Source organism: Thalassophryne amazonica, chromosome 15, assembly GCF_902500255.1.
Source record: "Thalassophryne amazonica chromosome 15, fThaAma1.1, whole genome shotgun sequence".
Lineage (NCBI taxonomy): Eukaryota > Metazoa > Chordata > Actinopteri > Batrachoidiformes > Batrachoididae > Thalassophryne > Thalassophryne amazonica.
Genome location: NC_047117.1, coordinates 67,260,019 through 67,404,197, shown reverse-complemented (window position 1 = coordinate 67,404,197; position 144,179 = coordinate 67,260,019). Strand labels below are relative to the sequence as shown.

Here is a 144,179-nt window from a genome sequence, read left to right as displayed (position 1 = left end):
TGGTGATAGATATGACAGCAATCTTTTACGCCCCGGCAGTGATAGCTGACATTGTGTGCGAAGCTGTGATGGCCTTGACCCTATTGGCGTACATAGCTACGTTAACTGGAGCCATACAACGCAGGAAACCCTGGCTCTACAAACTTGGACTTATCATAATTTGGGCCTTAGGATGGGGAATGTTATCAGCTTTATACTGGCTGTCCATGGTTAGTCAACTACTCCTGCTGTTATGCTTTACGACCTATGATGCTTGCTTCCCACGTACGGCTCCTTCAGCTACAGCGGGAATGAGAACGTCACCACACTATAGGGGGATATAAGATGTATTCATTGTCAAGCCACCCTGGAACAAGCGCTCTACTTCTGGGAGATAACACAGACTCTGTGGTGCCCGACATGTTATGGCAACAACTTCCCTGTTCAAGTGGCACAGGGAATAGTGGGACGGAAGGATACTTCTTTTCTGCCCCAGGTACCAACAGCAGCATACTTAAAAATTGAGATCAAGGCAGACATGATCTGGCATTCTCTCTTGATTGATCAAATACGAGCTGACACTATAGTGTCTCCAGAGGGATATATGTATTGCCCCGTGTTTACCAAAATGTGGATGTATCCTACGGGAATAAGATTCTCCACAGCTCATCTTGCCGATGGCCAGATCGTGGCTGTTCTGTCTCCAATGGTGGATGAAAAAGAAGTGCTCACCCTTCATCCTGTCGACGACGACGAGGATGTTTTTATGGAGGTATAGAGAGATCGGCGGAGCTTCAAGTCATGGAGGGGGTGTCAGGAAAGATGACTTTAAGCTTGCTTTCAGCTTGTTTTCATCTTGGAATATAATACGTGCCATGGAATTAATATACATGCTGTTGGATTAAACTGCACAGTGTTTGGTACCTTCCAGGAGTAAGTGAGGTCATACCGGACTTTTCCATTGTAAATGGGGAGGCCCACGGAATGAACTCGGTGGTGAAGACGAGGGAATATGTCTAAGAATGATTCTAACATGACAAGTATGATCAAATGAAGTATTAATGTGTTAAAATTAAGAGTTGATTAGAAAAAGTATGTTACAAATAAGTGAAATGAATGATTATATGAGTTGTTTTTCATAAGGAGTGCAGAGTCAGAGAAAAAAGAGGAAGTGAAGAAGATGTTGCAAGTAGGGCAAGAAAAGCTGATGTTAAACAACTGATCAAATGATTAAAATGTTGGTAAAAATGAAATGAATAATAAGGAATGAGAATGTTTGTATATGATCATATGAATTGTTTTTATGTGAAAGAGAGTTGTAACGAAATGATTGAATATGATTGATGTGGTTCTAAAGAAATGATTTAAAAGAATGAATTCTCGGAAAAGTTGAAGTGTTAACAGAAAAGAGGAACTTGAGAAATAAGTTACTGGTAGGGACTGTGGGGATTTCCAGTAAACGTAGAAGGAGAAGGGAGTCAACAGCGTCCCCATGGTAACCAAGATCATCTGAGGACAACAAGTCAAGTACATATATAAACTGTGAAACACCAGAAAACGGGGTTATTCTTCCAGGGAGAGGTGCTGTTGCCACTACTCCCCTGCTACGAGGAGATCACAAGACTTGACCATCTTGTGAGCAGCAATTGGAATCGTGGAGTGAGAGGACTGGAGCCATAGAAGATCATTTGAGAGAGATTTCGACTCCCGCTCAGGCCGTCCAGTCACGGAGTAGCAGAACAACGGAGAGTAACCACTGGCCTTAAGTCTGAGTGGGGAATGTTCAACGATTTCTCTCTCAAGGAACATCATCGCACACCAGAATGGATTAGATCAACTTTTGGTTGATTGAAGACGGAATAAATTCTTATGTGGATTAACTTCCTGAAGGATTACAACATCACACAAGGATCGTGGTCAGCTAACAATTAATAGCTGATGAAGAGGAAATCAAGTTCATCGAGCTGGGGACCCTAACCTCAAAAACCTCCTTCCCTCACTCCTAGAAAAAATTGTTAAGAAGTCAATCCAGTCCCAGTCAAAGTAAGATCAGTCAGAATTATTGAATTAAAAACAAAAATCTCTGCCAATCATTATTCTAATTATACTTGAATTACTGTTGTGAAATTATCACCATATAATCTATGTTGATTATGTTATTGGCACTTGCAAAACCTGCAATAAATTCCCAAGCATGCAGTTAAAGTGTTAAGGCTCGGACATTGGATTATTGATGCTTCTTAAGGTGTAAAAGTTAAAGTTTATTGGGTGTACAACATCAAAAGGCTCTAAAAGGTTAGTCTGGTTTTTTAATGAAAATAACACATCCTGGGGACTCGCTGTACGAGTCACTAAATTCAAAATCTAGCAACATTCCAAGAGCCCTGATCCACAAGAGGAGAGCTACCGTTAACGGGCGTGGCCGGTTCGTATCCTGGTTCCTGAGAAGGCTATTCGACCGGGGTGCGAGATCAGCTTCAAAGGGGTGGACGTCCGGATGGAGGCAGTGAGCAGCTAGCCGAATCTCCTTGCCACCAGCTTGAACAGCCTTTGTGCAGCCCTGCCGGGTAATACCCGTGGAGACACGAAGGTCGGACCCCAGAGACGGAGAGCTGGTTTTTACACAAACACACTCATCGGAGGGTGAGCGTGTGCCGTGTATCTAAAAAGCGAGATCTGACACCTTCATCAGCAGCAAAAACACTGACGTGCTCGGCCAAAAAAAAAAAAAAGATACACACTCAAATGCACAGGGGATAAAGAAACATGCAGGGATAAGCGGGATCTGTCTATCCCCTGGAGGCTTTCAGTACCTCATTGAAGCAATTTACTCCACGGAGGCCGTATCTTCAACCCCAGACTTAATTTAGCTGGTATGTTCCTGTCCCCAGCGACAAAGGGTCTGGACCACCTGTGTTTCGTAGCAGCAACTATGAAACAGGCTAATGTCTTTTTAGAGCATGTTGACTGCAGACTGCCTCTGAAATTTGTCCAGTACGTCACAATCCAGCACGCTGCTGTGCAAACGGCTCTGCTGCATTTTTTCAGACTGTTAATTCACCATGTGTTACTGAAGGACTTTTCTATCTGTACTCAAGTCAAATGAACAGCAAAAAGTACAACTTCAGCCAGCTATACATGACACAGTGATATAATATGAATGTGTTATTCAAGGTTATTGAGAATTGCATGCCCAGCAACACACTCACCTCCCAACAAATACAGCAGTGTTATAGGTCCACCAGACTTCCATAAAGGATTTTTATGAGGTGGAGATGTTGCGTTCCTCCCTTTAGTCCCTTTTTAGGTACTGTGTCTGTGAAATGTTGTTGCTTTATCTTTGTTTTAGTTCCCACTTGACGGTTTGATGTTGTAGTTATTCAGTGTTTCTTTAAATACACACACTCACTCAGGTTTCTTGGCAGTTTACCATCTGCACTTTGTTATATTGTCTGATGTGTGTTTGTATGCATGACCATGTCATCTGTCCTCCATCACACCTGTTCCACATTCCAATCACAGCACTAGTTACTCATCTGCTCATTTTGTGTCACTGTTTAAAGTTGATCACTGCTCTGGTTTGGTTGCCAGATTATTTTCTCGTGTTCTGTGTCCATGTGATTTTGTCCGTTGCCTCATTCCTCACCCTGTGGTTACTCTTCTTCCTGATGATCCCGCTACAGAGCAACCCGCCTCCTTTAACCTTTTGTTTTGGAATGTGCTCTATCTTTGTACAGCTTTGATTCACATTTTTGGGTAAATAAAGTACTACTTCTTTAATCTGCTGTGTGTCTGCATCTTGGGTTAACTCACTCACTCACTCACTCACTCATCTTCAACCGCTTACTCCAATTAGGGGTTCGGTGGGGCAGAGCTTATCCCAGCAGTCATAGGGCATGAGGGGGGGTACTCCCTAGATAGGATGCCAGTCTGTCGCAGGGCCACATATAGACAAACAAACACATTCGCACCCGCACGCACACCTATGGACAATTTAAAGTTTTCAATCCACCTAACCTGCGTGTCTTTGGATGCAAAAGGAAAACGGAGCACCCAGAGGAAACCCACGCAAACACGGGGAGAACACACAAACTACACACAGAAAGGCCACAGGTGGGAATCAATCACATGACCTTCTTGCTGTGAGGCAACAGTGCTAACCACTAAGCCACCGTGCTGCCCATCTTGGGTTCATTTAAGTCAAATCAAACAGGAGAAACCCCGAATGGGAGAACCTAAAAAAGAAACACCTTTAAAGGACCTGAATTTTAATATATGCACATAATGGGTCCAGGAAGCAGCCAATGTCTCATGGCTTGGCCACAGAACAACCATCTGGTTTCTCTAAATAAAGTGACACAGAAGAGGTTTTTGTTGTTGTTTGTTTACTTTGATACCGGTGATATTTTTGTAAAATAGTCACGCTTCACATAACGAGCACTCTCAGCTGGCAGACTAACACACATTTATTTCAAAATCTAGTTCTGCAAACTAAATAAATCATAATAGTCAACACAGTTCTTTTCACTTGGGCCTCAACATGGCAACACAAATCCACAGCTGGACATTCACTTCTCTTTCTTCAGTGGTCCTATTTAACTAGTCTTACTACTCATCTCTTTGATCACATCTGCAGCTGTCCTCTTCTGAATTACAGTTACTCCTTCATCTTTGAGACCGTATATATAAAGGCCAATTTTCTCCTCCCCACTGCAGCTGAACACCACAAAAGTCTCTCCTCGTCTCAGATGCAGCTAATTAACTGACAAGTTGCCGCTGCTGAGGGTCACACCGAGGGAGATTAATTGACATACGGACCATGTTATCAAACCAATCATTTATGGATGTCAAATGGCTATGACCTGCTGACAGGGCTGCAAGAGAATTTAAATGTATGCATCCCCACCCTCCTCCCTAAAAAGTGAAGTCTGCATCACAGGTTGTGGATAGTACTAATTTTTGTTGGTGCATAACATGCTAAACTAGGGGGGTTTGCTGAAAAACTGTATTGTACAATGATATGATGTGTCTGTTAACGTGAGAGGTGGCATTTTAAATATGCCTCCTCTCACCGATATGAGCCTTTCACGAACATATCAGTATGATTCTTGCTAATATGAAAACTTCCATTTTACAGAATAAATGGTGTCATTACATATACTGTATGCAACGCTGTTAGACATGGCTGGGACCCCATCACCCCTTGGTCACATTAGTTACCTACAAGAGACAGATGCAATGCAACCACCTGCCATTCATGTTCTAGCTGGAGTGAGAAAAGTGGTTGCTATGCGGCTAGCTGGGCAGGGCCAAAATAGATGGGAGGTCTATATTTGCAAATACTGAGCAACGTGACATGCAGTTTGATAATGAAATGTCAGGAATCTATATCATTTTTTAAATGTATACATTAGCAGATATATCAGTATCATAAATTTGTTACTTGCCAGTTTCCCTAATGAATCCATATTGCTCGGGCAGTAATTCACATCCCAGAAAGTATTCAATGAATAACAAACATTAAGTAATAAAAATAAACATGTAAAAAAAATTTCTATTCTCATTAATGACTCTGACTTGTTCTCTTGTTCCTCCATCTAAATGGTTATGCTTATTGCCTTTGTGCAGTGTGTCGGTTTTGCTGTTGGATTAGCGTATGCGCTCCAATGGGAAGATACATGTGTGTTTTTAGGGATGCAAAGTTTTTGACTTTTTAACTTTATTTTAAAAATATTAGCTAATTACAGTTAGTAGAACTCAATTTAATGTAAGCCAAGTGGTCTGGTAACGCAGGGGTCCCCAACTATCGGGCCGCAGACCAGTACCAGGACATTATTTTGTACATTATTTTGCACAGAAAGAATAAAAACTTTTTTATTTATTATTATTATTATTATTTTATTGACATTACACTGCAGAACTATTCAAGTCTTTGAATAATTACATATCAAGAAAACTGAATTGGTGTGTGTACGGACGGAGTGGCTGCCATGACTGGACAGCTTACTGGTTTCACTACTTCGATCAAGGATGTCACCACTGAATGAAGTCTACACACTGTGTCATCCATAGATAAATGCTGGCGAGCTGAAAAATGTCACCTGACCTTAACACTGTTTTGTGTGATGTGGTCAAAGTTATTAACCACATCAAAGTACATCAAAGTACACGGCCTTAACTGCTGCAGACTCTGAGGAGATGGACAGAACACAAACACCTTCTCTTACACACAGAAGTGAGATAGCTTTCAAAGACAGATTGCTGGACAGAGGTTTAGAGTTATGAGAACTGCTTCAGAGATTTCTTTTGGAAAAACAGACACAGCTGGCAGCACATTTCAGCAGCATAGAATGGGCCGCAAAACTTGCTTACTTGTGTGACATATTCAGCCTGCTCAGCGAACTCAATTTGTCACTTCAGGGAAGAACGGCAACTCTAGTTAAGACTGCACATAAAGTGGCTGGTTTAAAACTAAACTGGAGGTGTGGGGACACCAAGTGAACATAGGAATTTTTGACATGCTTCAAATATTAGCAGGGATTTTGGAAGAGACTGAACGTGGGCCTTCATTCTCCCTGCTGGTGCATGGTCCCTTATCTCAGCTTTCAAATGAGTTTGAGCATTACTTCCCAGCCACAAAAGAACCCTGAACAGGGAGGAGATGGATCCGCGACCCATTTGTGAACAAGCCAGGCGTGTTGACTTTGTCTGTACTGGAAGATCATCTGCTTGAGATTGCAAATGTTGGTGGCCCTAAAAGTGTGAGACAACTTCAAATATCCCAAATTCTGGATTAAAGTCAAGGCAGAATATCCCGAGGTCCTGAAGTAAAATATCATAATTACATTTACATATTTTTTTAATAAATTAATTGACTAAAAAGTAAAACAAAAGAAACAACCTTAGTGTCCACGTAATTGCATTTTCATATATATGTAATAATCAAATTATGTTATATTTTGTTATCAGTCCGTAGTAAAATTGTCTTGCCTGAAACCGGTCTGTGGTGCAAAAAAGGTTGGGGACCGCTGTGCTGAAAAGCTAATCTGCTAACAAATGAAGTTAGCTTTGCTAATTATCTGAATTTTGACCACCACTGGACCAGACAAATAAACTGGAGTGTTGTTTGGTCACCTTAGGTCAGTGGTTTCCAAAGTTTTTCTGCAGGACCCCCCTATAAGAATATAACAGTACAACCCTTGTGCATGTCCTTTGCTTTAACCCATTTTGCCACACTGTCATTTATCACTGTCATTTTCTACTCAAATAAAAAAAAAATCTCAAATGTACTAATGCAACTTTTTCCACTTATAAAAAACATCTGGGCATAATCAGGTTAATATTATATATACTCAACAAAAATATAAACGCAACACTTTTGGTTTTGCTCCCATTTTGTATGCGATGAACTCAAAGATCTAAAACTTTTTCCACATACACAATATCACCATTTCCCTCAAATATTGTTCACAAACCAGTCTAAATCTGTGATAGTGAGCACTTCTCCTTTGCTGAGATAATCCATCCCACCTCACAGGTGTGCCATATCAAGATGCTGATTAGACACCATGATTAGTGCACAGGTGTGCCTTAGACTGCCCACAATAAAAGGCCACTCTGAAAGGTGCAGTTTTGTTTTACTGGGGGGGGATACCAGTCAGTATCTGGTGTGACCACCATTTGCCTCATGCAGTGCAACACATCTCCTTCGCATAAAGTCGAAGAGAACACCTCTCCAACATGCCAAACGCCAGCGAATGTGAGCATTTGCCCACTCAAGTAGGTTACGACGACGAACTGGAGTCAGGTCGAGACCCCGATGAGGACGACGAGCATGCAGATGAGCTTCCCTGAGACGGTTTCTGACAGTTTGTGCAGAAATTCTTTGGTTATGCAAACCGATTGTTTCAGCAGCTGTCCGAGTGGCTGGTCTCAGACGATCTTGGAGGTGAACATGCTGAATGTGGAGGTCCTGGGCTGGTGTGGTTACACGTGGTCTGCGGTTGTGAGGCTGGTTGGATGTACTGCCAAATTCTCTGAAACGCCTTTGGAGACGGCTTATGGTAGAGAAATGAACAGTCAATACACGAGCAACAGCTCTGGTTGACATTCCTGCTGTCAGCATGCCAATTGCACGCTCCCTCAAATCTTGCGACATCTGTGGCATTGTGCTGTGTGATAAAACTGCACCTTTCAGAGTGGCCTTTTATTGTGGGCAGTCTAAGGCACACCTGTGCACTAATCATGGTGTCTAATCAGCATCTTGATATGGCACACCTGTGAGGTGGGATGGTTTATCTCAGCAAAGGAGAAGTGCTCACTATCACAGATTTAGACTGGTTTGTGAACAATATTAGAGTGAAATGGTGATATTGTGTATGTGGAAAAAGTTTTAGATCTTTGAGTTCATCTCATACAAAATGGGAGCAAAACCAAAAGTGTTGCGTTTATATTTTTGTTGAGTTAAATCAGTATAAATAAATATTGACAATCATTTAAATATCGTTACTGTGCATGCAGTGTAATGCAAGTGAAGTATACGTAAAAATCCTACAGGAATAACCTTTTTGTTTGTAATCAGGGGTGCCAAAAAGGGAGAAATAAGGAGAATAATCCCAGGGGCCCATGATGAACAGGGGCCCAGAGAGGCCCCTAATACAATTATAATACTGACAAAATAATATGACGCTCAGTAATAAACTTACAATCACTCACAATCACAATGTATTGGTAACGCTAAGTTTATTTGTTTTGGAAACATTTCTCAGTGCCGCCCTCTGTATTTACGTAAAATGGTTCAGTCCACCTGCTCCATCAGAAAGCTGTGCCTAATGACTTTTCACAGACAGGGAGTGCAGGAGGAGGTGGCAGGTAAAAAAAGAAAAGAAAACAAGCTCAGACAGCAGAAAGAAGCGACAGTGTGTCACCATGTTCTTTCATAGACAGCAAGATGGGTCTGTTACTGGTTCATCTGATGGAAAGTTCTGGAACATTAGCATGTTGTCTGTTCCTAGTTTCCATGCTAGCTCACTTTTCTCCCCATATTAGTTCATACGAGGGCTGTCAATAAAGTAACAGTCCTTTTTATTTTTTTCAAAAACTATATGGATTTCATTCATATGTTTTTACGTCAGACATGCTTGAACCCTCGTGCGTATGCGTGAGTTTTTCCACGCCTGTCGGTGACGTCATTCGCCTGTGAGCACTCCTTGTGGGAGGAGTCATCCAGCCCCTCGTCGGAATTCCTTTGTCTGAGAAGTTGCTGAGAGACTGGCGCGTTGTTTGATCAAAATTTTTTCTAAACCTGTGAGACACATCGAAGTGGACACGGTTTGAAAAATTAAGCTGGTTTTCAGTGAAAATTTTAACAGCTGATGAGAGATTTTGAGGTGATTCTGTCGCTTTAAGGACTTTTCACGGTGCGAGACGTCGCGCAGCGCTCTCAGGCAGCGTCATCAGCCTGTTCAAGCTGAAAACCTCCACATTTCAGGCTCTATTGATCCAGGACGTCGTGAGAGAACAGAGAAGTTTCAGAAGAAGTCGGTTTCAGCATTTTATCCGGATATTCCATTGTTAAAGGAGATAAAGGAGATTTTTTTAATGAAAGACGTGCGGACGGATCCGCGCGTCGGGACGCAGCCGACGCGGTGCGGCGGCACAGGAAAAACACCTCCGTGTTGATAACCATTTGTAAAATCCAGGCGGCTTTTGATGGCTTTCAGTGGAGTGAGTATATGAGAAATTGTTTAACAGGCAGGACATGTTCCAACTTTGTTATGTGTCGGACGCAGCTCGGAGAACCGACCAGCGTTTGAAGGACCCAGTATGAAATAAGCAGAGCACGGTACAAAGGCTAACTGAATTTAATACATAACAGTGAAGTGATACAAAACAACAAAAGAATGTGCGGTCTGGCGTGGTGGTGATACGGTGCGCTCCCAGCAGCGCTAACGGTCCGGAGCCAGAAGCCGTTCAGACCCAAGGACCCCGCCGACACCCCCCAGGTGGCCGCAACAAACCGAGTCTGTGAAAGAAGGAACCATTATGTGAGTCCACACTCTACACACAGAGAGACCACTCAAAGGTGTACATAAACAGCAAACACTTCCTGGCTTAATTACTAATCAGCTTCCCAACCTGCAGGCATGGAACATCCAGTTCACAAAACTCCACTGCAGTGGAAGCCGATACATGACTAACGTACAGCTCAATATAATAAGGTGTGAGGGACACCACATTTACTGACTGTATAAACGCTAGTCATAAAATCTAAAGTACCTCAGGAAGTGTGCTGACGAGCGTGAGACCTCACCCCCTCCTCTTTCACAGACCGTGCATCAAACCCTGGACGTTCTCTGCATCCACTGATGATGAGATGGCTCCCGAGACGACGATCTCACCCGTCTGGTCACAAGGTCGAGTCTCTGGCAAATACACACTGTATACTCCAGTCTTAAATGCCACCATGTTCCAATCCATATAGATGCACCACAGCTGTGAGTCCTGACGAGCCGCAGGTGATCAGGGTGAGGTCCTGATAGCCTCAGCAACACAGCCACTCAATCCCAAATGCAAGCCACCTGGAAGGAAAAACAAAAGACAGAAACAAAAAGGCAGCCAGGCCCCCCAGCCATACAACAGTACCCCACCCTCACGGGAAGCCTCCCGGCGACCACACAAACATGGCCCAGGAGAAACACCCCCCTCCAGGGACCATGGCTGGAAACCGCATCTGCATTCATCTTCCAACAGAATGGTTGATGTCCTCTCCTCTGGCTGCATCCTTGCCTTTGTTTCAGTCAGTCACTTAGCACAGGTGTGGCCAGGAGTTCTTAAACCTGTGCGGTCAGCCTTTATCCAACCATGTGCGGTCATTAGTCATAAAACAAAAAAGACAAACACAAACAACCAAAACACCCCCCCTCCCCAGGGGACCGTCCCATCAAACCCCGGGAAGAGGAGAAAAGAAAAACCCCAAACTTAAGCTTACAAATAAAAGTGCTAAAACACCCCCCCCCCCAAATGACATGTAGGGACCAACACCCCCCAGAGGACTTCCCGCCAGCTCCAGGAGTAATAACCACAGCCGAGGTCCCTCTGGGATCCAACGTCACCCACGGGGACTCCCAGCGCCTCCCAGAGGACCACTCGTCAACCCCAGGAGACGCCTCCCCTCATGACCAACGGACCCAGCCCCGGCCGTCTATGGCTAGATGGACCCACAGCCCTTTCCCCCCCAGAGGACACCACAGTCAAACCCTGAGGGCGGAAACTGGGGGGAAAAACAAGAAGAGAGAAAAAAAAAACATACAAACAAAACAACCCCAACCCCACCCCCTTGGCGCAGTGGACACTGGAAGCACGTCCAGTGTCACCAACCGTGACTATACCCCAGAAGCCAACCGGGAGGAGTGGAACAGCGGTTATGGTAAACGGCACAAAACGGCGCCACTCCTCCGACTTCTACACCAGCCACTAGCTGCGGGTATATCCCACTGCCCCAAACCTCAGCCACGCCGATGGCAGACGGCCAAAGGCGTGCTGAAGCCGGAGGTGGAACAGGGAATCAAAAAACACCCCCCCCCCCCCCCAGGTGCAGAGGTTACCCGGGAAACGCCCAGTATAACCAAACTGCACCACTCCAGCAACGCCGACACTACGGCTCACCCGGCTGGAGCCAGAGGAGAAGAGAGGGAAGAAAAAGAAAATACCCCAACCCCCCCTCCCGGGTGCAGAGGCTACCTGGGAAATGCCCAGCACAACCAAACTGCACCCCTCCAGCAACGCCGACACTACGGCTCACCCGGCTGGAGTCAGAGGAGAAGAGAGGGCATAACAAAAACAAACAAAAAAAAGAAAAAAAAAACCAAGTACCACCCCATCACCCCCCAGGGGACCGTCCCATCAAACCCTGGGGAGGTGAAACAAAAAGAAATAAAAAGAAAGACTAACAGACCAACATACAGTTGTTTGGGTCCTTTTTTTTTTTTTCTTCTTAGACAGGCTGCAGGGTCACAACCCCAGACACAAACAGTGGAAAAAAAAAAAAAATCCCACACAAAAACCAACTCAAAAAACACCCACACGAAATGAACTAACACAAAACAAATCAGTGACGTATACCGTTAAGCTCAAACAAATCGAACACAACTGTTCTAATTTAAGAGCTTAACGGTAATGTGACTAAGTCACCAAAAGAGGGAGCCAAAGTGCTAAAAATGAAAAAACCCCCTTTGGTGACAGAAAACAAACGAGCTGCATCTCTGTGCGCAGCTGTGTGCAACACACAACCAAAATGTGCTCAACTAAATAACGCCGGAGCTGATACAACAGACACAGTAGTTATCTTTATCCGGGGAAACGGGGCTACAACTGTAACACAGGAAGCTCAGCGACCCGTGCCACAGAGCTCCGCCGTGCGCATGCACCCATTACAGACACACTCTTGCAGCTCCCGTTTAAACCTCTTATCCGGTCGGAGCGTGACGCGAAGCCGTCGCCAGTCACACTCCACCACGACCCACGGATAAGGCACAATACAGGAACACGGCTGCAAGAGAGCACAAATCAGTATTCAGCAATGGGTCTCAAACACGCACCATCCGGGCGGAGAGCACCCGCAACTGATCCGGATAACTACTGAACGTCTGCTGCCGCCTACCCGGCGCGTTACCGTCTCTGCTACCGCTGGGTCCGTGATGTTTGGCCAGAGACTACTGTTATGTGTCGGACGCAGCTCGGAGAACCGACCAGCGTTTGAAGGACCCAGTATGAAATAAGCAGAGCACGGTACAAAGGCTAACTGAATTTAATACATAACAGTGAAGTGATACAAAACAACAAAAGAATGTGCGGTCTGGCGTGGTGGTGATACGGTGCGCTCCCAGCAGCGCTAACGGTCCGGAGCCAGAAGCCGTTCGGACCCAAGGACCCCGCCGACACCCCCCAGGTGGCCGCAACAAACCGAGTCTGTGAAAGAAGGAACCATTATGTGAGTCCACACTCTACACACAGAGAGACCACTCAAAGGTGTACATAAACAGCAAACACTTCCTGGAATCAGCTTCCCAACCTGCAGGCATGGAACATCCAGTTCACAAAACTCCACTGCAGTGGAAGCCGATACATGACTAACGTACAGCTCAATATAATAAGGTGTGAGGGACACCACATTTACTGACTGTATAAACGTTAGTCACAAAATCTAACGTACCTCAGGAAGTGTGCTGACGAGTGTGAGACCTCACCCCCTCCTCTTTCACAGACTGTGCATCAAACCCTGGACGTTCTCTGCATCCACTGATGATGAGATGGCTCCTGAGACGACGATCTCACCCGTCTGGTCACAAGGTCGAGTCTCTGGCAAATACACACTGTGTATTCCAGTCTTAAATGCCACCATGTTGCAATCCATATAGATGCACCACAGCTGTGAGTCCTGACGAGCCGCAGGTGATCAGGGTGAGGTCCTGATAACCTCAGCAACACAGCCACTCAGTCCCAAATGCAAGCCACCTGGAAGGAAAAACAAAAGACAGAAACAAAAAGGCAGCCAGGCCCCCCAGCCATACAACAAACTTGTCCTTAAGGCTTTCAACAGAGGTGTTTTTCCTGTGGCGGAGCGTCGCGGCGGCTGCGTCCCGACGCGCGGACCCGTCCGCACGTCTTTCATTAAAAAAATCTCCTTTAACAGTGGAATATCCGGATAAAATGCTGAAACCGACTTCTTCTGAAACTTCTCTGTTCTCTCACGACGTCCTGGATCAATAGAGCCTGAAATGTGGAGGTTTTCAGCTTGAACAGGCTGACGATGGCGGCTGAGAGCGCTGAGCGACGTCTCGCACCGTGAAAAGTCCTTAAAGCGACAGTCTCACCTCAAAATCTCTCATCAGCCGTTAAAATTTTCACTGAAAACCAGCTTAATTTTTCGAACCGTGTCCACTTCGATGTGTCTCACAGGTTTAGAAAAAATTTTGATCAAACAACGCGCCAGTCTCTCAGCAACTTCTCAGACAAAGGAATTCAGACGAGGGGCTGGACGACTCCTCCCACAAGGAGTGCTCATAGGCGAATGACGTCACCGACAGGCGTGGAAAAACTCACGCATGCGCACGAGGGTTCAAGCATGTCTGACGTAAAAACATATGAATGAAATCCATATAGTTTTTGAAAAAAATAAAAAGGACCGTTACTTTATTGACAGCCCTCGTATTTCCTAAGAAACCTCTGTCTTTATACATTTCACCATTGTTTCAGTTAACTAATCAATGCAGGCAAATGTTTAGCAAGCTGCTCTGCTCAAAAAATTATGCATGTTCCAAACAGACACATCAGGAACAACAGGCGTCTGTCAGTCACACACACACACACACACACACACACACACACACACACTGAGCAACTGTGTGTTGAATTGATCGATTATTATAGAAAAAAAAACATTAAAGAATAAAAAATCATTCTGAAATTAAAAAAAGCCTATTCAAAAAGTTGAAAAAGCATCAGCTATCACTGAAATATAACGTTTGGTCAGTAGTTTGGGACTCTCAACACTATCCATCCATCTCATCCACCTGTTTTGCAGTAGGAACAGAGAACATTTCTAGTGCGTACAGACAAGGTGACTGCTCTCAGTCCAATCAGAGAAATGTTTACATTTTCTGGAAATCAGAAGATTAAATAACAACAACCATATGGTTGTTGTTATTTAAGCCTTATATATGTATTTTTGTCAGTCGAGTTTCAGTCTTGCAGCAAATAATTGGATCTGTTTAATTTCATTGTATTTTCTGTGCTTCTCCTACCAAAAAACTGTGAAATCATACTTTTCTTTTCACAAACATGGAAATGATAGTTAAAAATATAATTAAAATGTATAGTTTTATGTAAAATAGTATCAAAATTTTGGTGTAGGAAAACCCAGTAAGTGGGGTCAGCGTACCCTGTAAGATTTCTTATCATGGGGGCTGAAAATCCCTGGCAGCGGCCATGTTTGCAATGAACCAGATTCATTTGCCTTCAAATCCCATACCACTAGTACTTCCTCTCACTGCCTTAGGTGATACCGTTTAGGTCAAAATCGGCTGTAAGCTCATGGACGACAAGTCGTGTTTTCTTCTTCTCTTGATCATTTTATTCTGCTTTTGGTCGTGATTGCCTCTCAGCAAATCCATCTGCATTAGACCAGCACCTGATGCGGACGTTACTGAAGGGTCTTTTCAGGGCAGTATCATCCCTGCACCCGGCAAAGAGCAGTCTTTTCGAAATGACAAATTTTCAAAAGCTTGACTTGACCAGTGATAAGCGCGTGTTGAACCCTGACTTCTTGATCATGTCATTACTAACACAGAGAGTGAAAGTCAGTCAACTTCTAGCAGAGAATACTGATGCACAGTCGCATATGAGGAGAGACTGATTGAACACCTGCTCAGTCACAGAACTGCACACCGACGTGGGCAGAGGTGGTATCACAGCACCGAGCCTCCTCTCGCTATTCTTAGACCTTGCTCTTTATCCCACAGTCACACATGACTACGTATGCAAGAACAGCGGGAGCACAGACTTCTTAAATTGTTATTTTTGTGCCCTTTTTTTTTTTTTACTTGGATGCATATTCTTAATTTTTTTTACCATATCGTGTGGGGAAATTATCCGTTGTATTCTGCAGAAGTCTACATGCATAAGAGACTCAAGAAATTCACATGCAGTTCACCTGTGATTGTATTGAAAACAGCAGCGATTGGCTTACAGCTAATTAGTGAAGCTAATTTTTCGTTTGTGGATTAGTTTTTCAAATAAACCATGAACGGACCAATTAGCTTCCACTAAATTTAGTTCTGCTAGTTCTACTTGATTGTAATAAAGCTGGATCTCTCCCAACATGCAGCCAGCAGGAATCAGCAAAGAATGCCAAATGACCAAGACGTTGAAGACAAGGTTAAGAAGGAACAGTCTTTCCACTTTGCACAGAGATCTTTAACCACAGTTCAGACTTATTTTGATCACAGTCTGCAAAGGACAAAAGGCCATTCAGCACTGTGAAAGTAGTTCAGATTAGTCTTCCATTCTGAAGAAAACCCACTTGGAGAAGGCCATACAAGAAGATGACCTTTATTTTTGGGTGTCACTTGGACTACAAGTGTAATGTTTTTGATTTTCAATTTCAATTTATTTCATTTTATACAGCGCCAAATCACAACAAAGTTGCCTCAAGGCGCTTCACACAAGTAAGGTCTAACCTTACTAACCCCCAGAGCAACAGTGGTAAGGAAAAACTCCCTCTGAGGAAGAAACCTCAAGCAGACCAGACTCAAAGGGGTGACCCTCAGCTTGGGCCATGCTACAGACATAAATTACAAAAAGAATTCTTAATAAAATGAATTAAAAGAGTAAAAAGCATAGTAACATACTATGCTCTGTGACCGGCAGACTTTTTATTCACCCTAGGGACACAAAGTAGTCCTGCACCCTGAGAACGCAAAGCCCAGGCCGGTATATAGGGTTTAATTAGATCAGCTAGGTAGGGAGGTGCCAGTCTGTGAACAATTTTATAGGTGAGTAGCAGAACCTTAAAATCTGATCTCACCGTTACAGGAATCCAGTAAAGAGATGCCAAAATAGGTGTAATGTGGTCAACCTTTCTGTTTTGTGTCAAAAGTCTGGCAGCAGCATTTTGAACCAATTGGAGACCCCAATTGGAGCAATGTTTTTGATGGGAAATTCTCTGATTTCCTCAGTCGTTGCCATCCATGACCCAAGAAAATTCCTTAGTCTGATGTATGTGGCAACACGCCGCACCAGCTCATGTGTGACATGACCAGAGTCTCCACCCTCCTACAGTTTTAACTGGGTGTTTTGTTTTTTAAACAGTACCTGGAGTGCCAATCCTGTCACCAACCCCACTGTGAGAGTGCTACAGGCTGCAAACAGAAGTGCACATTAACATCACACCTGGCACACATCAGTCAATGACTCTCTTGCTCAAGGGCACTCAGGATAAATTGGATTGGATCCCCTATCCCTTCAGTTCGAGGATAACCTGCGTCAGTTTCTCCCAAATTGATTCCAAGTAGCTTAGACCAACACTCAGTAAAGCTCTCCGTCTCTTCAAACACCGCCAGGCTGCCCGGCACCTGTAATCCTTCAACGACTAGATCAACATTTGTAAAGCTCGCCACTCGAGGCTGGAGTCCAAAAGTGACTCTGCCTGCTGTCAACGTCTTGATGCATCGATGTTTAAGATCTCTTCACGTTCCACTGATCAAAACAGGGGCTATGACACTGGCCTGTTAACAGAAACAGGTGGGGATCAGGGTCACCTACAAAGGTATAGCATCACATTACTATAAAAACACACCCTTTCTTCTCTCCCTGCAAAGGTGCCTCCTCCTTCCAGTGTCAGGGAAGCTTCCTCAGGATTAACTGCCTGGATCTTTGCCTGTCTGTCTTTTATCCCTTAACCCCTTAATTACCAACTTGTTTGTTTCCAAATGGAAAAGCTGCCCTAGAAACAGTTAGCACACGGCCATTTCGAGCCAGCCATGCTTGCTGAAATCCTCTTGTGAGATGGAGGATGAAGTTTAGAAAGTTTGAGTGACAGTACCATATGTGAATGTGTGGAATACAGTGTGTGTGTGTGTGTGCGCAAACGTCATGGAGATGGAACAATCCAGCTGTCAACACACCTACCGAACCACACGTCAAAGACCGGTGTCGTAATTATCACGTTGGACAGTTAAGCTACAATCTGCGAATCAATGAATGGAGACGTGAAGATGTGAGTTTAAAACCACGACATCACTTTACCACAAGATAAACAGTCAGTGATGAAAACTTTCTGGGCATTAAGAGATTTCTGGATCAGTATTTATCCTGGACATTCTTAAATTTATATGACGCATGTGATGCCTCAAAGAAAATGCTGACCGCTGTTAACGCTAACAACTACCCGTTGACTGCAGTTAGCATATGTGGAAGCAACATCTCCATCACATAGCCCTCTTTTGACTCCGCCCACTAACTGTAAACTGTTTATACACTGGAAAAACCCTCTGTGATGTCACCCACATGTTTACAGATGACCACAAAACCTAAAGACATATTTATTTAAGAAAGCTTTTCGCTAAATTTTAGCACACCTTTTACTGTTTTTATTCATTTTTGTGTCTCTTTCTTAAGTCTGCACTGTAGCACTTTGAGATTGTTTAAAAGTAAAGTGCATTATAAATAAAATTGATTATTATTATTATTATTACAGAAGAGGTCTTTGAATCACAAATGAATTGGCTCTAAATGTCACCATTTTAGCGGGTGCTGGACTCCACGCGTCTCTCAGCCAACCATAAATGGCTAAAGAGGTGATACATGGATAAGACCAGCATGAGCTGGGAGGGACTAATGAAGCATGAACATGGTGCCCATCTCAGTTACTAAAACAAGCCAAACCAAGACTGACTTTCAGATGTTTGATAACAGATATTTTTGTGGACGGGCTGATGGTTTTCATAACTGGTGTCTTGGGTGCTGGACTGTAGGTACATAAAGCCATGTCCTGCATATTTTTATGTAATTGTTGCACCAACCATTGGAGCTAAGGTCATCTTAGTGCTAGCACACAAATCATATTATATATCCCATAGTTATACCTTTTCCTGGGCCCGGGAAAGGGAAGGGAAGCAAATGATCATGAAATATTAAAATGATTGTAAAACATGATTATTCATACTTTAAGTCGTGTTTTTCTTAAAATAGTTTTTGAGGTCCTGCGGCTTACATACTTTAAAATCGTACACAAATAGAACCCAGTTTTCATATCAGTTATCATTAAAGTTGAAATTCATCACACATTTAATTTATTTTGGGATATTTATCAGATTTTCATATATTTTAATACTTTTATGGTGCATATATATATATATATATATATATATATATATATATATATATATACACAGTAGTGTTCAGAATAATAGTAGTGCTATGTGTCTAAAAAGATTAAGCCATGTTTTGAGTATATTTCTTATTGTTACATGGGAAACAAGGTACCAGTAGATTCAGTAGATTCTCACAAATCCAACAAGACCAAGCATTCATGATATGCACACTCTTAAGGTGAAACTGGGCTATTAGTAAAAAAAAAGTAGAAAAGGGGTGTTCACAGTAATAGTAGCATCTGCTGTTGACGCTACAAACTCAAAACTATTATGTTCAAACTGCTTTTTTAGCAATCCTGTGAATCACTAAACTAGTATTTAGGTGTATAACCACAGTTTTTCATGATTTCTTTACATCTGCGGGGCATTAATTTTGTTGGTTTGGAACCAAGATTTCTTGCTCATTTACTAGTGTGCTTGGGGTCATTGTCTTGTTGAAACACCCATTTCAAGGGCATGTCCTCTTCAGCATAAGGCAACATGACCTCTTCAGGTATTTTGACATATCAAAACTGAGCCATGATACCTGGTATGCGATATATAGGCCCAACACCATAGTAGGAGAAACATGCCCATATCATGATGCTTGCACCACCAGGCTTCACTGTCTTCACTGTGAACTGTGGCTTGAATTCAGAGTTTGGTGGTCGTCTCACAAACTGTCTGCGGCCCTTGGAGCCAAAAATAACAATTTTACTCTCATCAGTCCACAAAATATTCCTCCATTTCTCTTTAGGCCAGTTGGTGTGTTCTTTGGCAAATTGTAACCTCTTTTGCACGTCTTTTATTTAACAGAGGGACTTTGCGGGGGATTCTTGCAAATAAATTAGCTTCACACAGGCGTCTTTTAACTGTCACAGCACTTACAGGTAACTCCAGACTGTCTCATCCTGGAGCTGATCAATGGGTGAGCCTTTACCATTCTGGTTATTCTTCTATCCATTTTGATGGTTGTTTTCCATTTTCTTCCACGTGTCTCTGTTTTTTTTTTGTCCATTTTAAAGCATTGGAGATCATTGTAGATGAACAGCCTATAATTTTTTGCACCTGTGTATAAGTTTTCCCCTCTCCAATCAACTTTTTAATCAAACTACGCTGTTCTTCTGAACAATGTCTTGAACGTCTCATTTTCCTCAGGCTTTCAAAGAGAAAAGCATGTTCAACAGGTGCTGGCTTCATCCTTAAATAGGGGACACCTAATTCACGCACGTTTGTTCCACAAAACTGACGAACTCACTGACTGTTATTATATATATATATATATATATATATATATATTATATATACCACACTACTATTATTGTGAACACCCCCTTTTCTACTTTTTTTTTACTAATAGCCAAATTTCATAGCCTTAAGAGTGTGCATATCATGAATACTTGGTCTTGTTGGATTTGTGAGAATCTACTGAATCTACTGGTACCTTGTTTCCCATGTAACAATAAGAAATATACTCAAAACCTGGATTAATATTTTTAGTCACATAGCACTACTATTATTCTGAATCCACTACAAAAATCTAAACTACAAAAAACAAGGTTTCCTCCTTGGCCCTTGAACCTTCCACCAAGGTTTACAATCTTTTTTTTTTAATAGAAGGTACACAGCCCACAGCTTAGTATATGTAAAATATTGCCTTTTTTTTTTGCAACCCTATTTCAGTATTAAAGGGTTGCAAAGTTAAAAACCTTAGGCATTGGGTAGTTAAAAATACATAAATAAATAAAATGACAAAAACGTAACTCCTCCCTTCAATATTTGTACACTTTGACTGTCTGGACCTCTTCTTCTCTTGTGAAGCAGCAGAACATTTCGTTTTGAAGCGCTTACTGAAGCCAGCACCTCATTATCCTTTTCTCTCAACTCTGGGCTCCTCAACACGTGACAAAAACAACAATGTGTGACAATAAAATTGCCTCCCCCCCCTTCCCTTGTTCCTTTTGTCTTCCAGTTGCTTCTCCATTTCGAGAAAAGCGACCGTGGGCAGCTGCTCTGAAATACGAGCATGTAGAAAATGGAACAGAAAATTTGTTAACTTACGTAAGCTCCAAACTAACTGAGCCTTATTTGGCCAATTCCTTGAATATATTGTTTAGAAATGATGTTTATTTGTGCTGTGACATGATTTTACACCTCAGTGCGCCGATGCTTGCTTGGATTTTTCTGGAAACACATACCCCAGTGATTCCCAAAGTTGAAATTGTGAGTCAGACCCTTGGGACTATTATTTCAAGAAGCAATACACGTGTCATGACAAATAATACATGGATTCTTCTGCAAGCCAGACTGAAATATCTGCACGCACACACACACACACACACTTTGACCCACTTACTCAACCTTTTCTGATATTCGTCACAAAAGTCTTTGTCTACTTTAGGGCCCCTTCACACACTGAAAAAAGTGAAACACAGTGCACTTCATTCAAAGTACTTATTTACATTGGTCTAATGGAAAATTGTGGTTTCCAGTTTAAATCTGCTGGAATCACTTTACAAAATCATAACTATACATTGTGAGAAACTAAAAAAATTAGCTGTAACAAATTACATCAATTTTTTTAAGTTAATCCAAAGTAGCATTTTTTTCAGTGCACATACTGTAGAATGAATGTGGTCAATTGCGCACGAAGCGGGAAACGTATGCAATATGTGTAAAATCTGAGCTGCCTCTAACGCCTCGTACACCTGTTGCAACAACTACTTGCACACACCAGCAGCTGACAGACAGAGTGTGCGCTGTGAGAGCCCATTTGATTCCTCTCACGACAGGTGTCGGCCAAATTCCAGGTGACACACACGAGCATCTAACACTGCTCGCTTGGCACTTAGATAATGTGTGGCCATTCGCACTGTTAGCGCGGAAACAGCCAGCAGATGATCCCTGTCGAGCTGGATGTGAAATTTGTCTAAGTGCCCCCACGAGTGTGGCGTTGCAAAACAGTAACGCACATGTGGCGTGCCAGAGTGTCGGCTCGCCCCGCAACACGTGCCGTGTGTGTGTGACTGGTGTGTGTGTTGTGCTTGCTATAACTAAATAGCAGTAAAAATAACTAAAAAGAAATGATCACATAACACAGACACAGAGTGACATGTTGGTGTGTGCACTGAACTGACGGGGCGTGGCTGTCGACAGCAACAGTTGTTACAGCATAAAATGCAGCATTTGTAAATCAGCACTCTAATCATCAATTTCTATTTAATCCATGGTGGATGCAGCCTGTAAGCTGTTGCCAGGCAGCCACCATCTTGCTTAGCATTATTCTGCGTCATCAGGCATTAGTTTAAATAGAAATCTATGATGCGCAGGCTTAAACTTGGATGAAAGTGATCTGAAAATGCTGTTTTGTGCAGCGTTTGGGTCCAGCAACAAGCTGACAAACGATTGTCAGCTGGTTAAATAAAGCTTAAATAAGTAAATAATAATAAATTGTGGAGTAAGCTTTCATAAGTGCATATTATATGTAATAAAAATGATGTGGGGAAATGACTAATATTGCTGAATAAAGGTTAGAAAATTATTTATTTTTTGTCTCGATCTGTATTCTGTAAAGTAGTGACTTCAGTTTTACTGCCTGAATGCTTCGTCATGATAAATTTCTCACCATTCGTTTAGTGATTCAGTTGGAAGTCTCACTTTCATAAGTCTCAATTTATCTCTTTTTAATTAGCCTCAGGTTTTTCTTCACATCACAATACGCAAATATCTACGCCAAAGGGTGTACCTATGGTGTAAGTATCAAGTGTACCACATGTCAATGAGCCACTGCAATCAGAATTTAACTGAACATTGTTATGTATACTGCATTCGGTACATGGATGAGCACTGAGCGGCTGGCCTACCTTGTACATTGCCGGCCCGGATCTCCTCTCTGCTCTTCAGAACTGGCATGGTGGAGTTATCTTGGATTTGACTCCTCTCATAGCCTCAGATGAAGGGATGGCAGATGAAGTCGCACACAGAAGACTGAAATGTAGTCTGGCACTTGTCGGGGCAGGGAAGGGGCTGAACCGTTTTTGGGATGAATGAAGGTGGAGATGTGGCGTGTCGAGTGACGGCAGCTGTTAAAACTGAAGAGTTGAAACAAACTTTACACTGAATATGATCAAACTTTTGTGGCGTGAAATACACTGGAGTTAAATATGAAGAAGCAGATCAAAGCTGGTTAGAAGTGAGATTTAGAAAACTTAAAAAGAAAAGTAGATGGTGATGTGTGTGAGCTCAAAGAACCCAAAAGATGAGTGATGGTGGGGGTGGGGTGGGGGGGAAGCGATGACGGGATCCTCTTTTATTCTCCTCGTTCCATCAGATTCCTCCTCTCCATCTCAGATGCTGATGATGCAGCTCGCTGTGTTCTCCTCCCAGTGATCTGCAAGCGTGTGAACACGGTTGCCGTGGAGATGAGGAGATGAGCGGTGTGTAAGTATTTATATTCTTCCCCTCTTCTCCTTGGCTCCTTCGTACTCGGTCTCTTAGCTGGTCATGATGATCAGTTTGGCGGTCTGCTCTGTGCCCTCCTCTTCCTCAGTCTGCAGAGAGACAGACAGCGTCAGTCGACAGATGTGTCGCCGCTGAAGACCGGGTACCACCGTGTACACAAGTCAACCGCTGCCAAGGTCAAGACTTCACCCATTCAAGCATCTACAGTACATGCTGCCTCATCGCTGTTCTGCCAATAACAGAAAAACCTCAAACTAACATGCACATGGAATACAGTTTAATCTTTAATAATTTAGGGCATCTTCAGCTGCGCGCGTGCACAAGTGTTTCTTTCTTTCTGCCTTGATCAGATCAGGGAGCGTGTGTGCAAAAAGTTTAGTATGGAGCTGTGCATCATTTAACCTTAAAAAACTAAACTGGACAATATGTGCATGTGCAGAATTTTAATCCAGTGTAATAAATTATTCATTCAAGAGATTTTTATTTACAAGCGTCCCTCCCTCGGTTTCAAAGCTGAGCTGTGACTGCTGTAGTAGTGTTAAAATAACACCATTGCATGAAGACAGAATAATGTCAAACCTATGCAGAAAATTCCATGTTTCTCTTTCCTCTTAGCTTTTAAGAGTAGAGGTGGGCGGATCGATCCTAATATCGATAATATCGATATCAACGCCAGTATTGATATTGAACGATCCTTGTGTAAAAAGATCGATACTCAAGCTTTTTTTCTCTCCCGTACACACTGACTGCTGTGCACGCAGATTCATCAAAGTCTACTCTCTGTCTGTAAGAGCAGCGCTGCGCTGTGTCACACAACACGGAGCAACGCACCCTCCCCCTTCTGTTCTTTTGTTGTTGCGCTTCACGTGGCTCAGTGGCGCCAGCCAACACCCATGCAGGTAGTCTCAGCCTGGCCCGCCCATTCACCGCTCCTCAAGTCAGCCCTCTACCTCAGGAGATTTTGTTTTGTTTTAAGTTGTGTTGAGAGATATTTTTTAAACAAAAATATTGATTGTGATAATAAAGTATTTTGTTGTCACGTACAATGTTTGGCGAAATTCTATTGTAGGTCTTTTGGATCCTTTGGATCTATGAAGCTTAAATATGAAAAAGTATTGGTATAGGTATCAATGTCGGTGATACTGGGCCTGTATTTACTTGGTATTGGATCAATAGTAAAATTCCCGGTATCGCCCACCTCTATTCAAGAGTGTTTTACACTCTCTCTCTCTCTCTCTCTCTCTCTCTCTCTCTCTCTCTCTCTCTCTCTCTCTCTCTCTCTCTCTCTCTCTGCGTATCTTGTTTGACTGATCTGTCATGACTACATTCATACAAAATAATTTCCAAACAGTTATGTGAAGGCATGACAGTGGTTGAATTTTAGAATGTAAAGGTGCCTTGACATTTGCACACATTTTGGCTCCGCACTTCCGCGCAGTTCATCATGACAATGCCACCTGCTGTATTCCTAGCTGGATGCCGTGCTTTGTGCCCCTGGACACTGCGTATATAAAATAATCATTTCATAGTAGATTTATCATCTCAAAGTTGGCTGTTGAAAACACCTCTAATCACTTCAAGAATCACAGAGTACAGTTCCAGCTAGGGCTTGTCTCTCTCTCTCTCTCTCTCCTCAACCCCAGTCTCATGGATTGTCATGATTCAGCAGCACAAAATATACATTAATCTATTGGTTCATCATACTGTCACAAAAAGTGCTAAATTTTCATCATGGGAGCACAAATTCATTCTAATTCATTCAGTGATGGCTGCACATAATTAAAAGTGCAGTGGAGGGGTCGGGGTGATTATGGTTAGGGTTAGGGTTACAATATAAAGTGCCTTGGGGCAACTTTTTGTTGTGATTTGGCACTATATAAATAAAATTGATTTGATTAAATTTGTGCAGGTGTCAAGGCACCTTAAGCGCTGCTGAACAATCAGAAGATAATGGTTTATTGCTCAGATTTAGTACTTCTTTGGGTGGCCATTGTCTCCCTCCCACACTCTTCATTGAATGCACACTTTGATCATCTATCATTGTCTTTGTTTTTCACCCACCAACACTGCCACCACCAGGTGGTAGTGTTCAGCAAGTAGCAGGCAGGTCTTTCAGATAATACATATTCAAAATAAAGCTGCTTTTCTGACTGTAGTATTGTGTGCCAGCGTTCTCCATATTTGAATGATTTTGACCTCATTATATGGTCCTTTAAGCTGGAGTTGTAAAAGGTGATACCATTTATTGTTTTAAACAATTGTGTTAAAATAGCAGGTTGGACTTATTCATTTAATCCATTTACTTACTTACGGCATTTTACAGTGCCTAGGCTTATCCACAGTTTAGGAATAATCTTAAATATCCTTGTATCAATAACCCGACTGTTCTAAAACTAACTGGATATTTGCATTTTGTGTGTTAATTTACATAAACTGTGCCACCTAGCATTAGCTCCTTTGTGAACACCTTGGTCCAAACCACTTGTAAAAATCCGTAGTTCTGAGGTTTTGTTGGGTACAGAACTTGCTCAATCTTAACATAGTCTTAATGTCCTCCTTTGAGCATAAATCCTTTATCAGACTTTAACTCAGGAGATGAGTACATACCTTTAAGTCTTCATATTTGAACGGCTGTGCGGTGCTAGCTTAGCAATGTTGTTGGCCATTCGGCCGCTGCTCCCGTTTCTGTTTGGGGTCACCACAACAGATATAGCCAGATCTGCACTGGTATTTGGCACAAGTTTTACACCGGATGCCCTTTCTGACGCAACTCCAGTGGTAGCTGGAGAAACACACACAGCCGCTGGTGTTCCAAAGAGGTCTCCCATCCAAGTACTAACCAGATCCTGCACTGCTTAGCTTCTGAGATCTGACGGGATCAGGCTGACACAGAGAAGACCAGCTGCCACTAGCTTAACAACCCCTTTCCAATTTTTGAAGTGACGACCTAAATCATTCAGACTGTTTAGGCTCGGAGAAGCTCCTTTGCGGCCGCTGTTTTTCTGCTAACGGAGGAAGCCGTCGCATTTAAAATTTGTCACAACATCCTGGAAATCTGATAATATAGAAAGTGAAAGGCCACAGACCTTTTAAAGGGGGCATGTCATACAATTTGTGAGCAAGAGCATTTCAATCAGCAGGTGTTTAAAAACAAACCCACATTAAAGTTTGTTTCCGAAAATGCCACACAATCACAGAGGTGGTGCATGCAACCTAAAATAAATACTGTATTTTTAGGTTGAAAACATGTTACCTGTCAGTGCCTGTTGCTAAGGTGCTAGCACAGAGGGGGCGTATCTTTGTGCTGAAGGATGCGTTTGGCTACATGCATGGATACGTCCTAGCGTACTTTGCAAAATCTGTATGCATTTAGTAGTAAGTGAATGATGACAGTGCTCCAACAGACTACACTACACTACTCTACCCTATTCCATGATGCAGCTGCAGCCTGGTAGCAAAAACATCTTGGGAGGCATACATGAAAACAGCAGAGGCATCCAAGGTGCCACGGAATTGTACAATTATACATCAGGAACCACTTTGCAAAAACTGTCCCTCTCAAAATAAGACAAATAATCTGAAATCTAGCCAAACTGTCTTGTATTAAGCAAAACCATCTGCCAATTGAAGCTTTTCAGGTTTCAAATCCCGCAAAAAATCGGAGAGGTCGCCGCGCTGCGAGATCTCAGTAACATTGAGAACTGCATTGAGATGCTCTGATCACGCTTCACTTTAACTGCTGCACACGGACAACACAATTGACATCGCAACATAAAACTATTTTTATATTGTGCCTAAAACTCTTGTGAATATATTCTCTGGGTTTTTAGACATTGTTATTGCGTTTGTTTTATGTAAACATGCGAGAATCACAGGCTGTCTCTCTGTTATTTTCAATGGGAGCTGCTGTGAGCTACGCTCGCTTCCTGATCATGTCGTTGTGGGGGAAAGTGAAGTTTGTTCTTTAACGTCTTGATTATTGTTCTTTACAACACTGTTTGTCCTCTGTTCCAGATGAATATATATAATACGTCTGAAATTCGGTTTGCACTTATTAAATTCCACGCAGATTAAACGTAGCAGACACGGATTTTTTTATATGTTTTAGCAAGTTTTCAGGGTATCATGCAGCAGTCTCTTATTAACGTGATGAAAAGCATTAAAAAAATGACATTTTTGTAGTATAATATTCATTTACAATTGTCATCGTGTGGATTCTCTATGTTGTTTTGACTGCAGCGACTCTCTGGCACGCAAGGGATTATGGGATACGTGAAAACCCCAAATTCAGGGTAAGAAAATTTGACTTGGTTAGAACTCTCAAAAGTCGCAAAATGTCGTGGCACTGAATAATCAAAATGTGCCTTAAAACTAGACAGACTTCTTATTGTAAGATTAGCCTCTGTCTTAAAATAAGGAAAACAATTTTGTTGCTTTGCTTGGATGATTTGAAATCCATTGCCTTTCCTTGTTACTGGTTAAATATAGCTGATATTAGCTGGAAAATTTCTGAAGAAAAAGTGAGATACATTTTCCCAAAATAAGGCATTTTTTTCTTATGTAAAAAAAATGCTTGACATTTTTCTATTTAGACAAAAATTAAGTAAAATTTTCTTTAAACAATTCTCTTTTTTTACTTTCTTAGATATCACTTTTTGCAGTGCATTTACAAAAACAAGCAAAGGTCTGCTGTTCCAAAAATCGAAATTTTTCAGCATACTTGGGCATCATCTGTTAACATTCAGGTTAAAGGACATGTAAGACGGGTGTCGTATGTCTTAATCGCTTACTTCTAGTACAACCCCAATTCCAATGAAGTTGGGACGTTGTGTAAAATGTAAATAAAAACAGAATACAATGATTTATAAATCCCCTTCAACCTACAACCCCTGGCAAAAATTATGGAATCACCGGCCTCGGAGGATGTTCATTCAGTTGTTTAATTTTGTAGAAAAAAAGCAGATCACAGACATGACACTAAACTAAAGTCATTTCAAATGGCAACTTTCTGGCTTTAAGAAACACTATAAGAAATCAGGAAAAAAAAAATTGTGTCAGTCAGTAACGGTTACTTTTTTAGACCAAGCAGAGCGAAAAAATATGGAATCACTCAATTCTGAGGAAAAATTATGGAATCATGAAAAACAAAAGAACACTCCAACACATCACTAGTATTTTGTTGCACCACCTCTGGCTTTTATAACAGCTTGCAGTCTCTGAGGCATGGACTTAATGAGTGACAAACAGTACTCTTCATCAATCTGGCTCCAACTTTCTCTGATTGCTGTTGCCAGATCAGCTTTGCAGGTTGGAGCCTTGTCATGGACCATTTTCTTCAACTTCCACCAAAGATTTTCAATTGGATTAAGATCCAGACTATTTGCAGGCCATGACATTGACCCTATGTGCCTTTTTGTAAGGAATGTTTTCACAGTTTTCGCTCTATGGCAAGATGCATTATCATCTTGAAAAATGATTTCATCATCCCCAAACATCCTTTCAATTGATGGGATAAGAAAAGTGTCCAAAATATCAATGTAAACTTGTGCATTTATTGATGATGTAATGACAGCCATCTCCCCAGTGCCTTTACCTGACATGCAGCCCCATATCATCAATGACTTTACATGTTCTCTTCAGGCAGTCAACTTTATAAATCTCATTGGAACGGCACCAAACAAAAGTTCCAGCATCATCACCTTGCCCAATGCAGATTCGAGATTCATCACTGAATATGACTTTCATCCAGTCATCCACAGTCCATGATTGCTTTTCCTTAGCCCATTGTAACCTTGTTTTTTTTTCTGTTTAGGTGTTAATGATGGCTTTCGTTTAGCTTTTCTGTATGTAAATCCCATTTCCTTTAGGCGGTTTCTTACAGATCGGTCACAGACGTTGACTCCAGTTTCATCCCATTCATTCCTCATTTGTTTTGTTGTGCATTTTCGATTTTTGAGACATATTGCTTTAAGTTTTCTGTCTTAACACTTTGATGTCTTCCTTGGTTTACCAGTATGTTTGCCTTTAACAACCTTCCCATGTTGTTTGTATTTGGTCCAGAGTTTAGACACAGCTGACTGTGAACAACCAACATCTTTTGCAACATTGCATGATGATTTACCCTCTTTTAAGAGTTTGATAATCCTCTCCTTTGTTTCAATTGACACCTCTAATGTTGGAGCCATGATTCATGTCAGTCCACTTGGTGCAACAGCTCTCCAAGGTGTGATCACTCCTTTTTAGATGCAGACTAACGAGCAGATCTGATTTGATGCAGGTGTTAGTTTTGGGGATGAAAATTTACAGGGTGATTCCATAATTTATTCCTCAGAATTGAGTGAGTCCATATTTTTTTTCCCTCTGCTTGGTCTAAAAAAAAGTAACTGTTACTGATTGCCACAGTTTTTTTTTTTCTTGATTTCTTATGGTGTTTCTTAAAGCCAGAAAGTTGCCATTTGAAATGACTTTAGTTTTGTGTCATGTCTGTGATCTGCTTTTTTCTACAAAATTAAACCACTGAATGAACATCCTCCGAGACCGGTGATTCCATAATTATTGCCAGGGGTTGTATATTCAATTGAATACACCACAAAGACAAGATATTTAATGTTCAAACTGATAGACTTTTTTTGTTTTTGTGCAAATATTTGCTCATTTTGAAATTGATGCCTGCAACACATTTAAAAAAAAAATGTACAGTGGCAACAAAAGACTGGGAAAGTTGATGAATGCTCAAAGAACACCTGTTTGGAACATTCCACAGGTGAACAAGTTAAATGGAAACAGGTGAGAAGATTCAGAGAATCTGGAGAACTTTGTACACCATTGTCAGTTAACACAGTTCGCCGCTACATCTACAAGTGCAAGTTGAAACTCTACCATGCAAAGTGAAAGCCATACATCAACAACATCCAGAAACCCCGCCGCCTTCTCTGGTCCTGAGCATATTTGAAATGGACAGACGCAAAGTGGAAACGTGTGCTGTGGTCTGATGAGTCCACATTTCAACTTGTTTTTGGAAATCATGGATGTCATGTCCTCTGGACAAAAGAGGAAAAAGAATATCCAGATTGTTACCAATGCAAATTGTGGTGTGTTCAATTGAATATAGGTTCAAGAGGATTTGCAAATCATTGTATTGTTTTTCATTTACATTTTACACAACATCCCAACTTAATTGGAATTGGGGATGTATGCATGACAGTAATACTTTTATAGTATGCACTGACCTATCTTGGGTAAATTCTAAGAATTTGGATGCAGGGTTTGAGTGTTTCAAAATGCAGACAAACTCAGTGGGCGTGTCTCACTCCAGGTGTGGACTTTTGCAATGGAAGTCACAGATGTGTAAAAGGGGTCATTTCAAGCTGAAACTTTTATAATAGCAGCAGGTTTCTACATGCACAAAGACATGTCTGAACTTCTGAGTTTCATGAGGAAAACCTTGATCATGGATGCTGCAAACAAATTTAATCACAGTTATTTCTTTCAAATGGCCGGTACAGAGTCGCACCATGTTGCTATAGCAATATCTGGTAAAAATAGTGAAAAGTTCTGCATTGTGAAAAACAGTAGTTTCCATAAAACGCTCATTAACTTAAAATAAAATCTGCAGCATATTAAGGATCATGCAAAAGACTTCAACCCAAAAGTCACATTAGATCTGTGATTCGATTCAAAAATGTACCACAGAGCCTTCAAGCAGGCTATGAGAGGAATGGAAGAGGGGAACTGCAACAAACATTTACCAAATGAAATGCCCAACAAGAAGAGCACAGAAGAGAGGAATGAGTGCACATGAATGCATCAATGAACCATGCATGCACCTGCACACTGCACAGGACTTATTGAGTGAGCCACGTGAGCACGTGAACCAATGGAGACAAATTCAACCAAACTAACAAAGTGCTCTGGGCCCCACTGTGGCATGAATCACCATCCATCAATAGATAACACACAAAATTTGTAGAAACTGTAACTACAAGGACTTTGACCTGGTAAACAACCAATTAGTCGCAGCGGGGTAAAGACAGTTGGTGCAACTCCCAAAACTAGCTCTCACAAAATCATGCAGAGCAGGATCAGCCGATGGCATGCACACAGGCGCATGCACGCTTCCACGCACGCCTACTGTTCATGCATATGTACGTAGTTCACTACTCACCTAATTAACTCTTTTCTGTAACATAATTTTGTAGACTGTGGTGGAGACGTTTTACACGAGGAGCAGAGTGGAGACACAAAAGCAAAGACAGAGCGGAACGGCGGCTCCTTCATGACGATGACATCCCACTTTCCGAACAATAAAGACAGAGTGATTTACTGAGCGTCTGTTGGTCTGGACAAGATGGATTGGGGCGGAGGGCAATGCTCCTAATTTCACACTTTAGGGAGTTTAGAGTAATTTTGGGTTTGAAAAGCGAGATGTGAATTGACACAACATAAAGAAGGAAAGAAAACAGAAAGGGGGCAATGACATGGAATATAATTTTGACATGTTTTTATCTGTCTGTCTCCATCTACAACCTGCACACAATTCCAAATTAACCCACACTTCTCCATCCAATTAAAACCAACTGCGCTCTATTGCATCATAAAGAATGAAGATCAGAGGAAAAGGGGTTAACTGTGCAGTTAAGGATGAAAAGCCAATAAATGGGGTTGCATTTTGGGGCAAAAAAAAAAAAAAACAGATCTTATTAAGATTGTATAAGTGTGTTTGTATGTGCGCATTTGGGGAGCTGGTCAGAAAAGACCTAATGGCCGCTGATGGCGTGCTAGAATAACATTAAGCACAAATCAAGCATGAAATGGAATGTTAATGACTTGAAATGGGCATTACGTTGAACACCGCACAAGATAAAAGAAAATATTCATTTGAAGCAAAGTTGCAGCATCAAGCAACCATAAAAAAGTCACCTATTTTTTCCCAAAATTAAAGAAAAAAAAAGCAAAATAAGCAAACAAAATCTTGGACTAATCAAAAGATTTTCTCAATCAATTAAAAAAAAAAAACGTGCATAGGTCGCCACGGTGGATAGAAAAGATGAGACGTGAGTCACTGAACGCTGCTTTTTGGCATAGCTGAGTGTGCCAGTATCTTATTTGCAAAGATGCACACAAACACACACACAGACAGACAGATAAACACTAAAGGGTAATAATTAACCTACCTAGAGCAACATTTAAGAATCCCGCAAGAGTGTGATGCAACAAAAATGGGTGAAGAGGGGCCAAAAGAGAAGGAAAAGGGGGAGGAAAAAAGTCATTCATGAGGAGGTTCTGAGTTGCCTCTGAAGAAAATTCATCCAAGTTCACACAAAATCAGACTTGAGAGAGACAGAAAGAGGCAAGGGAGCGATGGAAGCAGTTAAAAAATGGCAAGGAGGGGACTGACAGTTACACCATGACCATGAGGGAGGAGTGGAGAAGAATTAAAATTAAAATTAAAACAATTTAAAAAAGAAGAAAAATCCCTCCATTCTCTCACAGACAGGTGAAATTATGCAGCAGGTAGATAAAGAAATAGATGAGGAGGCAGATGACAGAGAGAGAGACTATGTGAAAAGATGAAGCACCTCCCAGCACCGCGATGAGGAATAAGAAAAATATAAAACGAAAGAAAAAATTGAATACTCCAAAGCCTTCCGTTTTTGCTCTGTTTAAGTGACGCGAGGGGGGCTTTGAGTTACATCCCCCCCGCTCTGCAACTGCTCATTCTTCTCGGTCTTCTGTCCTCCTCAGTGCAAGATGCTACCTTCCCTTTGGATGAGCTGGTAGCCTTTGCAAATACAGCTGTTAGACATGGCACTCAGGATTGGGTGGGGGGGGGGGTGTTTGATTTTTGGGGGGGAGGGGGAGCAAGGGTGATGCTGCTGATGCCCAGCGATAGGGAGTGTGGATCCGAAACACACGCCTCTGAGTGGTGTAGAATGCACAGCAAGACTCTACACTCTCAGCCTCCTCCCCATTCTTCGAACACACACGCGCGCACACACACACACACACACACACACACACACACACAGAGAGAGAGAGAGGGGGGGGGGAGAGCGATGCAGAGGTGGTCCTTCCATGGGATTCAGAATTAGATGCTTTTGTGAAGACAGGTGGCTGCACGCGTTGTCAACAATATTGCAATGGCTCCATCTATTGTTACGCAACGCAGTCCTACAAGGGGAAAATGAAACATGAGTTTTCATGATAGTGGTACAGTGGCTTAGTGGTTAGCACCATTGTCTCACAGCAAGAAGGTTGTGGGATCGCTTCCCACCTGCTCCTTTCTGTGTAGCGTTCGTGTGGGTTCACTTTGTATGCAGTGAAGTAAAAATACTTCACTACTGTACTTAAGTACGTTTTGGGAGACTTTGTACTTTACTTGAGTTTTTTTTAATTCAGCTTACTTTCACTTTTACTTCACTACATTTCCGACCTTAATTGCATACTTCTACTCCAATATATTTTCTATTCCCCATGCCGTTACTCGTTACAAAACACACACACACACACACACACACACACACACACACACACACACACACACACACACACACACACACACAAAAAAGTCATGTTTTCACCCAGAGACTCCACTGATTAGTGACTGCAACGAAGTCAGGCCGATTTGTCATGAGGCATGTCTGGTAGGCTTTTTTGCAGTTGCGCATTTGGGGGGTGTTTGTCAGGAAAATGATCATTTCTCTGCATTGATTACAGACCTGCAGCGGGTCTGTAATCAACTTTTCTGCAGCACGGCTTTGCTTTAAACCTTGAACCAATCGAAGCAGTGATTCGCAGGTCGAAGCAGTGCTTTGATCTATGGTTCGTGGATTTTATTTCGCTTTATCCTCATTTTTCCCCGCTAAAACACTGAAGAGCATATGTCTGTGAGTAATATTTAACATTTTTAAGTTAAACCGACCTGTTATGGTCTTCTGAAACAGTTGACAGATGTATTTTATAACTTAAAAATGGGATCGATGCTAACGCGTTAGCATGTCTATGGCGTTTTCAATGTTAAATTTAGCATTAAGCTGTTCGCATCAGCACGTTTGTGTTGATTTGTTTTCTGTATAATTAATGGCTCAGCGTTCGTGGTCGTGAAAGAGTCAAATTGTATTTTTTTTTTTTTTTTTATTCATATATTATAGCAACAACAATAATAGTCTACATAATAGACAATAATAGTCAATAATAATAGACTAATAATGTTACAATACAATTTTAGAGAAAGAGACAAAAAGAACCTAATGAAACAAAACACAATAGAAAAGATAAAACCATGTAACAATGAAAATAAATAAATACATATTGAAATAAATGTGTTTCCTGTGAACACCTGTTCACAGGAACAGGTGGCCCCGGCACAGAACCTTACAGTCCAGGATTCCTGCTTGTTCTCAGATTCCCAAGTCTGTCCGTGTGTGCACTGCAGCTCCTAGATTTCCACTGCTACAAGCGGGCCCTGTCTTAGCTCAGCAGGCCGTCTAACCAGCGCAGCATTGTTCATTGGTTTATTGTAAATAAATCTCTTTTCCTTCACAACCAGTTCTGTTCCTTGCTCCCAGCGTTTAAGTCCATCACCTGTAACGGTTGGGTCCCGTTCGGACTCCTAATCATAACATGTGGTGTAAGAAGTGAGAAACTACGTTAACATTTGTTAGCTGCTGCTCAAACAAAGGACTTGTCCCTTGACTTTTGAGATGTTGGAGCAGAACACCAATGAATTTTGGAGACAAAATTGGCAAAGCTAAAGCTGTTTTTATGGAAGGAAAACAAAGCCAGCCGTGCTTCAGATGTAAATGTAGTGGACATATGCCAGACAAGTCGTTTTAAAAATGCACAATGCCAAAAATGTCTGAAAAATGGCCATATTGAGTCTGTATGGCATAAACAACAACAAGAAATGGCGTGAACTTCAGTGGAGAAGAAGCGCAGAGCCAGGCTGAACGCCATTCATCTGATGAAAACGGAGGCCAAAAGCCCGCCAGAAGAAGAATCTGCCCACAGTGACAGCCCACAAAGGGAGGAGCTGCACAGCCCAACAGTTTCAGAGGAGTCATCTAATGACAAAAGCGTTGCAGAGAGGAGGCGTGACTTCAACACTGTGAGGAGAAGAAGGAGAGATGACACACAGAGATAGGCAGAGCTGCCGATGACAACGTGAGGACATTAACAACTCCCCATCTGCATGAAAGGGGGTGCCAGACCGACATCTACAGTCATCAAAAGCACCAAAGATGAATTCAGACTCACGGGTTAAACCACAGAAAGGATGGATTTATTTGAAGTAAAGATAGATGGTGAAACAAAACCATACTTTGTGTATCTGGATGTAAATGGTCAGAGGTTTAAAATGGAGCTTGATATAGGTGCATCTGTTTCTATAATATCTGAAAAGATGTACAAGCGTAGATTTTCAAAGTTTAAACTGGTACCAACTAACTGTGAATTGAATACATACAGTAATGAACCCTTGGAGATTAAAGGGCTCCTCCAAGTGGCAGTGAAGTGTAAAGGTAGCACTTATTCATTGATCTTGTATGTTATGAAATGAGTTAATGGTCCAGCTCTTTGGGGAAGAGAGTGGATTCAAAGATTACAGTTGAACTGGTCTTTTGTCAAAAGAGTGGCAATTGAAAGTTTTGAGGAATTGGGAGGTACTCAGAGGTGTTTGATAAGGACCTGGGGAAAGTGACAGGCATCAAAGCCAAACTACAGGTTGCACCTGGGGCAGTTCCAAAGTTTTGCAAACCTCAACTTGTGCCTTATGCTTTGAAGGATGCTGTGGAAGCCCAGTTAAGCAAAATGGAAAAAGACAAGGTTAGAACCGCAGTATATTACAGTGAGTGGGCCTCGCCCACAGTTAACGTTCCCAAGGTGGATAATTCTGTCAGGATTTGTGGTGATTACAAAGTCTCCATAAACCTACGGATAAAGGTAAATCGATACCCAATTCGGAAACCACAGGATTTGTTCACAAAACTGGCAGGTGCTGACAAAATTACAAAATAGGACCTGTCCCAAGCTTATAAGCAAGTTGAATTGGATGAAGATTCAAAAACGTTCCTGACAATTGTGATAGTTGTGATAAATGATCTTTATGTCTAGACATAGGTGTCTGGGTGTGACAAATCCATTAGAACTAAAAACAATCTTGCATCCAGTGGTGGGCACAGTTCCCCTAATCTGCTAATTATCAAAGCTAAGTTTTTTGTTAGCGGATTAGCTTTTCAGCTAACTTCAAAAACCATCAGTGGACCAATTAGCTTCAATAAGCATGTCTTTTTCCTGGTTTTTTCCTTTCTTTATATTGATTTTACAAAATTAATTCAATAAATTCTGTAAATACTGATGATTTTTGCTTTACTCTAACTACTAATCACCTGATCACCTCGGACAAAGTGATCAGCAGCACTGGAGCACCACACAGAACCATGTTCTCTCCAGTTCTGTTCACTCTGTACACATCAGACTTCAATTACAACCCAGAGAGGACGACACTGCTATTGTGGGATGTGTGCGAGAGGGACAGGAAAGAGTACAGGGGCCTGATACAGGACTTTGTGGAGTTTTGCAAATCAAACCACCTGCAGCTGAACATTACCAAAACAAAGGAGATGGTAGTGGACTTTAGAAGGTCCAGGCCCACTCTGCAGCCAGTCTCCATTGAGGGGGTCGATGTGGAGATGGTCCGGTCTTACAAATATCTGGGGACACTTATGGACGATAGATTGGACTGGTCAGCCAATACTGACACCCTCTACAGCAGGGGTATTCAACTCCAGTCCTCGAGGGCCGGTGTCCTGCAACTTTTAGATGTGTCCCTGGTCCAACACACCTGAATCAAATGGCTGAATTACCTGCTCAGTATGTAGTCAGGTTCTCCAGAGTGCTGCTAATGGCCTTATTAGTTGACTCAGGTGTGGTGAAGCACAGACACATCTAAAAGTTGCAGGACACCAGCCCTCGAGGACTGGAGTTGAATACCCCTGCTCTACAGGAAGGGACAGAGCAGACTGTAGTTCCTGAGGAGGTTAGGGTCCTTCAGGATCTGCCATAAACTCCTGCGAATGTTCTACCAGTCTGTGGTAGCCAGTGTCCTCTTCTCTGTGGTGGTTTGCTGGGGGAGCAGCATGAAGAGGAGGGACGCCGGGCAACTGGACAGACTGGTGAGGAAAGCTGGTTTAGTGCTGGGAACAGAGCTGGAGACACTAACATCAGTGGCAGAGAGAAGGACCCTCAGTAAACTGCTGGCCATCATGGACAATGTTGAGCACCCTCTGCACAGCGTCATCATCAGGCAGAGGAGCTCATTCAGTGGCAGACTGCTGTCCCAGTCCTGCCACACGGACAGATTTAGGAAGTCTTTTGTCCCTCAGGCCATCAGACTGTTTAATTCTTCCCAACACAGCAAAAAATAATCCTGTGATACATCTGATTAGACCTTTTATTCCTTTTTTTTTTTTTTTTTTGCACTACCAACAATGTTTACACTGTTTACTTCTTTGCACAACCTACACTGTTTATATTGTGTACTGTTTACATCTGCACTACCTCCTTATTACTGCATTATTACACTATATTTACTCCTCCGTTATATTCTGTGAGACTGGATGCTGACAAAATGTTATTTTTATTTTTAGTTTAGTTAGTGGTTTTTATTGAGTGGTCTATTTTCTTTTATTTATTTAATCTTATTTGTGTGTCTGGTGTAATGTGTGAGTCTTGTCTAATTGTGCAAGCTGCTGGATGCCTTGAATTTCCCTCTGGGATCAATAAAGTATCTATCTATCTATCTATCTATCTATCTATCTATCTATCTATCTAATTTATCTGAGGGAACAAGGCTATCCACATTGCCAGACTGAGAACTGCTCGACTCAGCATCCAAGAGTCAGCTGGTGGTGTCCTGTCACCTGTGTCATCCTGTCAGTCTGTGTCTGGTAGAATGCCACCTAGGAGGCCTTGCAGTTGGTCCCAGATATCCTGGACCTCTTCATGATGCAAGAACTAGCAATGTGCACAGTTCCGAAACTACAAAACTTTCATGTCAATTAAAATCATGTAATATACAAACCCGCTGGGCTTGCTGGTGATTTTTCCACAGTTTTGGCAGCTTGATTTGTGTGGACTGAAATAAATGATGCATACGAGGTCTGTTAGAAAAGTAACGGACCTTTTTATTTTTTGCAAAAACTATATGGATTTGAATCATGTGTGATTGCATCAGCCAAGCTTGAACCTTCGTGCGCATGCGTGAGTTTTTTCACGCCTGTCGGTTGCGTCATTCGCCTGTGAGCACTCCTTGTGGGAGGAGTGGTCCAGCCCCCTCATCGGATTTTCATTGTCAGGAAATTGGCTGATCGACTGCCACTTTGCTTCATCAAAATTTTTTCAGAAAGTGTGAAAGACAGCCAAGTGGAAACCATTTGGAAAATTCAGATGGCTTTCGGTGAAGATCTTATGGGGATCACACAGATTAAGGACAATTACAACTGGATTAAAGACGGCCCACAGCGGCGGATGGCGCACCGCGCACTGAGCGGCAATTGACAGGCTCAAACGACCAGATCATTTCCAAAGTGAACGCTTTGTTGATCCGGGACGTCGTCTGACTACCAGAGAAATGGCAAGACAGCTGGACATAGCACTTTTTCGGCACATTCCACTGTGACAGGAGTTTTTGTAATGGAAAGAGGAGCGGAGAAATTCACCACGGAGCCGCTCATGGCGCGGGACAAAAGCATCTCCATGTTGGTCTCACAGGACAAGCCCTAACATGCCCAGCTCTTGCACCATCTGGAAGATTCAGACGGCTTTCGGTGGCTTTTCAGTCGTGTGACTATCCGAGAAATTGAGGACGAGCTGGACATGCCACAACATGTCCTGTGAGGCTTCATCACGGCATTGCTTTTTGTTCTGTGCCCTGCGCCTCCGTCCCGACGTGTGAATTCCTCCGTACATCTTTTCATGCCGAAAAAGTGCTGATGTCAAACTCTTCTGCCATTTCTGTGGTAGTCAGACGACGTCCCAGATCAACAAAGCGTTTACTTTGGAAATGAACAGCACATTCCACTGTTACAGGAGTTTTTTTGTCATTTTTGTCATGTTTTCTGTTAATTTTTCTTTAAGAAGCCCTCTTATTCTGCACTCTTTACTTGAATTTGTTACCTGCATAAAAGACACCTGTTCACACACTCAGTCAATCACACTCCAACCTGTCCACCATAGCCAAGACCAAAGAGCTGTCTAAGGACACCAGGGACAAAACTGTAGACCTGGCACAAGGTTGGGATGGACTACAGGACAACAGGCAAGCAGCTTGGTAGAAGACAACAACTGTTATGATTAATTATTAGAAAGTGGAAGAAACACAAGATGACTGTCAATCTCCCTCGGTCTGGGATTCCATGCAAGATCTCACTTTGTGGGGTAAGGATGATTCTGAGAAAGCTCAGAACTACACAGGTGGACTTGGTCAATGACCTGAAGAGAGCTGGGACCACAGTCACAAAGATTACATTAGTAACACATGATGCTGTCATGGTTTAAAATCCTGCAGGACAGCAAGGTCCCCCTGCTCAAGCCAGCACATGTCCAGGCCCGTTTGAAGTTTACCAGTGATCATCTGGATGATCCAGAGGAGGCATGTGAGGTCATGTGGTCAGATGAGACCAGAATAGAGCTTTTTGGAATCAACTCCACTTACTATGTTTAGAGGATGAGAACAACCCCAAGAAAACCATCCCAACCATGAAGCATGGGGGTGGAAACATTATACTCTGGGGGTGCTCTTCTGCAAAGGGGACAGGACGACTGCACCATATTGAAGGGAAGATGGATGGGGTCATGTATTGCAAGATTTTGGCAAACACCCTCCTTCCCTCAGTAAGAGCATTGAAGATGAGTCATGACTGGGTCTTCCAGCATGACAATGACCCCAAACACACAGCCAGGGCAACTAAGGAGGGGCTCCGTAAGAAGCATTTCAAGGTCCTGGAGTGGCCTGGCCAGTCTCCAGACCTGAACTCAACAGAAAATCTTTGGAGGGAGCTGAAACTCCAAACCTGAAAGATCTAGAGAAGATCTGTATGGAGGACTGGAGCAAAATCCCTGCTGCAGTGTGTGCAAACCTGGTGAAAAACTACAGGAAACATTTGACCTCTGTAATTGCAAACAAAGGCTACTGTACCAAATATTAACATTGATTTTCACAGGTGTTCAAATACTTATTTGCAGCAGTAACATACAAATAAATTATTTAAAAAAATCATACATTGCGATTTCCGGATTTTTTTTTTTTTTTTTTTTTGATTGTCTCTCACAGTGGACATGCACCTAAGATGAAAATGTCAGACCCCTCGGTGATTTCTAAGTGGGAGAACTTGCAAATTTGCAGTGTGTTCAAATACTCATTTTCATTCACTGTATATATATATATATATATATATATATATATATATATATATATATATATATACACACACATACATATGTGTGTGTGTGTGTGTGTGTGTTTTGAGGTGCAAATATGCAGATATGACTCATGAAAACATTTTACATTTTGTTATACTTTGTGGAACAGCCTCCCTCATCATTTGGCAAATGCTCCAAGTGTTATTACTTCAAAGGAATACTGTGATTATTTTATGGTGTTTGATTTTTATTGACTGGCGATTTTATTATGGTGTTTGATGACTTTTACTGTGCTATTTAGGAGTTTTATATGGTTATATTTTTGAGTTTTACTATGATGCTTTTTTAAATGATGAATGATGTGTGCCTTTATTGTATTTTTATACACGTTTTATGAATAATTATTGATTATTGACCGTGATTTTCCACCACAGTTGCTGACAGTCTGCATGCTCTTATGAATAATATTAGCAGGTTTTGTCCTGAATACGATATAAAATCAACAAGAACTTCATTCAAGCTACACTTTGAACATACTTCGAGGGAATAACTTGTTGAAGCCATGGCAGAAAATGCAAGAAACACACAGAAACTGTCCTTTAAAAGCGAATCTGGTGTTACTGCTGGCAGAGGACCGGGGTCGCAAGCTCACAAACAGAACTCAGTGGAATGAGATCTTGAGTTGGCATTCCATCTCTCTACCTCTGGTTTTTTTTTTTTTTTTTTACTCTTTTACTATGCTTTTTAATCTTTTAATTAATTTAATTTTGTTTTCTGAATTGTGTTGTGTGAAGCGCCTTGAGGTGACTTTGTTGTGATTTGGTGCTATATAAAGTGAATAACTTGAATTTAAATTGAGGCTCAGTTTATCCATAATACAGTTTAGCATCTGTGTTTGTTAATGTTCAAAACTTCATAATTAGTGCATTATTTTAAAATTAAAAGATATGTGTTATATTTTCACTTTGTACAAATGACAGATTTGACATTAATGTGGTTAAACTATCCGGATTAATTTGGTTTATAAATCCAAACCATAAATCAAACCTGCTTTCCTTTTGAGGACTTTGGCCTCACGGCTGATCCGCTGTATCCTGTGAATGGCAATGATGTTTCCTTACAGCAGCGGGCAGGGTGCATAAAGACTGAAGCAACGGTTTGTTGGTTGTGTTGGGCTTGTGACCGCCTTTGATTCTAATCAGAAGCACTGGCGGTGTTTAAACTCAAAACCAGCCTGTCAGTAGTTGAGTGTTCAGGAGACAATACTGAAAGCTATTGGTTAGCTGTAGCTTCTGCTATATTTTTTTTAGTGGTTTATCGGTTTAGCATTTTAAAAGTTAACTTTTCAGTTAGCTGATTAGCAGTTATCAAAGCTAACTTTTTGGTTAGCTGTGCCCATCACTGCTTGTACAGTAGTGTTCAGAATAATAGTAGTGCTATGTGACTAAAAAGATTAATCCAGGTTTTGAGTATATTTCTTATTGTTACATGGGAAACAAGGTACCAGTAGATTCAGTAGATTCTCACAAATCCAGCAAGACCAAGCATTCATGATATGCACACTCTTAAGGCTATGAAAATGGGCTATTATTAAAAAAAAGTAGAAAAGAGGGTGTTCACAATAATAGTAGTGTGGCATTCAGTCAGTGAGTTCATCAATTTTGTGGAACAAACAGGTGTGAATCAGGTGTCCCCGACGTTCAAGACATTGTTCAGAACAGCGTATTTAGATTAAAAAGTTGATTGGAGAAAAAAAAAGTGCAAAAAATTATAGGCTGTTCATCTACAATGATCTCCAATGTTTTAAAATGGACAAAAAAAAAAAAAAAAAAAACAGAGACGCGTGGAAGAAAGTGGAAAACAACCATCAAAATGGATAGAAGAATAAACAGAACGGCAAAGGCTCACCCAGTGATCAGCTCCAGGATGATCAAAGACAGTCTGGAGTTACCTGTAAGCAGTGGTGGGCACACTTCCGATAATCCGATAACAGATAATTATCGAAGATATTGTTTTCATTATCAGATTATCTTTTTAGATAACTTTAAAAACCATTATCGGACCAATTATCTTCCGATTAATTTTTGTCCGAAAACTTTTAAACCGATAAACAAAGCCGAACAGTGACAAGCATTTTTAAAATTTAAAATTAGTTCAGCACCCACCTGTTAAAGGTTTTGTAACAGACGCACAGTTATACCCTCTGCTAAGAGAAGAAAACTGCTTGTATGAAAAGCATCTCAATCCTCTGCAGACAAAGGAGAAACGGCCCCCCCAAAAAAACAAAAAACAACAACAACAAAAACATTTCCTTTAACACCATACTGATATGCTGGCAATATCACCTAAGTCATCCAGAGGCATACATTTTTAACTTATGGTTGAAATTTTAACCAAACTAATTTTGGACAAGTTATTTAAAATTACTGTCATGTCTGAAGTTTTATAAAGTGAAAATATCAGATATATGTTTTAGTTTTAAAGTATTGTGCTCACGATTAACCTGAAACTCGGTCCAAAAAATTCCTGCATGAAAAATCATCTCGCACCGTGTAAAGCACGTTTTACAACATCATAAAACGTGCGCACATTCTCTCCACATGCAAAACATTTTGCGATGACACTTGCAAGGCTCCGTAAAAATGCCTGTTTTTACAAAAAAAAAGTGGAATATTTTACAAAAGCACATTTATCTTTAAACACCAACACACGGCAGACGTCACATTAACGTGTTGGTTTACATAATGAATGACTGAACCAATCAGTGTTTAGCAGAGGCACTTTTACCCAGAATCCTTTGCAATCTGTCTGTTACAAAACCTCAGAATTAGTGCATTATTCAACATTAAAAGATATATGTTATATTTTAACTTTGTACAAATGACAGAATTGACATTAATGGAGTTATTTTATTGGTATTAATGTTATCAAAACCATAACTCAGCATGACTTTATTTTTCAAGACCTCCGCCTGACCGGAGCATTGTAATTGATAGAGAGCTGGCCTTATGGCTGCTCTTCGGGTGCCTCTGTGCTGGGAGTGCTCTGTGCTGCATTCTGCCCCTGCTAATGTTGAAAGAAAAAAGTGTGGTCTCATTGTTTGGGTCTGTTGTTACTTTTAATATTATTAGAAGCTATTAAATTTGTTTTACTAGTAGTTGTAAATGTGCCAGAGATAATATTGGAATTTATCTGTTATCGGTCATCTGTAACTTCTGATACATTTTTTAGGTGGTTTATTGTTTTATCTTTATCGAAGATAACTTTTCAGTTATCTGATTATCTGTTATCGAAGTTACTTTTTTGGTTATCTGTGCCCACCACTGCCTGTAAGTGCTGTGACAGTTAGAATGGATGAAGGATGGATGAAGCCAGCACCTGTTGAACATGCTTTTCTCTTTGAAAGCCTGAGGAAAATGGGACATTCAAGACATTGTTCAGAAGAACAGCGTAGTTTGATTAAAAAGTTGATTGAAGAGGGGAAAACTTATACGCAGGTGCAAAAAATAATAGGCTGTTCATCTACAATGATCTCCAATGCTTTAAAATGGACAAAAAAAAAACAGAGACACGTGGAAGAAAACGGAAAACAACCATCAAAATGGATAGAAGAATAACCAGAATGGCAAAGGCTCACCCACTGATCAGCTCCAGGATGATCAAAGACAGTCTGGAGTTACCTGTAAGTGCTGTGACAGTTAAAAGACGCCTGTGTGAAGCTAATTTATTTGCAAGAGTCCCCCGCAAAGTCCCTCCGTTAAATAAAAGACGTGCAGAAGAGGTTACAATTTGCCAAAAAACAAATCAACTGGCCTAAAGAGAAATGGAGGAATATTTTGTGGGCTGATGAGAATAAAATTGTTCTTCTTGGGTCCAAGGGCCGCAGACAGTTTGTGAGACGACCCCCAAACTCTGAATTCAAGCCACAGTTCACAGTGAAGACAGTGAAGCATGGTGGTGCAAGCATCATGATATGGGCATGTTTCTCCTACTATGGTGTTGGGCCTATATATCGCATACCAGGTATCATGGATTAGTTTGGATATGTCAAAATACTTGAAGAGGTCATGTTGCTTTATGCTGAAGAGGACATGCCCTTGAAATGGGTGTTTCAACAAGACAATGACCCCAAGCACACTAGTAAATGAGCAAAATCTTGGCTCCAAACCAACAAAATTAATGCCTCATAGATGTGAAGAAATCATGAAAAACTGTGGTTATACAACTAAATACTAGCTTAGTGATTCACAGGATTGCTAAAAAAGCAGTTTGAACATAATAGTTTTGAGTTTATAGCGCCAACAGCAGATGCTACTATTATTGTGAACACCCCCTTTTCTACTTTTTTGCACTAATAGCCCAATTTCATAGCCTTAAGAGTGTGCATATCATGAATGCTTGGTCTTGTTGGATTTGTGAGAATCTACTGAATCTACTGGTATCTTGTTTCCCATGTAACAATAAGAAATATACTCAAAACCTGGATTAATCTTTTTAGTCACATAGCACTACTATTATTCTGAACACTACTGTATCTATTAATATAAAGCCTTCAAGACCATTTGTATCATCTTAATAGTAATATTTGTAGTAATTCTGGGTTGCAGGCTATGAGTACAATAAGAAATGATTTGCATGTACTACATGTTTGTCAAATTATGCACATATGCTATTTAAACTACTCTGTGTGAAGGCCCATATTGCTATCAAAACAGCAGTACATGCAGATAACTGTAATCTCATACACATCATGACTTTAGGCGGATTGCCTTGTTTCAGTGAAAAACTGGATGCAGAGGAATTTCTTACTTTTAAATTTGGAGAAGACTGAAATGATGATCCTTGGTTCAGCAAGGCATAGACACCAGTTTGACCAGCTAACGTTTAACCTGGACTCATGAGTATACATCACACTGACAAAGTGAGGGCCTTGGGGTGATTTTTGATCCTGTCCTGTCCTTTGACCTACACAAAGAAATCACTGGGACTGCTTTGTTCCATCTTCGTAACATAGCAAGGATTCGTCCCATCTTGTCTATGGCTGATGCAGAGACTCTGATCCATGCATTTGTCTTCTCTAGATTGGATTATTGCAATGTCCCATTCTTAGGTTTACCGCAGTGCAGCATTTAGGGGTCCCCAACTGGTTCAAAATGCTGCTACCAGAATTTTGACAAGAAGCAGAAAGTTTGACCACATTACACCGATTTTAGCCTACCTTCATTAGCTTCCTGTCTGTGTGAGGTCTGATCTTAAGGCTATGGTGCTAATTTATAAAAGTATTCCCTACCTTGCTGACCTAATTACACCCTACGTACCGACCCGGGCTCTGCTTTCACAGGATGCAGGACTACTTTGTGTCCCTAAGGTTAAAAAAGTCTGCAGGCCATAGAGCCTTCTCTTATCGTGTGCCTGTCTTGTGAACTGATCTCCCAGCAGAGATAAAACAGTCAGATTCATTAGAGACATTCAAGTCCAGATGACAGATGCATCTATTCTCCCTCCTGTATGGCTAGCATACTGGTGTAGTATGGAACTATGCTTCCTCTCCTTTTAATTCATATTATTAGCAATGGAACAGGTCATGGCCTCACTACATCTAAATTCTGGGTCTGTTAGAGAAGCACAGGGTTACGTGCCGGCGACTACCTTAAGCCTGGTTCACATGGCAGGATATTAAAACTGTCTGTAGCTTTCCAAAACCCGAGAGATCACACACATGGAGATAAAAAAAATCATAGATCTAACAGTGTTGGTCCTCCAGTGTGTGGTGTGCAGCCACACGGTAAGGACAACACCACACACGAACAAATTTCATACACGAACCTTCCCAGCTCAGACAGGAAATCTCGCAAAATCTCTCAAGATTAAACGTGACTCCAGATTAAACAAACGGAGATACTTTGTGGACTATTTACAATAGAGGGAAAAAAAATGATACAAAAAGAAAAAGAAAAGGTGTTCTTTAATGGAGTGGAGACAGCGCGACCACCGGACTTTCTGGTAAATCAGAACAACTGTTTTAATTTTCTGCTCTGTGCGTCCGTCACCTCACTTTCTGATTGGCTGTACGTCACATTCAGCAGGCTGCATGCTCCTTTGCGGTCGGGGGACAACACACACTGCGATATCTGGCCAAGACAATCCAACATGTTGAATATCCCCGATTTGCGATTGGAGCGCCCCTGACATCCTTCCGAGCAGATCAGAGTGCTCTTAACACACCACACATGGTAGGAATATGATAAGATTATCTTTAGCGTCATCACGATTGTCGGAAGGGAAAGATCAGGTCAGATTTTGGCCTAATTATCTTGCCGTGCTTCACTGTTGATTTACTGCTGGTGAACGAATGCCTCAAGTGCAGTTATTTACAGCCAACTGATTCTGCTGTTTCTCTCTGTCCGACATACTGATGAGAGCTTAAATGGATGCTTGCCACTGCACCCCAGGGCGTCGGACTGACCTCAGGACACTCTACCTGTTCTGGACTTGGAGGCACAGGGATTAAAGACCCAAGATAGACTGCCTTTTAAGGACCCTGTTTTTGTTGCTTTTCTGTTTTGTTTGTGCTTAAGAAATTCTTGTAAAATTTGTAAAAACCTTTTAATTGTTAGAACGGCCTAAGCAAGGGTCACCCCTCTGAGTCTTGCTTGAGGTTTCTTCCTCTTTATCACCAGAGGAAGTTTTTCCTTACCAATGGCACCTGTGTGCTTGCTCAGGGGGTTGGTAAGGTTAAATCTTACTCATGTGAATCTCCTTGAGGCAGCTTTGGTGTGATTTGGCACTAATCAGGTGTTGGAGAACAACTAGAAGCATTTGTAAACCATTTGTTTGTTACATTCACTGTGGCATTACTGATGGAATCTTATTGCGCTTAACTAGGAAGTATATGAAGCACACTCATTCACTCACCTTCAACTGCTTATCCAGGATCAGGTCACGGGGGCAATCGCTCCAGCAGGGGACTGGAAACTTCCCTTTCCCAGGCCACATTAACCACCTCTAACTGGGGGATCTCAAGGTGTTCCCAGGACTAGGAGGAGCTATCTCTCCTCCTAGTCCTGTGTCTTCCCCAAGGTCTCCTCCCAGTTGGATGTGCCTAGAACACCTCTCTCGGGAGGCGCCATGGAGGCATCCTTACCAGATGCCCGAATCACCTCAACTGGCTCCTTTCAATCTGAAGAAGCCGCGGCTCTACTCCGAGCTTCTCATTTTATCGCTAAGTGACACGCAGCCACCCTCCTGAGGAAACCCATTTCAGCCATTGTAGCTGAGATCTAGCTCTTTCGGTCATGGTTGTAATAAAAGGATTACTAAATGGAATAGTTTTGACTGTGTTGAATGCTTGGTCTCCAAAGTAAAGGTCAAACAACGTCAACATCCATTGGATTCTATGACGTATGACATGTTACCCTGTAACATGATAACTAAACATGACAGATGGTACAAAATATTCTTTTAAAAAAGGATATTAACCAATAGTTTGCATCATTTTTTGTTAACAAAATTGGAGCAATTTTAACTTTTGACCCCTGTACAAACTGAAACTGACCTTTGTCACCATTTTTGCTGTTTTTACACCATAACTCCATGGAATTCTGTCACTGATAGTCCAAACTATATGTTTTTGTAATCGTTATGATCAGACAAATAATGTGGTATAGTTTTGAACATGATTGGAGCATTTTTTTTTTTTGACCCCTGTGCAATTCTTTATTGACCCCAGTAGCTCATTAGAGGTCAGCTCCAGGATGGCTCCATATCTGAAAATAAACATTAGTTAATTTAGAGTACGAGGTCTGTTAGAAAAGTAACAGACCTTTTTATTTTATGCAAAAAATATATGGATTTGATTCATATGTTTTTACGTCAGCCAAGCTTGAACCTTCGTGCGCATGCGTGAGTTTTTTCACGCCTGTCGGTTGCGTCATTCGCCTGTGGGCAGGCTTTGAGTGAACACTGGTCCACACCCCTCGTCGGATTTTTATTCTCAGGGAAATGGCGGAATGATTTGGGCTTTGCTCCATCATAATTTTTTCAGAAACTGTTACAGACAGGCAGCTGGAAACCATTTGGAAAATTTATTTGGCTTTAGGTGAAGATTTTTTGGGCTTCACAGAGATTAAGGAGTGTTACTACCGCTTTAAGGATGGCCCACAATGGCGCGCCGTGCTCCAAGCCATGATCAACAGGCAGAAACCACCATTTCATTTCTAAACGAATGGCTGTATGGCTCCGGGACCATCGTGTGCAATTTCTCTGGTTATCACAAGAGCTGGACATCAGCCATTTTCCGGCAGATTTCACTTTTAACAAGAGATTTTGTCATGGAAAGCCGCGTGGAGGCTTCGCACGTCACAACAGATTCGCTGATGGAGCAAGACAAAGAACACCTCCGTTTTGGAGTGCCAGAGGACAAGTTGGGACATGCCCAGCTCTCCACAATTTCTCTTATACTCACTCGACTGGTAAGCCACTGAAAGCTGACATAGGCATGTTATGGCATGTTAGGCATGAAGATTTTGCCATGAAAAGAGTGGCAGCGAAATTCATCGGCACGAAGCTGATGGCGCAGCAAAAGCGCCACCATGTTGAAGCCTCACAGGACAATGGCAAAATCTTCTTTCACAGTGGAATGTGCCGATGTCCACCTCTTCTGCAATTTCTCGGATACTCACACGACGGTCCCACATCTCCACAGCGTTCACTTTGGAAATGATCCGGTCATTTCAGCATTTTGATGCCGATCAGAGGGCAGCGCGCCCTCCACCGTTGTGCGGATGTCTTTAAACCGGTTGTACTGCTCCTTAATCTGTGTGATGCCCAGATGATCGTCACCGAAAGCCATCTGAATAATCCGAATGGCTTCCACCTGGCTGTCGCCCAATTTGTGGCAAAATTTGATGCAGTCGCGCTGCTCCAGTCGTTCCGCCATTTCCTTGCAAAGAAAAAATGACGAGAGACTACACCCATCCTCACACAAAGGCTGCTTACAAGCAAATGACGCAACCGACAGGGGTGAAAAAAAATCACGCATGCGCACGAAGGTTCAAGGTTGGCTCATGCAAGCACACGTGATTCAAATCCATCAGGTTTTTGAAAAAAAATAAAAAGGTCGGATACTTATCTAACAGACCTCGTATTGTATATAATAATCATTAGATTATTAATATGTAAACAAAAATAAATTTAAGAAAATTACAATTTGAAAACAAATGCACCGAACGTGATGACAGCTGCAACTGCTTAATGCTTTAACACTGAAAATGCCATAGACATGCTAACACGTTAGCGTCGCTCCCGTTTTTAAGTTATAAAATAGAACACCATAACAGGTCAGTTTAACATAAAAAAAGGTAAATAATACTCACAGACGTATGCTCTTTAGGGTTTTAGCGGGGGAAAATTAAGCAAAAGAAAGACTAAACGAAGCAATAGATCGAAGCACTGCTTCAATCTGCGAACCACTGCTTGGTTCAAGGTTCAAAGCAAAGCCGCGCTGCAGAAAAGTTGATTACAGACCCGATGCAGGGTCTGTAATCAATGTAGAGAAATTATCATTTTCCTGACAAACACCCCCCAAAATAACAACCACTCTGAAGGACCAATAACAGAATCGTTAAGCAAAAAGCTTATTGATGTCGGTGGATCGAAGCATATTATATATATATATATATATATATATATATAAAAAGTGTGACGGCACGTGGTTGCCATCATTTCCACCAGTCTTGCATTCTCACAGATTGCCCTCTTGATGACAGCTGAAGCAGCTGCAGGAATCAGCATTCTCCTCTGACTTCGTCATTTCAGCTGCTGACAACTGTTTCTTCCCCCACTTTAAAAATCCAAACGGATGTGCAGTTGGGTTTGGGGTGGGGTTTTTTTTTTTTAGACCTGTGTTAAAGAAACTGTGATCTGAGTGGGAGATCGGAATTTAACAGGATTTCAATGTGGTCAATCGAGACAAATTTTAACACCAGTCGCTGGTGCACCACTCTTAAAAGGCAATGACAGATGATGTAATTGGTTTATTTGAAGTTATGTACAAACCATAGACTGTATATATACTGGACAAAGCCTGCGTGACATCACCCACTGGTTTACTAAAGAGATCTGAGCAGTCAAGGCACTTTAACAAATATCACTTCTGCATTGGGGACAAAATACACAATCGAAGCTACCACTTGGCGCAAGCATGTCTATAGTCAACTGAGCGGAAAAATATCCTTTGTACTCCCCCCGCCTTACTTGTGCTATGGTCACATGCTGTGAAAATACCAAAGCAGAATTGACCACACCTCAAATGCAGTTTTACACCATGCACTATAGATCGTAAAGCTCGAGCCCCAGAGTATGTGTGTGTGTGTGTGTGACAGTTATTGGCACTTTTTTTTTGGTAAGGTTTTTAACTTGATCAGTGTAAACCTTATGTCAAATCCTGATGCAGTTGACTGTTTAACACCAGGCAATTTCTTTTATTTTAATGCAACCAACATCCCACAGCCTTGGAGCATCTGATAAAACCATCCCTTGAGCCTTATCACACAAACGACCTCTGAGTGACACTGCAAACAACTATGATCAATCACAATGCAAGAAAAGACAGAGGGATATTGTTCACAACCTCCAAGTGGCCCCTGATCCTCACCATGATGGAAAGACATTCTCTTAAAGGGACTCTTTGATCGTCATAGCACTGTGAACCACAAACAATAACAAAATCCATCATTCTTGTACGCTGTTTTAACAACTTTTTTTAAATTAACTGTTTATGTTTGACTGATGCATTCTTTAGACACTAACTGCCCACACGCCCCCTGCCCTCACATGTGGATAAAAGCAGAGCTCAGAAATCCATACTTTACACTGTTCCAATCAGAACACCGTGGTTGACACAGTGTCCGAAGCTTCGTATTAAAGAGCCTGAAATTTAACAAACAGTCAATGTCTTGACTCTTTCTTTCCACAGACAGCCTGAAAATCCTTCCACCTCCACACTAGGAACCCAAAATAATAAACCACAATAAACAAATATTTTTAATAAAACCTTTTATTGTGTTTGTCAAAGTCTGTTTGTCAGACAAAACTTACAAAAGTTAGCAGACACACGTTTATACATTTATGTGCAACTCTGTTTTCTCAGGTTAAAAGAAAAGACATCCAGGTCAGAGTAACAGAATTCAACATAAATATCTGACTTGGAAGTCGGGGTGAGGGACATGGGTGGGTGGGGAGGGGGAGAGTCAATTATGTACAATAGCTTAAGTCACAAAAAATATACAATACATGAACCTGTGTTTCAGACCGAACAGTCCCTTCTAAAAATCGGTCCCCTGCCTTCACTGCACATGCGTCATTTCGGAGCATCAACAGCGAATCACCAATTACCACCTTGCTTCTTTTTAAAGCTGACTTTAGAATGATTTAAGAGGTTTTACTTTGTCATCTGATGGTTAATAATCACATTACCTCTTTGCTTTGGGTGTAAAGAGCCAGACTCAGAAAGTCTGTCTCAGACGTGCTGCTGCGGTGCTCTGATCGGTCCTCCGTCTTTTATTATGAAATAATGCTGAATTTATGTGGAAATGATTGTTGTACAAAAGCTTCAGATATCTGTCGCTGAGACAGATGATGACTAGAGCGCAGTTTTAAGCAGAAACGAGGTGATAATCTGTGAATCTCTGCTCATGCTCCGAAATGACGCATGTATAGTGAAGGCAGGGGGGACAGACTTTTTGATGGGACAGTTCAGCCGGCAACACCGGACAAAATGAACCACTACTGCTTTAAATCTCTGAGTCTGTCAGAAGCCCAGTTGTTACGAAGAGATATTTACAAATATATGTTCATCGTGTAATGGTTGGATTCCCAACATCGATTAGAAGGAATGGAAGTCATCAATTTTCAAACATAGAACATCTTTCTGCTCTTGTTTGCTTAGCTGGAACTAGAATTGATCACATTTGTGCACTGGGGTTCACAGAAGGAGCCAAAGCGCCCATAGATGTCTTTGGCTCGAACAGCAAAATGATAAGTGGAGCCTGACTGGAACTGGGTCAGTGTGCAGGCCATTGGCAAGGGAAGGGCCTTCACTTCTCCGATCTTCTTCCAGTGCTGCTGCGCGGTGCTGCTGTTGGCGTTGTCTTGGTGGAAGGCATAGAGGTGATAGCTGTCTACGGTCGCACAGCTGCGGTCAGTTTCTTCTACACACCAGGACAGCACAATCCCAGTCTGACTTGGCACCAGCTTCAGCTGAGGCTGCTGGGGAGGTGAGGTCTGCACAGCCTCCGGGGGCAGGCGGCCTGGGGGAGCGGGAGCGGCTGGCAGAGGGGGCAATGTCATGCTGGAGCCGCGGGTTGGTGTCGTAGCGGGTACAGAGCGGGATTTCATTGGAGAGTCCTGTAAAAGAGGAAAGCGTTGGCATTTTATTGACACTGACCAAAACCTCCAACGTAAAACTCTGATGTGATTTTTATGATTACAACATGCTCACATACTGAATGTAAGGTGGACGACTAAACAGCAAAGTCAAACCTTCTCACACACTGAGCCATAGGTTTGTTATTCGCAAAATTACACTGCGTCTTTATCAAAAAATAAAAAATAAAAAATGCTGTTTCATGAACCAGCTTCATTCAGAGGAATTCAGTTGTTAAAAGGTCACCTGGTTAGCCTGCACACCGCCACACAAGGAGGGTACTGTCATTGCTCCAGAGTGTGTGCGTGTGTGTGATTATCACCTCGTTTCTGCTTCACATTGCACTCCAGTCATCATCTATCTCAGTGACAGATATCTGAAGCTTTTGTACAACAATCATTTCCACAGAAATTCAGCATTATTTCATAATAAAAGATGGAGGAAGTGATCAGAGCGCCGCAGCTATATGAACTGCTAGCTGATGCGTTCACTGTGCGTCAGTTATTTCAAAGAGTCAGCGAGTGTCACCTCATTTCTGCTTAAAACAGCCTCGTTTCTGCTTAAAACTGATTTTAGAATGATTTAAGAGGTTTTACCTTATCTGATGGGTAATAATCACAATCCATTTGATCGCTTTGGGTGAAGAGACTCTGTCTTAGACAAGCTGCTGAGCTCTGAAATGATGCATGCACAATGGAGGCAGGGCAGACCAATTTTTAGGGGCGGACCGTTCGGTCTGCGACACCGCAACAACAACAGAGCGTGGGAACAGCGTGAAATAGGACATGTTTACACATTCATACATTTTATCACGTTTTTAGTATTTTGAAAGAAAAAAAACCCAGCTGTATATTACAAACAGGCTTGCTATTCCCTGGCATCAATGTCATATATTTACAGAAGAATTAATTGCCGAGGGCAAGGCTATATGTTTAAAAAAATGCTATTTGGCAAGGGGCACTCAACCAAAACAAGGGGGTGCGGCGCCCTGATATCCCGGATTAGAAAACCCCTAGTATGTAGATATGTATATGTCTCTGCATGTTTGACAATTCTTTGTTGTGCTTTATTTTATTATGGCCAAAGCAAATGGTCACCCCATAGTGCAGCAGATAACTGGAAAAAAAAATCTTTCAAATGGTGATGCAAGCACCAAATTTAGCATAAATACACCTTAGACATTACCTTTTTTTAAAAAGGCAGGTAGGGGACAATTGAAGAATTACACAGGGGTCAAAATCTAAAAATCATATTGAAATCTATTCCATATTATTTGCCTGATCATAAAGACTTCAAAAAGGTACAGTTTGGACCATCTGTGATTGAATATTATAGAACGGCGGGATAAAAACAGCAAGAATGGTGACAAAGGTCAATTTCAGTTTGTACAGGGGTCAAAAGTTAAAGTTCTAATTTTGGCAACATTTACTTTGCAGCCTAAGCATTAAACACAGTCAAAACTATTCTATTTATTAATCCTATTAGCTCAAGCAATAATTTGCCCCAACTTATACCAAAATTGGAGCAACTTTTGATCCCTGTACAAACCGAAATTGACCTTTTTCACCATTTATTTTTTACCCCATATGAGTCTTTAATGTGAGTCAGATGTGAGTCTTCAAAACTTAAAGATAAACCCATCCCAGCATGTAAAACTTTAATTTAAATTATTAGATACCAAACAGCTCTCAGTTGAAGCCTTTAAAATAAAAATGAAAACTGTCTGTCTTGGAGCTGCCAGCACTAAAGGGCTGGAAAGTTGGGGACACAGAGGAAAAAAACAGACAGCCTTTTACTACGTATGGCCTGCATGCCACACACACTACACGGAGTGGCCTGGCCATTTATTAGAAAAATAATTACACTCCGGTGTGCAGCCACGCCCACACAGGATGTCAACCAGAAAACTTACAACAATAAAATCCAACAGCCCCCCCTTGTTCTTAAGTTGACATACCATACATTTACATTTTTACACACCAATATAAAACATACAATTAAACCATTTTTATTTTAGTAGCAGGCTTGGTGAAAATACCGGCCACCATTTCTGTCGTTGATCAGTAATGAAGAGTTATTCTTCCATCACCAAGTGCTGACTGCACAAAGTGATATCGAATGTCAATACGTTGGCACCTTTGGTGACAAACAGGATTTTTCAAGAGAGCATTTGTACCGTTTGTTCTCATAGATCGTTATCGGTGCATATTCACATTCATATTCCATTCCATTTAATAAGTTCACAAGATAAAGACTTTCTTGTGTCACAGCTGCCAAAGCAACATATTCTGCTTCACATGTGGATAAAGCAACCATGGACTGCTTCTTACACTTCCAGGAAATAATAAGGCCAGTCTCAGACTGAAACAGTAACCAGTCACACTGCGCTGATCATTCTGCCCAGTCTATGAGGTCTGTCCAAAAAGTATCGGACCTTTTTATTTTTTTCAAAAACCATATGGATTTGAATCACGTGTGATTGCATCAGCCAAGCTTGAACCTTCGTGCGCATGCGTGAGTTTTTTCACGCTTGTCAGTTGCGACATTCACCTGTGAGCAGGCTTTGTGTGAGCAGTGGTCCACCCCTCTCGTCGTTTTTTTATTGCGAATAAATGTCTGAACGATTTGGAGCTTTGCTGCATCAATTTTTTTCCAGAAACTGTGAGAGACCTCCAGGTGGACACCGTTCAGAAAATTAATATGGCTTTCAGGGACGATTTTATGGGGATTACACAGATTAAGGAGTGATCCAGACGGTTTAAAGACCGCCCACAACTGCTGAGAGCGCGCTGTGCTCCGAGCACCAATCGACAGGCTCCAACCCCGCTGGAACAACCAGATCATTTCCAGTGTGAAGGCTTTGTTGATACGGGACCTCGTCTGACTTTCACAAAAAGGCAGAAGGCGTGGACATCAGCACTTTTTCGGCACATTCCACTGTTACAGGAGTTTTGTTCATGGAAAGAAAAGCGGAGGGACGCGCCACGGAGCCGCTCATTACGCGGCACAAAACCACCTCCGTGTTGGTCTCACAGGACGGCTTTCAGATGGCTCAGACGACTTCCGGATGCTTTTCGGTTGTGTGAGTATCCGTGAAATTGAGCATGAGCTGGACATGCCCCAACATGTCCTGTGAGGCTTCATCACGGCGTTGCTTTGCGCCATGCGGCTCCACCGCGACGCGCGAACTCCACCGCACGTCTGTCTCAATGTGCCGAAAAAGTGCTGATGTCCAAGTCTTTTCACAATTCCTGTGCTAGTCAGACGACATACCAGATCAAGACAGCGTCCAGTTTAGAAATGAACGGCACATTCCACTGTTACAGGAGTTTTTGTCATGGAAAGAGGAGCGGAGTTCCGCGCGTCGTGGTGGAGCTGCATGGTACAAAGCAACGTTCGGATAATGACACGACTGAAAAGCAACTGACAGCCGTCTGAAATCCACTTGAAAGCCGTCCTGTGAGAGCAACACGGAGGTGGCTTTGTACCGCGTAATGAACGGCTCCGTGGTGCGTCCCTCCATTTTTCTTTCCATGAAAAAACTCCTGTAACAGTGGAATGTGCCGAAAAAGTGCTGATGTCCACGCTTTCTGCCTTTTTGTGAAAGTCAGACGAGGTCCCGTATCAACAAAGCCTTCACACTGGAAATGATCTGGTTGTTCCAGCGGGGTTGGAGCCTGTCGATTGGTGCTCGGAGTGCAGCGCGCTCTCAGCAGTTGTGGGCGGTCTTTAAACCGTCTGGATCACTCCTTAATCTGTGTAATCCCCATAAAATTGTCCCTGAAAGCCATATTAATTTTCCGAACGGTCTCCACCTGGAGGTCTCTCACAGTTTCTGGAAAGAAATTGATGCAGAAAAGCTCCAAATCGTTCAGACATTTATTCGCAATAAAAAAACGACGAGAGGGGTGGACCACTGCTCACAGGCGAATGACGGAACCGACAGGCATGAAAAAACTCACGCATGCGCACGAAGGTTCAAGCTTGGCTGATGCAATCACACGTGATTCAAATCCATATGGTTTTTGAAAAAAATAAAAAGGTCCAATACTTTTTGTACAGACCTCGTAATTCCTGGTTCACAGCCCCCTTTAGGTACTTCAAAACATGCTTCACAGCAACCCAATGTTGTTCTTTAGGTTCAGCTAAATATTGTGATAACTTGCTAATAAAGTGCCAAGTGGGGTCTGGTACTTATTACATAAATCAAACTGCCAACAAATTCACAACACTCTTTAGAATCAGCAGATTCACCTTTATTGGCAAAATTCATTTTGGTTTCACATGAGGTTGATGTTGGTTTGCAGTTCATCATGCCAGAGATTGTTGTGATGCATCTCTTCTGGTTTATTTTTACTTCATCTTTGATCTGCGTGAAATCAATACCTATTAAATGTTTAAGTTTTCCAAGATCTTTAATTAAAATTTTAGCTGTCAACATTTCCTTCCTACTGTTGAGTATTTGACCATCACTTGATGCAACAAATAGATCAGAAAACCCAGATAATCAAAACCACCTTCTCATTTTCAGTTTGTTTACCGTAAGCACAACACTAAGCTGAGTTATGCACAAAACTATTTTCAATCAGAAAATCCTGCAGCATCTTATTCCAGTTTCATCCCGACTGTTTGACCATAAAGTGACTTGTTAAGTTTACACACTAATCTCTCTCCTGTTACTGATTCCACCTCAATTCCTTCAGGTTGTTCCATAAATGCCTCGTAATCAATAGGAGTGTGTAAATACGCTGTTTTGACATCCATTTGATGTCATTCTAAATTATATTTTGCCACATATTCATTCATTCATTACCTACTTGCATAATCATTTTACATGAACAAAAAGGAACAGAAAGAAGATGAATCTTGTATTCTCTGCTCCTTATATATATATGTAGAAAAAAAGAAATCCACTTGTTACAGCATATCTGGCTTTGTCAATCGTCTCAACTGGGTGTTCTTTGACAGTATATGTCCTCTACTTCCCCCAACTGCTTGTTTGTCCTTGGGTAATGTGGTTAGGGTAAAAGTATTATTCTCTACAACACAATCCATTTCATCCTTCATAGCCTTAAGCCACAGCTCTGATTTTGGTGAGTTCATAGCCTCTTTCAGTGTCTTGGGTACGTCACATGCAGCTCTATAGCAGTAGTCAATGTCTGTTAAGTGCTTGGTCGTCACTTTTGATCTCGAGCCACAGCATGTGTAATACTTAGGAGCTCTTCTTTCTCTCTTAGGGTAACGTGCACTCTGGTCACTTTCACCTAAGCTAGTATTTGTTTCATCGTCGTCGTTACAGTGACTTAATACTTCATGCCACGTTTGAATGTCATAGCAGGCATTACATTTATCAATCTCATCTGCAACCATATTTAGATAGAACAGTCCATCATGAATATGAATATCAAAAGCTGTACCAATTTTATGGTGATTCTTTCAATAAAACAGTGTGGTCAAGTAGAGCAAACGCAAGTAAGCCAAAAACTTCACTTCCCACAACTCATAACTCTTATCTCTATCAAAACAAATGGTTCCATCAACTTCCCAGCTCCTTCCTGGGCCATCACTGAAGGACTGGAAAGCCAGGATCATGGAGGAAAAACACAAAGTCTTTTACTACGTTTGGCTTGCATGTTACACACTCCACAGAGTGGCTTGGCCCTTCATTAGAAAAATAATTACACTGCTGTGCAGCCCCGCCCACACAGGATGTCAACCAGGACACTTACAATAAAATCCAACAGTCCAACAGCTTTAAAAAGTGTTTACTTTGCCTTGTTTGGTGTCCTTTGTTTCAGCACAATTTCACCTGTGTGACTTTAGTTTTTCTTTCATTCCGACGTACTGTTTCAACACAACGGACCCAAATTCACAAAAAAATAAAATCAGAGCAGAAAAAAAAAGTGTTTGACTGTGAAAACCACAAACATGTTTAACGAACCATTAACGGACCTCTTAAATTTTTTGGTACAATTGTGTCATTCTAAGTTTACAGTTATTTTCAAAATTTGCATTTTCTATTAATAATTATCATGCTAAATAAATCTGCTAAAAATAAATCACTGCTAGAGGCGCTGCATTCAAACTGGGAGTGTGATGTGAGCTTATGGGGTAATGTGTTTACAATACAGGAGAAAGCCAAAAGCGCTTTACCTCTTTCAGCAAAGAGAGTAATTTAACTTTTTTTTTTGTCTTGGTGGATCATGGGATTTATTTTTATCACGTGAAGAGTCGACTGATGGCTGTGATAAACACTGACATGATGTGAATGAATGACGTGTTGTAACTTTCAACTTTTAAAATAAGGTAAATTTTCTTTTTGTGGAACAAAACGCCAGCGTGCTCTGGTTCAGGCTGAAAACACAGAAGGACTTCTTTTAAAGTGCTGCGTTTCTTCAGCCACGACAAGGAACTATTTTCAGATGTCATTGTCCAAAATTAGGTCACTTTATGGGATGTTTTCGTCAGGCTGTGATGATGAATCTGACTGAAATGATGTAACAGGTAAGATTAAGACTTTATATTTGAATTCATATCGTCTTCAGATAGACTGATATATAAATAGTCTACTTTTGAAACTCACCTCCTGTAAAGACCTGCCCCGGTTCTTGGTCGTCTCTGCAATCACGGCAACACCTGGCTTTGGTCTTCTTGACGGGGATCCTGTTTCTGGGGCTCACGTTGACTGTGGCACGCCCAGTGTTTACACACTTAACTGAAGTCAAATAATGTTGCGACTGCCGTGTCTTTCAACAAGTTTTCTGGTTTCGAACCCATGAGCTCTTTCATAGTTGTCCCACTCAAAATGGCCAATACACACTTTTGGCAGCATATTATGGTATGTAGGCGGTTATATAGGCGGTTCCTTTAGTTTCATTGCTCTCAGCCACTGCCCGAGCCTTTCCTTATTTTTCAGCGGTAGCCCACGATTGCTAGCATTCTTTCTTCTGTACCCCTCACTAGTGCAGCCGGGAGCCATGCAAAACACCCCCATTTTCACTAAAATGCTCTCCTACTTTTTCCCCAGTTGCACATACAATTCAATATGGATACATTAAGGCAGCAGTGATTAAATTGGGCCATGGAAGAAAAAAAAACCTGAAAATTTTTGGCAAGGGCCAAAGGCCCTAAGGGGCCCTAAGCCCCTGGTGGTGGGTCTGGCGGTTGTCCCCCAGAAAAAATTTGAAATCTCAGAGCCATTCTGGTGCATTTTCAGGTCTATTTCCCTACCAAAAAAAAAAAAAAAAAAAACCTCCAAAAAGATGTCATTTTTTGTTGGGTCAGGTCAAGTTATTTAAAGTTACTCCCAAAACAAATAACCTTTCTTCTTCTTTGGAGATTATTGGCAACTTGCAAACCAACATGGCACATTACTGCCACCAACTGTTTGGGCATGGAACTGAACGAAAATACCAAAAATGACCCGGAAACGTTCACCACATGAGTAAAAACCCGGATTTCCCGTCATTTCCGGAAGACTTTCATCACTGGGCAGGAGCTTGGTCCCTATATGCATAAGTCATAAATTTCTGACCAATCAGATGTATTCTTTATAATTTTTTATTTTATTGATTTATTAATGATCAGAAACAAAAAAAAGCTCATAAGAAGGGTGGGAAATGCATGTTTTCATCATGTTTTATCAGAAAAAATGAGAATTAGAAATAATCTACCCCTTCTTTAAAATGTAAATATAAATCGTAATTTTCAAAAACTTATGTAAAAATGTAGCAAACAACAAAGTTACATAGAACCATTTAGATTAAATGTAAAAAATGCTTCAGGTGTTTTTTTGTACAAATATTTACAAAACAATCAGATGTCACAATAAGATTTAGAATGTAAATATAAACTGTAAATTTCAAAAACATGTACAAATGTAGTGAAAGGAAATGCTAATGCTAAACTATTTACAAAATAAACAGATGTCAAAATAAGATGCAACAAATTATTTGTGCCACTCAAAAAAACAATTCCTTTCCAACACAAGACAGAGGGGCACATCACAGGCCTGACACTTCCACGGTGTGTCACTCCTCTTGTTGAGGACGTGGAGGCAGTGTTGGCACCTCAGTCTGCCTCTGGTGGCTTTTTGGCGAGGATCAGTGCCTGTCAAAATGGGCACAGGAATGTGACTCTGGCTCCTGCTCTGGGGAACACCTGTCTTGTCTGTGCCACAAAGCTGACACACCAGCTCCACCATGAAGTCTTTGTGTCTCATGGGCTGCACTTGCTTGACACTACTTATCTCACGGTGCAAGATGAATGCATTTGTGGTTGCAATGTCAAGGAAGTGCAGCAACATGGTCCTGTACCAGTGAGCAGTTTTTCTATGGGTGGAGTAGTATTGAATCAGCTGGTTGGACAGGTCGACTCCACCCATGTTTTTATTAAAGGCCAAGACTGGTGTAGGACAGGGAATGTCTTTCACCGTCCAGCATTCATCCTTTCCATCCTTCACCTTTCTCCGCACCGTCTCACCTGAAAACGCAGGATGGATGGTGGAACACACCGACATCTGCCGTGTGCCCATCCACTTCACAAACACAAGGGGGCCCTCTCTGATCCATCTCACAGATCCTCTTGCACTTTTTTTTGTGAGAGCATTTGCCATTCCTCTGGGGCATCCTTTCCTATTGTCCTTGTAGGTGCCACATGCTCCAAACTTCATGTCGGCCAGATCCATTAACAGTTTGGGACTGGTATAAAAACTGTCCATGTAAATATGGTACCCAGTCCCAAGAGAAGATGGCTGAATAAGACTCATGACCATATCATAGGACAGTCCATGCTCTCTTGGGGTCACAGTCTTCCCAGTGTAGATGGTAAACTTGATGGTGTAGCCACTGCTTGACTCAGCCAGTACAAAAAGTTTCATGCCTAATTTAGTTGGTTTGTCTTTTGCCTTCGTCCCCACCATTCTCTCATTCACTGCCAGCTCCCTCCTTGGGTGGTAATGAGCCTGGCAGGCACTGAGGATCTCATCATAAAGAGGCCTGACTCTAAACAGTTTGTCATGGCCTGGTGTTCCCTTTTTTCTATCATTTTTTACATCCTCATCTGGATCACTGAGGTGGATGTTCCAAAATATGGATCTAAACCTCTCTCTTGTCATTACTTTAGCTGGATGGGGCACAAACAAAATATGATTGTGTTTCCAGTAGTCCTGGAGACTTGGCAGTGGCACTAATGACATGTACATCAGAAGCCCAAAAAATTTGTACAGATCTTCCATCTCAATATCAGTCCATTTGTATTTCTTCCCCAATTCCTTGTTTTTTGCAGCATTTTTGTTGGTGTTGGTGCAGATTGTCCTCACTGTGTCAGTGGCAAAAAATAACAGAAAAAGGTCCTTTGGACTTTGGGGGGAAAGTTTCTCTACCTGGACGCCTGGTGTTCTCCGTGGCTGGAATGGGCTTACTGCTGGTGCAGTGTCATCATCCTTCTCTGTGTTCCAGGAGTCAGAGCTGGGGCGTGGCTGTGCTGTGTGGGCGAGTGGAGACCTGGACCTGGAAGCAGAGGCGCTCGGTCTGATCCTCTGTGCAGATCTCCGTGTGCACATTGGTGGATCCACCTGCTCTCGTTTCTCATCCAGAACAATAGAGGGATCATCCACTTCATCATCAGATGCTTCGCTGTCTGGTTCAGACTCTGATGATGTCCTCCGCGGGTCAGCTCCATCCAGCTCCAAAGAAAGCTGAAGCTCTTGCTCCAGATTCATGAAACGTCTCATTATTTTGACGCACACAACAAAAAAACGACAACGCTACACACTAACCACATATGCTAAATACACTCCACAACAGACTAACTACACACTCAAAACACGCCAAATATCACAAATTTCTCATACATCAAAACTGTCTGATCACTGTCCGCTTTCCTCTCTTTGCACCGACCCACAATTTTCCTTCCCTCAGCAACCAAATTACATGGATTGGGGATAATTTTTTATTGGTGTAGGTCTTGTATTTTCCACCAATGATAAAGAAAAATTTGTGTCTTTTTTTTTTAACCTGTAGTTGCACAGGAGAGACGGAAGAAAAACTCCCATTCGCGCATGTCCTGCTCGAAGCACGCTGCATAAGCAAACTCACGTGGGGTTTGTGATCAACCACATGTGGTGATTTTTGATTGGTTTAGCTCGTGGGCTTCCACCAATCATAAAAGGGAAGTCATGTTTTTTCACGTCTCTCCTGCAGCTAGCAAGCACATCAAAAATGACCATAATATTCAGGAAAAGGCATGGCGTAAAAAACAGGGCTGTGAAATGAAAATTGTGAAATCCAAGAAAAATTTGCAGGGGTCTGGGGACCCCGAGGAGCCGGGGTCTAGGGACTTGTGGGGCCCCAGAAACCAAATTAAATTTTCATCTACCGATACATTTTCAACATCACTAGGAAGAACAAATCTCAAAATTAGTGCATATTTAAATAATCCTAGATTCAACCTTTCATTTGAACCGTCAATGATCATGTTGAAGTAACAGAATATGACGTGGAAGTAGGACCTGGAATGGTTTTCCTTTTAAATGTAAACCAAATTATGCATTAACTCAGAACAATTAAACTACATGAAATTCATGAAGACTGAAAAGACTGTTAAAGTATTTCAAAAACCACAGCTAAAGCTTGTAGAATATTTTAAAAATCAGGGTAAAATATCAATAAAATACCTTATAATAAAAAGCCACACATTCTTGTGTAAATTCCTGTAAATCCACTCAAAACCACAGTGTCTTTTTCCCATGAAATTAATAAAAACTTATTTACATTGTTGTGTAAATTCATGCAGCCTAAATTCCTTCAAAGCCACAATGTCTTTTTTTTCAATGAAAGAAAGTCTAGATTAATAAAAGAAAAAAAAGGCACGTAATCTTTTCTGAAATACTGTTTGAACAGCACAATGTTTATTTTCCAGAGAGAGAAAAAAATTCTTACCAGTTCGCTTTTCCCGTTTATCTTTCAGGTGTGTTCATGAAGCCAGCAACAATTCCATGGATTCTTGTCCTTATCACACTTTTTCAAACCGTCTTTCTCGCCATCTTCGCTCTGTCTGATGTCGCTCCGTGACACAGACATGCTGCAAAATTCTTCTTTTAAAAACATGAAAGTTCTAAAAGTTTGCGATGTCCACATGCTACGTTTAGCTAAGCTTTACACAGGAGCCACACAGTGTCACCGCAGCAACCAACCAGTCCCGCTTTACGACAACTGTCGTAACAGCCAGGCTTTGAGTGGCATTTATTCTCCTCGAAACTCCGCGGATCCGAGGAAATTGATTTGTATCTGTAACACACAGATCAGTGTCCGTGGACTTATAAAACTTGCATGATGTCGTAAAAAAAAAAAAAAAAGAAAAAAAAAAAAAACGCATGATTAAAGAGTACAACACTAACACCCCCGCCCCCCTCCCCATGATGAAATCCGCAGAATCCCGCGGATCCGCGGAGTTTTCACAGCCCTGAAAAAAATTATTCATAATTCAAGTTATACTAGGCCGATCAACAAAACCTAAAAACTGGTATATAGTTTAAAGTCTGCAAGTTCAAAACACTTTCAAACTGAGACTCAGAGTGCACTGGATTGGGTGTTAGGTCCGCTTAATTCGGTCATGTGACTGACGCGGAAAAGCATCAGTCAACTCCAGAAGGTTATGGGATGTTTGATAAGCAACACTGCTCCAGCTGTCTCCAAGGTTGCAATTGGCTGAACAGGTGCAGACGGAGACAGGGAAGGAAAATATGCTGGGGAGGGCATGCTCAGTTCAAATTTTCTCTCAAGGGCAAATGAATAATGAACAAAGCCTTAACAGGCAACATTTAGGGTGGAAAAAACTATTTGATGGGCGGATTTCAGTGAAATTTATTTATACATTCTTACCAGTGGGGGGCGATGATGGACTGTCAACTGAGGATTGCTGGGAGTGTTGGGATTGCTCAGCGGAGATGACCTAGCTCCAGAACCTGAGGAAAAAGCACATGGCAGGATTATGATGTGTGCATTTTAGTGCCAAAATAATTTGGCGATGACTCAAATTATTTATAGGAAAATGATCATTTCATACTTCAATATTCTTGATTACTCCATTACCTTTATTTAATCTATGAGTGCAAAATGCCACGTTGCATTCAGGACGATAGTAGAAAAAGGACACAACTGTCATCATAGTTCATCTGTAACTGATCAAAATCTAGTACTTGTGCTCCTCTTCCACAATATGTAAAGAAAAGTATAAAACAGCCTTATGTTACAAGTCTACATTCTTTCCTTTATAACAATGAACACTTCACATTATAATTAGTACACATACAGTAGTGTTCAGAATAATAGTAGTGCTATGTGACTAAAAAGATTAATCCAGGTTTTGAGTATATTTCTTAGTGTTACATGGGAAACAAGGTACCAGTAGATTCAGTAGATTCTCACAGATCCAACAAGACCAAGCATTCATGATATGCACACTCTTAAGGCTATGAAATTGGGCTATTAGTATAAAAAAAAGTAGAAAAGGGGGTGTTCACAATAATAGCAGCATCTGCTGTTGACGCTACAAACTCAAAACTATTATGTTCAAACTGCTTTTTTAGCAATCCTGTGAATCACTAAACTAGTATTTAGTTGTATAACCACACAGTTGTTGTATAATCACATACAGCCCCTGGCAAAAATTATGGAATCACCGACCTCGGAGGAGTTGTTTAATTTTGTAGAAAAAAAAGCAGATCACACACATGACACAAAACTAAAGTCATTTCAAATGGCAACTTTCTGGCTTTAAGAAACACTATAAGAAATCAAGAAAAAAAGATTGTGGCAGTCAGTAACGGTTACTTTTTTAGACCAAGCAGAGGAAAAAAATATGGAATCACTCAATTCTGAGGGAAAAATTATGGAATCACCCTGTAAATTTTCATTCCCAAAACTAACACCTGCATCATATCAGATCTGCTCATTAGTCTGCATCTAAAAAGGAGTGATCACACCTTGGAGAGCTGTTGCACCAAGTGGACTGACATGAATCATGGCTCCAACACGAGAGATGTCAGTTGAAACAAAGGAGAGGATTATCAAACTCTTAAAAGAGAGTAAATCATCATGCAATGTTGCAAAAGATGTTGGTTGTTCACAGTCAGCTGTGTCTAAACTCTGGACCAAATACAAAAAACATGGGAAGGTTGTTAAAGGCAAACATACTGGTAGACCAAGGAAGACATCAAAGCGTCAAGACAGAAAACTTAAAGCAATATGTCTCAAAAATCCAAAAATGCACAACAAAACAAATGAGGAACGAATGGGAGGAAACTGGAGTCAACGTCTATGACTGAACTGTAAGAAACCGCCTAAAGGAAATGGGATTTACATACAGAAAAGCTAAACGAAAGCCATCATTAACACCTAAACAGAATAAACAAGGTTACAATGGGCTAAGGAAAAGCAATCGTGGACTGTGGATGACTGGATGAAAGTGATATTCAGTGATGAATCTCAAATCTGCATTGGGCAAGGTGATGATGCTGGAACTTTTGTTTGGTGCCGTTCCAATGAGATTTATAAAGATGACTGCCTGAAGAGAACATCTAAATTTCCACAGTCATTGATGATATGGGGCTGCATGTCAGGTAAAGGCACTAGGGAGATGGCTGTCATTACATCATCAATAAATGCACAAGTTTACGTTGATATTTTGGACAATTGAAAGGATGTTTGGGGATGATGAAATCATTTTTCAAGGTGATAATGCATCTTGCCATAGAGCAAAAACTGTGAAAACGTTCCTTGCAAAAAGACACATAGGATCAATGTCATGGCATAGGGTCAATGTCAACGAGCAGATCTGATTTGATGCAGGTTTTAGTTTGGGGGATGGAAATTTACAGGGTGATTCCATAATTTATTCCTCAGAATTGAGTGATTCCATATTTTTTTCCTCTGCTTGGTCTAAAAAAGTAACCGTTACTGTCACAATCTTTTTTTCTTGATTTCTTCTAGTGTTTCTTAAAGCCAGAAAGTTGCCATTTGAAATGACTTTAGTTTTGTGTCATGTCTGTGATCTGCTTTTTTCCACAAAATTAAACAACTGAATGAACATCCTCCGAGGCCGGTGATTCCATAATTTTTGCCAGGGGTTGTAGCACTACTATTATTCTGAACACTACTGTAAATCTGTTAATTGTTACCTCTAGAACTCTGTCGTTAGATGGGGGAGGGCCAAGCAAAAGCCAAATAGTTTCTTTGCTTCCCAGCATGTAATTGTACTTGTTCTTTGTACCCACTTTTTTAAACGATGTGAAAAATAAAATGAAAGTATATCAAACAAAAGTACAATATATTGTTATTTTAGGACAACCGTGACAACACAAACACCACAATCATAAAAGTACTTACCAGTACTAAGATCACATGGCAATCATTTTTTAAATTGATTTCTTTCTTTTTTTTTTTGCATGAATTAATTAATGCTGCACAACTGAAAGTCAGCTACACCTGTGTGCATCAATGTGTGTGTCATGTGATTGTTATCTTGGCCACTGATTGGCTATGTGCACATAAGCGCTCTTGTTCTTGAAGTGTTTTTCCCTCTACCAAATAGTGTTCAGAAACAACGGGATGTCAGTTGGTGCACTTGTCTTTGACATTTTAATGTTCTGACAGTGTTTTAGCAACAGACAGAAACTGCCATTAAAAAACATTTTTGTAGAAAAGGCAATTGAGTTTATAATGGACCATCGTTTTCAAGTGTGTGTGTATGTATGTATGTATGTATGTGTGTTGAATTTTGCTCATTTTATGCACTGATCATTTAAACAGTTATAGTTACAATGATACATTTATTTGCAAAGTGCTGCACAACAAACAATTCAAAATAAACAAGAACAAGTTAAAATCACAATAAAATTATGACATCATTACAATTTGATTAGTTAATATAATTAGAATTATAGCTGTAGCACCACAACTCATGACTTGTATGTAGAAGTAAATAAGTAGGACTTCAACTTGGCTTTACATACATCAACAGAACCTGTCTGCCTGCTGTCAAGGGCCAGGCTGTTCCACAAAGTTGGTGCACAAAAGGAAAATGCTCCTTCTCCAAGTCTTTTTCTGACCCTTTGGGACGCACAGAAGACCAGAATCCTGAGAGCAGAGTGTACATGCAGACACGTACGACTTCACCAGGTCAGATAAGTACAATGGTGCTAAACCATTAACAATTTTGTAGGTAAGAAAGAGCACTTTTAAATTTCCTCTAACCCAAACTGGGAGCCAATAAAGAGAGGCCAGCAATGGAGTGATGTGCTCAAATTTGCCAGTTGTGGTCAGGATACGAGCTGTTGCATTTTGAACAATTTGGAGACCTTGAGTAGTCTTCTTTGGCAGACCAGATAAAAGGCCAGTATAATAATCCAATCATGAATTCACAAAAGAGTGGATTAAAATCTCAGTACCCTTAAAAGACAAGGCAGGTCTAACCTTAGCAATGTTTCTCAAATGAAAAAAGGAGATTCTAGTGACCTCCTTAATGTTGGGAAAGTGTAGTGACACGGACCCACAACAGGGGGCGTAAATGAACGGACAATGGAAGGAGTCAAATTATAACACTTTACTGGTGTGAATGTCACAACCAAACACAGCAGAATCAGAATGTGCAACAGTCAATTAACAAAAGGTGTCGTGTGGGCAGACTCGACGATAGGAGACGCCCGTCTGGAAACGAACCGGAACCACACGATTTCCACCGCCACCTGAACCCGAGGAATACTGGAGCCGCCAAGTCCCGGAGTCCCCAGGTGGCCACCTTCCCGGCGTGTCGGATCTGGTACTGCTGGCAGAAAGCAAAGGACAGTCAAAGGGTGGGTGTGTGAACACCCAGTAACACTGGTGGGAATGCCACCTCCACCTCTCACTCAGCGCGTTGCAGCGGTCTCAGCTGAAAAGGAGCGCCGTCTTGCACAGCCTCCTCAAAAACGACCGGTTCTCCTGCAAACACTCACAATCAACAGATTTACAAAAGGCTGAGGATATTACCTCCAGATGAAGATGATATCTCAGCAGTTTGGTGGAGGTGTCTTCCTGCTTTTATACCAGATGTGTTGATTAGTGACACGGTGTCACGGATGATGGGTGACAGCTGTCACCACGGCTTGTTCCTGAGGCGGCAGCGCCCTCTCGTGCCTGAAGCCCACACTTCAGGCAGGGCGCCTTCTGGTGGTGGGCCAGCAGTACCTCCTCTTCTGGCAGCCCGCACAACAGGACCCCCCCCTCAACGGGCGCCTCCTGGCGCCCGACCAGGCTTGTCCGGGTGGCGACGATAGAAATCGGCCAGGAGGGCCGGGTCCAGGATGAAGCTCCTCTTCACCCAGGAGCGTTCTTCGGGTCCATACCCCTCCCAGTCCACCAAATACTGGAAACCCCGGCCCATTCGACGGACGTCCAAAAGCCGGCGAACCGTCCAAGCCGGCTCCCCGTCGATAATACGGGCAGGAGGCGGCGCCGGACCGGGTGCACAGAGGGGTGAGGTGTGATGCGGTTTTACCCTGGAGACATGAAAGACCGGATGGATCCGCAGTGAGGCCGGGAGTTGGAGCCTCACTGCGGTAGGACTGAGGACCTTGAGGATGGGGAAGGGTCCAATGAAGCGGTCCTTCAATTTGGGGGACTTGACCTGGAGAGGAATGTCCTTGGTGGAAAGCCACACCTCCTGCCCGGGCTGGTAAGTAGGGGCCGGGGACCGTCGACGGTCTGCATGGGCTTTAGCCCTCGTCCAGGCCCTCAACAAGGCCGAACGGGCGGTGCGCCACACCCGACGGCATCTCCGCAGGTGGGCCTGGACCGAGGGCACACCGACCTCTCCCTCCACCACAGGAAACAAAGGGGGCTGGTACCCCAGACACACCTCGAATGGGGAGAGGCCAGTGGCAGAGGACACCTGGCTGTTATGAGCGTACTCGATCCAGGCCAGATGTTCACTCCAAGCCGTCGGGTGTGCGGAGGTCATGCACCTGGGGGCCTGCTCCAACTCCTGGTTGGCCCGTTCGACCTGTCCGTTAGTCTGCGGGTGATACCCAGACGAGAGGCTTACAGTGGCCCCCAGTTCCCGGCAGAAACTTCTCCACACCTGCGAGGAGAACTGGGGACCGCGATCCGAAACGATGTCTGTTGGTATCCCATGCAGCCGGACAACATGGTGGACGAGGAGATCCGTCGTCTCCTGGGCCGACGGGAGCTTCGGGAGGGCCACGAAGTGGGCCGCCTTGGAGAAACGGTCCACTATCGTGAGGATGGTGGTGTGCCCCCGGGACGGCGGGAGGCCTGTGACAAAATCCAGACCGATGTGGGACCAGGGGCGGTGAGGCACAGGAAGTGGCTGTAGAAGTCCCTGTGCCTTCTGGTGGTCAGCCTTGCCCCTGGCGCAGGTGGTGCAGGCCTGGATGTAAGCCCGGACATCAGTCTCCAGGGACGCCCACCAGAAGCGCTGCCGGACCACTGCCACGGTCCTACGCACCCCTGGGTGGCAGGAGAGTTTGGACCCGTGACAGAAGTCCAGGACGGCAGCCCTGGCCTCTGGTGGGACGTATAATCTGTTCGTCGGTCCTGTTCCAGGATCCAGGCTCCGTGCCAGGGCCTCCCGGACGGTCTTCTCCACGTCCCAGGTCAGAGCAGCCACGATAGTGGACTCCGGGAGAATGGGTTCCGGTGGATCCGACAGCTCGGTCTTGACTTCCTGTTCATGCACCCGGGACAGGGCATCCGATCTTTGGTTTTTGGTCCCGGGGCGGTAGGTGATCCGGAAGTCAAAACGGCCGAAAAACAGTGACCAGCGGGCTTGCCTGGGGTTCAGTCGCTTGGCGGTCCTGATATACTCCAGGTTCCGGTGGTCAGTGAAAACCGTGAAAGGCACTGACGCTCCCTCCAGCAGGTGTCTCCACTCCTCAAGGAGCTCTCGATTGCCCACGTCATAGTTCCGCTCTGCTGGGGTCAACCTGCGGGAAAAATAGGCACACGGGTGAAGAACCTTATCGGTTTCTCCGCTCTGGGATAGCACGGCTCCTATCCCCGAGTCAGAGGCGTCCACTTCAACCACGAACTGGCGACCAGGATCGGGCTGCACCAAGACCGGTGCAGTCGAGAACCGGCGTTTCAACTCCCTAAACGCGGCTTCGCACCGATCCGACCAGGTGAAGGGAACTTTTGGTGAGGTCAGGGCCGTCAGGGGGCTAACAACCTGACTATACCCCTTAATGAACCTCCTGTAGAAAGTTGCGAAGCCGAGGAACTGTTGCAGCTTCCTACGGCTTGTCGGTTGGGGCCAGTCTCTCACCGCTGCGACCTTGGCCGGATCCGGGGCGACGGAGTTGGAGGAGATGATAAACCCCAGGAAGGACAAAGAAGCGCGGTGAAACTCACACTTCTCGCCCTTCACAAACAACCGGTTCTCCAACAACCGCTGCAGGACCTGACGTACATGCCGCACATGGGTCTCAGGGTCCGGAGAAAAGATGAGTATATCATCCAGATATACGAAGACGAACCGGTGCAGGAAGTCCCGCAAGACGTCATTAACCAAAGCTTGGAACGTCGCGGGGGCGTTAGTGAGGCCGAACGGCATGACCAGGTACTCAAAATGACCTAACGGGGTGTTAAATGCCGTCTTCCATTCGTCTCCCTTCCGGATCCGAACTAGGTGGTATGCGTTCCTAAGATCCAACTTTGTGAAGATTTTGGCTCCATGCAGGGGGGTGAACACTGAATCCAACAAAGGCAACGGGTATCGGTTGCGAACCGTGATCTCGTTCAGCCCTCGATAATCAATGCATGGACGAAGACCGCCATCTTTTTTTCCCACGAAAAAGAAACCCGCTCCCATCGGAGAGGTGGAGTTACGGATCAGCCCGGCAGCTAAGGAGTCCCGGATGTAGGTCTCCATCGATTCGCGCTCAGGTCGGGAGAGGTTGTACAGCCTGCTGGACGGGAACTCCACGCCTGGCAACAAATCGATGGCACAATCATATGGACGGTGCGGGGGAAGAGTGAGTGCCCGATCCATGCTAAAAATGTCATCAAGATCGTGGTACTCAACCGGCACCGCCGACAGATTGGGGGGTACTTGGACCTGCTCCTTCGCCTGGGAACCGGGAGGAACCGAGGATCCCAAACACCTCCGATGGCAGGTTTCGCTCCACTGTACCACCACCCCGGACGGCCAATCAATCCGGGGATTGTGTTTCAACATCCAGGGGAACCCCAGAATCACACGGGAGGTAGAAGGAGTCACAAAAAACTCAATCTCCTCCCTATGATTCCCTGACACTACCAGAGTTACTGGTGGTGTCTTGTGTGTGAGTAAAGGGAGCAGGGAGCCATCTAGTGCTCGCACCTGCAATGGTGTAGGTAGCGCCACCAGAGGGAGCCCTACCTCCCTGGCCCATCTGCTGTCCAACAGATTCCCTTCTGACCCTGTGTCTACCAGTGCTGGGGCCTGAAAGGTTAAATCCCCACTAAGGATTGTAACTGGGAGTCGTGCGGCAATATGTGTGTGTCCCACGTGAAGTTTTTGGCCCACCCTAAGCCCAGTCTCTAGGGGCGGGCGTTGGTGTTTAACCGTTCGGGGCAATCGCTCAATTGATGCTCCATTGAGCCACAAACAAAACACGCCCCGCGTGGAAACCTCCTCTGTCTATTAGGTGGTCTAAATGTGGCCCTGCTCGTGTCCATAGCTTCGTCAGCAGGGGGAGCTGTCGCCCCACGGGACGTAGAGGCCAGGGAGCGTGGGAAGGGCGGCCCCTTCTCGGACCCGGAAGGAAGAGGGACGGCGTGCGCCCGGCCACGCCCTTCGTCTCGTTCCCGACGGCGTTCCTCCAACCGATTGTCTAACCGTATAACGAGATCAATAAGCCCATCTAATTCCCGCGGTTCATCCTTGGCCACTAGGTGCTCCTTTAGGACTGACGACAGTCCGTTTACAAAGGCGGCGCGGAGCGCAGCGTTATTCCAGCCGGACCTCGCAGCCGCGATGCGGAAGTCGACTGCATAAGCGGCTGCGCTCCGGCGTCCCTGTCTCATCGACAGCAGCACAGTTGAAGCGGTCTCTCCCGTTAGGGTGATCAAACACAGTTCTGAACTCCCTCACAAACCCAGTGTACGTGTGAAGGAGCCGTGAATTTTGCTCCCAAAGCGCTGTAGCCCAAGCGCGTGCCTCTCCCCGAAGCAGAGTGATCACATAAGCTATTTTGCTTGTGTCTGACGCGTACATGACGGGACGTTGCGCGAAGACGAGCGAACACTGCATAAGAAAGTCCGCGCACATCTCCACACAACCTCCGTACGGCTCAGGAGGGCTTATGTATGCTTCAGGGGATGGTGGGAGGGGTTGTTGGACCACCACTGGAACATTAATATCTAGCACAGGATCGACAGGAGGAGGAGCTACAGCAGCGCCCTGAGCGCTCGCCGCCACTTGCGCCGAGAGAGCCTCCACCCTGCGGTTCAGGAGGATGTTTTGCTCGGCTATTTGATCCATTCGAGCCGTAAAGGCGGTGAGAATATGCTGTAGCTCACCAATCACGCCTCCTGCAGATGCCTGCGCTCCCTGCTCTCCCATTGGTTGTTCAACAACCTGGTGACGCCCCTCGGAGTCCATGACGCTGGCCGAGATATCCTGTTGGGAAAGTGTAGTGACACGGACCCACAACAGGGGGCATAAATGAACGGACAATGGAAGGAGTCAAATTATAACACTTTACTGGTGTGAATGTCACAACCAAACACAGCAGAATCAGAATGTGCAACAGTCAATTAACAAAAGGTGTCGTGTGGGCAGGCTCGACGATAGGAGACGCCCGTCTGGAAACGAACCGGAACCACACGAATTCCACCGCCACCTGAACCCGAGGAATACTGGAGCCGCCAAGTCCCGGAGTCCCCAGGTGGCCACCTTCCCGGCGTGTCGGATCTGGTACTGCTGGCAGAAAGCAAAGGACAGTCAAAGGGTGGGTGTGTGAACACCCAGTAACACTGGTGGGAATGCCACCTCCACCTCTCACTCAGCGCGTTGCAGCGGTCTCAGCTGAAAAGGAGCGCCGTCTTGCACAGCCTCCTCAAAAACGACCCGTTCTCCTGCAAACACTCACAATCAACAGATTTACAAAAGGCTGAGGATATTTCCTCCAGATGAAGATGATATCTCGGCAGTTTGGTGGAGGTGTCTTCCTGCTTTTATACCAGATGTGTTGATTAGTGACAGCTGTCACAGATGATGGGTGACAGCTGTCACCACGGCTTGTTCCTGAGGCGGCAGCGCCCTCTCGTGCCTGAAGCCCGCACTTCAGGCAGGGCGCCAGCAGTACCTCCTCTTCTGGCAGCCCACACAACACTTAATATGAGACTCAAAGTGTTTACTCAAAAACACACCAAGATTTTTAACTTTGTCTTTGCAATGAATAACACAATCATCCAAAGACAGTAAAAATATCATAAAGGTGACTCTGTCTTGCTGGTCCAATAATGATCATTTCTGTCTTGGTTGAGTTAAGGAGCAGGGAATTTGCTGATAACCAGCTCTTAACAGCAGGTAGACAGGCTCCAAGTTTATATATTTCAGAACCATCATTCATAGCCAATGGCATACGTGGAGCAACCATAAAATCCAACATTAACTTTACAAATCAGACACAAGGGGGTTATTCCCATTCTATTCCAATTCCATCGTTTGCACGGTTTATTTTTCTCTAAGTAATTCGACCTGGATTTGTGTTTTCAGCGAAAGACCGCTTCACCACTTAAGGAAACATCTAAACCCACATAGTAATATAGTTCATTAAAACTGTTATGCAGGCCATAGTTTTAGGGATATTGCTAGATTCCTGGTCCCGAGTCATCAAATAATCACCGTTAGTAAACATGAGAGTAAACATGGAATTTAGTGACAGGAAAGTGAGATTTCAATAGAGGAAACCCATCAACAGAAGTTCAGTTTAGCCAGAAATCAAGACAAGCAAGAGCACGTTGTTCTCCCCACACCGTTTTAATTGCCTCTGAGGACTCTGAGGAACACAAGGGCATCCATACTTTATGAACATAAGTACAAATTACCTTACATCTACATCCATCATATACCTCAGTACATGTGAACAGGTCAATGACAACATCTGGGAAATTAATTCACACAAATGAAATAATTTTTTAGAAGAAGATTTTTTACAAGAATGTTTAAAAATGTTAACATCCAATAATATGTACATAGGTCCTTATCACAATGTTCTCAAAGGGTAGGAATTGCAGCTGTTTATAATTATTTGAGAAAAAATAAATATGTGTGGGGACTTGATGGCTGGTTTGGGAAAGTAGTGTTTTCCTGCCCATGGAGTAGAGCACTATACATTCTCTTCTGTTCCTCAGAAGAATTAGAATTGTAACTGCAGATACTCAGCTCATTTCGATGACCTGAAATCCTCATAATTTCCTTTGCCTGAGCTAGTCTTGTGATGGTTGTAGCTTTCACACAGTGGTTGGTATAGACTTTTCTAAGGCCAGCTTTAATGGAAATGGTCTTCATGAAGTTGTGAAGGGTTTTCTCTCCCACTGGGCGTGTTGTGTACCAGGTATCTTCATCTTCAGTGTTTATCTTTGCTTTGGCTTTCTGAAAAAATACATTATTTGCTGGATTTCTCTTCTCAAGATATTTCTTCAGTGACTGTACTGGGCAACGTGAAGAATTTTCAATTGCATACATCCTGGGCTTGCTTTCAAAATCATCATCTTTGAGGTTGTCACCTTGGTGATTTTTGGTTGCCTCATTGCAACGCATTTCAACGTAACTCCTCCCAGACCCATCCACTTTAAAGTTGAAAACATCTGATTTGAGTTCCCTCAGGTTTTCTCTCCCACGCCGTGCAAAACTTAAAGTGATATCAAACCACACTTTTCTTTGCAGACCTTTGGGATTGTCAGTGCTGAATACATCTGAAACCTGTAGTTTGTGGAAATCAGACTCACTAATGGGATCATGATGTTTGGTGGTATCAAGGCCTTCACGTTTCAACCGCTTCAGCATGGCACTAAACATTGAGTTAGCCTGGTGGAAAGCTTCTCCATTAACAATAGAGACTGCCTTATGGAATGGTGCGCCCCTAAGATGCCTGTTGATGGAAGCCCTTATCCCAATGTATGTGTTTTTCGAATAAAGATTTCCATCTTTATTTCTAGCTGAGGCATAAAATTCTCTTAAGGATTCAGCAAGGGAGGACTCAGGTAGGGATTCAAAATGGCCATCTTTCCCATTTTCCACCAGCCACTCTATGAATTAAAAAAAAAAAAAAAAGTTATGATTTATGTGTAATTATTTTTTTTTGCCATACATTTTGTGAGCCTTTATTTTGCTTAATTTCAGTGAACTTACGACGAAATAGCTGAACACCCCACTTCGTTTGCTTAGTTGTATCTTTGCTTTGGGCAGAGCCTTCCAGCTGCTCTAGATCGGTCGGGCTGAGCAGGGGAAACCTTCTGGTGACCTGGGTGTTCTCCTGGCCGATGACAAGATGCTTCTCCACCTGGCCACTTTCCGAATCGTTGTCAAAGGCCATGCTCTGCTCGCCAAAGCTTACTGTAGCAACAGCGTCTTCATGCCAAACTGGAAATTCTGTGAGCAGACCCACAGATTTCTCCATCTGGTCAACTGCATTGAGTAATTCTGTATCAGAATCCACATCAATACTTTCGTATGATAGATTAAATTCGCCCATTTCTGCATTGTCATCGCTCCACCAGTTTCTCTCACTCTCAGCTGACAACGCCATTGTTGACATCTGCCTAGCAACACAGTCAAGGCGTGGTGTAAGACATCAAATGTGAAACAGTGGAATATTTTGCCACTGTCAACACTATAATTTATGGTCGGAAATCTCACACAATTAACCCATCAGATTTGCAAAACAAATGTAATTGATTAGAATTGCAGATCATCAGCAAAACAATGGAAATCCAATTGAAATGAAATACCACAGGAATCAATAATTACTGCGGATCTTGGATCAACCTCACAAAATGATTCCTGCCACTCTGCCTACTCTACTTGCATGTATTAAATATTGGTGGAAATTTAACGTCTGTGTTGAAACACCTGAATTAAACCTGTGGCCTCTGGAAAACCTCGGTAAGAATAACTGACAATTATAATGTACGAGGTCTATTAGAAAAGTATCCGCCCTTATTATTTTTTTCAAAAACCATATGGATTTGAATCACGTGTGATTACATCAGACATGCTTGAACCCTCGTGGGCATGCGAGAGTTTTTTCACGCCTGTTGGTTACGTCATTCGCCTGTGGGCAGTCTTTGAGTGAGGAGTCGCCCACCCTCTCGTCGATTTTTTCATTGTTTAGGAATGGCTCAGAGACTGCTGCTTTGTTTGATCAAAATTTTTTCAAAACTGTAAGGCACAACTGAGTGGACACCATTCGATAAATTCAGCTGGTTTTCGGTAAAAATTTTAACGGCTGATGAGAGATTTTGGTCTCGTAGTGTTGCCGTAAGGACGGCCCACGGCGCCTGACGGCGATCTGCGCTTCGAGGCGGCAGCGTCTCGCCGTTTCAAGTTGAAAACTTCCACATTTCAGGCTCTGTTGACCCAGTAAGTCGTCAGAGAACAGAGAACTTTCAGAAGAAGTCGGCATGAGGAGTTTATTCGGACATTCCATTGTTAACGGACATTTTGTAATGAAAGAACGTGCAGGCAGAGTCGCATGTCGGGCCGGACCCGACCGCGGGGGGTCGCGACAGGAAAAACACCTCCGTTGGAAAACTTAACGGGCAAGTTGGAACATGCCCAAGCTGTTAAACAATTTCTCAGTTACTCACTTGTTGAAAGCCACCAAAAGCCGCCTGAATTTTACAAATGGTTTTCAACACAGAGGTGTTTTTCCTGTCGCGGCGCACACAGATGGCGAATTTGCGCGCACGTCTTTCATTACAAAATGTCCTTAAACAGTGGAATGTCCGCAGAAAGTCCTCATGCCGGCCTCTTCTGAATCTTCTCTGTTCTCTCACGACGTCCTGGGTGAATTAAGCCTTAAATTAGAATGTTTTCAGGTCGAAACAGGCCGACAACGGCGCCTGGAAGCGCTGCACGACGTCCCGCTCTGTGGGAAGTCCTTACAGCGACAGAAACACCCCATAATCTCTCATCAGCCGTTAATCGTTTCACCGAAAACCATCTTAATTTCTCGAATAGTGTCCACTCGGATATTCCTCACAGGTCCAGAAAAAATTTTGATAAAGCAACGCGCGCAGTCTCGAGCAGCGTGTGAAACAAAGGAATTCAGCCGAGAGGGCGGGACCACATCTCACTCAAGGCCTGCCCACAGGGAAATGACGTCACCGACGCGTGAAAAAACTCACGCATGCGCACGAGGGTTCAAGCATGATTGGTGTAATCGCACGTCTTTCAAATCCATATAGTTTTTTTAAAAATAAAAAGGTAGGATACTTTTCTGATAGGCCTCGTATTTAACCCTGTGGGGCCCAGGGTATAAATGACTGTTTTTGATAACTTTTTAAGGTAAATTATGAAGGTAAAACCAAAACAATTTACTTTGCCTTGTTTGGTGTCACTGTTTTCAGCACAACCTCACCTGTGTAACTTTACAGTTTTTCTTTTACTCTCACATACTGTATTAAGAATAAGAACTTTATTAATCCCGAAGGAAATTATTTTGCCAGAGTGCCGAAACAGTACATTGCCTTTTTTGTTTCTTTTTATTTTATTTATTTATTTATTTATTTATTTTTTTTACAATGAGAGCAATGAGTACAAGTTTATGCAAAATGACTGAAAGACACATGCACAAGATGCCTGACCGTATTGCACATAGCTCTGAGTAACTGAAAACTCTGATCGTTAACACAATTAATCTAAATTCACACAAAAACATAAAATCCAAATAGAAAAAAGTTGTTTTTTTTAACTGTGAAAATAAAGCATGTTTATAACTTAGAATGCAAATATAAACCGCAAATTTTAAATATAATGCAGTATCTTTATAATTTGCACACAGTTGTTTAATTGGTACCCCAGTGCAAAGTATATATTATATATTTTATAATGGCCAAGTGGCCTCTGTGTACATGTGTGTGTGTGTGGCTTAGATTATGCAAAAACCAGGGAGAGCTGACATTTGCCGTTTGGTATGCTTATGTATTTTGGGTCAAGGATGAACGCTGCAAAAACGGAAAGTTGATAGGACTAATATTTTTGGAGGAATTATGCTGCATTTACACACTGGCAGGACATGTTACGAATGTCATTTTTCTGTAATTAGTGGCACATTCCTGACATTCTTACCATGACTTAATGCATCTGAATAGGTTTCTGAACAATGCGTGTCAGTGCGTGACAAATGTGATATTTGTGGAGCTTATTTTTGGCTGTCAAAAAAATCTTCCATGAATGTCACGCACCACCCTCATTTCACCTCATGCCGTGGAGTTTGCAAGTGAGCATGTTGATAGGTGGTGATTAGTGGTGATCCTTAATAGAGCATGACAGCATTCGTGGTGGTTCCTGTGATGGTTCTTCCAGCCCATACTGTCATGCGTTGTTACAAACTGACACAGAAACTGTCAAGTTTTGACACGAATTGTAACGCGGTGTCACATTTCAGTGCACGCCACTATGAATCACTGTTTTCTCTCACGTGCGCACAATTAAACCCTGCTGCACCGCATTCAGTTTCATTGCTGCAGTATGCCAAAGAGAGACAGTGATGCCAGGTCGACCAAGTGTCTTTCCACACTTCCTGCTGATGCTCCTCTGGACACTCTTGCAGGTGTTCCACCCGCTGTTGTGCCTAATGACCGGGGGGACGAGTCTGAGCTTCCTCCAGTCTGGCTCTCTCCGTTTCCTCCTCCTCCTTTCTGCGCAACTCCATGGCACAGAGCCCAACTAAGCATGCAATCACAAAGTAGTTCTTCTGCTGTGGATTCATTCACCTGAGCATTGAGGAGCAGTCTGGGGTGATGCGAACTCTTCAGTAGCTGATGATAGGATGAAAATGGGGGTGGAGACAATTCGCAAAATTCGCAACATTCCTGACAGATTACTGACAGAACGTAATGATGCGCTGTTGCGCATAACAACACGCAACAGCCCGGGACAATATTTTTGACTGTGCGTAATAATTCACCACATGCCATTAATCGTAATGCGTGGTAAGAGGACACAACAGTTCCTAAGGACAACTGACGCCCCTGCCCCAAATCATCACATTCGTTATCAGCCGCCAAGAATGTATACTTCATGGCATTCATGGCTTGTTATGTGTAAACGCAGCATTAGCAATTTTAGCTAACCAGAAAACAATGGACATTGTGCTGCAATGCACCATGGGAGTTCAGGGTTTTAAATACTGTTATTGTGGTTCATGTAAATTTAACAGTGTTAGTGTTATTGATTTATTGCATTTTTGTAGTTCAATTGGTTTAGTCAGTTTAGTTAAGAGCCATGTTGTTGTTACCATGAGTGAAAAGGCCATTGCTTTTGATGTCTTCTGCCACCATCTCTGTTTGTAGGTGTGTAAAAATTCAAAGCACCTCCTTGCAGCAGAATGCAGAAAAAACCAAAACCTCTCCATGTATGACACTAGGGACATCTACCATTTGCCGTTGATAGCGCTAATATTTTTGGAGAAACTACAGATATTAGGTAAAGTTGTTAATTACATACTGGATTAATTCCATACTATATATATATATTTAGTTATTTACATTAATTATTAAGATCATATTGTCTTATGTACAATTTGTACATGTTCAATCAAACTCCCTCTATTTTGTCACGTGATAATTTCACAGGAAGCACAATGGAAATAAGCGTTTATGCTATTGCGCTGTATTGAGTTATCCGTGTATCACTGATACATTCACCTCTGTGTGTTTATATTGATATTGCAGAATAAACTCAATCAATCATAAACAATATTTTAACGGTGTCTGCAGGTGGGTGTGCGTGTCCGGATGCATGAACTTCCACCGCGACGCACAGAATTCCTCCGCACGTCTGTCTCAATGTGCCGAAAAAATGCTGATGTCCACTCTTTTCACAATTCCTGTGCTAGTCAGACGACATACCGGATCAAGACAGCGTCCAGTTTAGAAATAAACTGGCACATTCCACTGTTACAGGAGTTTTTGTCATGGAAAGAGGAGCGGCTCCACCGCGCGTCGCGGTGGAGGTGCATGGCGCAAAGCAACGCCGTGATGAAGCCTTCCAGGACATGTTGGGGCAGGTCCAGCTCATGCACAATCACAATCGGATAATCACACGACTGAAAAGCAACCGACAGCCGTCTGAAATACACCTTTAAGCCATCCTGTGAGACCAACACTGAGGTGGTTTTGTCCCACGTAATGAACGGTTCCGTGGAGCGTCCCTCCGCTCCTCTTTCCATGACAAAAACTCCTGTAACAGTGGAATGTGCCGTTCATTTCTAAACTGGACGCTGTCTTGATCCGGTATGTCGTCTGACTAGCACAGGAATTGTGAAAAGAGTGGACATCAGCATTTTTTCAGCACACTGAGACAGACGTACGGAGGAATTCCGCGCGTCGCGGTGGAGCTGCATGGCGCAAAGCAACGCTGTGATGAAGCCTTCCAGGACATGTTGGGGCAGGTCCAGCTCATGCACAATCACAATCGGATAATCACACAACTGAAAAGCAACCGGAATCCATCTGAAATCCACCTTTAAGCCGTCCTGTGAGACCAACACCGAGGTGGTTTTGTCCCGCGTAATGAACGACTTTGTGGCGCGTCCCTACGCTTTTCTTTCCATGAAAAAAACTCCTGTAACGGTGGAATATACCGAAAAAGTGCTGATGTCCACATCTTCAGCCTTTTTGTGAAAGTCAGACGAGGTCCCGGATCAACAAAGCCTTCACGTTGGAAATGATCTGGTTGTTCCAGCGGGGTGTCAGCCTGTCGATGGGGGCTGGGAGCCCGCCGCGCTCTCAGCAGTTGTGGGCGGTCTTTAAACCGTCTGGATCACTCCTTAATCTGTGTAATCCCCATAAAATCGTCCCTGAAAGCCATATTAATTTTCCGAACGGTGTCCACATGGAGGTCTCTCACAGTTTCTGGAAAAAAACTGATGCAGCAAAGCTCCAAATCGTTCAGACATTTATTTGCAATAAAAAATAGACGAGAGGGGTGGACCACACCTCACTCAAAGCCTGCTCACAGGCGAATGACGCAACCGACAGGCGTGAAAAAACTCACGCATGCGCACGAAGGTTCAAGCTTGGCTGATGCAATCACACGTGATTCAAATCCATATGGTTTTTGAAAAAAATAAAAAGGTCGGATACTTTTCTAACAGACCTCGTATAAATGCAGTCCATTTACCCAATGCCCATATTTTGATGGCCTTGGATAATAAATGACAGTAGCAATCCAAATATATTACAGCAAACAAACTATTATTTCATGACGGTAATTCAGATCAGATTCTGAAATTAGCAGTTAAAAACAAAACTGAAATAAAGTAAATAAATATAGTAACAATAATCCCGAATCGTTCAGACGGCAGAGATGGCACAGATTGCCTGCATTGACAAATGCTACATTTTCATGTGCTCAACATAATTGTGTTGTCTTACTGTTGTTAGAAATGTTGATGACAGGGTGAGGGCGCTGGGGAGCTGAGGGAGGTGGAATAGTGGCATTCTGTACTCCTGTCACTGCAGAATAGAAACAATAAATGTATTTCAGATATTTATTTTAAAAAAAACCATACACTCGATTTTATCAAATATCTTAAACTAATGGACTGCAGCCCTACCTTGCACATCGTCATCATCCTCAGTGAGATCAATGACGGAGCCTTTGGGCCGTACTGCAGGAGCAGCTACTTTGGAGGAAGTGGATCCTGTAGCTTGGTTGTCTAAGAACAGAACAAACATTTGATCAAGAGAAAAATCCAGTGAGAACTGTCACCCTGAGGGTGACTGTTATCTTGGTGAACATGACAAATAACCACGTGAAACGACGACCATGAAGAGGGCTGACAAGCTCTTTAGACAATCACATTGTGTGTCAATAGAAGATATTCCCCAAGTGTCCATGGGTGCATTTCGAAGACAATATCATGAAAAGAACTGCCTTCACCACATCTTTTAATGTTGTAATTTGACCCAGTTTTTCCATCATAACGTCACTCGATGTCACACATGAGCAATCATGATATCTTTGGAAAGCACTCACCTTTTAGGCCTTTCATTTGATCTACCACATGACATGTTTCACTCAGAAATTAAATTTGACCTACGTGTATGTCATATGTGACCTGACGACAAGCCCTGAAGGTCAACGTCATTTGCTTTTCTGAGGCAATGGCAGTTTTGCAAGGCCAACCCCTATAATACCTGATATTTGGATGCAAAAATACTAGAAAATGCCTTCAGGAATGTTCATTTCTTTGACCATATTGTGACCTTGATCTTGACCTCAATTTTTTTTGCATGTCAAGAGACATTTAATTCAAGTTTCTACATGTCCATTTTGAAGACTGCCCAAATGATTTGCATTGCTTTTTCACACCTTTAAATATCACAATTTTGAACCTTTTCCTCATCATAACATCACCAAATCACATCATAATGCAAAACCTTTGATATGTTCGGAATCCTCTCATCAAGCCCTATAATTTGGTGTATTACACAACATGTTTTACTCAAATATAAAATTTGACCTACTTGTAGGTCATCTTTGACCTACAGGTAAACCAAAGGTCAAGGTCAATTGCTTATCCCAGGCCATGGGTTATGGGCAAGACCATTCACCACCATATTCATGCAAAATGTGGAGGCAAAAAAGCACAACCTGCTTCCAGGAAAGGTTTTTTTAGGGGGGTGATTTCAGTGTTTGTCCTTCCTGTGACTTTGACCTCTGACCTTACATTTTTCACACGCCAAAAGCAGTCTTCCTCAAGTGTCTACTTCTCCACTGTTAAGACGATCAAAGATGATTTACATGCTTTTTCACACCCTTAAAACTAAAATTTTGCACATTTTCTCATCATAACATCATGAAATTATGCTATAATGTAAAACTGTTGATATATTATGAACCCTCTCTTTCATTTGGTGTATTACACAACATTGGACCTAATTGTACGTTGTCCAATGTAAGGTCAAGGTTGAATGCTTATCCCAGGTAATGGCTTATGTGCCAGACCACCTACTATCATCCTCTGAAGTTTGGAGGCAAAATTTCAAAAATTGCAACCAGGAAATTTGTTTTGTGAATTATGTGTTTGACCTTCCTGTGACCTTGACCTTTACCCTTTTGTGTGCTGAAAGGCATCTCCATAGGACTGCTATATGTGAACTTACAACAGTCTGCGATGTAAACTGTGTGCTCCAGAGTAAGCTAAAGGTAAAAAAAAATGCAATGATTACAAAAAAAAAAAAAACATGCTGACTAACAAATCTGATAAGGAGTGATCACCCTCTTTAAAAACACAACAGCTTCAAATATATCAACCACAGCACGCCCACCTGTCTTTGATGTCAGTGAAGTCCCTTGTGGCGGCCCTGGAGCAGTAGAACCTGTTGCTGCCGGACCAGAAGTTGCAGGTGAAGATGCTGAGGATATTGCTCCAGCTACAGAAACGGACTGGGCTGGAGTCCTGGCAGAAGTCACAGATACCCCAGCATTGGGAGTTGTTATCCCTCCAGCACCACCCTGATACACAGCCCGGGCAACGGAGATCTGGGTAGAGGTCACCTGACCAGTAGAGGCTTGGAGGGCTGGGACAACAGCAGTAGCTGGGGCAGAAACGGTTGCAGTGGTGGTGGCTGGCGCAGGCTTGAGTATAAAAGTGGTGGTGGACGCAGTGGTTTTGGCCTTGGTAAGTGAGCTGGCAGCAGATAAAGACGAGACGGGGATGTTGACCAAGGTTCCCGTTTGGCCACTGGTCATAGATAAAGGCAGCTGAATGAGGAGAGGCTGTCCTGCAGCCACCATACTACTCCCAGGGGCAGTCTTCAGCACCAGAGTGCCAGTTGGACTCTGGGTAGTGATGCCAGCAGGCAAAGTAGAGGCTGCACTGGAGGTTGAACTAATCAGCTGGAGGATGGGGGTCTGCGGAACCACGGTGGCTGTAGAAGTGGATGTCGAGGGTGGGATCGAGGAGGCTGGATTTAATGAAGAAAAAAGTAGCCTTTTCAGACACAGTTCCCAGTTCAGTTCACAGTTATTCATGCTGTTTTATCTGCATGTTGACATGTCACACCCAGCAGGTGGATGGATTATTTCAGCAAATGTGAAGTATTTTAGTAAATTTATACACAAAATATGAGAAATAAGGCTTTTGTGAGTACAGAACAAAAATTGAGAGCTTTTACATAAATGCATGAAAATTAAAAGTGTTGCATTTATATTTTTGTTGCCTATAGTAAAACCCATTTCTTGGCACTGTGGGAACCATTCAGATGGCACCTGTATCACAAACACGCTAACATCATGTGCAAAAACTTGGCCCATGGCTTCATTGGCTGTCACTGGTTGCTACTTTATCTTAACACTACAGGGAATACAACAGATGTTCTGGTACTCACCAGCTGTGCTGCATGAAGAAAGAGATGATGGAGTCTGCTTTACCTCCACAGTAGTCCGGACTGGCCTGTTTAGAAAGATTGCTTAAGCTTAGACTTCTTTATGTCCACGTCGATACAACACTTGAAGAGGAGGTATTAAAAATCACAGGGTGCCGATATTCCGCTTTATTCCATACTGTCATCTTTGAATATGGTACACGATTTACATAGTTCACAGTTTCTTGTGTAATGTTGTTCTACATGTTGTTAATTACAAGTCACTGGGTATTAATAGCCAGTTCAGTCAGAAAACAACTTTCATTAATTCCAAGGACAATACAAGTCCAGTGAGTGATAAAATGTTTGAAAGTATTTCAATGGTTGGTTAGTGACAATTGTCCCAGTATGCTTCTGTTCATGTAATGCAAGAATGTCAAAATGTAGCTGCGTGGATTTTGTCATTATATTCCCGAAAAAAATCTGGCGTTCTCTTCACTCGCAGCAATTCATTGATTGAGTCTCGAATGTCTTTCCAGTTTTGGTGAGAGAGTTGAGGGAATCGGGCCTCAATGTACATCCTCATTGTCCTCCTTAAGTTTCTGGGCAAAGCCTCCTTGCCTAATAACCCAATATAGTTAACCTTTGAAACCCAGTCACAGTAGATGTCATATGGGACTAAGTGGCGGAATAGGTAAGAGGCATAGCGCTCAGCTCTGGCTTTCCCTCGGTTTTTCTTGCTGTTCTCGTACAGCGCTCGCTCCAAATGGGAGTTGATTGCGCGCAGGTTAATGTCTCCTCTGCGCTTTCCTTCACTGTATTCTGCCAGTCTTTTTGCTGTGGTAACGGCGCCCACAACAACTTTCTTCTGCGCTTCCTCCTCTTCATTTTCCTCTCTCCTCTTGAAATACACTGCATGAGTCTTACCAACAGAGGGCACCACCACCTCAGGCTGAGGCTCTACTGCCTGCCGACGCAGCATGCTGTTGAGAGGAGAGGTGCAGTTTTAACTACGCTGCACTGTCTGAGGTAACGTTCAGGCTTCACATTGTAGAACGTCACAAGACTCAGGACCTAGACCCGTGCGGGATTATTTTGCAGTTGCAAAATAAAAACTGGAATGTGTAAAGTATATTGATTTCAAAACACTCATTAGCGCTACTTTTCATCAACTTAGGCTTTATAAATGTCCCTAAAAAAATAACTGAGCAAGGGGCATGGAATACGGTTCTGAAGGTTTTGTTTTTGGAGGATGTAAGGATTCTTTAGTTTACCTGTAATACATTTAAATCAAACCTACAGCAATTACACATAGCAATCTGGGACAATGTCATCTATTCACACTTTGAACAACGTCATGTTCGGTACTGGCTTCAGTCCGGTATTGTCACGTTCATACAAAGGTCCAATTATAGCCACACATAATACTAAAGATCATAGACTGCTGCATGATTCCAGGATAAAAAGCAATGATGATGGGATCCCCCCCACACACACACACTTTCTAGCCATACAACCATATGAGGAAATGTCTACAAAATATCCAGGCTTGCAGTGAAGTGATATAGTGGATACATTACTTAAAAAAAACCAACAACAAAAAAACCCAACTTCAGAACACAAAATGATTAACAGTGGTCTAAATGAACGAGCCTGAGCACAGACTGACACTTACCGCTGAGCTGAAGGGGAGCTTGTAGTAGCAGCAGGCTTGGCAGCGGCAGCAGCAGCGGTTGCAGTAACAGCAGCAAGTGCCTGGGGGAAAAAAATCAGACAACAGATGATCAGCAACAACATTTAAGACAATACCGTTGACACACCAGATGCAGACGAGCAACAATTATTACCTCCTGTTTTCGTTTGTTCTCCGACACCTGATTAGCCTCTCCAAACTTCTTTGATAGTCGGGCTATCTTGGACTAACAATGACAGAAAGAGAGGAGTTGACATTTAGGCTTTACTAACTATACGAGTGAATCGAAACAGTTTGGTAAGAACGTTGCACGGTGTACTTACTTGGAGTGAGCTCAGAGCGCTCTGGTGTTTAGTGGCACAGTCAATCTGATCTACTCTGTCCTTCAGAGCTTGTAAATCTTTGTCAAACATTCTCATCCGCTCCTCCACTAGCTGCTGCACAATCTGAGGAGGAACATTGAACAGAGAAAAAAGGTGAATTTATTTTAATGAAATGTCCAACATCTAGTGGCATGTTGGTGGAGCCTCGTTACTCTTCATGACTCACTGACGTAACGCAGTTAAGTAAGATAACAAGTTACACAAACCTTTTCAAGCTTATGGCGACTGCTTGCTTTTGCAGTAATTTTAAGTTCCAGTTGTGCTTCCAACTCTACTCCCTCCATCTTGGGCCTCTTTGAGTCTCTTTTTGCATGTCCATCCTTTTCATAACCCTCTGACAAGGTGCGTTTCAGTCCTGATGTAGAGCACTTCTCTTCTTGCTCTGCTGTGGGAGCAAAAAAAGACATAGTTGTACTTTCTCAGCACTGGAGATTGTCCAAAATGTTTTACACGACACACTTTGTGACACTGTTTTGGTCAGTCTAAAGTTGACAGCAAACAGAAACAGAGTTTGTCAACATTTAATTAATAACTGTAATAACTTTCAAAGATTGCTTACTACCAGCATGTTCTTTTTAACAACCTGTCAGCATTTTATTTCTCTAAAGTAAGACCAAGAAGTCATATTTTAGCTTATCATTAAAATTGGCTGATTGTAATTCCATTACTATAGAGCTATTATCTAAAATAAATGTTTCTCTGAAAAGTGGCCCAGTTTATTTAAAAATATTAGATATCAGGCAGCTCCACAATGTTGTTGAAAAGTAAAGACAAATATGCATAAAATATTTTGTAGAACACGTTTAACATACACATAAAGAAAAACAAAAAACAAAATCACACACTGATTCAGGAAATCCAGTTCTGATAATTATATGTCTTCAGTGAACACTGTCCCAACACAGTGTAGCTGTCAGTGTGAAACTTGCTGAACAACAATGACTGTACTCAGTGCAGCAACTGTTGCACCATCACTGCACTGATGCACTTTGTGTCGCGCAGCACTTTCCACTGGAAGTAACAGTTAAAATTTACAGTATGAGGAAGCTGATTTTAACAGCATAACAGAATGAAATGTGAAGTCATTAAGATCCAGGGAAGGCAGGTAAATCCTGCATGGTTGATAAGACTATAAATTTTAGCCTTTAAACATGTAGAATTTGATTTTCCACAACACTGACAAAATTTAGTTTGTGTCCAAAACTTTTATTTCTGTGGTATGTCGCAAAATTACAGCTAATTTTGTTGCTGGTCAAGTATTTATTCTGAGGGGAATCCATCAGAAATATAGGAGGTTCAGTCCATGAGATCTTGTAGATACAAGGAGGAAGCATGTGTGCACACACAAGGTTTGAAGTTTACCTTAGACCATGTGTAAAATGCTAGTCTCGCCATTGAATTATTCTGGCAAACTAAGTATAAAAGCTGTAATTATATCTAGTGTTTGTATTGACAACCAATATAGCAGAGGTGTGCGAGTGCTGTCTCCTCTGTCCAGCAGATATCCAGCAAAATGCTCAAATGAATCCTAAAACATTTCCACTCATGCTGAATATGGGATTGTGCATCCTTTAGTTGAATACCAAAGAACCAAATTATAGTAGTGTCAAAGAAAACCATTTTTATGACTAACATTTGTGAGAGAAAAAAAAAACACAAAGGGACTACACCTTTAAGGGTTCCCTGACTGACGGATTATCGCTCCACATAATGTTGTTGATGGTATGTTTTTTGGGTTGTTGTCTACACAGACAAATATAAATACAATTGCATAACCTTTGATGTCCTGCATCATTATAGTAAATGGGAATCTTGCATTGCTTAATATTTGCCATTTAATGCTCATACCTGTATTAGCTGGTGGAGTGGATGATGGGCGAGATAAAGTAGGTTTTACAGCTTGAATTTCTTCCTTTTTTGTGTCCACTTTCACATCCACATCCATCTTTTCCACATTCACTGACCCTTTCTCCACATCATCTTCATCGTCCTTCACGTCTTGTGTGTCCTCATCTTTGATTTCCTCTTCTTTCATAACCACAGCAGGAGAGGGAGCTCCATGTGTTGAGTTTGGGGATGAAAGAGAGGAATCTGATGTGATATCTTTGGGGGAAGAAGGTTTCTGGTCATCAATTGTGACTGTCAAGTCCTCAGGGTCTTTTGCCTTTGTAGTGTCACTATCTGATTCCATAGGCTCTGTGTAGTCAGATACTGGATCAGCTACAGGTGATGGAATCACATTTTTAACAGAATCTTTAACTGCATCCTCAGCTGTGCCTTCTGCTGTACTCAGAGTGTCCTGAGGAAGAGTATAGAGGGCAATTAAGAAACATTCACAGCACTCTTATTTTGTCCAAAAGTCAACAATTCATCTACAGCACAAATTTCAATTTTCAATTGAATTACGAACAGAAATTTCAGAATATGGAGCACTTCTGCCAACCAAAAGCCAAAATTGCAGCATAAGACGTATTATCCATCCTACTGCCAGACTACCGACTGCCATAAAAGTCACAAACATATTTCAATCTCAGTTCAACCACTCCAAATTTGACACAATTCTGACTATACTTAAATATTCACTTACAATTATTAATATTGCATCACTATAAATGGTCATTGCAAATTTTGTGCTGTAAACATTTTGTCTCTGTGTCTGTGTGGTTGATGTGTACGTGACATCTTGTAAAAGACTTTTTATTCAAGGTGAAACTTTGTACGCAAGGTAATCTCACTAAAACTTTGGACGAGTTCTACGTTGATCAGATTTCAATTCTAGTTGTGGCCACCAGTGGGCAGAGTTTCAGAAACCTCGTGTACATGATATGTTCACAAAGAGTTCATACAGTAGTATTTCAAGGTGAAACTTTGTACACAAGATCACCTCACTAAGTTCACAGACAAGTTCAATATTGGTCTTATGACAGAGGTTAAGTACTGGTCTTCTTTAATCCACTAATGTGTAAAAAGCTCCTTTTAAACATAGGTTTCGAGTGCAAAACAGTAAAATCCAAATTATAAAGCTATTTTGGAGACTTTTCAAAACAGGAAAACTGCACTACTTTCAACAAGTACCCACATGTGCAATGACAACGGAAGAATAAACTATCAAATGAAGAACGTTTCTGCATTCGTGGCTTTAGAGATTTGTACTTTATCACAATTATGTTCATTTAACAAACAAATCCAAAAAAATTATGACAAACATTTAAAATTTCAAAGTAATTGCCATATGTTTTTATATGAACATTAAAGTCTATGAAGAATAAAGCTCTTCAAACTAAGGTCCTTAATTCCAGAGTACAAACTATGTTATTGCTATTGTTCATCACTGCATCTTTTCCCTTAAAGCACACAATAATTTAACTTATCACTCAACAATAATTCATTATTTCATGGCACAATGAGCTGCTGATGCAAGTTTAGTGAACACTGCATTTAAAATTTGCCTAAAGTGACTCATTTGTAATTGAGCTGTATACCATGTTTCCAGCCCTTTATTCAGGTTTTGAAGAGGCTGTTCTCAGCGACATGGTTAGAGTGAATTAGGTGAGCCAGGTGCTGCAGAGTGGCAATCTCTCCATGTCGCAACAACATCTCGATAAAATTGTTTATCGGTTTGAGCATGCTAGCAGGATGTCTTCAGTATTACACACTTTAAGGTCTAAATTTGATTCATTTCACCTTTGTCTGTTGGCTTTTTAAAACTAAAATATTTTATTTATTAATTTCTGTGTTGAAACTGCTTCAGGAATTAATGAATAAAGATGGTGACTGCTGTCATTTTGACAATGAAATGACTAACTGACAAAAGTGTTGTTTGTATAAAAGTTTTGCTAAAGCTGACCAACTGCTGTGGTAGTCAAATATTTACTAGCTTTCATCATGTTGTAGCTTTCACAGTAAAAGGCTTTGCTGTGTTGATGTCCCTGCAATAAACAGCTTTTATTGTGAAGGGCATTCAAGAAGAGGAGATGGCAACAGTACAGTTATTTCTTTTTGATTACAACCTGTGACAACAGAAATTGAGTGGCTGCATGAGGTAGAGTTTAGTGCATTCACTGAGAGAATAGGCATAGATTACATTATGATTTTTTTTTTTTTATTTCATGAATCAATTTATGATGTGTGATGGTCTAATTAAAAGAGATATTTTTTTGTAATCCAACCCTACAAGTAACCTCATCACGCAGGTTTAATAAATTGAAAACAAAGAGATCCAAAGGCTAGAGTTTGAGGCAGATTCAAATGCCCACCAATATGTGTTATTCTGAATGGGTTGAGATCTGTCTCAGTGAAATTCTTTGTATTCCGTGAGGTTTAGTGTCCATAAACAGAGTGGAGAGAAGAGAGTGATCGCATAGACTCAGCCATCCTCTGCAGCTCAGTGGTGGTAATAAAATGCACACAGAGCAAACACAGGACAAAGAAACTTCTAAATCTTTGCATTTACCTCTTTCTTTTCTTTTTCTGCAGAACTCTCAGAGTCTGTTTTCTGCTGATCATTTGAGTCCGTTGGTGGAGCTGGCGGAGCCTCATTTGAAGATGATGACAGAGGTTCTTTCATGTTCTTCTCTTCCTCCTCTTCGTCCTCCTCCATCTTTTTCAGTTCAAAGTTCAGAGAATGGAATGGTGACACAGGAGAAGCAGCGGTTTCTTCTTTTTCTTTTGGACTTTGTGAAGAGGCAGAGGAAGGGGACAGGTTTAAGGACAGGAAAGGAGCAGGAGAGCTACGAGAGGATGGTGAAACAGGCGATTCAGCTTGCGGGGACTTGGACTCCAGAATGTTGTTTAGATCTTTGTCTGACATTTTCTGTCCATCATCTTTGTGCGTTCCATTCAACAGGAGCGGTGGGGATGGACTCGTCAACAAAGTGTTGTGAAGACTCTCCAGCTGCTGCCGGTCACTAATCTTCATGGTTTTCCGAGCACGGAAAATCTTCTTCTTTTCTTCTGCCGCAACGACTTCCATTTTTGCCTGTGGAATGACAGCGAAACCCAAATGCATTAAAACAGTCACCTGACCCCACAAAGGCGCTAGAGAACAGTGACAGACAGAAGAGTAAAGATCCCAGTCTTCCCTGCCCATGAACTTGTCTGGGGCCTGATACAGGAAAGGCATGCATACCAAAGATATGGGTGCACAGTATCAGAGCAAACACTAGAGGTCACTGTGGAATCCTATGGCTTTGTTGCTTGCTCTGTTCTAGAAAGTTCTTCCACAGATCTGCATACCAAACTAGTCTGATGCACAACAGCATTCATGTTTTTACTACAGATTTCACTTTGGATCCAAATCATTTATCTTTTTTTTTTTTTTTTTTTGCAGGAACTGGATACACATGCCTGTCCTCAAGCAGGAAACTCACTTCAGCCTGCAGCAAAACCATTCAAAACCCCCTTTTTCTTCCTATCATAAAAGATTAAAAGAAAAGCCTGTGACAAAATCCAACCTAGCCAAATTTTGTGAGCCTATGGCTTTCAGGTTTACCCTGTACTCCGATCCAGAGAACAGAAATGACATTGTAGTTAACAACAGCAGTAACCTAATCTTCCTACCATCCCCCCGCCTTCCTACTGGTTCAATCCTCAGCGAATCAAAACTGCCGAATTGAGGCCGTGTTGGCAGCAGTAAAAAGGTTATGCAAAACATGCAGGATTTTCCGTACATTTTTTTTTATTGTTGCACACGCTGTAGTTTTGAAGCTAGTTGTCATATTTTATATCCATTCCTTTCCTGGGTATGCATAGATCTAATTTTAACCTTTATTTGACATTGAAGTAGGAAGCTGTGTGCTGGAAGAAATACCATAGAAAGGTTCTCATTTAGCATTCAAGAGCAATCAAGACATATAACAACAAAAATAACATCCATGTCTCCAATAAATGATTGATTTCTAACTCACCTCTAAGAGGAAAGGATCCTGATCATGGATTTAACACAATCCTTTGAGAACCTAGGGAAAACAAAGACATGCATTTTTTTTAAGAAAATGTGCGTGTAAATCTGCATCTCTAAGTGTAATTATTCTGAAGACCATAATATATCACATATGTTGAGCAGAAATTGGACACTACATCAAAGAAAATATTTGTAGGATCAGTAAGTATATAATAAGACTGGAAATATAATCATGTTGGCGATGTCAAACCAAATTTGTGAATTATTGACTTGATTAAATCACACTGTAATTCATCTTAATGAACACTGCTTCAACTTTGATGAATAATATATTTGTTTTATTCAACATTTCAACAACAGCAAATTCTTACTGGACTATAAATATATATAGACAAATCATTCCAGAACATCACTTGAGGGACCAAGTATTTTCAGATAAGACTGCAAGCATGGAGTAAGAAAAGCTTCTTTCACACAAGTACACAGTGGTGGTGTGTGAGACTGTGCCCGTAAAACAGAGTGCAGGAAAGGTTGATGCTGCTGCTGCTATCCTCAGACTTAAAATTCCACTTGTCCATGTGTGAGAACAGGAGGCACGTTACACATACACACTCCACAAGTGCAGTCACACAAATCAGGTACATTCAAAACTGCAGGAAAAAATAAATAAATAAAAGTATTTCAGGACAAATTAAAGTACCAGTCTTTATTTTAGCACACATGCTCTATTTTGCAATTCAATGTTATATTGTTGTAAAGGACCTGGAAATGATTGTTTGACAAGTGCTATACAAATAAATGTATTAGTATTATTAAGATGAGTGGGCACTGAAATGTTTATCCATTCTGTTGTAAAGTTGATCGGAGTTTCAACACCAACCAGAGAAGTCTGTTAATGTTTTACAAAAAATAAATAAACTGTCCTATATTATACACACATGTATGAAGCCAAACATTCCACAGTAAAACAAACAAATTTAAAAAAAATATATTTTTTAAAAGTGCCATCTCGCAGCAGGTACACAAAAGCCAAATCATCATACAACGCAATCTTCAAACGCTTATCTGACGATTGCAACAATCTGCTTCACCTTTACACATGTGAAGTAGGTTAGCTATACTGTGGCTGCGCCGTTGTCCGGAGAAAGCCATCTGAGCCCGCCTCGTTCTCCACCCTTATTTAATTTACCCGTGGGTTTTGAACCACAGCGTGCTGTCACGTGCCTTTTTAAATATAACACCCAAAAAGCAGACGGCTCTGGTCTGCATGCACATAATATACTTCATATGAAGCTGAAGGGCACACAAAGCTGCTGGTGCAAACGCACAACACTGTAAAGCCATTTCCACTCTGCTTTCATCATCTTCCTCTGATGACCAACAGCATTTGCTGTAAAATGTAATCAGAAGGTATCACAGCATCATTGCTTAAAAATAACCTTAAGGTAACATAAGGAAAGAAGTCATCACGCACAATTCAAGAGCGATGTATACAGTGAGAGCAATCACTGGTACAGACTGCCAACTGCGCAGTGCGCTCAACTCCCTCCCCCGTCCTTTGGCCTCATTTACTGCGCCTGAATCGGTTGCAGAAACAAAATGGCGGTCAGCTCTTTTTGCTGGCAGACTGAGCTCTGAGGAGCTAGCTGAACCGGATTCTCCTTCAGATGTATTCAGCTATAGCACTGCCTTCATCAAGAGTAACTCACTCTTTGGGGTTCAGCCACTTCATTAAGCAAATTATCTTTAACAAACCAAAGTCCTTTTCACAACAAACATGTTCTTTGTCCAGCAGTAATTTCTTTGTAACTATACCTCAATCACTCCTTCCAACAACAGGTGATTGTTGAAGCTGTGTGTGCGGCTGCTTTGAACATGAAAGGGACTTTGTCCGCTGCATGAAAAGTGCTACTAAACTGTAAACATGCGGCAGAGCCACCACAGCTCCTTCATTTACTGCATGTGCAGGCACCCACACGAGGACGTCGAGAAGCAGCAGTTGTGTTCGGCTCGTGCCCCGAATTCCTCCTACAGGTGGCTAACATGCTACCGGCTGCTACCGTGTCCCTCTCCCCACAACGCATCTCCGAATAGGCCTGTCGCGATAATAGATACATCGACTTATCGTTCGATATACAAAGATGAGTATGATCATTTTTCTGGCCTCTATATATCGCCCTTTACATGCGCGTTTGCTGTCACCAACAATTCAGCGACTCTCACAGCTTCTTTATTAATGACCTACAAAGAGACTTATTGCATATTTAAAGCAAAGCAGCGTGTTTGTGTATTTATTTTTTTTAAACATACAGAGCTGTGTGTTGATCCCTGCAGCAGCAGCAAGCACTAGCTGTTCGGAAACGAGGCGAGTACATGAATCAATTTTAACAGGCTAATCAAAAAAATGCTGTTATCGGGCTAAATCTTATTGGATTCGATCCGTTTTCATCTATTCATCAACAGGGTGCACAGTGGATTCATCAATGCGACTTGATGAAATCAACGTGAAAAAGCTTCACTCCACAGACCCACACAAGGAGTTTTTAACAGGCTGTGTTCATCAAGTTCATGCTCTGTCCTACGGATGCACAAATCCATATTTTTTCACTTCCGATCTGATCCCGATATCAGAATTTGGATAAATCGGTGGTTCACCTGCATGCCGATCCATGAGGAGCGGCCTGTACAGATCAGCCATGATCCATTACAACACTATCAGTGGCACAAAATGGTCTTTAAATACAGTCGACAGTAATATTGCGACATTATCGATTATCGCAAAATTTTCTTACGCCGCGTTCACACCGGGCGCGATCAGACGCTACAAATTCGCGTGGCTCGCCAGGCGACGGACACACCTCCTTCACCCGGTGTGTCGCACTGCTTTTGCTGCGAAAATTCGCCTTGGTGCGTCATCAAATAGGAGGAGCTTCCATTCCGCTCGCCGGCTCCAGTTGTCAGTTAAGTTAACATGACGGACCTTGATCACATGGAGCGAGTTGTTGTGGAAAGCTACCAATACAGGGAGTATTTGCTGCAGGAGCTGCGCCTGGATGACGGCTGCTTTCAACGGTCTTTCCTCCTCTGCGGGACCCATGCAGCTTGAGGACCTCCTGTCCCGTTCACGCACGCACATGTAAACAATTTTAAAAAAAAAAGAAACTCTGCTGCCTGCTGTGGACTGCAGCTTGCTCTTCCCCCAAAAAACTGTCATAATTGTATTTAGAAACCAGTCACTATTTGTTTTATTATACAATCTGTGTCATTAATAAGTAAAATAACCTCCACAGATGATTCACTCGCGCGCACACGTAAAAAAAAAGAAACTCCGCTGCTTCCTGGAGCTGGCTCTACCCACCAAAAACCTGTCATAATTGTATTTAGAAACCAGTCACCATTTGTTTTATTATACATCTGTGTAGTTAATAAGTAAAATAATCTCCACAGATGATTCACTCGAGTGCGCACGTAAGAAAAAAAAAAAAAAAAGAAAGAAACTCTGCTGCTTGCTGCAGCTGGCTCTACCCCCCAAAAACTCTGTCATAACTGTATTTAGAAACCAGTCACTATTTGTTTTATTATACATCTGTGTAGTTAATAAGTAAAATAATCTCCACAGACGCGCGTGCACGTAAAAGAAAAAGAAAAAGAAACTCCGCTCCTGCTGCTATGGGGCTGCTGCTCGCTCCAAAAACTCTGTCATGATTGTGAAATAAAGGACAAAAGAGACATAAGTCCTGCTCACGGGCTGCTACCAGATACAGGACTGAGTCAAACTCCAGACATCTCCACGTCACTACATATTCAGTCCCTGATTGGTCACTGCGGCGCGACGAGACGAAAAAGTTCAGATTTTTCAACTTGGGGAGGAGGGCAATGCGACGCGACGCAATATCGCGCCACAAACGCGCAAAAAGCTCAAAATCGCTTCACTCGCGTCGCTTCACTTGCGTTGCACTGCACGGTTTGGCGCCACAACGCGTCCTTACATAGGGATTACATGGCAACCTGTGGCTGCAGTCGCTCGCGTCACGCCCGGTGTGAACGCGGCATTAGGCGATCTATCGTCCAGTAAAATTCTCTATCGTGACAGGCCTAGCTCGGACTACGGGGAGAAGAGGCGCCTGAAGCAGCGCTTCATGCGGGACACCTTCTTTGGGGTGAACAACGAGGCTCACTGCGCTATGGGTCAATAAATCGCAGTATAAACCTAGCGATACACAGCAGTTTGTGTCAACATTGTATCAGGAAACATTTGTGAGTGAATACATTGATAACAGTCCTAGTTCACAGCCTTTCAGAAACAGCATCCTAGTGGCTACGGTTAGAAGTGAAAAGCATCAAACAAAGTTGTCCAATGTCTTGGAGAGGTAAAGGTTTATATCAAGTTTCATTTTGATACACAGAGTGCTGCACTAAACTTGCCCAATGTCGAATGTGACTGCCTTGTGTACCACATTTCACCATGATACACAAACTGTTTGTCAAAATATTGTGTTGACAAGTTTTCAGACTCTGCATCCTGGTGGCCACAATTCAAAATGTTTCCAATGTCAAAGTTCTTAGTGAAGTTCCCTTGTGCACCAAGTTTCACTGAGATGGATGAGGTCTTTGAAAAGTTATCGATTCCACAAGGTTTCATACACCTGCCTCCTGCTGGCCACAACTTGAATCAACATGTGTATCTTCATACATTAAGGGTTGGCGAAAACATAGCACATACAATTTTTCAGAAACTTGGCCTACAAATCTCTCTGCGTCATATACGGAAAATCGATTCAGTATCCATTGCTTCATCAACATTCCCCCTCTCCATTCAGCTGAATTTCCAGTACCATTCTTTACCATGCTTGACATCCACATTTTATTTCTACAAGTGTCTATGATAAAGTCGTGGCAGTTTATCCAATTTTACAAGTGTGTGAAGGCTTGGAGAGGAAGAAAAGTTGGATAAGCAATCACAACAGGACAGCTGTGATGTGGACAAGTGACTCTGAATTTGTTAGCACTGCTAGCTGTTAGCAATTTCTGTGCTTACTGGCTTACTGACTGTGGCTGGACAAATGAAAGAATCAAGAAACACAAAGATGACGATGGCAATCAGATGTTTAATGACAGGCATGTGGAGCCCTGTGAAGCCAGAAGTAGCAGCAAGATGATATTCTATGTGGCTGCTGTGTGCCACTTCAAGAGAAGTAAAATCAATGAGCTGCAATTGTGTTGCACATATATCAGTTGTCCAGTCTGGTTTACACTAACAATGTATTTTTAACACTGGCAAACACAAGCCACAGTGCAAAAGGATGTACAGCTAACTGTCAATCTCTTCAAAATAAGACCATTAATAATACTCCGCCCCCTATGATGGCCCCGATGTGACAATATGTGGTAGGGATTGGCTTTCACATCAACCTGAAGAAGACACAGATCCTGTATGAGACTACACCCAAAATGGTCAATCCATTGGTTCCTGCTGTGAAACTAAACGGAAAAGACCAAGAGAACGTGACCCAACTTCCCTAAATGGACAACCATGTGTCATTAAATCCCAACATCGATGACAAGATCCAATACCAACTCAAACGTGCAAGAACGGTCTTCGGCCACCTTTGTACCCGTGTTTTCAACAGAGACCTCCAACACGGGACAAAAATCCAAAGCTGTTGTCATGCCAACCCAGCTGTACAGACCTGAGACATGGACCACCTACCACCACCACCTGAGAACCTGAGAGCAATTCCACCAACCCTGCCTGAAGAGTATCCTCCGCACCAAGTGGGAAGACTATTGTACCAACATCAGCATCCTCACTGAAACCAAGGCCTGGCGCACTGAGTGTGTAATCATCAAGAACCAGCTTTGGTGGGTAGGTCACGTCATTAGGATGGATTACCACTTATTTCCCAAACAGATCTTCTACATCCAGCTGAGTAAAGGAAAACAATCCAGAGGAGGGCAGAAAAAAAAACACTACAAGGACCTCCTGAAGCACAACCTAAGAACTGGAAGACCTGGGAACAACAAGCAAGAGACTTATCCAGCTTGCAAACAATGATCCACATGGGAGTCCAAGTCTTCCAAAAAAATACGGACAAACAACACACAGGAGAAGAGGAGAAAGAGGAACGAAAGACAGCAAGATGCTGACCGGCAGAAGTTTCCCACAGCAATCATGTGCAGCATCTCTCAGAAAAGGTGTATCTCAAGACTGGGTCTATTCAGTCGCCTCTATGTCCACTATCTTGTCCGGGAATCGATCAAGAAACAATGTTCCTCGCCACCAAGGGATTGCCACGATGACGACGCATAATGGCTGATACAGTGCATCTGGAAAGTATTCACAGTGCTTCACTTGTTCCACATTTTGTTATGTTACAGCTTTATTCCAAAAATGGATGAAATTCATTTTTTCCCCTCAAAATTCTACACACAATACCCCATAAAGAATGTGAAGAAAGTTTTTTTTATTTTTTTGCAAATTTACTACAAAAGGGTGTGGAGGGACTATCTTGGATGAGATGTCTGGGACAGTACTTAAGGAGTGTCAAACTGGGGTGGTGGTCCACATATTTAAAAAGGACAGTGTGTACCAATTACAGGAGCATCACACTACTCAGCCTCCCTAGCAAAGTCGACTCCAGGGTGCTGGAAAACTAGCTCATACATCTCGCAAGGAGCCTGTGAGTATGCCCATGCAGTCTACATGTGTTTTGTGGACTTGGTGAAGGCGTATGATCAGGTACCCCAGGAGATACTGTGGGGGGTACTGCAGATGTATGGAGTGAAGGGTTCCCTTTTCAAGGCCATCCAATCTGTGTACTAACAAAGCAAGAGCTGTGTTCGGGTTCTCAACAGAAAGTCGGACTCGTTTCCGGTGGTGGTTGGCCTTGTCACCAATCCCGTTTGTGATATTCATGGACAGGATATCGAGGCATCATCGGGGGAGGAGGGTTCTCAGTTTGGTGGGCTCAGGGTCTCATCAGTGCTTTTCGTATATGATGTGGTCCTATTGGCTTCATTGGCCTGTGACCTCCAGCACTCACTGCATCGGTTAGCAGCCAAGTGCGAAGGAGCTGGGATGAGGATCCGCACCTCTAGCCCAGGTTACACATAGACGGTTTTGTCCGCGGGTAGTACGTAGACCGAAGTTCGCGGTAGTTCCGGCTGTTTTCGCGGTGGAAAGGGGCGGAGCATTTCGCCGGCGTTTTGAGCACCGTACTAGCCGCAAATACGCAGATAAAACGCCGCTAAATCCGCCGAATAAAGCGGAGTTTTGACGCCGTAGCATCCGGCACACGTCAGGCAACGGGGGTTAATACTCAGTTCTATCCTTTACAATCGCAGGTTAAGACGCACATGAAAACGGCGGTGTTCTGCTGCCGCCGATAATGCCCTGTGTACCGCTGGATTTATCCAGGCAAATCCTGCGTTACTCCAGGAACTTTTGCTTATAGGCACCGCCCCCAGAGTATAATAGGCTGAAGCAGCTGTCAGTGCAGGGGGAGGGAGTGACAGGGAGCTCACCTCTCAGCCTTTTCTTTTCTCTCTTTTTCCCCTCCTCAACGTGTTGCTCGTTTCCACCACAGGGCTACCCCTGAACCAGACCTCTTGGTAAGTCCTTGCCGCTGCCAATTTTATTTTAGGAGGCATACTGGAGCTTCTCTGCAAAAATATCTGGAGTTGGCCGCGAGTGAAAGACCTGCATGCAGCGCGCTAGCGTTTTTATACTGACCGCCCCCTATCGGCCGTTTGGAACGCCGTTAACCGGGAGGTGGCATTTAGAACAGCGTACTGTCCGCTAGCGCCGCCGTTTTGTCTGCCTCTGTTTGCCGGTTAAAATGCCTTTGAGGACGCCGATGTGGGCTCTATCGCCGTTTTACACGCCGTTGGTTAGGGATAGAATGCCGGCCGCCAATTACGGCGGTGTAAACTGCGGCACTACAGGAAGGGGCGGGATGACACAGCGATTAAAAAGTATCAAACGCCGTTGTTTGCGTTGTCTCCATTGTCAGGCCACTTCTCCGGGAGTGCTCCCGGAATTATTCGACATGTTGAATAATTTTTTCGACAATTCCCGGTGAAGCCGGAACCAAACCACGCCCCCGTGCGCCGGCGTTAACTATGGCGTTTGATCCCTAAAACGGCCCGGAGGGGGCAAAATCTCTGCCGGGACGCTTCCGGGAGAGTTTACCATCTATGTGTAAACGAGGCTTAAATCTGAGGTAATGGTACTCAACAGGAAACTAATGGATTGCCTACTCCGGGATGGGAATGAGGTCTTACTCCAAGTGAAGGAGTTCAAGTACCTTGGGGTCTTGTTCACAAGTGAGGAGACAATGGATTGTGGGATTGGTCGGAGAATCAGCGCAGCAAGGACAGTATTGCATTCACTCTGCCATACTGGTGTGATGAAAAGGGAGCTGATCCAAAAGGCAAAGCTCTCAATCTACTGGTCAATCGTCATTCCTACTCTCACCTATGACCATGAGGGTTGGGTCATGACCAAGAGAACTAGATCACGTATACAAGCGGCCAAAATGGATTTCCTCAGAAGGGTGGCTGGTGTCTCCCTCAGAAATAAGGTGAGAAGCTTGGTCATCCGTGAGGAGCTCAGAGTAGAGCCACTGCTCCTTCTCATTGAAAGGAGCCAGCTGAGGTGCTTCGGCATCTGGTAAGGATGCCTCCTGGGTGCATCCCTAGGGAGGTGTTCCAGGCACATCCAGCTGGGAGGAGACCCCGGGAAAGAACCAGGACTATGTGGAGAGATTATATCTCAACACTGGCCTGGGAACACCTTGGTATCCTCCAGTCAGAGGTGGCTAATGTGGCCCAGGAAAGGGAAGTTTGGGGCCCCTGCTGGAGCTGTTGCCCCGTGACATGATCCCAGATAAGCAGTTGAAGGTGAATGAAAGAGTGAGTTATTACAAATAATAATAAAAAAATAAATAAAAAAAAAGACGAAATCACACATACTTAACTATTCACAGCCTTTGCCAAGAAGCTCAAAATTGAGCTCAGGTACATCTGGTTTCCATGAATCATCCTTGATATGTTTCTGCAGCTTAACTGGAGCCCATCTGGGGAAATTCAGTTGATGGGACATGATATGGAAAGGGACACACCTGTCTACATATTAGGTCTCATAGGTGACAATGCATATCAGAGCACAAACCAAGCATGAAGTCAAAGACATTGTCTGTCGACCTCCAAGACAGGGTTATCAAAAGGCACAAATCTGGGGAAGGGTACAGAAACATTTATGCTGAAATGAAGATCCCAATGAGCACAGTGGTCTCCACCATCCGTAAATGGAATAAGTTTGGATCCACCAGAACTCATCCCAGAGCTGGCCGCCTGTCTAAACAATCAGGGAAGAAAGACCTTAGGAGGTCACCAAGAACCCGATGGTCACTCTGTCAGAGCTCCAGCATTCACCTGTGGAGAAAGGAGAACCTTCCAGAAGAACAACAATCTCTGCAGCAATCCACCAATCACATCTGTATGGTAGATTGGCCAGACGGAAGACACTCCTAAGTAGAAGGCACATGGCAGCCCACCTGGAGTTTGCCAAAAGGCACCTGAAGGATTCTCAAACCATGAGAAACAAAATTATTTTGTCTGATGAGACAAAGATTGAACTCTTTGGCATGAATGCTAGGCGTCATGTTTGGAGGAAACCAGGCACCATCCCTACAGTTCAGCATCATACTGTGGGGATGTTTTCAGGGGCAAGAACTGGGAGATTAGTCAGGACTGAGGGAAAGATAAATGCAGCAAGGTACAGAGACATCCTGGATGAAAACCTGCTCCAGAGCACGCTAGACCGCAGAGTGGGGTGACGGCTCATCTTTCAGCAGAACAATGACACTAAGCACATAGCCAAGATATCAAAGGAGTGGCTTCAGGACAGCGCTGTGAATGTCCTTGAGTGGTCCGGCCAGAGCCCAGAGTGAATACGATTCAACATCTCTGGAGAGATCTGAAAATGGACCGATGCTCCCCATGTAACCTGATGGAGCTTGAGAGGTGCTGCAAAGAGGAATGGACAAAACTGCCCAAAGATAGGTGCACCAAGCTTGTGGCATTCAAGAAGACTTGAGGCTGTAATTGCTGCCAAAGGTGCATCAACAAAGTATTGAGCAAAGGGTGTAAATACTTATGTATATGTGATTTCTTCATTTCTTTATTGTTCGTAAATTTGCAGAATTAAAAAAACAAACTTTTATGTTGTCATTACGGGGTGTTGTGAGTAGAATTTTGAGGGAAACATTTTAATTTACTCCATTTTGGAATAAGGCTGTAACATAAAATGTGCAAAGAGTGAAGCACTGTGAATACTTTCTGGATGCACCGTATGAGCCTTTCACCACCACATCAGTGTTGGTGTCATTTTTGCCGATATGAAAACTTTAATTTTACCAAGTAAGTAATATAGGATTAACACTGTTGGAAATGGTGTCATTACATAGTTTGTCCAGCAGAGGGTGCTCCAATGACAGTTTACAATGCTGTCGAGCATTGCTGGGACCCCCGTCAACCTAGGCTACAACAGACAAAGGAAAAGCAACTAGCTGCCATTAATTTTCAATCAGACTGGGCATTTTACAGGAACAAGAAACAAGTGGCTGCTATGTCATCAGATAGGCGATAGCCAAGCAGTCTGATTTATGCAAATTCTGAATGATGTGACAGAGTGACTGACAATCTGAGTAAAAGCAGCATGGCATATGTTGGTTAGTTGATGGTTATATTTATAGTTATTTATAATAAAATTCATGTTTAAACTGTAAAACATCAAGCCTCGATTACACTTCTCTGTCATAACATAACGGTATCATACTTTTTTTTTTACTCCCCAATATCGATATTGCATCCCCCCCCCAAAAAAAATCTGAATTGTTTGGCTCTTAAAGAAAGTACTCCAAATGCCCCATGTCTCTTGGGTAGGGCATAAAATATCTAAAAATACAAATGATCTGAAACACCTGTCCCGGCCAAGATGATCTCTGAGAACTGGGAAACAGTGACATTCTGACTTGTATAAAAGTATTAAGTCAAATGCATAAATTATTTTTGAGTCAATCACGGAAATGCACAGTTCCATGTACCACACCCTTTTACCCGTCCTCTGCAAGGGTGTGGATTAAGAGTAAAACTTGAAGAGGAATAGTACTCTTAAAATGTACTAAAATGTTTGAAAATGCAATATAAAAAAACTAACTACATAAAATGTTTGGCATTGTTTTGTTTTTTTTAAAGAAGAAAAGTAATCTTTTACACCAAGATGCATTGGACTGGGGTCATCCAAGTATTTTGTTGAAGAGCGAGAAAGCCGACAGCTGAGAGGCCAGCAGGGGAAAATTAAAAAAGAGGGAGGGGCTCAATTAGAACTGGTCTATCTTGTTTACTGCAGGGGTGCGTTCTGCTGCATGGCCTAAAATGAGCCTATAAAAGGTTGCCAATTAAACCCTTTAAAACAGGAAATCTGTTCTATCCTTCTGACACATGAAACTGTCATAACGCATAATTTGAAAACCAAAATGTGAAGAAAATTTCTTTCTGATATCAGTTAGCAAAGGCAAAATAACACTGCAGCAAGCAAATACAATCCTAGGCATTCAGCATTTAAACATTAGAGCGTAGTGATTATCAATACTAACTCTAGCTAGCAGCGTAGAGAAAAGGGAAGTGCACTGCACAGGCTGTTGCCTAGCAACGCCCATCCCCCAACTCTAGCACAAGCTTGCTCACAGTATGGAAATCCACACTCAAGCACGGACTGAACCATTCTGGCATACACTGGGGGGTGGGGGAGACAAACTTTCACAAAAACACCATAGGTACAAGTGGCTTTAAAATAAATAAAGATCAAAGCCAAACTCCACATAAATATAATATTGGAGCATGAAAACTGACTTGTATTTGCCTCAGCTATTTTAGGAGTCAGCTCTACGACCTTTAACCTATCAATCCTATTGAAATGTACTAAGCTAGTTTCCAGCATTGAAATAGTATTGTCATTTTCTCAAAGTGTTTAACAAAATAGAAGCCCAGATATAGCTGTAAGTAAACATTCTGTGGTGTCCCTGCCTTCCCTAACAACTTTACATTGGCAGGACAACAGAACATTCTTTACCAGTGTGTTGATCTTTTTTTATGCTCAAACTCCATTGTTCTCCCGATCCTACTGCTGACAATATTTATTTCACACTGGTAACTGTAGTTCTGTTTCTCAGAGACAGCAGAATTCTAACCACCATTTTGCTCACTTTGACAAGCTCTTTTTTGGAGGTGGTTTTGCCAATCAAAAATGAAGAAAACACTTTCTTCTGAACAGCTGTGGCATTCACTCGAACAACCCCGACAAACAGAGAATGTCTTCAAAGCTCTAGCATGGATTTTATAATCTTTTTCCCCCTCTTCCTTTCTGTAAAATCTTATTGAACAACACAAAAAAATCTCCTTGGGGCTTGATGATATATATTCCAGAGATGGCAACGCAAAGTTTCTATGACACACTCAAAACAGGATCCATTTGAAGCTAGTGAGACACTTGTGTCATTGCCCAACAACGCAATAAACCCCTTCTGTCCAAGATGGCTTTTTCTTTTCAAAGCTGCTTTATATCTGAACTGAGAGACCTCAGTGACATATTTGTGTACATTTAGTTTTTTCTAACTATCCAGACCTCATGACATATCACACCTACCCCAGTGTTGCCACTTTGAAAAATAGCATTTTCTTTGTGCAACTGCAAAAATTCAAAATGTTAATTTTGACTGGCAATCAAAATTAAGGGCCGTACAGAATTGTCAATTTGCTCTAGATTGCTCGCTGTCTGATGCAAATTTTAAAGAAGGAGCAAGATAATGGAACAACCACCTACATCAACCAAAAGCTTGACAAAATGTAAATTATGATAAAAAGAATCGTTTCAGAAACATTTCCATTAGAGGTCATACAAACAGTTTGCTGTGTGGATCAAAGGACCACATGGGCAGGAAAAGTCAAAGGCAAAAAGGGGAGAAGCACAGTTAGGAGTGGTCCACTCAACTAGAATGTACCAAAGGTGAGCTACAGCAACAAATACAAATAGTAGAACATCTTTGAAGGCATGTGCTATGAAATAATAATTTAAAAAAAAAAGTAAAATCAACAGGACGGAACAGCACAATGTGCACTTTAGTCAGAGCCTAGCTAACGGCGTAAAGCCAGCGCTAAATATCACACCCACTGAGCAGCGTGGCAGCTGCTCCCCTCCGCCCCATTTGTCTCTCTCTCTCACACACACACACTCACTCTTTCTCCCTCTTGCTGGAACATCCGCTGCTCATCAAACATGGACCAAACTATTCTGATGGGGGTTGGGGGGAAATGGGGGAGGGGAGAACGCAAAGAATACAGCATACTACAGAGAAAGTAAAGTGCCATTTTAGATTTCATTAAAAACAGGGCAAGGATTTAACCTGATGAATTTACACACAACAAATGCAATACAACCATGAGATTTATTTAACTATGTTTATTTTTGCTTATGCTTTTGTTTTTGTGTGTGTGTGTGTGTGTGTGTGTGTGTGTGTGTGTGTGTGTGTGTGTGTGTGTGTGTGTGTGTGTGTGTGTGTTTTTGAGTAAGTTATCCCATAAAAGTCGACAGCACTATTTACGCTCTGACGAGTTAGAATTCTGTTTGTGCAAAATGTTTCCCCCCCTCCCCCCGCCCTTTATTTTTGGCCTATACGCAGCATTGCTAGCTGTGCACAGCTTGACACACTATGCTGCCTGTTTGCTCAAAGCCTCTCCCACAGGAGGGAGGGCTGTGCCAAATGCAGACCGTACCATTCTGCCACAGGGGTGATTCTCTGCACACAAAAAAAGAACTCTTACCAAAAAAATTACAGTATTATCTCCTTTTAAAAAAAGCTTTTTATACAACACCTCATTTAATCTAGGGCTCCCATTAGTGTCACTTAACTCCAACAGTCAGATTATTTTGAAAGTACATTTTTAATTTTTGCTTTGACTTTGTAATAATAATGCACTGCCATTTACAAAATTCAGCAGTTTCTTCATTAAAAAAAAAAGCCTTACTGTAAGGGGGAATCAAACCTTCAAGCACATTTTTTGTTTCCCCCCCCCTCCCCCACTGCTGCAGAAACACAAAATGGCCACCAGTGCTGCTGCGAGCAGCATGCTGAACACGGACGCGAGTGAGAAGAACCTCTAACAAACCCCACCTCCTGGAAAAGTATTGCCCATCTGTAGAAGACTGCCCAAACACGCAGATTTATAAGGAAATACTGGATAACTTCTTTCTAAACACCAGATTTGATGCTACTGGTTAAAATCAGTAACACAATGCATCATAAGGCACACTATTAAATTGTGGCTTTGAATTTAAGTGTTTAACTAGTTTGTGCATGTTTCCAGTGTTCACCAGCATGTTAAGCATTGCCCAGACACTTGACCAAACCAGTTAGTACCTATTTCCTTTCACCAAAGCAAATTTTACAGTTGTATTATTGCATTTTTTTTTCTTGGCTGGTTAACTGGGTTAGCAAATTCTACATTCTCTCTTTTCTGCTGATCTGTGCCTCAACTGCCTCAAGCAACGTGCAGTGGTAGGATACCTGACACCAGGCTCTGTCCAACTGTTGCACCTACAAGGTGCTGATTACATGAATTTTCAAAATATGGTTTAACCAATCAACCAAAAAAATGAAAAAAAAAAAATTCTAGAACAGAGGCTTAACACTGACAGGAAAAAAACTCTGCCAGCCAGTGCAGAGTCTGCATTCCAATAACACTGCGCACAGCGCGCAGTCGTCCCCTCCCCCATCTTCACTGCCTACATCTGGATTCACTGAAACTCAAAATGGCCACCTGGTCTGCTGCGCACAGACACACTTAGCCCTCACAGCCGGCCATTTCTAGCATAACATATTATCACGTTACGGCCACACCAAATTATTCACCCTAATTGCTATGCATAGATTTGTCACTGATACCTTACTTATGCTGAGTGAAAGCAAAACAATATTTTGCAAAATGAAGCAAGAACATGTTTTTCCCACAGTATCTCGACAGTACTGTTCTTACTACTCACAAAAAGCAGAAGAGCAAATTATACATCGTCACACATGCAAATGTATGCTTAAAAGGTTCTCATGACATGTAATACAGGAGAGATTCTGAATGCCATTTCTCAGCACATTGACTTTGGTTTACTGGTTGGGTTTTTTGGTCAGTATAGTGCCCGATGACACTTCCTTGCTGACCAAAATGACTTTGCAAACTTGCACAGATTTCATGAAGAGTTCCACAAGGTGTTTCCCATTACAGTCCAAACATCAGTGAATTGGAAGCTCTGAATTGCTGAAACCTGTAATCCATCCTCACAGCATCACACAGCTAAATGATCTGACTCTTTCTGCTCACTTTGACTGCATGGGTCTATCATGCATGCCTACTTTATAGAGTACAACTGATTCACCCTTTTGTCCTGTTGAGGTGTAATCACTAGTTTTCTTTGTTACTGTTTTAAAGAATATCATATGCAAGAAACAATCGTGAAATTGAGCAACAGTATTTGAAAGCCAAACCTTTTCCTTTTCAACAACAGCTATACTTCATGTATGCACATGATAAGCCTGCGTCTTTTTTTCCCCTTATGAAAACACATTTCCTTCAATAGTCCCGTCCGATTAAATTGTTGGGACAGGGGTGGGGGGGGGGGGGGGGGACTTTATAATTTTTTCACTTTTTTTTTTTTTTTAATTCTGCCTCCACAAATGAGGATAACAAACCAACAATATATGGAGAACCCACACATCTGGGTACAGACACTTAATTTAATAATTACCTAGAGACAGATACGGTTTGTATTCAGTAATATGCAAACAACAAAAGTTCGCTCAACATCAACACTTGAAACGTGAAAAAAAAAACAAAAAAAAAACACCCATGATATAAGGAGAGATATGCTCAAAATGGCTTCAACATACTCAAAAAACATGAACTGGATTCTCAAAGTTTTTTCAAGCCATTTGCCAAAGGTTTTTATGGGTTTTGTTCCTGGTTTTGTTTTTTTGTTTTTTGAGTAAGGATAGTGAGTGCTAGGCAGAGGGAGGAAAGACAAATGAGAAGGGGGTGGGGTGGTCAGAACCAAGAGCTTCCACGTGAATCAAGTACACACTGATTTTGTAGCTCACACGATTCCAACAGAAACTCATCTCATGGCTACTTAAAAAAAAAAAAAAAAAAAAAAAAAAAAAAAAACCTCATATGTACTGCAACACTACCTCGCAAAAACCATAAGGATTACCACAAAAAGGAGACAAAAAGAAAAAGCTATGACCTAGGTTCCCATGAAGAGAAAAATAAAATTCCCTTGGTTAAATGACACAGTCAATGTGAAAAGTAATCACACAGAGAACTTCTGTTGGAACCACTGCAATGTTATTTAGTTAGGACTTAACTATAGCTAGCACCACAGGCAGGACTGAAATCTACAGCTTGAAACAGACCGCAGACACCCTTCCCCCACACCAGCAGTCTGCTCCTGTCTGGATTTTACAGCCACGCATGGACTAAACCATTGTAGCATAAGGGCATTCTCGACAACAAGAAGCTATCGAGCTGAACAAATTCTAAGATAACTCAATGATTTCAACCCCACAATCAACACATGACAAGAAAATTAGGTTTTGGAGAAGAAGGGGGGTTAAAAAGTAATAAATTCCTCACTCAAATCCAGTTGGCTTTAAGCTTCAGACATTTCACCCCTTGTCCCGAAAGAGCACCAGGAGAAGGGAAAGCAGCTTGGTATATTCAGTTCAACATATTTTTAGCTGTAGCTTGTGTTGCTTATAGCTAAATAAAATCTATTTCACACAATTTTGTGACATCACTGTTAAGTTTAAAATGACTGGATTGTCTTTCCATTTCCTTCTCTCCCCTCCCACAAAATCATGCAGCTTCCTGCAAATACAAAGTAGATGTAATGAAAAATACTAATAGTTCTCTGTAATAAAAGCTAGAATTTCCTCTTTTACTGATTGGATTAGTCCACAAACTCGAGCAGACGGGGGTTTTGCCCATCCCCCTAGCCCCTTCTCTTTGATGGCTTGCTTGCACAGCATGCTTATCCATTTTCACCACTTACATGCTGCACTACAAAATGGCTGCTGCTGTGGCTAGTTATTTAGAGTGAATACTGAGAGAAAAGCTGTCCATTTTATCAACCATGTTAGAACCCTACTATGTTGTAGATTATCAAATATTATTACTTTGCTTAGCAAAAATGTGTCTTTTGTTTATGCCGTCCTTTTGATCTTTCTGAGTTCTACTGAACTGTCAGGAGTATTTTTAGATCAGTACTCCTGGAATACTTAGAACTATTTCGTATCCCATGAAGACCCACTGACTTAACAGTTGGTACATGTTAATTTGTACATAATTTACAACTGTATGCATAATATTCTACAGTATAACCTGGGCTCGACAATAGCACTGGTCCGATGGCCCAGCGGCCTTTTTTACATGTTCCAGGCCACCACGGGCCAGTGAAGTTCATATTTCACTGGTCCGTATGGGCCAGTAAGAATTAAAATCGCTTTGGGCAGATTTATTAGTCTAATGCCGCGTTCACACCGGGCGCGATCAGATGCTACAAATTCGCGGGGGTCGCGTTGGCAACGGACGCGCCTCCTTCACCCGGTGTGTCGCTCTGCTTTTGCTGCGAAAATTCGCCCCGGTGCGTCATCAAATAGGAGGAGCTTCCATTCAGCTCGCCGGCTCCGGTTGTCAGTCAAGTTAACATGACGGACCTTGATCACACGGAGCGAGTTGTTGTGGAAAGCTGACAAACGTCATGAGACGTTCCCAATTCAGGCAGTATCATTATTTGCTGCAGGAGCTGCGTCTGGATGATGGCTGCTTTCAGCGGTCCTTCTGCCTCTGCAGGACCCAACTTGAGGACCAACTGTCCCGTTCACGCGCGCACATGTAAACAATTAAAAAAAAAAAGGAAAAAAAAAGAAAAAGAAACTCCGCTCCCGCTGCTGTGGGGCTGCTGCTCCTCCAAAAACTCTTGTCATAGTTGTGAAATAAAGGACAAAAGAGACATACGTCCTGCTCACAGGCTGCTACCAGAGACAGGACATGTTGCACCACTTCGCAATGTTGGGAACATTGCCGAAGTGCAGACAAACTTCGTCTGCAGGCGCATCTTCTGATGTGGCGCAAATTTCGCTTCAACATCGACGCATCATTTTCGCTTAAGCAAGATCGAGCGCAATGAATATTATGAATTTCTTGAAACCTCCTGCCCCTGGGCAGAAACCAGGAAAGCAAAGGAAAGAACAGCTATCACCCTCAAAACAAGCACAGAAGAGGAAGGCTGCTGATGCTGAATATGAGAAGAAAAGGGTGAGGAAAACTTGGCAAACTTCCTGGAAGAAAAGACGGCCATAGCTGGAGAGTGATGAGGAGAGTGAGGTTGTCTTCTGTGGAACTTGTAGGGCCATGCCAGAATATGCTAACAAGTAAGTATAAATATACCATGTCCTGGTAGACAATGTGGTATGATTTCATACGCCAGTTTAAAAGTCTAATCAGTATGCCCTTGTGGAAACCCCACGGTGACAACATTAGCAAGGGAACTTGGTTTATGAAATTTAACATATTAATTTTGTAAATGATCAAGAAATAAATTTATTTTTGTATTAATGTCTGAGTGTTGAAAAAATTCCTATCAGTTACCTACCGACATTTTTTTCAAAGTTTACTCACTTTAAGGTTTTTATCATGTAGTATAAGAATTTTGTGTTTGTTTTCAAGTGTTTTTACATTAAGGAAACCCAATTCTAATGTCTGAGTGTTGATTTAAAAAATTCTTATCAGTTACCCCCCGGTTCGGCACAGGCGTGAAAGTATGGGCCAGTGATATTTTCATCCGGGCCAGTAACTTTCAGATTCTACTGGCCCTGTGGGCCAGTGCATAAATTGCCTTATTGTCAAGCCCTGATAACACACTAAAGACTATCATAACTGTCTTTGTAACTCTGCAGGAAGAGTGAAGTCTCTCCTTTTATAAAATTTCATTACATAGTTGTTGTCTACCATGAAACACAAAAACTTTCCATACATTTGTTGATTGAGAAGACCATGGCAAGTTAACCGCATCACTATCCAGTGGCAGTTTCTTCCTGACGTTGGCAAAATTCCATCCCAGAAACAAGTAGTATCACAATCGTAAGTATTCAACTATGCTTTTAATGACATGGTCTTAGAAGCAAAAAAAATATTTCAAATCAATCCCAAATCTTTCAACTCATCAGCCCGGCAAATAATTTTCCTTTTTCGGGGTTGGTCGTAGGCCTGCTACTCCAACCACTGTAGAACACTTTGCAAAGCTCATCACTGAAAAAGATGATAATTTGTTTCCATGCTCCGTGAAATGAACTCTGATGCTACTTTCCAGTGGATGGTGGCACAAGTTAAGAAAGGGAGAGAGGAAAGCCATTTCGATGATCATGTCTGGAAAAGAATGAACCACCAAAGGGCACCAATAGTCTTGTCCCTGGTGGGTGGTGACTGAAGCAGTGCTGATGGGTTGTTCACGGCACTGTAGCCCCCGACTCTAAACCAAAGGGAGCTCCTGCCCCTGTCCTTATTCTGCACAAGGATGACCAACGTGGATGACCACTGCTATTGAAGGAGTGGATGTGGAAGTGGACAGATCATAGTGGGTGGATACACCGACTTGTAGTCTAGTCTTGTCATGGTGAGTATACCAAGGGAGCGATAAGTGCTGTGCCACACCGATGGCTTTTGATGGTGTCATGCCACCCTTCTCAATGAAGATATTTTTGGCCTACCTATTCTTTGGGTGTCCGACTGACACATTCACTAAATAATTGATGACCACCCCAGTGCAAATATTTCTCTAATCAGTGTGACCACAGGTATTGACGGTGTACTTTATGACAACGAAGTGTTAGCCCATGTGGGCATTTGCCCATTTTCCATTGCCCCATTGAACGGTGCACCTGACCCATTACACTCTACATGCAAGTGATGAGCTCACATGGAGGTAACATCATGTTATGTTGAGCTGGCCTGACTGAGCCCCACGGTTGTACACCCCCTCCCCGCCAGTCATGGATCCAGAAGGAGCCCCTGGTTTCCCTACTTAACATCATACAGACTGCTGTCTGCACCCTGTCTGGGAATTGAGACAGAGCGCCACTCTTCTGAAGACCTGCCACACTGCTGGGTGTCTTGCTCACATCATATTAAAGATATTATAGACTGCTCTTAACCCACCTGTGGCACTAAACAGAGACACTTGACAGGGGAAGAATTATCAGCTTTCGGGATGGCAGGATTACTTTGTCCAACACCTTCCAACCGAGCTGCAATCATGAGCCAGGCAGACGTGTCAACATGTTCCACGCTGCAGAGAGTTTTTCAAGAATCGGTGAAGAAAGGTAACACCAAGCAGGTGCACTCCTTGCTGCATGACATGACAAACTGAATTCAATGTCAACTCCTTCAGCCCAAAGGGACAGACGGCGCTCCACCAGTCTGTCATTGACGGGAACCTGGAGCTGGTAAAGCTGTTACTGACATTTGGTGCAGATATCTGACTGGCCAGCAGGGGAAGGTGGAGAACAGTCATTTATAGCTACACAGCTGGGCCAAATTTAAGGAAAAATAAAAAGAAACAACTTTGCAAGTATCACCACCACCAACCACTGCAAAGCAACCAAACGTGGCACTCTTTGCACCCTCAATTCCAAAACATGGTGCTGCTTTTACATAGCGCTTCTCTGTGAAAATTTCAAGAAAATTAAATAAAATAAAGCAGCCACACCGGCCAGTTTTGTTGGTACTGAAGTTTTCCCATTAAGTGTGTGTTAACACCGATCATGCGTTCTACTCCAGCAGGAGCCGATCCGTGTGCATGTGTGTATACATCAGCATGTGCGTGTCTGGAGTCCAGAGCGCAAATGGCCCACTTTTCACCCTCCAAAGATTCCACCTGTCATCCTTTATTTTCTTGTCTTTTAAACTTGTTCTGTCACAGTCAAACACAGCATGTGATGCCCAGCATCATAGTGACAGACTGGTCAGCTGACTCCGAAATGCACTGACTTGCTGATTCAGCGCCTGTGATTGCAGTGTAACGTACAGACTGAGCACGTAATCACACTTCAATTGTCAGTCCATCTCATGCATCAGAGGATACATTCGAGCTTGCAGTCACACAGCAGAATGACTGTCGTGTCTCATTGTTAAAGACCCTAGTGAGTAGACAAAACCAAGGGAGCATTCATGTACCATCTGACTGTGGCAGACCAAATAACTACTTTCTGGAAGTGCGGATGGTCTGCTGTTCACTGGGTGAGTGCCAATTAGGACCCATGCCATTTTTTAAGGAAGTGGGATGCACCAGCACATGCTGCTAGATCAGACCTGAAGGCCACAGTAAGTAGTAGCGGCTCCATCAACAAGTGAGACTCAAAATATGCACTCTACATTTGCCTTGTCAATGGTCGCAATGTACCCTCTAACAGCAGTTATTGAAAAGTCAGTGAAAGAAGCAATGCACTTGCATCTTCACTTTAGGGTTGATGGCTCCTCAGCAGATATTAGCTTCCAGATGTGATTACTGACGCCGTCCTGTGGTGAAGATGGTTCAATGCCCTCAGAATTTGCCAAATGTCAAGGGCTACAAGTTGCTTAAACTTGGTTCAAGTACTCTGGGGTGCGTTGTCAGACATGCAGTCCAATACTTGAGGTGTACTTAAGGACATACAGTGAGGAAAGTATTTGAACACCCTGCGATTTTGCAAGTTCTCCCACTTAGAAATCATGGAGGGGTCTGAAATGTTCATCTTAGGTGCATGTCCACTGTGAGAGACGATCTAAAAAAAACATCCAGAAATCACAATGTATGATTTTTGTAATAATTTATTTGTATGTTACTGCTGCAAATAAGTATTTGAACACCTGTGAAAATCAATGTTAATATTTGGTAGAGTAGCCTTTGTTTGCAATTACAGAGGTCAAACGTTTCCTGTAGTTTTTCACCAGGTTTTCACACACTGCAGCAGGGATTTTGGTCCACTCCTCCATATAGATCTTCTCTAGATCTTTTAGGTTTGGAGTTACAGCTCCCTCCAAAGATGTTCTATTGAGTTCAGGTCTGGAGACTGGCCAGGCCACTCCAGGACCTTGAAATGCTTCTTACGGAGCCCCTCCTTAGTTGCCCTGGCTATGTGTTTGGGGTCATTGTCATGCTGGAAGACCCAGCCATGACCCATCTTCAATGCTCTTACTGAGGGAAGGAGGTTGTTTGCCAAAATCTTGCAATATGAGAGTAGGCTGAAAAGTTCTAAGGCTGACTATGATGCAGTTGTCAAACTGAACAAATTCAGGGTTATTTTTCTACATAGTCTCCCTGTAACTCCACACACTTCTTCCAGCGGTGCTTGAGTGCTTCGATTCCCTTGGCATAGAAGCTTTCATCTTGAGAGTCAAAATAGTCCTCAACGGCAGCCATCACCCCATCATTGCTCCGATAGTGCTTCCCAGCCAAGTTTTTTTCAGGTTTGGAAACAGATGAAAGTCCGAGGGTGCCAAGTCAGGGGAGTATGGTGGGTGATCTACCAGTTCGAATCCACACTCGTGGATAGTGGCCATGCCCACTGTTGACTTGTGAGCTGGGGCATTGTCTTGATGGAACAGCACCTCTTTCGTCAGCTTTTCTGGTCGCTTCTTTTTGATAGCCTCGTGTAACTGTCTCAGTAGGTTAGAACAGTACTGTCCATTATGGTTTGTCCCTTTTCAAGATAGTCCACGAACACAATGCCCTTGGTATCCCAGAAAATTGAAACCATGACCTTCCCCGCAGACGAAACGACCTTAGCCTTCTTTGGAGGTGGTGACCTTGGGTGTTTCCACTGCATTGATTGTTTTTTTGTCTCTGGTTCAAAGTGGTGAACCCAACACTCATCCTGGGTAAGAAAACGTTCCATGTAATTGGCTGGATCCTCTTCAAATTGCGCCAAGTTTGCCTTCGACATGACTAGCCTGATGCATTTCTGATCAGGCGTGAGAAGACGTGGCACCCACCAAGCTGACACCTTTAACATTCCAAGTTTTTCATGCAGAATGTGTTCAATTCTCTCATGGGATATTCCCACAGCATCTGCTAGCCGATTAATCGTTGATCGTCTGTCGTCCATCACCATTTCATGAACAAGGTCAATGTTTTTCTGGGTTGTGGCTGTTGCAGGCCGCCCAGACCTTGGGTCAGTCTTCAAGGCTCTCTCTGCCCCTCTTAAATTCAGCTGCCCACTTCTGCACTGTAGATATGGAGGGAACTTCATCCCCTAATGTAGCAACCATATCCGCATGAATGTCCTTGGGCTTTAACCCCTTCTTATGTAAGTAAGTAAGTAAGTAAGTAAACTTTATTTATATAGCGCTTTTCACAGACAGGGGTCACAAAGCGCTTTACAAGGTAAAACAATAAAAATATACAGTAAAACACTCAGTACTAAAAGATTATTGGCCATGAAAAGCCTGTTTAAAAAGTAGAGTTTTTAGTTGCTTTTTGAACATCTCAACAGAGTCCAGGGATCGCAGGGACGGAGGGAGTTCGTTCCAGAGACGAGGCGCTACGGCTTTAAAAGATCGGTCTCCTCGAGTTTTAAAGGAGGTTCGAGGAACCATCAACAGGTTCTGACCTAAAGATCTGAGGCTGCGGGCTGAGGTGTAAGGCTGAATCAAGTCAGCAATGTAATCAGGAGCCTGACCACGTAGTGCTCTGAAAGTCAAAACCAAGATTTTAAAATTAATTCTGGAGGCAACAGGGAGCCAGTGGAGGGATTCCAAGATAGGCGTGATGTGGGCTCTCCTGTTGGTGCGGGTCAGAAGCCTCGCAGCAGAGTTTTGGACATACTGCAACCGATTTATCTCCTTCTTACCCAGGCAAGTGAACAGGCTGTTGCAATAGTCCAACCGCGTGGAGACAAAGGCATGGATGATTTCCTCTAATTCTTTCTGTGACACCAATTGTTTAAGTTTGGCGATATTTCGCAGGCGAAAGAAGCAATTCTTCACAAGCTTGCTTGCGTGCTGAGCAAGAGACATTCCTTCATCAAAAATAACGCCAAGGTTTCTAAGGCTTGTTTTTGCCGTTAAGCCCAAGTCACCAAGGAGGCTCCTGATAACAGGAATAGCACTGTCAGGGGCAACAATAAGTGTCTTAGTTTTTTCAGAGTTCAGTTGCAGACGGTTTCCATTAAGCCACTTCTTCACCTGTGACAGGCAGTCAAACAGAGAGTTCAATTTGTGGACTTCTGAAATCTTAAAGGAACAGTACAGTTGTAAGTCATCCGCAAACAGGTGGTAGGAAATATCCCTGAAGTCCTGAATCAACTGGCCGAGGGGAAGGACATACAATTGAAACAACAGTGGCCCCAAAACAGAACCTTGCGGGACACCATACTGTAAAGCAGCTGTTTTCGATAGTTTATGGCCAGCCAACACACTAAAGGTCCTCTCCTCCAAGTATGAGGCAAACCACTTCAGCACGGACCCCGACAACCCTACCAGATCGCGCAGCCGGTTGACCATAATGCTATGGTCGCCGGTGTCAAAGGCTGCGGACAGGTCTAACAGGACTAGGACCGTGCATCTTCCTGCGTCAGCGGCCATCATGATATCAGTAGACACTCTCAGTAGTGCGGTCTCGGTGGAGTGGTGTTTCCGAAAGCCTGACTGAAAAGTGTCATAGGTGTTGTGCATCTCAAGGAAAGACGTTAGTTGTTTTGCGGCCACTTTTTACAGTATTTTTGCTAGAAAGGGGAGCTTCGATATTGGCCGGAAATTCTTAAGCTCAGACTGGTCCAAGTTAGGCTTTTTGAGTCTTGGTTCCACCACAGCATGTTTAAATGAGCTCGGAAAGAGACCGGATGGCAGGGACATGTTGAACATTTTCATGACCCATGGCCCGACTGAGTCAAAAGTATCTAAAAAAGCTTGGAGGGAAGGACATCAAATGGGCATGAGGTCAGGTTAATTTTAGTTGCAACTGCTGCAATGTCTTCTAGTGACACTCGGTTGAAAGACGACCAGACCTGTAGTGGCAGTTCAGGCCGGACTGGGCCAGACCACAAGGGGTCAGTAAAGGCATTTTTATGTGTCTGACCTTATCAACAAAGAACTCCAAGAGGTCAGTGCCATCTGCTTTACAAAACTCAGAGGTTGCAGAGGCAGCATAGGACACGAGAGAGTTAACTGTGTTAAAAAGCACCTTCGGATTTCCCTTACTGGACATTATCAGGCAATGGAAATATTTAGATCTTGCCTCTCTTAATGCATCATTTAACATGGAAATAAGGTCCCTGAGATGTAACCTATGGACCTCAAGGTGCGTGGATTTCCACAAGCGCTCCGTTTTCCGACACAGTCTTCTTAACTGCAAGATACTGTTATTTATCCATGGACATGACTTCTCACGGACATTATTTGTTTTGAAAGGGGCCACCAAGTCCAATAATGTGGCACAGTGAGAGTTAAAATGATGCATAAGATCATTGACATCCGTACAGTCATAAAAAGCACTGGGATGAAATAAGGTACAAAATCTGTCAGCTGTAGTTTGTGTAATGATCCTCCTTTCTGCCCTTTTAGAGACAGGCCTAGGCTCAGGGGGAACATCAACCTGAAAAAAAAAAATACAGCCGTGGTCACTCAGGTGGACGTCTTCCACATGCATATTTGTGACGTGTAGGCCAAGAGAAAACACCAAGTCCAGAGTATGACCCTTCAAGTGGGTGGGGCCTGATACATGTTTAAAATCAAAAGTTTCAATCAAATATAAAAGTTCCAGTGCTGGGTTGGACGTAGTATCATCAATGTGTAGGTTAAAATCTCCAAGAACTAAAACTCTTTCTAATTTTATAAGAGAAGATAAAAAACTGTTGAACTCATGTAGAAAAACCCCTGCAGGGCCAGGAGGGCGATAGATTAAGATACAGTAAAAAGAGTTTAAAGAGCCAACCTTTATTACTTGTGACAAAAGAAGAGAAGTGTTCAGTGTCAGTCACTCTGCATGTGTATCTGTCGATACACAGCAGCAAGACCTCCACCTCTACGAGAGAGGCGGGGCTTCCCAAGAGCGCAGCAGCCGACAGGGCACAGTTCGTTTAAGTAAAAAAACTCTCCGTCCTTCTGCCACGTCTCTGTGAGGAACATGAAGTCCAAGCTCTCCCTGGTAAAGAGCTCGTTGAGAGAAAAAGCTTTGTTTGCTATCGAGTGCGCATTCAATAGACCAATCCGACTTGATGATGTCATCCCCTTCGTGTCAGCTGGGCAGAGCGTGATTGGTCGCAGCCAGCTCTCGCGGTCACGTGGTCCCCGGCTGTACTGGCGGATCAGCTGTTTCTCCGTTGTTTTTTGTTGGTGGTGGTGGTGGGACCTGAGGCCAAGATGAAAGCTGGGCAGACATCTGACAGCACGAATGCCACGGAGCCGTTCCATCTCGTCGCCAGCATCGCAGAGACTCCATACCGGTGTTCTGAGGGAGCGGTACTTAATCACACCGCGATGCCAGATTTTGTCCATTTTTGCCGTTTCCCTCTACCACGAACATTCAAACTTGTCTATGAACCACAAACTACCTCACAACCTGGAAGAAAAAAAACACAGTCATCAGAAGAGTTGAACTTAATGCATGCCAAGTTTTATTGAAATGGCATTTCTCCTTCTTGATGAGACTTAGAACTTTTCAGCCTACCCTCGTACATGACCCCATCCATCCTCCCTTCAATATGGTGCAGTCGTCCTGTCCCCTTTGCAGAAGAGCACCCCCAGAGTATGATGTTTCCACCCCCATGCTTCACGGTTGGGATGGTTTTCTTGGGGTTGTTCTCATCCTCTAAACATGGTAAGTGGAGTTGATTCCAAAAAGCTCTATTCTGGTCTCATCTGACCACATGACCTTCTCCCATGCCTCCTCTGGATCATTCAGATGGTCAATGGTGAACTTCAAACGGGTCTGGACATGTGCTGGCTTGAGCAGGGGGACCTTGCTGCCCTGCAGGATTTTAAACCATGACAGCATCATGTTTTGCTAATGTAATCTTTGTGACTGTGGTCTCAGCTCTCTTCAGGTTATTGACCAGGTCCTCTGTGTAGTTCTGAGCATCCTCAGAATCATCCTTACCCCACAAAGTGAGATCTTGAATGGAATCCCAGACTGAGGGAGATTGACAGTCATCTTGTGTTTCTTCCATTTTCTAATAAATAATCATAACAGTTGTTGTCTTCTACCAAGTTGCTTCCCTGTTGTCCTGTAGTCCATCCCAGTCTTGTGCAGATCTACAGTTTTGTCCCTGGTGTCCTTAGACAGCTCTTTGGTCTTGGCTATGGTGGACAGGTTGGAGTGTGATTGATTGAGTGTGTGAACAGGTGTCTTTTATATAGGTAACAAGTTCAAACAGGTGTAATTAATACAGGTAAAGAGTGCAGAATAAGAGGGCAAAAGAAAAATTAACAGGTCTGTGTAAGCCAGGATTCTTGCTGGTTGGTAGGTGTTCAAATACATATTTGCAGCAGTAACATACAAATAAATTATTTAAAAAAAATCATACATTGTGATTTCCGGATTTTTGTTTTTTTTAGATTATGTCTCTCACAGTGCACATGCACCTAAGATGAAAATTTCAGACCCCTCCATGATTTCTAAGTCGGAGAACTTGCAAAATCGCAGGGTGTTCAAATACTTATTTTCCTCACTGTAGATCAAGCTCTTGCAGGTAGATACTGGAGAATCCCGTTCAACTACAAGGTCAGTAGAAGTACCCATTGTGTGAATTATGGTGACACGTTCTTGCTTCACTATAAACCAGGCAGTTCCAAGGCCAGGCAGGATGGGCCAGTGCTACTGTGTCAACCGCACCACAGAGCTGCCCTGGAACAAGTGACAACTATCCAGGCAGACAACCAATCAATCGTCACCCTCTGACAAGCAGCCACACATTCAATATGTTACTTCTTAAGTAACCATAATTTTACAGTCATTCCAACCATACCCAAGGATCATCCGAAGAGACCTAGTACCAAAGACATCTAGTCCTTTCCTTAAATCCCTCATGAGCATCCAAGTCTCACAACCATATGATAAGAAGAAAGACATGGACATTCGTTCTCCTGAAAATGTATCAGTATTGCCCCAGCACCTCTATTGAGGGCCCTAATGACCACATAAGGTCTTCCCAGACATCTCTCATTCTCAAAGGGTGATCACCCAGAAACATGAATGTTACTACTAAGATTAAGTGAATCTCTGTTCTCACAGCCTGACTGAGTGAGGATTATGCCGACCACCTACGGATGTGGCCCGGGAAAGATCCGGAACATGTAACCAAGTGCAAAAATAAATAATTACCCAGAAAAACAGAAAGGGAACACCCTAAATTTGATAATCTGTGACAGTGCAGCGACATTGTGCCATTGCTTATGGAAAGCCATGGACTGTTGAGGTTGCTTAAAAATGCAAAAGTACTTTTTATCCGATTAATCAATAACATAAGCAATAGAATACTCGTTTCCAAAAATATCCAATAGCTGCAGCCTTATGACCCCGTCACAAAAAGCCGGAATCACGCAGAGTGGCACTGAACTTATGAATCGGCGCACATCCAAAAAGTATCGGATTTCAGTTCGAAAACGTTCCGACAGCCATCTGCGGAAGTTGACGCAGTTGCTCAAAATCGACCGCTAGCCCCGAGTGTGATGCACATGTCCAAAGCTCTCTGGACACAGTCGAGATGGGACACCTATCTAACAGCAGTCCGACTGCAATGTGACGACCATCTGACCGCAATTTACATATTCTGATGGAAGCAAAACAGGATCCAAAACGATTGGAGCGCATACGAGGGAACCTCGAGATAGATCTGGCACCGCAAAGCCTGCTGGTATGACCTGTGCCACGTATAATAAGTTTGATTACCATTTATTTATTATTAACTTACTAGTTCACAAACGTACCATAATGGGCTGAGCACCTCAGCTGACATTCCTCAAGCAGTTCTCACCTGGCGGCATTCAAAGCAGCTGAGTCAGGAAAAGTATTCTGTTTGTTTTTTTAGTCACAGGGACATTGCTGCTCCAAGCTGGGCAATTCGGGAATAACCTTGTTGTGTCTGATAATTTACGGACATTCATGCTGGTTATACGGTTGCAAATTGAACCGTGTATACACGACGCATCATTGTAAAGCGCTGAGCTTCTGATTCAGATGAAATAGCACTCCATAAATGCAGTCCCTTTACCATTTATTCAGACCAAAAGAAGGTGTATCCTCTTTGAGATCTGGCCACTTCCAGATGTCAACACGTTAGACAACTCAGCCACTGCATGGGGTTTTCCATGCTCCCGAGAGAACAGTGGAAGATGGTCATCCTTGCTCAGAAAAAGGATGTTCTAGGTGATCACCTGCATGAGCTGATTCAAACTGGACATGATTTGGAAAGGCACACAGCTGCCTACATATAAGGTCCCACATTTGACAGTGCATGTCAGAACACAAACAAAGCATGAAGTCAAAGGAATTGTCTGTAGACCTCTGAGACAGGACTGTCCTGAGGCACAAATCTGGGGAAGGGTACAGAAATATTTCTGTTGTTTTGAAGGTCCCAATGAGAACAATGGGCTTGATGATCCATAAATGGAAGAAGTTTAAATACACCAGGATCTTCCAACGGCTGGCCGCCCATCTAAACTGAGCGATCGGGGGAGAAGGGGCTTCAGGGAGGTGACCAAGAACCCGATGGTGACTCTGTCAGAGCTCCAGCATTCCTCTGTGGAGGGAGGTGAACCTTCCACAAGGACAACCTTCTCTGCAGCAATCCACCAATCAGGCCTGTATGGTAGACTGGGCAGACTGAAGCCACTCTTTAGTAAAAGGCACATGACAGTCCGCCTGGAGTTTGCTAAAAGGCACCTGAAGGACTCAGACCATGAGAAACAAAATTCTCTGGACTGATGAGGCGAAGACTGAACTCTTTGGCGTGAATGGCAGGCGTCATGTTTGGAGGAAACCAGGCACCATCCCTACAGTGAAGCATGGTGGTGGCAGCATCATGCTGTGGGGATGTTTTTCAGTAGCAGGAACTGGCAAACTAGTCAGGACTGAGGGAAAGAAGAATGCAGCAATGTACAGAGATCCTGGATGAAAACCTGCTCCAGAGTGCTCTTGACCCCACACTGGGGTGATGGTTCATCTTTCAGCAGGATAATGACCTTAAGCATACACCCAAGATATCAAAGGAATTGCTTCAGGACAACTTTGTGAATGTCCTTGAGTGGCCCAGCCAGAGCCCAGACCTGAATCCGATTGGACATCCCTGGAGAGATCTAAAAATGGCTGTGCACCGATGCTCCCCATCCAACCCGATGGAGCTTGAGATAACTATTCATTCGTTGTATACCATTTATGGTTTGGCTCTTTAGGAGTTGGTCCATGAACACAAAGCCCTTTATATTCCACAAAACTCAAGTCAATACCATCCCTGCAAACAATGATGACAGCCTTCTTTGAAACACCTGATGCATGTCCTCTGTTCACATTCTCGGCATCACCTCAGATCTGTTCTGAGTGGGTGTTGGACTCTGCCAGGTCAGTTCCTCTTCATGAATCCTGTAAGGCACAGTCAGGGATTGATGCTGTACAACTTGATGACCTCAGAGTTACATCTCTGCTTTTTGTGGATGACGTGCTTCTGTTGGCTTCAGACTGTGACCTCAGATGTGCAATGGGCAGGTTTGAGGCTGAGTGTGAAGCAAATGGAATGAGGATGAGTAGTTCCAAAACTGAGACAGTGGTCCTCTGTCGGAAAAAGGTGACTTGTTCCCTCTGAATCAGGAGAGACTTATTGCCCCAAGTGTAAGAGTTCAAGTGTCTTGGTGTCTTGTTCATGAGTGGAGGAGGTAAAATGGAGTATGACATGGACAGGCAGGTTAGGTCAGCGTCTAAGGACCTGCGTACACTGTACCGGTGTTGCAGACCAAACGGTCCACATTTCCTTCACCTATTTTTTTCGGGGGAGGGGGGGGGGGGCTTTGGTCTGCGACACCGGACCATTGTGGTGAAGAAAGAGTTGAGGAAGTTCTTAATTTACGTACCTATCCTTACCTACAGTCATGAATGAACTCTGGCCCATGATTGATAGAACAAGCATTCTGCATACAAACTGCAGAAACGAGATTCCTCTGTCCGGTATACAGGCTTATACTCAGGGACGGAATGACAAGCTTTAATATCCAGAGGGAATCAAACTAGAGCTGCTGCTTCTTCAAATCGAAAGGCGAGAGCCGAAGTGGTTCAGGCATCTGGCTAGGATGCCCCCTGGTTGTCTCCCTGAGGAGGTGTTCCAGGCAGATTCAACTGACCTGGGAAAGACCCAAAAAACACTGGAGACATTATATTCCCCAGATGTCTTGGGAACACCATGAGATTCTCCAGGAAGTGTCACAGAACATGGCCAAGTGGCTTTATCTACTGCCACTGTGACCAAGAATTCAGCAGCACTCACCTTAACTTTTGTAGTACCTAACAAAAGAACACAGACCTGCTTCTGAATGCTCCAAGTTGTGGTACATGTTTGATCCTGGGTCAGGAGATGTGGTAGCACCAACCAAAAGTTTTTGGCATTCCAAGTTTTATGCAAAATGTTCTCATCAATTGTCCAGGTCTGCCTTCCAAAAGAGATCTCGATCTCAATCGGATTAACCTTCTTAAATAAAGGTTACATTAAACTGAAAATCAGCTGCTCACTTTTGCAATGTTGATAATGTGGTTGCAGATTGGCTCCTTCGGAAGATATCTGATATTCTTATCAACGAGTGGATTAGGCTCAGATGTAGGCATTCTTTTGGTATCCTGTCTCGCATCTCAGTCTACACTCTGTGTGTGGTGCTGTCTTGGTGAGGGAGATTAGTTACAGCTTTACTTTACAATTGGTAAGAACCCAAAAGGTGGACTTGTCTAGTCATAGGAGATTTAAATGTGACTACAGGCACAAACAGGGCTTGTTTCTACCACAGGAAGTTGACCTACTCCCCAGATGTCATGAACATCCCAATAATTGACCTTTTCAGTTATTGTTTGAGTCCACTGCGGTGAAAACCCACGAGTGAGAACAACCATGTAATGCTAGGGGTGGCTAGCAAGAAAACTTTTAATGCTAGACGCAAGGCAACATAAAAGTTGCTTGTTAGCTATCACGAGCATCCAACACACTAACCAGGAGGCAAAAGCAGGAATGAATTCTGCCTTTTGATTTGGCTTTCCACTGCCAACACAATACAGTGCTAGGTAATGCAAAATGTTTAAAATATCATTTTAATAAATGTTTACCTGATTAGAGACTTTCTCGACTGTAGAATCCTATCCACTGAACATCCATCATTAAAAAAAAATAAATAAATAAAAGAAACAGCAAGTCTTTTGTCCCCAGATTGCTAGTGTACCATGGTCAATGACCCAGCATTGGTCTTGTAGTGTGAGCCACTTTTGCTGCAATCCTTATGGTCCTTTAGATCAGGGGTATTCAACTAATTCCAGAAAGGGCCAAGAGAGTGCAGACTATCTTTGTAGCCTACCCAAAAGGCATTTTGGGGTCAGAAATGGTAAATGCACTGCATTTATATAGCACTTTTCCATCTGCATCAGACGCTCAAAGCACTTTACAAATAATGCCTCACATTCACTCCGATGTGAGGGTGACATGGGAGTGAGGGTGCTGCCATACAAGCCACTCACTACACACCAGGAGCAACTAGGGGATTAAGGACCTTGCCCAAGGGCCCTTAGTGAGTTTCCAGTCAGGCTCGGATTTGAATAAAGGATCCACTAGACCATCACCTCACCTAGAAGGTTGTCTCCTCAGAAGTACCTACCCTGGAATTATTTCACCCCCCAAAAAAGGCACAGACATAAATCACCTTTCAGGGGCAGTTCCTGTGGTCAAAGGTATCAACACCGTAAAATGGTCCGCAAGCTCTTGTAACAGGAAAAGGCATAAGGATTGTAGTGGTCACCATGGATCTGGTAACCTTGGTAAAAATAGCTCAATCCCAACAAACTTTGCACAAAGTTAGGAGCTATAAGTTTCTGGACTATGGGTTCAGCATCCAGAGTGGCAACGCTGGACAAGATATTCGAATACCATAAGCACAGATAAGAGATTGATCATATTCTTGGAGGAAGACGGTGGAGCCTTCAGTAGAGCTGCAGAGTCTGTTAAAGTGCCCAGTCTCTGAGTTCTGACTAGAGACCTATGGCTTCCCTCGGGATTCTGTTGGTATACTGCGGTATGCTTGGTGCCCCAGACATTCTGGCTAGACATCAAGATCAGAAGCTTTCACAGGCGTGTGAATCCAATCTGGGTGGGTGGAGAACATACAAACATGGACAAATTACTCGAATGGAATGTTAGAACACTTTCAAAGTTGACAAAAGGCAGGCTTTTCATCTCTGAGGCCACTATCATCCACAGGAGTCAGGGTGCATGGCCTGGTGGGCTGTATAAAGAGTTGGTTTTGATGACACAGAGTAGACACACAGGCATTTGTTGGATTAATCTGTAAACAGCTGACACACCATCTTCGGTTTAGTGACCCTTAGTCTTCTTACAGTGGAACCAAACCGTTCCTCCAAACCTACAACATGTCCCACCACAGTCATGACGAGCTACCATATGGTCCTAACAAATGACTCTGCTGTGTTGTCCCATTGGACCAGTTACTTTGAGCAGCTGTGCAAAGTTGATGTTCCCATCGGCATGTTGCACATCTCAGGTGATAGGGTACAGGACCTATGCACCAGTCAGCTGCAAACCACCGAATCACAGAGTTCTACAACTTTACCCACCCTCAGCCGCGTAACCACATTTACTATTTCACGCCAATTCAGTGCTGACCTCCTTCAGTCAAGTGGATATATTGTCCTCTTGGCAGTGAAAGCAATCTTTAATTCCATGTGGGAGACAGATGACAATCCCATCTGACTGGAATAAAAGACTTGCCCCTCTCCGGAAAGGCTCAAAAGCCGCATGCCGCGGCGTTGTTTCCTCCCGGCCCATCGAAAGCCGCGTGCCACGGTGTCGTTTCCTCCCGGCCGATTGAAAGCCGCGCGCCGCGGCGTCGTTTCCCCCCCGGCCGATCGAAAGCCGCGCTGCGGCGTCGTTTCCTCCCAGCCGATCGAAAGCCGCGCGCCGCGGCGTCGTTTCCCCCCGGCCGATCGAAAGCCGCGCTGCGGCGTCGTTTCCTCCCGGCAGATCGAAAGCTGTGTGCTGCTGTTTTCTCCCGGCCTATCGGAAACTGTGTGTCACTGTTATTTCCTCTGTGCCAAACGAAATGTGTGCAGCAGTGTTTCTTCCCATCTGCATCAAACGCGTTCTTGATCGTACTTATGGTGCAGCAGCTTTTGAAATCTCTAGGGAACTTTACCTAACTGACGGTCTTCATCCACAGATATTTCGTGTGGTGTTTTTCCTCTTTGCATCATACGACCAACACAGGGGCACTTCACAGAAAAAAATGATGCTAACTCGCAAATAAAAATAACCGTAATCTGTCATCAAAAACACAAAAAATGCATACAGCGTGTTTCCATATGTTCACGCGAGCTGTCTTTTTTCCACAACACAGGTTACAAAGGAGGCGGAACTGGAAATGCTGGTTTTACAACTTGATTACGAAAACACCAACCTTCCTGCCAACCCTTGTAGCTCTGTAGCATTGGGTTTATTCTTGCTAAGTTGTATATCATTTCTCAAAATCCAATAACCAGGAGCTGTGTCTGGATGACAGCCGCTTTCAATGGTCCTTCCGCCTCTGCGGGACCCAGTTTGAGGACCTCCTGTCCCGTTCATGCGCGCACATGTAAACAAAAAAAAAAAAAAGAAAGAAACTCTGCTGCCTGCTGTGGGGCTGCAGCTCACTCTTTCCCAAAAAACTCTGTCATAATTGCATTTAGAAACCAGTCACCATTTGTTTTATTATACATTTGTGTAGTTAATTAATAAAATATTCTCCACAGACGATTCGCTGGCACGCGCACGTAAAAAAAAAAGAAACGCCGCTGCTTGCTGTGGGGCTGCTCCTCGCTCTTTCCCAAAAAACTCTGTCATAATTGTGTTTAGAAACCAGTCACCATTTGTTTATTATACATCTGTGTAGTTAATAAGTAAAATAATCTCCATGGACGATTAGCTCGCGCGTGCACGTAAAATAATATGAAAAAGAAACTCCGCTCCCGCTGCTGCGGGGCTGCTGCTCACTCCAAAAACTCTGTCATAAATGTGAAATAAAGGACAAAAGAGACATCAGTCCTGCTCACAGGCTGCTACCAGATACAGGACATGTTCACATCTTCAGTCAAACTCCAGACATCTCCACGTCACTACATATTCAGTCCCTGATTGGTCATCACGGCGCGACGAGATGAAAAAGTTCTGATTTTTCAACTTGGGGAGGAGGGCAATGCGACATGATGCGACGCAATATCGTGCCACAAACGCGCCAATCGCTCAAAATCGCTTCATTCACGTCCAGCGCGTCATGCTACGTGACTTGGCGCCAAAACGCGTCATTCCATAGGGATTACATGGCAACCTGTCGCTGCTGTCGCTGCTGTCGCTCGCGTCGCGCCCGGTGTGAACGCAGCATAAGGCAGTAGTCTCTAACTGATTCCAGAAAGGGCCAAGAGGGTGCACATTTTCTTTGCAATCACCCACTCCATTAGGTGATTTCACTGATTAGCATCACCTTGAGTAGATAGAATAAGTTAATCAGTAAAATCGGTAGTTGCAAAGAAAACCTGCATACTCTTGACCCTTTCTAGAATCAGTCTGAGACCTCTGCTCGAAGTGGAGTCATTCCGTCCTCTTCCCCTGTGGCTATGCCCCTGACCTGCACAGTGAGCGGGAATGCACATTTTTATGTGGTAGCACACAGGCAGCATACCTGATTGACAGAAGGTTTTACCCATACTTTTAACTTGTGCGATCACAAGAAAGAGACTGTGCGTATTTGAGAAAGAGAGAAAAAAATCCAAAGCATCCAGTGCTCATATACCAGTACTTCAAGAATACAGTGACCTAGTACAGACTCCTAATTTTTCCCCCACACCCTTTCCAGTTTTTCCATACAAGTGTCTACAAAAGGTGTGATGTGTTGCAGACTGTAAAAAAACAATGATAAAATTGTAATTTTTGACCATGCAAATACATATGAATTGTGCACAAATAGAACGGACATGTAAGGTGATGAATTGGAATTTGGAGATTTGACAACTAATCAGCTTGATGTCAGTGTATTAATCTATTTACAAACCACTGCTTCAGTCTGATGATGCATGTGTGTACCTACACTGAAGAACAAATGTCCCACACCTGAAAAAAAAACAATTCTTTACCAGCTGTATTAATTTTCTCCAAAAATTTTGATTTAGATATGTGGTGCAGAATCAGTATTATCTAGGCTCTTACAGTTGTATTGGTTTTCTTGTATGTGTAAGTTTCCTGTGAGGCAACAGTGCTAACCACTAAGCCACTGTGCCGCCACTAACATGCAGTTTTCCAAAAAAGAAAAAGGCCCATATGTCCGCATGTGTGTTTAAGCCTGATTTGTGATGTCTGACCAATAAATAAATAAAATCAATCATTCTAAGTAAAATCATCCTTACTGTTTACCTTGTGGATAGGTACATTTAAAGCATGCAGTTTTATAAAAGCGAAATATGCAGACATCTCTCTCAAAAGATATGGGTTGCACATTCTTGTCAAATAATATATTTAGAAATGACTGAATTTCAAATGTGCACAGTGTTCACGGTGGTGCAACATACTCTTTTTTTTTTCAAAGGTTGCTTTTCGAGTTACATGTATTTATTATCACAGCATAGAAGCACATGTTACTTTATACAGCGACATAGCCTTCATCGCTAAATAGCCAAAGGTTTTTCTAGTGGGGGCGGGGGGATTTGTATGTAAAATGCGAATGTTAACAATAGCCTCAACACATTTGTGTCTTCAGGGAGAACTTTCACCAATCTCCTGTCATCTATTGTTCAAAAGTATATGCAGGTCATCAACTTTGCCAGCATATCCACAATCAATGTAACACACACACAAAAAAACATGCGACTCAACTGAAATGATTAACTCCAAACACCTACAGAAAAGCTTTTGAAAAAAAAGTAGGTGGAGCCTTTCTAGGCAACTTCCTTTGCAGCAGAAGAAAACAAAGCACACTGAACTATGCGTCATGTGAGCACTGCCAGTGGAACAGTGGGGGAGGAGAAACCTAGAAACAGGCCACTGCCCATTTTTACAAATGTAAAATTTTACTTGAACTGATTTATTTTGTATGTACTAAATTAAAGCCAGATTACTAAAATATGACAAATGTGGTCCAGGTCTGCACACAACAAACTCCTAAAAGTGTGACTGACTTATGAAAGTCTGACTTGAAGAGAAGAGACTTAGATTGTTAATTATTTGTTCATAGTTCAACCTAAACAACAACAAAAAAAAGGATCTTAAACTTTTCATATTTAGACAGCCACAAGAAAGGTCATACAGAATAACTGCTCAACTCTTGGATCATTGACATTAAGCCACACCCACATCCCAGGCCTGCCTGGTGCATGGAAAATTACTGGACTATACCACTTTGGAACAAGCGGGGGTAACCAAAGCAACAGAAGGCAGATGTTTCTTTTTCCACATCAGCCAACATTGTTAACTGTACCATTTAGGCCTACATTCATTATATATTTTCAATTTCTTAGCATTGTGTAGTTATTTGCACAAAATTACAGAAGTATTCAAAAGCAGCCAGACTATCAATTAAAACATTAAATGCACCAAGGACAATAGTTAAAGTGACAAAATTGAATACAGTGTTTATAATTCTGTCTAATTATCACTTATCACAATCAGTCTCCTTTTAGTCCATCATGCAGATGGTCTCTTCTGCAGTATATAGACACTGTTCCGCTGCAACAGTAACTGAAAACGCCATCTTATGCAACACTCACAAGGTCCTGTGTTAGCACATGAGCTAGTGCCAAGCAGACCCACTCCAGGCTAAAGAGCATTTTTTAAATTCTGCATGGTTGCACACCTGAATAAACTCTGGTCATCGCAGCACAGAGAATTAGAGGTGATCCAATCACGCAGATGCTTTCTGACCTACAGCCTTCCCGGCTCAACAAAGTATCGTCTCTGCTGCATGTCAAAAGAAACTGGCTGATTCCACTGCTGTGGTCAGGTGACTGGCTTGAATCACAACAAAATAAAAGTCAACAGAGACGCTTAATGATTACCAAAAACATGAACAAACACAGATGTATTTATACGGGAAACCAGCAGTTACTTTCTTCTACAAAATATGCTATGCTAACCTGATACGAACTCTTGTTCTCCAGGGTTCTGATATTACGTTTTCAGGTTGGGTGTGTACGACCGATGCAATTGGCAATGAAAAACTTCAAAGAAGACAAACAACCACACAACTGTCTCTGAATACTGCTTGAGGCAAAGTTGATGCACAGGTGAGAGTCAAATCCATTTTTCAAGCTATCCATGGGCAAATGCAGAAGCCTGGAATTAAAATGCTAACGAAAGTAATCAACCCTAGCTATGAGGTCAAGATGTGCATAGGAAGCCTAGAGGTGCAGCCAAGGGATGCATAACCTAAGACCCCGTTCATAGTGGGGTTGGATAGGTTTTATTCTGAATGTGAAAGGCACAAATCAGAATTAACCCCCCCCCCCCCCCCCCCCCCCCCCCCCCCCCCCGGGGGGGTTGGCTGGACTTGAGCGGGAATAGCCAAGGTCTGAACGTAAATGTGGCTCGAATCCGGCTAGCTCGGAGTCATGACATCAAACCTCCTCACTACGTCTGTGCACCCACAACATCCTCCACTGCGCCACTGGCCAGTGGGGCTGCTATGGCAAGGCTAGCAATCAACCTTCTTTCTCTGCAGCACCTTCTCACTCAGAAAATCAGTCAACTGCACTCTGACATCCAGATCCACACACGCACGCTCTAACCATTCACGCACGGACCTGTAGATGTGATGTCCAGATCCACATGCCTTGAATTCGGCTTGAGCCGAATTGAGTTTGGACGTGTATGGAGGATGAGCCTGATTTGAAAAACAGGTCTGAATGCTATCCAGGTAGAAAGCAATCCCGATTGAATCTGCCTAAAGCCAGACTGCCAACCTCAGTCTGAACAGGGTCTAAAGCCCTGGTCAGACGGCACTAACGAAGGACACTGAAGCCAAAACAAAACAAGAAATCTGGACTTACACTGACTTTCGGAAACATCGTTTAACTGTTGTCCAGCTTTGTTTCTGTAGCTGGCGCTTTGTCAGAATTTTCAAACTCTTGAAAAATGTGACCGAATCCTGACGACAACCTCAATTCGTCCATATTCCATTTTCCTTTCTGTCTTGACGGTTCCTCATTGTTTGCGTGGTTCCCGTACCATCAGCATTCCGTTTGATTGTCGTCCAACCTCCCAAGTCCGATGTCTTACATGAACACTCATGATATCTGAACGGATCAATAAGTAAAGATCCGACGAGCTGAATGTGACTCGTCCACGTGTTGGGACGAAAAGCAAAGTTTTCATACAGAAACAATAGCGGCAAGAATGTTTCATCAACTACTTTAACTATTTACTCACATTGCAGCTGTCTCTGGCTGCAACGTGCATGTGCACACACACATTGTTGTAGTGAAGACAAACCTGCTGTCAGGACAACGCAGCTGCAGGTGGCTGTGGTGACCACAGAATCACTGTAGAAATGATCACAGCGTCAAGGTCGCTGTTCACTTTGTTTTTCTTTTGGTAGTTTCGGTTTCATTTCAGCCTTTTATGCGCTCTGCACTCGCAGGCTTTTTGGTGATGGAAGAAGTACTGGCTCATTCGTTCACTTTTTCTCGACGATTTGTGGCTTTGTGACTTTTTTCCTTCGTTCAGCTAACGCTGTGTGCTGTGTGACCGACCCTTAAGCCGCAACCTCAAAGGAGGAGCGGTGCCACAAAAATTGCAAGTAACTGCTGACTGCAGTTTTTTTGGCCATATCACCTAGCACTACTATAAGAAGATAGGAAGATTACATAACTTCTGCAATCCTCAGCTGCGTCAACGAGGTTACAAAAGAAGACCCAACTGGGATTCTTGTCGCAATGAATTATTACCCACCAAACATATAAATTTCTCGATTCATGTTTGCGAGATACATTTCTTTAGCCAACACTGGCTTTGCAACAACATTATTATTCTTAACAGCAATTATGGGAAAACGTGCAATGAATAATTTTACTGAAGTGATATTACTATTACCAAAATTATATACAATTCAAAGAAATAATAAAATGTAAAGCAATTTATGTCAACAAAAACAGAAAAAGCTCACATACACAAAACTTAAAATAATGTTTCACCTGTGGTGTACACAGTCTCCATAATGCTGTTAAAAAGTTTTTACCATCAATGTGTACACTGCTTAATGACTATTTTGTTTAAAAAAGCTTATTAAATTACTAAGCTAGCCAAGAAGCAAGGGGTAGCTATTGTGCTTTGATTCCCACTGCAAGGCTAGCCAGTAGTTGTTGCCATGAACCCTTACTTTCAAAGTCATAAACTGACATTCTAGCTTTTAAGCTTCATAATATTAACTTTTAAGAAGAAATTTCTCATTTTGGCTAAAATAAACACAAATGAGAGGGTAGCACTCATGGTCAGTAAGCTAGTCATTTAAATATTAAAAGTGTAAATTGTATTGTACTGATATAAAGGTCGCTGTGCAACACAATTTTGGTAAAACTGTGTAACATAAGGTATCAAATTCATATGAGCAAGCTGAATATGTTAGCATACTAATTTACAGGCTCAAAGAACTCAGAGGCTACAAATGCAATAAAACAATTCATAAAAAGCAAACTTCATGCCACGTTATTAAATTTTTTTTTTTGATATTTCTGTTGCGGTATACAGTCTTTCGCAAAAAACAGTTCAAAAGTTGTGAACAATCAGGGTTAACAATAATTTACGGCAATTTTATCTGAAAAAGCTTATTAACTTACTAAACTAGCAATGAAGCAAGTCATAGTTACTGCTATGTTTGATTTCTGTAGTGTTAGCCACCAAGGATCACCATGAAACCCCTTGCTTTCAAAGACCAAAAAAAAAAAAAGTCAAGATTGCTATCTTCATAATATCAACTTTTGCCTATCAAGTTTGCCTGAAATACTGCTAAAGTTCAACATGCTTTTTGCTTAACACTAAATTACATTGTGAAATAAAAGTACACTACCCATGTAATAAAATTTTAGTAACACTGTGTATATTGAAAAGCACCAAATTAATATGCAATTTACAAGATGCGTGATCAACGAATATAATCTAACACAATGCATAAAAAGCAAAAACCAACTAATTCAAAAGAAAATTATCGCAAAGCACAGAATTCAAATGAGACCTCAGTCATGGAGAATATACTTTGGTAATGGTGTCAAAAAGTTTTTAACCTTCAAATTTTACACCAAGTTATTACTATTTAATAAAGGAAGCCAATTAACATACTAAGCTAGCATTGAAGTGAGCGCTGGCTACAGCTACTCATCCTGCTTACAACGCTAGCCGGTAGGGGTCACTGTGACACCCTGCTTTCAAAGACATAAAAACATGACTTCTGGAATTCACAGTTTTTATATTCATAAAGATAGCTTTCAATAATGAGTTTATTAGTTTTTCTGTTCATTTTAAAAAGCACACACGCATACACAGCGAGAGATTTTCATGTCCAGCATGCTAACTGTTTAAAAGACTCACTGATTTTTCGCGCTGCGATGCGACGCTCCTGCGATTTCCAGTCCGGCTCCGGACGCTGCAGACAGTCGTTTACAGACGCCGGTGTGCTGCCAGTGGGGTTCGCTGAAGAGTCCGCTGCCTTTAACGTGAACCGGTAAAACTCTCAGGCTGAGTGTAGGCGTGCGTTCGCTCGATCCGACTGCGCTCTCTCTTCTTCGCGAATCGCGACTTGGCTCCTCCTCCTGCTCGCGCGCACAAAGACTCTCTACGACTGTTCAAACGGAGCGGTCGCGAGACAGACAGTCTTGTCCTCCTCTGCGCTTTTTTTTTGTTGTTGTTTCTTTTTCTTGAAAGAAAAGGTGGTGTTGAAGCTAAAGCAAGGTAGGTATGCACGGCTGCAGGACGTGGTGGCTCAGTGTGTGTGAGTGAAGTTGGCAGGACTGAAGCTGCAGCAGCACCCCAAAGCTTGGAGAAGCCAAACTGCAGTGTGTCGCGCGCAGACCTGTGGAGGAAACCAGAAGCTGTCGGCAGCATGTGGAAGGGGGGGAGGGGTGTGATCCGCTCTTCACTGAAACCTGAGCTCAAGGGGGCGGGGACTGTGCCAAGGGGGCGGGGTCACATAAACATGAATCTTGATAATTGTGCGCAAACTCCAGCAATAATTTCTATATGTCGCAGGAATGCGGGCATTCAAGAGCAAATCCTCGTTTAATCATTCATCTTGAAATTAGCAGAGATGATGGAGGGGTGGGGGTTTGGGGTGACAGAAAAAAAAAACAACAAACTTCCAGTGCAAGTTTACAAAGAAGAATATGAACCCAATGTCGGGAGCTGGAAAACATATCCTCAAAGCCTGTGGTATAAAAGTGTAATTCTCAGATGAAATCAGGGCAAACTTATTTATTCTTAGCTGCCTGTTGTCACAGCAGCCTGGCAGCCATTTTGTGATTTCTCCCTCCTCTACCTCAAAGGTGTAGTTCTCCAGATGGCCTGTAGGGGGCCGGATGTAGAAACACATTTGTGTTTCATAAACCTTTGCGCGTTTTCCAGTCACTGTCACCGAGAGCCTCCTGTGGAAGGGTGGCTTGTGTTTATTAAAGCCAGTGTATGTGAAAGAGGGAGGCTGTGGTGTCTCCTGTCCTCCTCCCTGTCACACTCACAGTGTGCCATGCTAGTTTCACACAAAGAAGGCCTCATGTTACCTACTTACACGAACAAGACAAAACCTTCTGAGCTCTCAGATTAAGTATCTTCACATCCATGTATATGGGAGTCAGGTTTTAGGGCACATAAAGTAGTTTTTGGCTGTTTCCTGACAGTGCACTGTTAGAGCAGCCATTTTGTTGAGTCACTTTTCTGCTTGAAGGAAGCCTGCACTCCCCTCAGCGGCCAACAGAGGGCATCAGCCGAGGGTAATGATTTCTTCACTATTATTAAAATGGTTTCTCATTAAATTCCATGAGGGTTATGTTCATGCTCCAAAAAAAAAAAAAAACAACATATTGAGCAGTGGCTCTGCCTGCTCCTTTCCTCTCTGTTGCATGATGGTAAGTTTTCCGTCGTAACCGATCACAAGGTTTGACGTTACTTAAATACGAGAACAAATCTGGAAATTTTTCATGTATTGCATTTTCCACTGTGCCGTGGTGGCAGCAGTGCATCTAAAGTAGGCTCAGTCTGTCTGTCAAGCCACATCTTCCAGCTCCTCCTGGGGGATTACAAAGTGTTCCCAGTTCCGGTGGGATATAATACTTCCAGCATGTTCTGGTTCAACTCCAAGTTCTCTTTCCAGATGGACATTCCTGGAAAACCCCCATAGGTTGGCATCTCAGGGGGCCAGAAGTTGCCTGAACCACCTCAACTACTGCTCTTAAGTTCCTTCTGGAATGGGCCAAGACGGGGCAGGCTTTCATTGGAACCCCGCTCCCCCCAGCAGGTTTCAAGGAGCAGCACCACTTGGAGCAGGGGGAGGTGCTCATCAGTGAAATTGGGAGGAATGAAAACCTGCCATCTCCCATCACTTTCTGGAACGAGGCACTCCGACGGACTCTGTTCGACACAAAGGAGCAGTGTTCCTATTCTGAGCGCCTTCTTAATGCCATACTATAAATGTGGGCTCTACCATACTGCAAACAAAACACATTTCTGTCCGGCGTAAAACCTTAAATTCTGCCGAATTTCGGATGCACCAAATGCAACATTGCCTTTATTCTTAGCTGCCAAACAAGCAAATTATTGTGTGAAAAGATGCTAACATGGATGCAAAATGGGACTCACTCACTGGTCCTCATTTTTTATCTATCAGAACCACAAATTTCAGATCAGAATCCCCAGCAGGCTTTACAGAGTTACGGAAATCTTGCGGACACATTGACTGACTGACTCCATTAATTCTGTGCTGGCCGTGCTGCTCACAGGGAGAGGAGGGTGTTTTCTTCACCGTGTGCAGTGCATTCAGCCATTTTGTTGGTTCACTTGTCTGCTTCACACTTGCAGTTCCCCAGAAGGCCACTAGAGGCTTTATTAATGTTGTGTTCACCATTGCTCAAATGTTTGTCTATGGGGTGGATAAACCGTCATACTTCCCAACCGTTATTAATTTACTTGAGAGTTAACTGTTTTTTTTTTTTTCCAAAATCCACATCAAGGCTCTGTCAAAGATTCTTGTCCTCTGCCTCCCTGGCTGACACACTTCACATCACATCACGGGGTTGTACGATGACGTGAGGTCAACACACCTAGGCTTTCTTTGTGCACCCTAAAGTCACAGTCAGTCCGAGGTAATTAGAACCATGACTGTGGGTATCAGTTTATTTGTCTGAACCTCGACTTTCTGCTTCAGGCTCTGTGCACATTACCATGAAAGAGCGTGTTTCATGTGCCTTTTGCGTCTTCTGCAAAAACGGACCAGTCACAAGCCGCATACTTCTGCCAAGAATAACAAGTTATCTTTAAGGAGTGGAATGAGGACTATTAATGATGCATCATTGCGGTTAACGACAGCACCAGTTTTGCAAATCAAGCACAGGAGAAATGGCAGGAAAAATGTTGTTAAAAAATTGCGTGGTGTATATTCGTAATTTTATAGATATTTTATCATGAATTGCCGCCATCCAGAGTTCATTTCAACCCAGTGCAACAGATTTAAGTTTTACTCAAGAAGTGCATTTATGTCCAACTCTGTCCCATAACGGACAAGTTAAAATTGTTTGGGCAAATCCAACGTGAAATTAATTTTACAGATTGTATATTTGCTGTGATGAATACCAACAACTTAATGCCAACAACTTATTATTATTTATTCATTTTTTTTTGTCTTTTTTATCCAATTTAAAAAGCACATTTATACGTTTTAAGAAACAACCACAAAAAAGACTCACCTATTGCACCATTAAGTATGTAAATACACAAATCAATTCTCTAATCCGTGTTGAAATAGCTGTAGTACAACCAGTGGGCGTTTGTATTCCCTCAGCTGAGACTCTATCATTTACAGAAAATAGAATCAGAAAAAGCCAACGGATCATCTGGTCTCAAAAATGTCTCTCTATAAAAGAAAACTGTACAAATCAGGTTTCAAGATCTACAGGATTGTCCAAATATCGTGATGCTATTTTCAAAGTAGGAGTTTAATGAAATGCCATTTTAAAGTTTGGGATCAGTGTAGACAAGTTCAAGAGCGAGACACTGCCTTCAAACAAAAGTATATGAAGAATATGATTATCAATGGCAGAATATCTTAATGAAATATATATATATTAATTAAAGAGAGTCTCCACTGCCATCTAGTGGACATTTTACTTGACCTCTACGCCATATATGGACATATAAAAGTATGTGGGCAGCAATAGTTACACTTTTTCAAACAGAGATATTTATGTATGTAATTGGAACATAAATGAGCCTTAAGATATCACAGTTATCTAGCCAGTTAATATGAGCCAAATTTGTGTTGCTGAAAACTATGGCTTTATGCTTAACGTACGTCACAAACCCACTAACCTCACTTCATAGTACACCCCTCAAATGTGCCACATGAACCAAAGTCATATAACACTTTAAGTTACATATAACTCAAGTCTGGGAGCATGTACTGGTACTGTGCTTCACCACATCCACGATGCCACCTTGGGTCCTGGATGGCAACCACGCTGGCAGACATCTGTCTGTTACCTACATATATGAAGTATAGCACACATTTTCTGGGTTCTCAGATGAGTAGAAACAGAATTCTCTATATTATGAGTGACCATAATTCAGCTAAACATCAATGAACATGAGATAGGTTGATAGGTACCTAACAGTATACCGTAGAAGTAAGTTCTGAGGCATATCAGACCATTGCCTATCCCAGGATACTGTATCATGAAACAGATGAGCGTCTACAACTCCTTCGGGATGGGGGGCCAATCCATTGCAGATTACTTCCTCAGCCAGGACCAGTCGCTTTTTATAGCTAGGTCGACTGAGACAATGCAGATAAAGTGTCTTGTACAAGGACACAGATATGCATGACATACAGATCTGGTCAATCACCCTGGTCTATAATATATTAGTGCTCCAACTCCTATCAGCTCTGCAACATAACAAACATTGATTTTATGTTGCTATAGCTTTAAGTAAAGCCAGCCATTTTGTCAAATCTTGTCTGCATGAAAGATGCAGTACCACAGAAGGCCGGTAGAGGACATGTTTGTTTCATGTCCATAATGCTGGGTATGCTCTCGCATCTGCTGCAGCCACTGTCGTTAGTCCTTGAAGGGTGTGTTCACTCCAAGACTCATTTTTAGCAGAGGGAGGCAGCTGTGTGCTGCTTTCTTACCCTCCCCCGTTCTATTCCCTTCCCCCTCCTTCTCACACACATATCAGATAAGCGCCCCCATGCTAGCATAAAGCAAAGAAGGCTTGAGATTGCCTACCTACGAGAACAAATCCACAAACTTTGTGGGCTTCCCCATGAGATTGAGAAAAAAAACCCTATTATTTGCTCTTGAAATCTAGTATCTTTGCATCGATGTATTACATCTAGCATTTACAGACAAAAGTCAACAATTTTTTTTTCTTGGAAGTCACTGTTGCCACTGGTGATAATGCAAGTAACGACTGCAGACATTTAACACTTTGTCACAAAGACACAAATAAACCTGTTATGTATATTAGTCGTTGGCATACATTCTCAGTTCAGGCCACGCTTTACCACATGCCACTGTTGCACCAGGAGAGAGGTATTGCCTGCCATGGGCGAACTACAGCATGAAATGTCTTGCAAAAGATCCATATCAATATGTAGAGAAGTTGCTGACAATTTTAAGCTTTTCACGGTGGCCAAATTACCACGTACATATTGAGCGAAAAACCCCATAGCCCATTTTACCAGAGCTTATTTTTTTGGCCACCCTGAGCTGCATGCGCAGGAGAGGGTACTTCTGCCATGGCCAAAGTGTTTGGCAAAGGCACCCCTTGATGAGTGCACGGGACCTTTGTGCAGCCTTTCCCTGGTCAAGCTGGATCGAAGTGCAGCTGTGAAGCCACTGCTCTCAGACATCAGGAGCCTCATTTATAAACCTCTCCATGAAAACCGCAAATAAAGTTGTGCACACCCAGAGGCAGAAATGTTTATGCACTCTCTTTCCGCCGTCATTATAAAGCCACGGTTCTGCTTGATAAATCCCAACAGTTGTGGAAGTGCATGCATGTGCACAGACCTGTTGTCCACTCCCAACTTTTTCCATGAATGTGTGTATGTAGGCACACCTTCAAAAACTCATTTTCAAATACAACCTCCCTCTGTCTGGCTCTCAAAAGATGGATCCGTTCTGTCACACAGCAGAGAGCAACACGGAAAAGGAAAAAAGGGAAAAAAGCACAGAAGAAGAGCAATTACATGAAATGTGAAACTGGGACAGTGTACAAGGAGGTGGAGAAAAGGAATTCTGTTGCCGGAATCACAAACAAAAGAATGGAGGTGATCAGCCTGTGCGCAACCTGTGCCTGCCACTATTGAATCGACTGTATACTCAACAAGAAACAACATGAATCAATAAATAACAGGGCAACTCCCCACAAGCAGCGTCCATGGAGAGCAGCTGACGCATTCGTATGTCACGCTCATAATCCAGAAAAGCATGGACACATACGCACACGGAAAGCAATCCTATATGGTCCAAAAGCTCATAGGGTGGGCAAACCAAATCGGCAATTATGCAAACAAATTTTGTAATAAATCGGACAAAGGTTATTGACACTGTCCAACAATGACATAATGTACAGACTCCACAGTGTTTGATGTTGGAAAAAATCCTGACTGATAGATGGTACAAAATATCTTAGTGAGGTATTATATCAATTTTGGTATAAATTGGAAAAGGTGTTCACAAGATATAGTGATAAAACAAAAAGCATGACACACACATGCACAGACAGATCATGATTTTGTCCTCTCTCCCAGCATGGCCAGTGGAGGATAATAATCATAATAAGAGGAAGCCCATTCAGACTTTGTGAACAGTAAATAATTTACCATTACTATGCATATTAATGTGTGTGCACAAACAAGAATAAAATTTTAATAAAGTGTCACAGAGCTTGCCTGACTGCTTTTTGTGGTAAATTGCTTCCCATTATTTTTTTGTTTCCTGTTCATCTTATCAGGCTTGATGTGTTCTGAAAAACATGTGCATGCATGGACTGAAGGATTTCATGAAGTGTGCATATCCTCATCACAGAGTCCATCCATCCGTTTTATATACCTGCTTCCTCTAAGTAAGGGTTACGGGTTGCAGAGCTGGAGCCTATCCCAGCAGTCATAGGGTGTGAGGCAGGGTACACCCTGGACAGGATACCAGTTTGTCGCAAGGCCACATATAGACAAACACATTCACACCCGCATGCACACCTACGGACAATTTAAAGTATCCAATTCACCTAACCTGCATGTCTTTGATGTGGGAGGAAGCCGGAGCTCCTGGAGGGAACCGACGCAGACACAGGGAGAATGTGCAAACTCCACGTACAAAGGGTGGGAAATTATCCCATGATCTTCTTGCTGTGAGGCATTAGTGCTAAACAATCATCCCCCCTGCCACCCTACCACAGAGGCTTCCTTTTTAAATTCCTATTAATGCATGGGAAAAAGTCTATATATGAAAATTCAGTAAGGTATATTAGAAGATATACCTTACCTTACTTATACATTCCAAATCTAAGATAGAACTCTACTAGTGTATACTAAGGTATATCTAAAAAAAAGAAGAGTAGAGCCACTTAGGTTCCTGGTCTTGAGAACGAGGGATGGTAGATTGGTAGGTTCACATGATATTCATGTGAACACGCCATTATAAATGAGGCCCAAGAGCTTTTCCCATGTTTGGCCTTGGCAGCTGTCCCCAAAAAGCCAGGAGCCACATGCATAAAACTGCATCCACAAATAGACACACAGTGGGTAAACATGACAATGGAAAAAAGTAAATAAATACAATTTGAACAAGAAAAATTGAGACAACTCTGCAATACTACCCATGGGCATGAAGACCATAACAGCTACAGCAATTTGACATTTGACCTAAGTGGTATTGAACTTCAACCAGATGATTCATCACTGGCTGATCTAGCCAGGGGCAATTCTGGAATCCACATATGTGTTTGCTACATTTGGTCCAAATAGGGTTGAAAATCAATTTTTATTCAATTTGTCCTTTGCCAAAAATTCTTTCACATCAATTTTGGGGTCAGCCTTCATTGACAAACCATGTTTGGTAGAAATACGCAAAAGGAGCTGGGAGGAGTAGGCCAAAAACAGACATGGCCTTGGCCCCAACAATTGACCTTTGGCAAATTTGGCTTTGCTGTGCAATTCTGGAACCTGCCTACATATGTGTGCCAAGTTTGATCAAAATCAGAGTAAAAATTGTACATTCTGACCTTTGACCCAATGACCTTGACACCAATGATTGACCTTTGGCAAATTTGACCTCACCTGAGCATTTCCAAAATCCAGCTCTATACATGAACCAGGTTTGGGGCAAATCAGAGTGAAAACTACAATTTTGATGCCAAATCCAGAACCCACTTCCCTACATACAATATATGTGCCAAGTTTGGTGGACATCCACGTGAAAACCCACAGTTTTGACCTTTGGCACCAATGATCTTGATCTTTGCAAAAACAAACCCCTTGAAGGCAATTCTGGGGTTGACTGTCATCCACATATCAACCAAGGCAACAGATCTCATGGATGTTCCTGCAGTCAGCATTGCCATGAATTGTACACTCCCTACAATCTTGCAATGTATACTCAACAAAAATATAAACGCAACACTTTTGGTTTTGCTCCCATTTTGTATGAGATGAACTCAAAGATCTAAAACTTTTTCCACATACACAATATCACCATTTCCCTCAAATATTGTTCACAAACCAGTCTAAATCTGTGATAGTGAGCACTTCTCCTTTGCTGTGATAATCCATCCCACCTCACAGGTGTGCCATATCAAGATGCTGATTAG

The 144,179-nt window shown here is 42.7% G+C and overlaps 1 protein-coding gene and 1 pseudogene across 5 annotated transcripts; both read right to left on the bottom strand.

Annotated features, from left to right (window-relative positions):
• Nucleotides 1-39,652, bottom strand: part of LOC117526616 — a 199,944-nt pseudogene extending 160,292 nt beyond the window's left edge.
• A 12,157-nt stretch (nt 39,653-51,809) lies between these two features.
• On the bottom strand, nt 51,810-136,184 carry atf7ip (activating transcription factor 7 interacting protein). 5 transcript variants are annotated; one of them, XR_004565406.1, is made up of 15 exons: nt 135,696-136,175; nt 93,761-93,811; nt 92,308-92,832; nt 89,703-90,153; nt 88,061-88,239; nt 87,795-87,917; nt 87,626-87,697; nt 87,454-87,533; nt 85,803-85,867; nt 84,741-85,379; nt 83,024-83,125; nt 82,842-82,922; nt 65,076-65,158; nt 52,538-53,174; nt 51,810-52,067 (listed from the first exon to the last, which is right to left on the bottom strand). XR_004565406.1 is itself a non-coding variant. In XM_034189110.1 (15 exons), exons 3-15 carry the CDS (start codon nt 92,824-92,826, stop codon nt 75,484-75,486), a joined length of 3,513 nt encoding a protein of 1,170 aa, XP_034045001.1. In that variant the 5' UTR covers nt 92,827-92,832; nt 93,761-93,811; nt 135,696-136,184; the 3' UTR covers nt 75,029-75,483. The 5 variants fall into 5 exon arrangements, 4 of the variants coding, with proteins under 4 accessions (XP_034045005.1, XP_034045004.1, XP_034045001.1 ...); XM_034189110.1 differs by lacking the exons at nt 51,810-52,067; nt 52,538-53,174; nt 65,076-65,158 and adding exons at nt 75,029-76,487; nt 76,591-76,783; nt 80,154-80,158 and having other exon boundaries at nt 135,696-136,184; XM_034189112.1 differs by lacking the exons at nt 51,810-52,067; nt 52,538-53,174; nt 65,076-65,158 and adding exons at nt 75,035-76,487; nt 76,591-76,783; nt 80,154-80,158 and having other exon boundaries at nt 88,061-88,236; nt 135,696-136,179.
• Between the last annotated feature and the right edge of the window lie 7,995 nt (nt 136,185-144,179).

Bases quoted from the DNA above. Each gene is read 5' to 3' on its own strand.
- atf7ip (XM_034189110.1), bottom strand. From the start codon at position 92,826: ATGGAAGTCGTTGCGGCAGAAGAAAAGAAGAAGATTTTCCGTGCTCGG. The intron at 87,698-87,794 runs GTAAGTACACCG...TGTCATTGTTAG, and splicing joins GCGCTCTGAGCTCACTCCAA to TCCAAGATAGCCCGACTATC. The intron at 85,868-87,453 runs GTAAGTGTCAGT...CTTTCTAAACAG, and splicing joins AGCTCCCCTTCAGCTCAGCG to GCCAGTCCGGACTACTGTGG.